At 43.4% G+C, this 142,138-nt stretch overlaps 8 protein-coding genes across 17 annotated transcripts; 1 reads left to right on the top strand and 7 right to left on the bottom strand.

Annotated features, from left to right (window-relative positions):
• Positions 1–28,307: 28,307 nt before the first annotated feature.
• dhx35 (DEAH-box helicase 35) lies at positions 28,308–39,023 on the bottom strand. The gene is made up of 21 exons (XM_071542478.1): positions 38,968–39,023; positions 38,358–38,485; positions 38,101–38,193; positions 37,661–37,738; positions 37,413–37,517; positions 37,264–37,325; positions 37,076–37,145; positions 36,874–36,933; positions 36,369–36,481; positions 36,129–36,225; positions 35,806–35,964; positions 34,567–34,777; positions 34,261–34,385; positions 33,936–33,990; positions 33,456–33,646; positions 33,277–33,354; positions 33,022–33,151; positions 32,517–32,598; positions 32,322–32,393; positions 30,417–30,528; positions 28,308–30,172 (listed from the first exon to the last, which is right to left on the bottom strand). The coding sequence occupies exons 1-21, from the start codon at positions 39,005–39,007 to the stop codon at positions 30,134–30,136; spliced, it is 2,100 nt and encodes a 699-aa protein (XP_071398579.1). The 5' UTR covers positions 39,008–39,023; the 3' UTR covers positions 28,308–30,133.
• A 599-nt stretch (positions 39,024–39,622) lies between these two features.
• On the bottom strand, positions 39,623–44,640 carry rab5if (RAB5 interacting factor). The gene is made up of 4 exons (XM_071542479.1): positions 44,366–44,640; positions 43,620–43,723; positions 43,242–43,371; positions 39,623–41,184 (listed from the first exon to the last, which is right to left on the bottom strand). Exons 1-4 carry the CDS (start codon positions 44,471–44,473, stop codon positions 41,143–41,145), a joined length of 384 nt encoding a protein of 127 aa, XP_071398580.1. The 5' UTR covers positions 44,474–44,640; the 3' UTR covers positions 39,623–41,142.
• Positions 44,641–47,358: 2,718 nt separating this feature from the next.
• Positions 47,359–61,516, top strand: zhx3b (zinc fingers and homeoboxes 3b). The gene is made up of 7 exons (XM_071542501.1): positions 47,359–47,591; positions 54,239–55,156; positions 55,290–55,391; positions 55,571–57,259; positions 57,408–58,187; positions 60,203–60,494; positions 61,027–61,516. Exons 2-7 carry the CDS (start codon positions 54,410–54,412, stop codon positions 61,035–61,037), a joined length of 3,621 nt encoding a protein of 1,206 aa, XP_071398602.1. The 5' UTR covers positions 47,359–47,591; positions 54,239–54,409; the 3' UTR covers positions 61,038–61,516.
• A 1,295-nt stretch (positions 61,517–62,811) lies between these two features.
• On the bottom strand, positions 62,812–78,322 carry plcg1 (phospholipase C, gamma 1). The gene is made up of 28 exons (XM_071542471.1): positions 78,239–78,322; positions 77,988–78,071; positions 77,523–77,545; positions 77,349–77,418; positions 76,994–77,095; positions 76,146–76,264; positions 75,406–75,491; positions 74,806–74,926; positions 74,364–74,532; positions 74,013–74,135; positions 73,670–73,771; positions 72,975–73,162; positions 71,799–72,047; positions 71,190–71,309; positions 70,686–70,866; positions 70,393–70,470; positions 70,154–70,257; positions 69,920–70,013; positions 69,442–69,514; positions 68,519–68,682; positions 68,102–68,198; positions 67,733–67,957; positions 67,462–67,610; positions 67,245–67,359; positions 66,680–66,841; positions 66,491–66,579; positions 66,099–66,364; positions 62,812–65,970 (listed from the first exon to the last, which is right to left on the bottom strand). The coding sequence occupies exons 2-28, from the start codon at positions 78,006–78,008 to the stop codon at positions 65,928–65,930; spliced, it is 3,333 nt and encodes a 1,110-aa protein (XP_071398572.1). The 5' UTR covers positions 78,009–78,071; positions 78,239–78,322; the 3' UTR covers positions 62,812–65,927.
• A 13,346-nt stretch (positions 78,323–91,668) lies between these two features.
• top1b (DNA topoisomerase Ib) lies at positions 91,669–105,873 on the bottom strand. Of its 4 annotated transcripts, none has more exons than XM_071542489.1 (21): positions 105,766–105,873; positions 105,444–105,468; positions 103,518–103,614; positions 101,964–102,124; positions 101,714–101,745; positions 101,495–101,595; positions 101,270–101,360; positions 101,072–101,157; positions 100,807–100,922; positions 100,589–100,710; positions 100,367–100,489; positions 100,080–100,267; positions 98,290–98,434; positions 97,932–98,075; positions 97,375–97,560; positions 96,637–96,705; positions 96,355–96,469; positions 95,520–95,647; positions 95,191–95,285; positions 94,893–95,042; positions 91,669–92,892 (listed from the first exon to the last, which is right to left on the bottom strand). In XM_071542489.1, exons 1-21 carry the CDS (start codon positions 105,796–105,798, stop codon positions 92,790–92,792), a joined length of 2,310 nt encoding a protein of 769 aa, XP_071398590.1. In that variant the 5' UTR covers positions 105,799–105,873; the 3' UTR covers positions 91,669–92,789. The 4 variants fall into 4 exon arrangements, with proteins under 4 accessions (XP_071398590.1, XP_071398589.1, XP_071398591.1 ...); XM_071542488.1 differs by having other exon boundaries at positions 101,495–101,599; positions 101,709–101,764; positions 101,986–102,124; XM_071542490.1 differs by having other exon boundaries at positions 101,714–101,740; positions 101,986–102,124.
• A 471-nt stretch (positions 105,874–106,344) lies between these two features.
• ncoa6 (nuclear receptor coactivator 6) lies at positions 106,345–118,630 on the bottom strand. 2 transcript variants are annotated; one of them, XM_071542496.1, is made up of 17 exons: positions 118,535–118,630; positions 117,279–117,612; positions 116,703–116,858; positions 116,431–116,553; positions 115,810–115,932; positions 114,877–115,704; positions 114,544–114,687; positions 112,752–114,069; positions 112,502–112,620; positions 111,896–112,332; positions 111,551–111,787; positions 108,363–111,393; positions 107,926–107,982; positions 107,767–107,797; positions 107,239–107,280; positions 106,847–106,980; positions 106,345–106,731 (listed from the first exon to the last, which is right to left on the bottom strand). In XM_071542496.1, exons 2-17 carry the CDS (start codon positions 117,562–117,564, stop codon positions 106,685–106,687), a joined length of 7,113 nt encoding a protein of 2,370 aa, XP_071398597.1. In that variant the 5' UTR covers positions 117,565–117,612; positions 118,535–118,630; the 3' UTR covers positions 106,345–106,684. The 2 variants fall into 2 exon arrangements, with proteins under 2 accessions (XP_071398597.1, XP_071398598.1); XM_071542497.1 differs by lacking the exon at positions 107,239–107,280.
• Positions 118,631–119,112: 482 nt separating this feature from the next.
• On the bottom strand, positions 119,113–130,043 carry LOC139663761 (glutathione hydrolase 7). Of its 3 annotated transcripts, XM_071542494.1 has the most exons (17): positions 129,912–129,984; positions 129,318–129,404; positions 128,317–128,921; positions 127,611–127,837; positions 127,326–127,477; positions 127,098–127,215; positions 126,904–126,971; positions 126,094–126,167; positions 125,665–125,858; positions 123,633–123,720; positions 122,730–122,857; positions 122,543–122,631; positions 122,290–122,442; positions 122,040–122,157; positions 121,736–121,873; positions 121,431–121,530; positions 119,113–121,108 (listed from the first exon to the last, which is right to left on the bottom strand). In XM_071542494.1, the coding sequence occupies exons 3-17, from the start codon at positions 128,534–128,536 to the stop codon at positions 120,933–120,935; spliced, it is 2,043 nt and encodes a 680-aa protein (XP_071398595.1). In that variant the 5' UTR covers positions 128,537–128,921; positions 129,318–129,404; positions 129,912–129,984; the 3' UTR covers positions 119,113–120,932. The 3 variants fall into 3 exon arrangements, with proteins under 3 accessions (XP_071398595.1, XP_071398596.1, XP_071398594.1); XM_071542495.1 differs by lacking the exon at positions 129,318–129,404 and having other exon boundaries at positions 129,930–130,043; XM_071542493.1 differs by lacking the exon at positions 129,318–129,404 and having other exon boundaries at positions 129,912–130,022.
• Positions 130,044–130,660: 617 nt separating this feature from the next.
• Positions 130,661–141,563, bottom strand: tp53inp2 (tumor protein p53 inducible nuclear protein 2). 4 transcript variants are annotated; one of them, XM_071542512.1, is made up of 4 exons: positions 141,314–141,563; positions 136,326–136,723; positions 134,955–135,528; positions 130,661–134,846 (listed from the first exon to the last, which is right to left on the bottom strand). In XM_071542512.1, the coding sequence occupies exons 2-4, from the start codon at positions 136,447–136,449 to the stop codon at positions 134,579–134,581; spliced, it is 966 nt and encodes a 321-aa protein (XP_071398613.1). In that variant the 5' UTR covers positions 136,450–136,723; positions 141,314–141,563; the 3' UTR covers positions 130,661–134,578. The 4 variants fall into 4 exon arrangements, with proteins under 4 accessions (XP_071398613.1, XP_071398612.1, XP_071398615.1 ...); XM_071542511.1 differs by having other exon boundaries at positions 141,318–141,563; XM_071542514.1 differs by having other exon boundaries at positions 130,661–134,843; positions 141,318–141,563.
• Positions 141,564–142,138: the final 575 nt, after the last annotated feature.

The raw sequence follows: 142,138 nt of genomic DNA, 5'->3' as shown, positions 1-142,138 counted from the left end.
ATGCATGCACTTCTACTACACATCCATGTTTAGGATTACCTGTCTGTCTCATCTGGAGCCTGAACATCAGCGGCGCTTCTCTTAGCGCTCTCTCACATCCATACATCTGGAGGGTTGGGGAGGAATTTCTTTTGTTCAATGATTAAATCATTTCTCACTTGACACTGAGAAGAGGGAAATTATTCCCGTAGTTGAAGGAAAAGGTGAAAAATACAGGATGTATCCTATCAATATTTGTATTATTAAGTATTATAAAAGACCTCTTACATGAGCATATTTTCTCTTTTCTCTAATTTCTTACTGTTATAGATTCATAGCAAAGTAAAAAGGAATAAATCTACAGGAAAAATCTAAATAAGAAACACACAAGACATTTCAATTTCCATAATGGTTTCGAACTCTGGTTCTGGGAATATTTCCAATATGTTCCCTCATAAAACCCAAAAATGGGGAAAACAAGACAAATGATTTAAAGTGGAATACAAATTATGAAGGAATGTGTCTTTAATAATATAGGGCAAATATGCCTTGGCAAAAAACAAACTAAATATGTTGTGGAAAGGGTTTTGCTCAAACTACCGCAACTTGAGAGACTGAGACAAAATATTCTGAGTGGTGAAGGGGTGGAACTGCCTCGCCATACCATGCCACTGTCCTTTCTCCATATTGCCTCGGGCTCTGTTTCTTCCAGCCAAACTGTCTAGCCACAAGCACACAGACAAACATATAACTACAATTCACCAAGACCTCACAACACAGAGACTCCAATTTTAATATGTTGCTATTTTGTTACTTTGTCTTTCAAAAATATGCATCTGATTTACGATCGTCCTCATATGATTTTTCACTCGCGGGCAAGTGTGTCCCACAACAATAAAGCAGAACGTCAATGAGACGGTTTGTACTTTGTCAATGGAAATAAAAGAGAGCGCATCATATGCCACAAATGTGGGTCATGCCACAACAAGAAACAGTGTGTCTAAATAGCATGCCACAGCCGGGAAATGTCCATATGAATATTGTACTAGTATGAGAATTCAGGACAGCTAAATCACAGTGCATTTCTGCTAAAGGCTGCATAATTGAATGACTGTCTGTAACCTAAGCTTGATAATGAAACCAACACGGTCGGCACAGAGAGGTAATAGGTCTGGAACCAGGAGTTTTACACACTGCTTTTACTGTGCTGAAACCGAGAAGGCGCGTGTCAAACCTCCTGCCGCTCAATTAGATTACGTGTGTATGTGGGTGTGTGTGTGTCTTCGTGTGTGTGCAAGAGAGAAAGAGAGATAAGTGTATTAATAAAGACAGAATTAGTGCATCTTACTAATCCTGAAACTGTTCTGACTAAACTCAACAAGACAAAAATGATATATTTCAAATGTCCAATTATTCTGTTCTCTTGCGTTTAGCAGCAAGAGTTTGTTCATATTTAATTATAGGATTAAGTAAACAACCATGAACAGATAGACGCAATATTCTTAACTCCTGAAACCTCTCATCTATTAACTCAATCATCATGTGATACTTTGTAACTAAGAAACTTAACCTCTGACCATTCAGTGACACAAACAGAGGGAGGGAGAGAGACAGAGAGAGAGAGAGAGAGAGAGCGTTAATGATAAAGTGGTCTCGTGGCAGGATGTGGTGTAATTGTAATGGGAGAAAAGGAAGACTGTGACTGTGTTCAAATTGGATCACTTTCTGGACAGCAAGTGCACAGGATGCATAACAGTTTCTCACACACACACACACACACACACACACACATACACCTGGAGCTCCGAACACTGAGCGGAGGGAACCTCAACAGTTGGCTGGACAAACCTAGAGCACCCCCTAGTGTTGTTTTTCATAATCCACTGGGCTACAATGATCAACAAAGAAAATCATGTTTTTGACAATGACACACACACACGTCAAAATGCTGCAAGTCAAAGTGCAGCAAGATGAACAACATATAATTCCTATCATAAATAAAGCTTTTCTTCAGAGAACACAACTTTCTTCAAAAGATAAAATTGATCACTACATCTTTTTTTTCCTGGAAGAAGCGGAAATGGTTGAATGATTTCTTTTTTTTTTCTCCAACAAATTGAGACACAAATTGAAACCAGGTTTGGTAAAATATTACATAATCATAAACTGCAAGACAAGTTAATTCATGTCCATGTTGTTTTTAGGAACATCTTCCCATAGCTTTTGCTGTCACTTAAACTTTTCCTTTTGTCCAGTCCTGGGAGAACAGATTAGGACGATTAGAGATGCCGTTCATCACGCCCTCATTCACACTGGGCAAGAACATTTCTGTAAATCATTAGGTTACGGCACCCCAGATGAAGCCGACCCGAGGTCTTTCACTCAAGCTACCAGGCAAAGTTCCCAGTTAGGATTTGGAGGGGAGAGTGTGATCCGAGGAACTGCCCGGCGGCCAAAGTAAACCCTGGGCTAAAGCCTAATGTCTGTCTCCAACCAGGCTCATGTAAATGGTTGTGATTAAAAAGGGAGATATGAGAGGCGAGGCGTTTCTGCAATCTTGCACATCCTAATTTGGTACTGGGGGAGTTAACACACCTGCCAGCTTCCTGCTGACGAGGGTGATTTCTCAACTGTTGTTGTTTGTGCCGTCGATTGAAGGAGAGGCGAAGACAGCGAGAGAGGGAGAGAAAGTCCAGGCTGGGTAAGACGGAGCAAGCACACACACACACACAATACACCATACACACACACACACACATACACTCCCACAGATCCCTGGCTGCTGCCAATAACAGGCAGTCCTAACATGTGAAAATGTTGACTGCTTGATGATTGATGGTAGTTATTTGTGGCTTTCTAACCCTCCTCCTTTGCCTCGGCTCCCCCTCTTCCTCCTCTTTCTTCTTCCTCCTCCTCCTCCTCTGGTCCCTCTCATCTCTGTGCTGTTGCTCCCCTTCTCCCCCTCTCAGACGATGTGAACATGATTAATAATGTGTAATGTTGCGTAAGCGGCCTCCTGTCCATCATTCCTGCCTTGTCTGACATTCTTCCAAACCTGAACTCAGAGAACATAGATGTGCGCTCCAAGCACTGAGTTTAAGGTTGTGCGTCAAACTCTAGACACAAACCTATAAATTATCTAAATCAAATTGATGAAAATTAAATAAAAAAAAGAACAAATTGTGCTTGTCCTTTATGTATCTAAACTGTTTCTCTCAACATGATAAGGCCAATACACACATTTCAATTCACAGACAGATATATTGATGTCTCATATAATGTGCCCATATATGAGTAAAGCTATATATTTCATTATGCATATCTATATTTAGATGTTGCTATGAGGACAGACATATAAATAAAGAAGTGAATAAGGAGACAAATGAATAAGTGGCAGTGTAGCTCTGGGTGTCTGCTATTACTGCCACACTGCCAGCTCCCCATCCATCACTCCCTAACACTGTGTGTGTGTGTGTGTGTGTGTGTGTGTGTGTGTGTGTGCGTGTGTGTGTGTGTGTGTGTGTGTACGTGCATCTGGAGGAGGAAGAGGAGGAGGATGATAAGGAGAGAGGAAGAAGAGAGGACACTGGAGGCCACAGTGCAAGTTCCTCATCCATCATTCTCTAAGACCAAACTTCAGAAGCGAGGACAGAGAGAGGGAAAAGGCAGAAAGGAGATGTTTTCTCAGAATGCTCCCTTGCTTCCTTCCCCTTTTCCTCAAGTAATCAATGAACCGAAACGATGCCTAAAAGTTGTTTCTACAGCAGAGCCAGGAATTCCTCCGTTTCTTTGACTCACCCTCTTTGGCCAGCGTTCGTCCTCTTTTCTGCCCGACCCTCTCCTCTATTCTTCCTTTGGCTGGTCTACAGACACAGACAGGGGAGGGGAGGGGAGGATGGGAGGGAGGGGGGAGACAAGACAGGACAGGGCCTTTAGACTAGAGATCATTACCTTTACATTATTAATGTATGGCCAAACCACAAAGGACATTCACAGAGAATGAGGAAGAGAGTGACTGCTTCTCTGCTCTCTGGAGTGAAACCTATAGGGAAGGTAGATTTCTGAATTAAACTATGTGGTGTGCACCCTAACCAGCCTGGCAAGACCACCGCTGAAAGCTTGTGAAGAATGTGTGATTATGAAAAGTAGGAATTAATTTAGGATCCAAGAGCAAAATTTTCACTGAACGCTATGTTCATTTTTATCCAGAATTTATTTTTTTCTAAACTAAAAGGAGACAATACATAATAATATTAATAATATTAATAATAATCATCATCATAATAATCATAATAATAATAGCCTTTATTTATAGAACACAAGATATCAAGATAAATAAAAATGTAAGCAGTAAATAAAAATGCAAAAAGTGAACAAACACATCAACAAATAAATAAAAAGAGTGTGTGTGGGTGGGGAAGAGGTGAAGTGTAGGGATACGGATCCAGGTTAAAAAGGGAAAGGGATGTTTGGTGAAGTTGAGAGCAGAATTAAGGAGAGTGTGCTGTGTGTTTCATTAAATGCTCAATATATCTTGTGTTTTCTGGATCATTTAAGCCCCATTACAGAACAGTGGCACTGCTTTAATTTCTAAAGTGCCTTTCAAAGGCGTCACCTCAGGCGCTTATTCTTGCTCTCTCACACAGGCATGCATACACAAGTGCATGTACGCACACACACGCACACACAGACGCATACAGCAACTAAACACAAACACAAGGGCTATATTTTTCCAGCTCCATTATCTCTCTGTATTCTAGTATTTTTAAAGTTTTGTTTCATTTCTTCCCTGCACCGCCTCTGCTTACCCCCCCCCCCTCTCTCTCTCTCTCTCTCCCTCTCTCTCTCCCTCTCTCTCTGTAATAGATGATGGCAGCCTTGCAGTGGCTGGGGCCCCTGTCTTGGCTGCTGGACCCATTTGACTTGCCAGCTTGGCCGGAGAGTGAACCCTGAGACTAACTGGAGCCAAGGTCAGAGCCTCTGTGTTTGTGTGTGTGTGTGTGCGTGTGTGTGTGTGTGTGTGGGTGTGTGGGTACATGGGCATGCACTTGTCCATTTAGTTCAAGGTGTTAGTGGTGATGAACTCTGCATGCTTGGTCACAGTATATTCAAGATACCAAATGTTAAAGGAAAACTGTGCATTTGTGCGTGCGTGCATGTGCATGAAGGTATGTGAGGAGTGTGTGCTGAGCCAGCTGCAGGCGGAGGGAGGTGGAGGTAAGAGGAGTGTTGTTCAGAGCAATTGATACATTGCAAATAGAGTGGACTTCCTGTCCGGGGTCTGTGGCTAAGGTGCTAAACGCTTCAGGAAACCAGATACACTTGCACATCCTCTAAAGAGATAGAGGGACGTGGGGGTGGAGGTGCGGGGGGAAGGTGAGCGGTGGAAAGGAAAGAGTAAGAAAAAAGGTAGAGAAAGAGGGAAAGACATATTCTGAAGGAAAAATGCATTCTGTTTTCAGCTTTGCTAGTTTGCTCCATTGCTGTAGTTCACCTTGGGCATCCCTATAATCGGAGGTGATTATTAAATGTATGCTGACGAATCCAGTAAAAAAAAAATTCAGCATTTCAGCAGCGGTGGTAGCTGTTTGAAATCAAAGTAGGGCTCATTTCTCAGAGAATGCCTTTGTCGTTTGTTCTTCGTCTCCTCCCTAATGAGATGGAATGTAGCTAAATTAGCAGCTGAGAGGCAAAGCTTCGTTTACAAGACAATCAAATGATCCTTTACAAAACACACTCAATATGCATTAGATGTCGGCTTTGTGAATATAGGATGGCCTCCTTATGCACTCAAATGGGGGGGTATTTGGATGTTGCGCAGTGGTGAAAAATGCCAAACTGAAATCATCCATCACAATGCAATAAAAGGGCCTGCAGCGCTCTGAGTGGGTAAGAGGAGGAGATGTTTGTATTGGCCCACTGGGTTTCCCCCTGTGAAGGAGGGAATGTGTAAATGAACGTGTAAATGTTAAAAAATGTTCTTTTTATTAGACGAATTGCATCATTAAATCACATTATAAAAACAAAAAATGCACCATTAATTTCCTCTCCAAACAGCTATAAGTACATGTCTCTCTCTGTCCCTGTCCCCATCTCTGTGTACCCCCATGGGGCGGCAATTCCAAAGCTATTCCATCCCATTATGCAAATCAACCAATCGGGTTGGGGGAGATCTATGAACACATGTTTGGGACCGGACAAGTCAGAAGGCAAAACAACAAACGACGACTTCCTAATTGTGTGTCAACCCGTTTCTCTGCCTACAAGCCAAGGAGAGGTCCCAACAAAAAGGTAGTGTCTCCTTTCCACTTTTTGCCCTCCCTCCATCAGGACATGAAATGCAGGATGAATAATAGATGAGGGAGGTGATGAGATCAATCAGAGGCTATCTGTCTGGGAGATAGGAGTGGACAGAGCAAGACGTAGATCTGCGCTGGCCTAGAACAGCAGACCTACTGTCAGAGATAGCAGAGAGGTGGAGATAAGCACTGCGCTATAGACTGGGGACAGCACAACTAGAGAGGCCACAGTGTAAATATACAGACTGCTTTGACTGAGAATGATTGGACACTGCTAGAAGCACACACACACACACACACACACACACACACAAACATCTCGTCATAAACCTACACCCACAACCATCCCTGCATGTATTGACCCCTTGCACCTCTGCATCACACATTCTCACATCTGTGACAATGCCACCACAGCATGACAAATGCAAGGAAAAGGTTCACCTATTCATCACTGCAGCAATGAGGGCGGGGCTAATTATACAACCCCGCAAATTATGACTTTCTGTTGTTTTTGTTTGTCCTCCAAGAGATTACAACACTGAGGATGGAGGTGCAGAGGGGAAAAAATAGCCTAGCAGCTTCTCTGTGAGGGGGCACATGAAGGCGCGGGCACACACACACAAAAAAACAAACCAAGCAGAGTCATAAACACGCAAACACACATACACAAAACACACACATACACACACACACACAAATACAGCTTGTGTCCCTGCCGCCTGTACCTCGTCTCTGCTTGCAGGCATGATTAATCCAGTGCAGAGTGGGGAGATTTTGACCCTAAACAGAAAAGTCCTGTTGAGGCTGGGAGAGGCACTGATTTATTTAGGTACCACTCCATCCGCATTAATTATCCCAGTGCAGGTGCAGGCCCAAATTCCTCTTCCCCAGCTGTAGCCCAGCCCTATGCTGGGATACACACACATACACACACGTATGCACACACACACATACACACACAAATAAATAAAAAAAAGCAAGCACATGCAGCCTGCCCCCATTGCCTTGCCAGGCTGTACCTATAGTGTCTGGGTGGCACAGAGAACGCTAGCCGTCACAGCGGTGAAGGATTACGCATCCCGATTTAGCACAAACACAAATAACAAACCAATAGCAAACACAAATACACACACGCAAACAGAGAGTTTGTCCTGGAGTGTCCTCTCTTCCAGCGCAGGTTTTCCTGTTTCCACTTCTTCTCTTTCTGCTCCTCACTCTCCACTTCAGCTTCATCCACCAAAACTTCTCCTTCTCCTTCACCCTCTCCTTCTTTTCCTCCCTTCTTCCTCTCCTCCTCTTCCTCTTTGTCCTGAACTTACCCCTATCCCCTGGTGACTCCATGTGGATGAGGACGCTGGCTGGGAGTTACACCTGTGTTTGTGTGTGTGTGTGTGTGTGTGTGGTACAAGCAGCAGCTCCACCACTGTGCTTCCCCTAACAGAGCTAGTGGTGTGTGATGTGTCACTGAGAGCTCCTCTCATTATGGCCTGCATTAGCACCCTGCCTCGCCCTGATTAGTCCCCCACTGAGCTGAAATCCACAGCGCAAGTGTGTTTGTGTGTGTGTGTTGGAGAGAGAGAGAGCGAGCGAGAGACAGAAGGAGTAAAAAACAGAGAGAGAACTCGTTCCTCTCTAGGATGGAACATTGTCTCTTCATCCCAGTGACAGCTTCCTCATTTCTCCATTACAAATGGCTGCCGGTGCTGGTCGGCATGCATCAGGAGCTTGGGAGTGGGCCCCATCACCGCTGCTCTGTCGCTCTCATTTATTACCCAGTTTGTTTGCACTCTTATCCGCGGCCTTGCCCTGCCAGCCCATCCATCAAACACACGCAGACACACATACTCACACACAGACACACTCAGCCTCACATATACACACTTCTGCCCACTGCCTGTCTGTACCTTGCCTTCCTGGACATTGAGACACAAAGACACATTCTCTCGTTCGCTCTCGCTCTAAAATACATACAAAAACGCACAAATACGTACATACACACCCAGACTCTCATGTCACAGTGTTTACACACTCACCTCAATGCTTCCACATTCACAGAGGCCCTCACACACTTATCTCTACACCCACATATGCTGCCCTAACAACACACACTCACACGTATAGTTCAAATGGTGAATTCTTCTACCCTTATTTTTCCTGTCACACCACTCCATCATTGTCATTGTCCCTTTCTCATCTGTTCTTCAGGCCTATTTCCTCCTGTATTCTCATTTCCATTCTATAGACGCTTCCCCCAGTAACAAATCCCCCTGAGGACAAGTGTGTGTAAAAGAGTAGCATTGATCAAATCCTCATTCATCAATATCAGTCAATATGTATAATCTAATAGATTCATCAGTCAATACCTTCACGAATGCCTGGCCACAGCTCATGCTGTCCCTCGGGGGGGTCTGTGAGCACTCCTGCATGGTACAGAGGACAAGAATAGAGCGTGTAAAACAAGCTGATCAAAAAACATTCATCAAACAGCTTTACTTCAAATATTGGAATTAGTTGAGGTGCGTTTGAGTCATGCTAGACACTCAAATCACTTCAGGTGATAAGGTGGATACATCACTTGCAAAGTAAGTTAAATCAAGCAATCCTTGTATTCAAATATTTAAGTTTTGCCCAGGTCTAAAGCTTGGGATACTTAAAAAAATTTGAAGCATTTTTCAAACAAATTTGACAGCGGCTTTGGGTGATGTTTACACAAACATGCCCAGAAATCAATAGAGAATACATAGATAATAAAAGCACATATGAAAGGGACCAGCAGCTGTATTTTCAAACACTTCAAGGTGGAATGTGAGGAAGGGGGAAGGTGGATTAGTGAAGTACTGTGTCTATAAAGTAATTGTATCATCCAGACTAACTACTACAAATGAAAAGTAACAACAAAAATGGTTATTTTCTCTCTCAGAGACTGGGAATAACGGCTGCATGTTTACCTTTTCTCTGCACCAGACAGCACTAAGCCAAGAGCATAGATTTTTCCACATTGTCTCAAGGTCACTTGATTGACCAAAAACCATCACCTTCCTGTAAAATGCTACTTCACGATAGCCATATTTCCCTATGCCAGGGATGGGCCAGCCAAGGATAATCAATACTGTTGATTGTGTTTACTGGAGGACTCATTCATATCGACACGTCTAGTGGGAAATGATGGGAAAATGAATGTAAATAGGTCTAGTAAAACATTTTGCAAAACCATTTAGGCTAAACCTTCATTGTCTGTATCATGGCTGTTTAAGCAGAACCATAACAAAGGGCTCAATATATTCAGTGTACAGTATGCAATAAGATGTTTTCACAGACACTCAAATAAGCAGACCACACACTCAAACCACTGCCACTGCCCAAAGGCTTGGTCACACACAAAAACACGCAACCACATACACACACACACTTGCCCACACACACACACACACTCACTCGGTCCATGTTTGGGGGCCAGCTGCCAGCAAATGAAGGATCTCCCACCCAATTCACTTGTTATTGTGCTGTCTGGGTGACAAGTATACCTATAGAGTGAGTATTTATTTCCGGAATGTTTTGTTCCGTTTTCCTGCAATGATGAATGTTTCTTTTATAAATCCATCGCCGGGCCTTTTAAACCATAAACAATATTTCTCCAGCCCCAGATTCCTTGTGCAGCAGTCTTGGGGAACCTTGAGATTTCCAGGCTCTGATTTAATGGCTCGTAATTCCTGAAAGGCAATCCTTCTTCTCCCTCCGACGCTCCAATGCTCCATCCTTCCGGCAGCCCACCACTCTCGGCCTCTGCTCCCCTCTGGATCTTCAGGCCAGTCCAGACGCCAGTTAAAACCACTCAGCTGGAAACAGCACCATGCCCCCTCTGTCACTGGCATTGGCTTATCCACTGCGGGCTGACAGTAGGCCAGTGCTTCCTGTTGAATTTTTTGCAGATGTGGCGGTAATGGCTCGGAGACCCAGGTTTGCGCCAGGGTCCATTCCAGGATCAGTTCCAGTAGGTGGATATTATTTGGATATTTATATTAAAATGCAAGGATGTGCCTTGTTTGTGATATTCATGGACAAGATATTAAGGCGCAGCCATGGTCTGGAGAGCATCTTTGGTCTGTTGTTCTTTTGACTTCATTGGACTATGATCTCTATGTAATGAAGCAGTTTGCTGGTAGGTGTGACCTGGTCAGGATGAGGGTCACCACCTCCAAATTTGGCATTACGGTTCTCTCCCAGAAAAAGATGGCCTTCCCATTCGGGTATGGAGTGAGTTTAGGTAAAACAGGGTCGTATTCACAAGTGAGTGTATAAGGGTTTGAGACTGACTGCTTGTTAGGCGCAACAGCGAGAGAGAGAGCTGAGACTCAAAGCAAAGCTCACAATTTCCTAGTCAATCTTTGTTCTAACCTTCACATATGGTCATGAGCTTTGGCTAGTGAAATGAGGATTCTCCACAAGTTGGCTGGACTCACTTTACCCTTTACCCTAGAGCCCTTTACCGTCCCTCCGCAATGAGAACAGACGGTTGAGGTGGTTCGGTTTCTTGATGAGGATGCCACCCAGGTGCCTCCCTTTGGAGATACACTGGGCACTGACCCAAGGGGAGACCCAGGACCGGCTGGTAGGACATCAATACATCAGAAGTGGGGATGCACATTTTCAAAAAAACTCTTGATCGATTTGCACTGTTAGTTAACAATCAAATATCAATGTTTGTTAATCCTACCTGGTTGGCTTTCCACCAGTCCAGTGGATTCGTACCAAGTGGTGGAGGCATTTCTTGCAAGTAGCTCTCCACTTCAGTTTAATGGTCATTTGCGCATTTGGACTAACCGGCTGCGATGACGCAATTCAAACAGTCGTTAACCGTTAAGGTTAATTGACGTGATACATAACAAACAATAAATCGATCATCGATTTATGTTGGACATCCCTAATCAGAAGACGATGAATTTTCATTGTATTTGCATTTTTCTAGTTGGAGGGCAATTCTCCAGCTAAATGAATGTAAAGGAAACACTGCTGTAGGCTGTAGAGTATTAGTCTAGGGTCCAACATTCTCTCTAAAACTTTAGTGATATAAACATTATGGTACAAGTATTATGCAGAGTAAGAGTACAGAGTGAGCGTGCATAATATCATGACATCAACCTGACCCCTTCTGATGCCAGAGGTACCTGCTATGTGCCTGGTATGTAGGTAGGCTATATGTAGGCCTATGATGTCAGGGACACAAGCGGAGAAAGGTTTATGGCCTATGTAGGTGTGTGCCTGTGTGGGGGGGAGCAGAAGAGGTTAAGCTCCTTTAAATGGCCAATAAATGTGCCCCAGCCAGTCAACTAAGTACAAGGGAGAAACAACGGCAAGTTAAAAAACAATCATTAGGCTGGTATCTCTAATTGTGTTCCTTCCTCTCCTCATGTATAATCCCTGGTTCCTCGCCTTGCCTTCATTAACAATGGATGAATTAATTAGAAACCTTCATAGGATTTCTGCAGTGAACCCAAGAGATAAAACACATCCTATTCCTCACTCCTGCTCTCTCCCTGCTTCTATTATTTCTTTTTTCTCTCTCCTCCCTCTGCTCTTAATTGTATTGTTTGCTTGTTGTGTCGATAGCAGGATTAATTTCACTATAGATCAGGATTATTGACCTTCTCGTCAATGTTATTTCATTTCTGTAAGATGCTAATTATAGGGAACAGGGGAAAGCAAATTGCACTGCAACTTGCCTCACTTGCTTTCCAATAAAACAGAAAGAAAACAACATTAATTCCCTTTTAGTTGCCCTCCACGGTAAAGTAAATTCAAACACGATCTCACTGTCTATCAGTGGCATCTGGGAGGGAGACTGTAAGTGACTGCTAGACCTGATATGTCGACTTTACTTTTAAAACAACGTTGACTATTCTGACCTCCTGTCCTCCAAATGCCATTCTTGTCACACTCACTGCTCTTTTCTTGGTTCTCTCACTTCATTTGAGAGAGGGGGAGGGCACAGTTCATAAACAATTAACCGGCTGGATAAGTGATACACTCAAGCGCTAACAGACCTGAAAAACATTGTGTTATAAATTCTGGTAATTGAGTGGAGGAAGGTGAGCATCAGCCTGCTGAAATTGAGTAGACACCACCCTAAAGCAGTGGCTTTAGCAGTGGCTGGACGATCTAGTGGTTGGCACTTTTGCATCATGGTGATCTCATGACAGGTGAGAGAGAGGTGACACCATTTGAAGGAGATGGAGGTAGACAGCCGTAGAACTGTTGTGTTGAAATAGTCAGTCTGAATACACCATCACAGCCAATAAATCAAAAAGGCCCAAGTGCTTTGCTTTACAAGTGTAGTCATTTGCCCTCATTATGTCGCTTTTGCGATTGTATCCATTTCCGCAGGTCTATCCTTGTATAGTGAGCCCTAAGCCCCTTTCATCCACCCTTTCCTCCCTCTCTCCTCCCCTCCCTCCTCCCTCAGTCCTCTAATGAACTGAAAGGTCAGAGCACTAATAAAACTATTAGCAGAAATGAATCTCTCAGATGTGTTAATGCACTTTTAATTCCTGTTAGCAAATTTCATCCCCCAGCAGTTTGCTGCCCGCTAATGAGAAATAAAACGCCCCGCTCTAGGGAAGGGGGATGGGGGAACGGGTCGATGCTCCGGCTACTCGACAGAAGACTCCGTACACACGCTACACAACGTGCACGCACGCACACACACACACACACACACACACACACACACACACACACCAAGTCATATACACTAACATTGCACCTTACACACACCCTGGATGTGCTGGGTGTTATTCACGGACCGAGGCCTGTTCTCAGCCCTGTGATTCTGCAGGGTTAATTAAAGAGCACATCTCCATCTGTTCTCATTCAGCCTCAGCCCAGTCTCTCCCCATCATGCGCCCACACACACACACACACACACACACACACACACACACACACACACACACACACACACACACACATACACACTCAATCACACTCTGATCTTATTCTTCCTCCTCTGTCGCTCTTTGTCCTCAGTGGAGAGACAAGGAAACTTGACAGCAGCCTGTTCCCACAGATACACAGATAAACATGCTCTGACATGCGGACAGACGGGTCATGAGCCGGCCTCTCGTCCAGCTTGGCTAGTGACCTGACTAATGAGGTACAGACAGGGCCTGACCCTGATGTCTAGGAGCCACCAGAGAATATCAAGCTGCTGTAGGCAAGTTGTTCATTGCTCTCTCTGTCACTTAAATGTGTTTCTGTCAACCTCCTCTGTCACTTATGTAATGTTTCCCTGCCCTGACTGTCATTCAGAAGTCAAGGTTTAAAAAGTATTCTGGCACAACTTCAGCCACTAACAAGGTGCATGGAATGGGTAGGTAACACTGGGAAAGAGGAAATTCTGAGAACAAAAATTTATTAATATGTTTTTCCGCAAGTGTTGCTGGAATTTCCTCTTTCCCAGTGTCATTCAGAAGAAGTCAACAAATGTCCAGAATATCACAGGGCTAATCACTGTGGCCAGTTTTTACTGCTGACAGAAGTGAATTGATAACTGTGAGTCACTATTGTTGATAAGACAGACAGAAAATATTCTCTCAGTTTATAGCTGGACATCCAAGCACCAGTACATCAGCGAGTATTATTCTCATTTACCTTGTGTAACCAATTCTATTACTAAGAACTTATTGAGAATTTAGAGCATTTGGCCAATGCAACACTGCAATGCAAAAAAAATGTACCCAAAAAGTATAACTAACCCTTAATAAATATGTTGTAATATGTGGGCCAGCAATAGAGAAGTGGGAAGGTCATCCCCGGACCAGGTGGGAAAATGTAGACAGGGAAAGTGATGAGTAATGCTCTCCACTCCATCAATAACCACTGCTGAGTTGCCCTTGAGCAAGGCACTAAACCCACAACTGCTCTGCCAACAGTGGGAGATTCTGGTTGTAGTGGGTAGCTCCCATGTGTGTAACTGTGTGAATGTGTAGCACGGCGTTGCTGGAAAAGAGCAAGCATGTTTAGTCAACTTCCCTGGATAAATAAAGGTTCAAATAAAAAAAATAAAAAAGTGTGGTAATTATTTGTAATTAGCACATTACTACAGCTGCTTACATAACAGCTTATAATCAGTTTTTATTTTCGAGTTGAAATCCTTAAAACATTTACTTTCTTTTATCTTTAGCTATTGAGGAGAAAGTGAAAAAATAGAAAGCACAAGGAAGCAAAGGAAGACCCAGAGGGGAGGGGAAGAGACATTCTATTACCAAACTAGGCCTTTTAATCAATAAAGAGATAAAAGATATTTTAATCAAAGACATATTTCCTTGTTTGTCTAATGCCTCTGCCGCCGCCGTGCACATAATCTTTAAATGCTGAAAAGGATGCATAATGCTCTCCCAGAGAGCCACTCATCCATATAAACACAAAACAGGAGCAGTCAGCAGAAACACACACCAGCCCAGCCCAGCGCACGGACACTCCATAGACGCCAAATTACATTAGGATGGGTATATTAAGGGGAAATTGCATCCTGTAAACTAGAATATTATTCCTACACACAAACATACCATTTGTGCACGTGTACACACACTCACACACACAAACCATTTTTCAACATCACATTCCCCAGCTCCATGCTCACTATTCAGTAACAGATCCATATACTTATTGTTTTGTGCATGGACACACACACACACACACACACACACACACACACACACACAAACCATAAACACAAAGCGTGGTGCTATTAGTGTCTGGGCTGTTTGTCGGACATGCAGGCATCCGCTAGCCGTGGCTAAAGCGTTCCAATGAGATTAGAGGGGTAACCGGAGCCGTTCCAGGCCCAGTGAACTGAGCTCACTCTGGGCTAACGAGTCAAGAGGTGGTGGGCGGGCTGGATCAAGTTCCGGGAGCTGATGGGTCAAATACTGATTGACACTTAATAGAGTGATATGAGTGTGTATGTTTGTGTGTGTGTGTGGAGGTGGCTGATTCACCTACACATGCCTGTATATGAAGAAAAGTTTTGTGTATGGAGCTTAGGTGTGTGTGGTCCTGGCCAGCACACTACTTACAGCACATCAGGGCTTGCACATGTCCGCCGAGCACTGGGGAGCAAACAGCAGCTCCAGTAATAGTGATTCATGCTTTCCGTCAGGCCCCCTGACAGGCTGGGTTCGATCCCCTGCTCAGTGCGCTGTAGCGGCAGTAACAGCAGCAGAGGCAGGCGCAGCACCACGAACATCATCATAACTGCTGGGGGAGTGTTGGGCTGCTGACATATTGATCGACCCTCAGTTAGGAGATTTGATAGATTGACCTTGGAATCTTGACTTTAAACAGTAAAGGGGGAGAGAGAATCGGGAAATAAGAGACAACAAGCAAGGCCAGAAGGGGAAAGAGTGAAAGAGAGAGGTATCAATGGCTGAGGTAGATAACTGATCAGGGCAGTATTTAACTTATACACTTTTATGTAATGCAGTGAGCGATGTTCATTTATAATCCTTTTTGTTCACAATAAATTTGGCCCTTCAGCTGAGGTTTTTTACAGCACATCAGGTTATGTGTTTCACTATCTCTATGTAGAAAGAGCCTACAGCTGTCAGAACCTGAATCATCTCATGACCAGAATTAAATTATTTATTTGTATATAGAACGAGAAAAGAGATAAAATATAACATCCATGAGGCAGCTCCAGTAGGCCATTCCTATCTTCTGCCCTGCCCCCAGTCCAACAGTCCTGGAGCCCAGCAACTCATCAGACCGTCAGGCTAAGCCTAACCCTGAGTCTCCCTGGGGCCCCCGTGGGGCTCAGGGGCCAGCAAGGGCCAGAGAGGGTGCTAGCTCACACTAACGATGGAGGAAACCGTGTCCAGTCGGCTGGAGCCGGAGCTGGAGCAGAAGACCCTGCACCATTGTTCTGCCAACACGCTGACAGCCAGTGATTTAGGACCGGGGCTGCCCAGGAGCGTTAGGGGAGGGACAGGAGCGAGGAGGGTCAGAGAGAGGCTCCACAGGCACCCCTCAACAATCCTCCCCAAACCCCTCCATCCGTGAGATGGCAGAATGAATCATGGCTGACCCAGTGCTGGGCCTGGGCCTGGCCTCTCTCTATCCCCCCCATCGACCCCCTCCTCTCCCTGGACAAACATGACAAATCTGGTGTTTATTTACTTAAAAAGACCTGGAGAAAGAGCAAAGGGGGGCAGATAAAAAACTGTGTAAAATCAATACAGAGTTAGCAGATCCTGCCCCGCTGCTGCTCTTTCCAGGCTGAGGGGCTGGAGAACCTCTGCTGCGCGGATGGGGTCTAATAAGGACCCCAGGCAGAGTGGGACGCAGGTGGCTGCAGCAGGCTGACCATCACTGGAGGGAGAACCAGGAGAATGGCCTGAGCTGGTACAAAATGTATCTAAAATGTGCCAAAATGTGACGGCCAACTACACCTTACTGCTGTATTATTCAAATATCTACCAATTAATATCATTAACTGTCTATAATCACTGATGTCTTTTGTTGAGTAACACATGTTGAGGAGTGAACGGTGAAATTTAAACAGTGCAACAGCCCAAGCTGTGGGTGATGCATGTGCTCTGTCTGGGACATGTGAGATAAAAATGGTCTCCAAGTTGGAGTCCAGACAGAGGAGCATTGAATCCATAGAGCCTCTACACTCGCCACATGACAGGAGAAAACAGATAAGGCTTGCTCTCCGGGGAGAGGGAGGGTGGCCATCAAGCCAACCCCCTAAAAAGAAATAGCAGCAGCAAGCTGTCAAGGTTTCTGTCATGTCCTACATCACATCAGCCGCCCATTCCATCCCATCGCTGGAAAACCATGCATGCTGTAGTGGCCAAGGATGAAAGTGCTGGAAAATGGGAGTCATTGTAAACCATTTTCTGCCCTGGAGCCCCCACCAACACCACCCTCCACCATCCCCTCCATCTCCACCCCTCTTCTTCCCCACTCCTCTTGAAGACAAATGGGTCCAGGGCAATGACAGAGTGCCTGGTCCACAAATCACCAGCGGCCGGCCTGCTCGTCCACTGCCTCCTCCTCCCTCCGCCGCCTCCCCCCGCACCCAACCTCGCCCCTCCCCATCCTCGGCCCCTCCATTAGTCATGTGCACGCGGGCAGCAGCCAGCAGCCGTAATTAGACAAGGACAAATCGCCAACCACGGACACGGACGGGTCCGGCCGCTAAATAAGGCCCCGTTTCCATACCGACCGGTGGGCGGCAAGCAGGGCCAAGGAGAGGACTGGGGTGTGGGAGAGAGACTTGGGGAGGGGTGGGTGCTGTCCAATACACCCTACGATCCTCTTGGCCTGGCCTGGCCTGGCAACTCATTTATTATCCTACAGGCCCTTGGCTTGAACCCACCTCCCAAACATACACCCCCATACTAAACCCCTACTCCAACATCATCACACCCCTCAACCCCATTCCCAAATGGAGCCTGGTTCTATTCACGTCCAGGACAGTCTTAGTTGACTGGTCCCCTATAGACACTTACACTACCGTCTAAATGAAAAGGCATATGATATACTTTATATATAGCTGACGTTGGAAGGCAGTCATAAACATAAGGTCTAATGATCCACAGTTTGTTCAAGCAGGCTTATAATTTGTATATTACATTTCATAAATATCAAACTTTCTGCATGTTTTCCTACCTAACTTTTGTCCTGCCATAAGTTTTTCATGATCTAAACATTCTACCTTACAGAAGCTAAACACAACCACTCATCTTTCAAGTCAAGGCCCAGACAGAAACCTCATACAACTTTCCATCACATTCCAGTCAGAGCAACACCACTACGTCACTTGTTTTTTGCGGTGGTCAAACCAACTCTAAATAAATAAATTAAGTAAAGCAAAGCCAGAGCAATAAAGAGCAATAAAGAGGTTTCAGGGTACATTAGGCGTAACATTAGAGGGGTGGAATTAGCAAAAATGAGAACCCATCGAATCAGATTACACACGGACGAAGAAACTGGCAGTCAACAAAATATAAATTACTGCTATATGAGGGTAGAGCGGGCTGAATCCACAGAGGAGTATCAGTAACAATTGCTTTGGCCGGGTCAGAGCTGCACCTCACTCCCTGGGCAGAAGGGGGTCGACGAGGAACTGACCGCCACACACACACACACACACACCCACACACCCACACACACACTCACTCACTCACACACACAAACAGCATGCTCCACCAGAGCAAACCTTATTGATCTCCCTCCTAATTTCCTAATTAGTTTTTATTGGATTTCATAATCGTCATCAGGACACATCAAAAGAAACTCGAAACCCCAGCAAGATTTTCTGCCCTCCTCAACATAATTTTTTTTAAACTGTGAAAATGAAGCCATGTATTCAATTCCAAGTCCCCAGCTGTGAGAGCGAACCTTTTTTTTTTTTTTACTTTCCCACCAGAACTCCTTGGACAGCAAACACTGCACAAACACACCATTTCTCCCATGTGCAGTAAGTGATGTTTAGCATCGCACATTTTCTGCATGATCTGCTGCTATTTGTCACACTTCTGCTCTCTCCTCAGTCGCCCCGCACTTGTAGCACTCGTTAAATATACTGCAGTAAGAGGCGCAGAAAAATGTGGAGATAAAAGAAAAAACATTGCCCCTTGCTGATACTGATTCTGGTCACTGGGTTATTAGTGTTTCCTCTCCTCTCTTGAAGTCTTCCATGGCCCGTGTTTACCTTCCTCTCCTGACCAAAAAATCTGGACTATCACCCCCCCCTCCCTTTCAGTAATCCATTCCTGACCTCCTGATGCTACCTGGCCATATTCGCCGGACAGCTGCAACACAACATGCCCTCTGCTGTCCTGTGACACCGTCTCTGTATCACACCAGCTCGTCGGCATTCTGCTCAACACAGGAAACTTCACAGTAAATCATGTGAATAGCATAGCTGCTAGCACGTCAACACGCTGAAAGACTGAGCGTCCAACACTGACCAGTACTTTCCAAGAAACGCAGCAGCTGGCCAGTGGTTACTGCCCACGAGGATGTTTTTGCAGCTTTTTATGTATGTGGTGCTGAAAGATACAATGAGGATAGAGAGCAGAAGGTCTAGAGGGGTTCAAAGACAAAGAACATCCAACGTCCTCATTGTCCAGGGGACAGTTATCCCACTGACATCTGTTTATGAAAAACTAATAGCACACAGAAACAATGGAAAAGATTTTCAAATTACTGGAATGAGCCTCCCTTTGGACCATGGGTCTTAACTTCTCTGTTAGCACCTCTCCTATCATGTCTGTTCCACAAAATCCTTCTTGCACCATCTGGTGTACAATAAACGAGGAGAGAAAGGGAGAGAAACTGAGAAAGAGTTAGAAAAGGGTAGTTTGTATAGAGACATCCAGTCTATGTACTCCACTGCGCCGATGCCATAATAGAAGTCAGAACCTAGAATCATCTAAACCCCTCCCTCTCTATGCCTTACTACTCTCATTAAATGCCCATTGCCAGATGTTAAACAGCCACAAGAACTGATTTTCTTGCTTTTCCTCTCCGTTATGGCCCATTTTGAGACAAAACCTCTGGCATGATGACACCATCACAGCAACTTTAAAATGAGGGAGGATGAAGATGAGAGTGAGGGAGAGCAACAGACATGTGGATTCTTCTTTTTTGAAGGCTTCCTTTCTTACCTGTCTTACCTCTGCCATTTTGTCATAAATTAGACACTTATTTAATTTACTTACTAGTTATCTAGCAACTTTCTAGATCCTTGATACTACCATGATACTCCCAGACCAGCAATACAATGTATGATAGCAGGGCAACAGTAATAAGGTGAATGAAGCAAAATTAAAAACTTCTAACCCACTCAAATAGTTGTTTTTCAAGCTCAAAAGCTCCTAGACTAATGACATACATCTTCAGACAGGGACATATTAAATAGTGAAAAATCACAGCCTGTGTAAATAATCAAAAATTATTTTGTTTCAATTTGTAGCTTGCATGTTTTGTTTAGCACTTCCCTGTGGAAGACAGCTCTTCCATTATTTTGCATTAAAAGATTAATACATAACTTCCGTGAAAAGGATCGTTGGCAACATTTCATTTGTACACCATTTAAAAACATAACTAGGCTATGTGTTACTAATTATTCTGTTTTGTTCAAAATTAAAAAAATACAAAATTGCAAAAATTGCAATTGCAAATAGCAAGGACTATCATGTGTATGGTGAACTACTAAATACTAATGTGATCACTCAAAGTAAATGCCTGAATCAATTGCCATCATGCCAGACATGTCAAAACCACAGCACAGGTTGAAAAAAAAAGAAAAAAGCCCAGAATTATTATTTTTTATGAATGAAAGCATGTGGGTGAGATGCAAAGGGTGGATTTGCTCTCCCCATTCCCTCTCTCAAGGTCTCTCATCCCATTCATACTTCTCCCCTACTCTCTCTTTCACAAATCTTTATAGAACAGGTAAGTCCAGCCTGAAGGGCCTGTGAATGGGGCAGGGTACCCTCCTCACCCACTGACCCATCTGCCCCTTCTTTCCTCCCCTCCTTCTCTAAGAAACCACCCCGCCTCCATCACACCAACCCTTGCTCACTCTGAGGTGTGTGGAGGGGCCACGGGTCAGCAGAGCGGGCTTAAATCCCAGTGAAGATGTTTTTGGCCTTGATCACCGTGCCCATCGATCCCTGGCTGATTCCCACTCAGATACGTCTTATTTTATTAGTGGCTTCGGCCTTCTGCCGCCCCATTCCGCTGTGATCAATACCAGCATGGGGATGGCCTATATTTTTCTCACTTTTAGTGCCTTAACGCTGTTTAACCGTGTCACCTGATAAACGACAGGCCCTCCCCAAACACTGATTTCCTATTGATTTCTCTCTCATTCCGCCATCCCTCCCTTCGTCACTCTCCCATTGTTTTTATCTCCAGTTATCTCCCCTCTTTCCCTCCTCTCCTCCCTCTATCCCTTCACTCCCCCACCTTAAGTAGAGGATGACCCTTCCAGCCATCTCAGACCCACTTCAACCAGACACCCATTCTGTTGAGACTGAGCCTAGGTCAGTCATGTCAGGCCAAAGCCATTTTGTGCTTGGTCATCTCTTTTAATGAGAATTAGTGAAATATTATCCAAACAAACACCAGCTCACTAGTTTATCTATAATATGTAACATGGCAGTCATTAAAAACACCTGTCATGGGAGGTTTGTGCTGTAACTGAACAAAGGTAGGTTCATACTTCTCATTTTCCAGCATTACCCACCAAACGGCCCAGACACCAACAGCGCTGTAGTTGGTGGAGACCCATTTGTGTACATGGAGTCTGTGCATGCGTATGTGCATGTGTTGGGGGAGCCAAGCATCGACAGAGCAGGATATAGTGAGTACCATGCAACAGATGCTATGACAACCTGGAGGGAGACAGCTCCATCCATCATCAGTTGCAGTCCTGATGATCGAAGCAGGGTTTGGACTGCGGAGCAAGTTGCACTGGGAGCTCCAGTAGGGCAACATACAATCCACTTATAGGGCTTCTGTGGAAGTCTAACTGTATGAACACATTCGACGAGTGTAAGTGGTCAAATGAATGGGGAAAAGGATGAACAAAGATAATGAAGAAACTAGATTACAACTGAAGGAAAACAGAAAAAAAAATCTCTTGTGAACATCTGAGACAGAATGAAACACATCTTGGATATTGTATATATATATCTATATATATATATTGTAATATTGGACAAAACATAACTAATAAAAGGTAATGAGCAAGGATCGGACTGGTATCTGGCTACACTCCCTCCATCTCCCTCTCTCTTCTCAGACTGTACATTATTTATGCAAAATTAAACCTGCTCCTATTCCTGCTTAGTCTGGCTCACCCACTCAGTTACCTCTTTATTGATCTCTCATCTAAGGCACTTGTGTAAATCCAGTCTGTTCCTCCTGGCCTTATTGCCATTAATACCATTAAATATGGGTCCCTTATCACCAGATACTTTGAAGATGTCTGGATCAGCTATGGCTGGATGAGGCCGGGTCATGATAGTCACTACATCTTCTAATTCACGGGGTAATGCAATTATCTTATCACTGTGAAACACTCAGATTATTTGAAATTTATGTTCTGTAGAAATAATGATGTACTTTTGTAATTCTCTCACTGCGTTGTCCAGCACTTTCACCACATTAAAAACTTTACACATTGTTCTGATGCAAAAAACGGTACACCAATCACTGCAGAAAAGAAAAAAAAAAAATTTCTTACCTGCTCTAAGAGACAAATGAAAAACATTTTTCAAAGACAAATGGCCCACTCCTAGAAATCTAGTGTAATTCTAGGCCCACACATGAACTCTGAATAAGTAAACGGACACCATGAACATCTGTTAAGAAATCCACTAACGTGACCTGGCATCTTTTATTAGGCCTCTCACCCTTTAACAATGGGTTAAGTGATAAACTGACATTTACAGCAAGGCCTGCCAAGTTACACAGAGTGGGGAGCACACTGAGAAACTGACCGTGAAGTAATAACGAGGGAGTGGGCTAGAGCACAGATTTTCTATTAACACAAGGGGAGAGGAGTTAAAGGGGTTGAGGGCTATGAGAGGACCAGTCTCTAGAACAAAATTGCCCCCCTTCACCAGCCACCCCTACCTCTGTACCCAGTCATCAGGCTACAACCAGGGAGGAGCTTGAGCACCAGCTAGTGGCGGTGGAGTTTCACTGCCGAGACGGCCCACACCAAACACATTAATCATGACCAGGGGAGTGTAAAATTCAATCGGCTCCTTCCATCCATTTCATGTGAAGCAGACTGAAGGCCGGCCTTGTAGTGCCTGAGAAAGGAGGGATGAAAAAAGGGGGGAAAAAAGAAAGAGGCGCTCCCTACACTTCATCAGGACCCCTACTTCATAACAAATGGAGTGTCTCTCTGGCGGAGGAGTGCCATCAGAAACGCGCGTTCTCTCTATCCATTTAATTCCGGCAGTGGAGGAAGGGTCAGGGAGGGAGCAGTGAGTGCGTGTTCTGCTCTCCGCTCGCCGCTTCCCCAGTCACACAGTAAACTACCTTTTAGGAATTGTTTCTCAATAAGAAATGATCAGTCCATTTATCTGCACCAGGCGGGCCTGTCTCCTCACCCAGACCTCCAATATTTTTCGTTTGACCTGATCAGGGCTATAAACTAGACCGAGACACTTTCAATTTGTCACCCGGGGAGGCCTCTGCAAGTCCCATGCTACTGATTGCATCCTCCCTCCCAAATGTAAAAATTCCTCCCATGCTTGAAATCTCTTTGATTCTTTTTTTTTTTTTTACATTTATACAGCTACTTAGCAATAAAGCCTCTTTTTCCTATAGAACACTATATAAAATTCATGTTGTGGGAGATGATATCCACTCAGAGCCATTCCCTATGTCCAAGACATAATAATATTTTTGTTAATGAATGCAATCATGCAGAATAGACATGTTATATAATCATGAATCATCATCATTTTGCAAGCTCCTGCCATGAATGCCAAAACATTTCTCTCACTACCTCCTGCCAAACACACACACAAACACGAGTAATTATCATTTCAGCTCCGTATTTTTCACCCTTCCAAATCTTATTAGGGCCTTCTCACCATTAGAATAGGTTAATATGTGATCACCTAGGACAGATGGGTCTGTTTGTGTTTTCTTTAAATCTGCTGATCACAAGGTCACCATCCAGCTTTACAAGGGAAAGGTTTGCTTAACTTGTCATCTGGTCCCAACCGTGTGCCAAAATATTGGCAGCGATAGTGTTGCACCTCAACCAACCACGACCTCAAATCTCATGTGCATAGACACTATCATCATTACATTAACATAATTTAAAAATGATACCATGTACGTCTTGCAAGAAATAGAAACCTGTGGTACATTGTGAGCACAAGAGACCATCCAAAAACTGTAAGCATCAACACTTATCACTTGGTTGGTCATGGAGGAGAGAAATATTAACCAGATTGTTTTCTTTCAAAACATGTATAAACTTTGAACAGGGGGTAATTACCATCCACACATGACTTGCTTTCCCATCAAACCCTTTAAAACAGTTAAACATTCTTTAAATTGGATAGAACATGTCAATGATTTTTTGAAGGCACTGAAATATGGTAAGGAACGCTCAACCTCATACACACAACCTGTTCAAATTGCTGCCTCGTCCGAATCACATGCGCACGATTAATCACTGATACCTCCGGCTGTCAGGCTTCCTCTCATGTATGTGGTTACACAACAGTAATGGGCAACTGAGTGGAACTGAAAAACACACATAGAAATTTTGTCTTTCTTCTCTTACTTGCATTTAGTCCGTAAACACATTAGGCAGACAGGAGCCTCCTTCCCTTCAGATGACACTGAGCCAAATGCAGCATCGCTTCATCCGCCACACTTCCAAGGATCCCTATAATGCAAGTTAGACAATATCATTGTAAGGCTTTGTGGTTAAGCAAACCAAAATTATAGGTGTACAATATTCTGTTTTGTCTAAGCAGTGGCTGAGTGTCTGATGAGAGATGCATCAGTTCACCTTTCACAGAGTTGTCATATGACTAATTTACATAAAATCCCAGTTATCATAACCAATTAGCAAGATAAAAGCAAGCACGCATACAAAAAATGATGAAAAAAAACATAAATTAAATCAACTATCAAGTTAATTTAAATAGACATTTTTTTAAGACGTGTCAGCGTCCACTTTTTAATTACACTGAGGTTATTACGCCTTATTTTGCAATGCTGTACAACATGAGTAACACTGGTAAAATGAATTAGTCTCAGAAAACACCAATAAGACAACTTCATGTTCATGATCTTTGAATTAATTCATTTTGGACCATCGGTCTAAAATAGAGAGCTCTATAATGGTTGTTAAAATAGGTATATTTTTTTCCAGCCTGTAGTTTAGTGTAGGCCATATTTGCCATAACCATGAACACTTGCACCACTAAATCCACAGTAGAATATTGAAAGATATTCAAAAACACATTTAGCATATCATGTATAATTAATTGGAACATGCAATTATGACTTCCCAGTGTGTGGGCTGGGCTTCACTCTTTTTCTTAATTGATACAGTTAATGCCTAATTGTTACAATTAATTATGTAGTAACTAATAACCCTTGCTAATTAATTGACACTGGATGTGAGGCAAATCAAAATTTATTTCCATCTTGACCACAATAGCTTAGCCTACTCTGTTGACAGTGAAGAGGAAAGGATGCCGTGTTGTAGCCATGCCAAAGTTAATTTAAATTCTAACTGAAATAACCACAGATTTGTTGTGGAATAAGCTAAAGCATTAGGTTACGGCTGGCCCCAGTCTCCCTCACTAGATGTAACCATAGCCTGTACCTTTGGTTAGGCCTCACACTGCATGCTGGGGCCCAGTCCCTTTTAAGAAGCCAAAACTTCAATTCCATCCAGCGGTTACTGCCTCATCATTTTACAAGTCCGAGACAACATGCCCAAAGGCGAAAACACCCTTCTACACTCACCTCACTTCACCTATAGAGGATACCAACCTTCATTGCACTGTGATGAGCAGGAAATTCCCCTTTCCTTCTCCTGCAGTGCCTGATTGTCTCCTCCCCTTGGGAACCTGGCATCCACTTCCTGCCAGCAACACTCTCTGCAGACTGACTGGATCCTGAAACAAGGGAGTCAACCACGCTCTTTTAAATGGTCCAACTTCAATGCTACATTATTTAGGTTTGCACTTCTATGCTGTAGGCCTGCAATCACTTTGTGAAGGAGCATATTTGCAGAATACACAGTGAGAAACTCAGCCGAGCAGCCGCCCATTTCATGTTATTTTACCCATTTCATGATATTTTACTGTTTCTCTTGCCTTCAAGTAAAGTTACCTAGCTCTAGATATGTAATCCACCTGCGCCTTCAAGCCTACTGTACAGTTAGCGTGCCTGTAGCAACTTCATTTGGTCTCTACAATGAAAACAGCGTAGTAAAGTTTAAATTGCCTCTGAGATATAGATCATTGCATCTTAATCTAACTATTAGTTGACATGTCACTATTACTCATTTGCATTTACTTACATCTCAAGGGTTGTTCAGAAAAGTTACAGTTCCCCAATTTGCACTTTTACTGCCATTAGAGTTGCACTGGTGTGTGCTGCGGCTGTCTGATGTTCACAGAAGAGAATCCGACCATTGCATTACATTGTGGACACATAGATCTTGTAGTAGATGGAAGGAGAATAGGAAGGAATGGAAGTTAACAATAAATTGTAATTATGGCAGTATAAGCGCTGTGAGTGGGATGTTCCACCAGTAAATCTTTGTTGTTTTCAGTGTGTCAACTCTACTGCAAGGTAAACTCTTGACTGCATGTAGTGTATGCCTACCTCTGCTCTATGGATGTGCCAGAAAGGCCATAAGACATGATGGAATCAACCAGGAAAATGCTCACTTAGTAGGCTAATTGTAATAACTGCTAATTACCTATTTTATGCACACAAACAAAAAAATCATTGATTGAAAAAGTGGAATTGACTTAGTTTCGACTCCCAGAGTCGACCCCGACTGTTAAGCTTGTTGGAGTCAAGGAATTGACTCTTTTGGGGCTGACCTTTGGATGTTTGCTTTGTTGGTGTAAGGTTTTCAATTTTGCTTTACTGAAGAGGATAAACATGTTGGAACAGATTTTTCCATTGGCATTTCACTCACCACCTGCCATCGTGAGAAATTCTGGAAGCTATACATGCGTTTGTGCTGAAAAAACAGCAGGGTTTTTCCTGTTTTGTGCCATAAAATAATTTCCCTTTGTGCCTTAAAGCAATCCAACAGATTTCTCACAAAATCTGACCCCGTGACACACAATGTAAGACCAGTGCAGAGGCAGGTAGACCCTGCCAATCGTAGCAATGGTCTTGTTTGTTTATGGTAATAAATTATACTAATGTCTCTAAATGAATGTGGCGATGATTTATTGCTGTGAAAAAGCTAAAGTAGCACCTTTAAATTCTACTTTAAGACATTTTTTCCTGGAGCGGAATGTTTCAGACATTATTGCTTCATTATTCTTAAAGAAAACATAAGATATCGAGCAAAAATTGGCTTCAGGCTGCATTAGAGGAAAGAGCAAGAGAGGCTACCGCTATGTCTTACTTATATCAGAAGTGTCAAGTAAATACAAACGAATAACAGCAACAACAGCATTTTGGCTACCTAGTTAGCTAACTTAGCTAGCCTTGTCATACGTGCGGTTGTCTCCGTGTGGCCGGGAACGTCACGTCAAACTCCATTGCAAAATGTGTCAGTTAAATTAAATTGCTTATCGGCAAACATACATACTTCACAGAACTTGCCTTGAGACCTTTTAGTTGGCTGGACAGGTAAATTCGCCATGCATCCACCAGGCAGCAATTAAAACTTTTCTAACTAATTGCCTGCCTGGTACCAATACTGTCTCCTTCTGCCAAACACCGTGGGAGGGCGGTATGGAGCAGCGCGAATCTATTTTAATAGTTGACGTTTTAGTGAAAGTGCTGCTGCAAATGTGTTCATATCCTTGAACTTTTGTCTGTAAAATGCAGGTCAGCGAAAATGTGGATCTCCTCTACAGTGGCTTAACCTGTAGCTGACATATACTTACTTTTTTGCAAAATATTCTTAAATAGCGTAGTAAGTTTTTATATTCACTCTGAGCATAGCCTATCATTATCCATAAATTGAATGTGCTGCTGGGTCTACATAATGGGCCTGGTTGTTGGGATCAACCATGGGATCAACAGCATGAACAAATACAAGTATTTTTATTTTTATACATAGTTTAAAAAAAAAAGGGTTAGGGGGCAAAAATTCTAATATACACATTCTAAAATACACATTCTGATTTATCATCTTCAGAAAGGTAAGACTAGGGGGTAGGCACTTGTTTATGGTACAACATTGACACCCCCTGGCTGAGTAAAGCACTACATGAAAAGTAAAGAAGTTCAGTGAAGACATCTCAATGCATGACAATAAGGCTTTATTTGGAGATTTGTGGAAGAGATGTGAGGTGATGGAGCTTTTTCTCAGAATTGAGCAACTACACAGTTCTACAGATTACAGTTTTGCTGCATACATATTTAGAGTATCAGCACAAATGAGAATAAACAAGTCATCTTGCAATCAGCTATGTTTGCAATTAATCTACGGGGTGATCTTAAGGTGTACTTTAGAGTACCATTTAACATGCAAGAGTACTTCACTTGTATACTCATCTAATCTGATTGGATTTATTTATCTATGGTGTGTTGTTCTCCAGAGTTTGATTACTGTTTCACTGCATCTAGTTACTTCAAGAACAAGTTATCTACGAAAAACCATGCAGACATAAGTCAATAAAGTTCATGACGATAACCTTACTGATTTGAAAGCAGGTCCTGGTGGATCAAAATGATAACCCTTGTTTCTATTGCTTGCTGAGGCTTTCTAGAGTATTCAGGGCCATATACCTCTGAAGGAAAACAAAATTAGGGAAATAAGAACAAAAGCAGGAATGTAAAAAACGTATAGTAGCCTAAATATGGAATGGAAAACATAAAATTTGCCATTTTACTGAACACCTAGTAGATCTATTTGTAAAATAAACAAAATGTACAATAACACCTTGTTCAAAACATAGAGACTTTGAGAAGAAAGGCTACTATGATGGCCAAAGAGATGGCTAAAAATAAATGCTACTGTTTCTTTGAGGCTTTGGATGCATGTCTGAATGCACTTTGTCATCATCGGAACAAATGGCACTTCATTTTTAGTTTTGATTGCACAGCTTTGCATTTACAATGCTTGGGTTTATTTGCACATTCCATCTGAAAATGAAATGTGAAATATGGTTGATAAAAAAATTTGGCACAGAGTGGTAGCAAGGCCACTATGTTTGAGCTAGAGTAGTTAAGTGGCAATAAAGAGTTGAAAACAACAAACGGTCCAAAGGTAATATAAGTCTTTTCACAGTATCATATTAGTTGTACAATCTGGGGCTGACTGAGACAAACAAAAATGCATTTCCCTCTGCAGCAAAGTCCTGAAAATATGTATGCTAGGCATTGGAGCCAGAATGAAAGTACAGATGATTTAAGCTCTTTAAATTGGAAAAGGAAGATTTTCTGTGTTCAGCATCACATATTGCGAACCAATTAGAAACATAAAGGCACCCAGGCTATGGGGGGAAGCAAATCAATCAAAAACGAAACCATATTAAGTCCCTCAAAATACAACATCCTCACATTCCATTGTCTTCAATTATTTATCATGCTGTGCTGCGACAGGAAAAAAATACAGCAATAAAAAAATAATGAAGCCAAGAGCCAGGTATGGACCGGCCTGTAACAGGAGAGCCATTCCCTGGACCTCAGCCTGCTCTGACTATGTACAGGTATGATGGGTCACCACTATGTGACCATGCTTGAACGGACGCAAGTCAAGCACATTCTGAACTCGTCTGACATCCATCACCATTTACTCTTATCTCACCCTCAACCATACAGCGTCATGGATCAGATATTACACTGATAAAAACAGATACTACACTATGGCACTGCCAAAACGCAAGACAGATGCTTTCAAATGTAAGCAAATCACACATTCTAACATTAACACTAAAAAAAACAAATGCCACTAGTGCCCATTCTAGCGTGGTCAGATAGTGCTCCCTATGTGGAGGGGTTGTGCAGGTGGACATGGACAATAAATATATAGTACATCTTTATATACAGTGAGATGGACGGGGGCACAGTGGCGGTTCAAGAGGGTGCTGTCCTTTTTTTCCAGTGGGTCTTCCTGTCTTACAGCGGTGTGGTGCTCGCAGGACTTAGAGCACCCGGGATCTCTTGCTGGCCAGCGAGCCATGCTGAAAGAGAAAAGAGACAAAGTTAAATCCAACGAATCATTGAGGCAGACTATTAAAAGCGGGCAAATAAACGGCGGTGCCAGAAGTTCAAACAGGATTATGAAAAAAACATGGGAATGCCTTGATCTGGCTTAACATTACAACTGGGGCTTTAGCCGTGGTGAATTGACCAATTCAGATCTTTCACAACAGTTGTAGCCAGAGGATTAAGGGTTGGAGTATGAGGTTTCTTTCTTTGGCCTACCTTAGCCTGCTTATAAAAGTGGGGGGCCAGTTCAACCAACCAGGACGACTCGACAGCAGTCACATCACGCATGTAGTATTTCGCAGTCTGCACCACTTCATTGAAGACAACCCTGGAGAGGAGAAAAAGTGAGATACCTTAAGATTAAGTTCTGAGTGAAATACACAAAGCCAATCCAGTTTTTAAATGATTAAGTGACTAGTTGAGAGCAAGAAAAAAGGTTATCCGTTTATATATTTCTTGTCTTTGTTTCCATTCCTGAGGAAATATGGTCACACAAATATTTTGAGACCGTGTTGTACTGTGCAGATAATTGATGCGCAGCACACGACTGACAGCAGCTGGACCTTGCCCTATCTCATTAAGAGTGTTTGTCTCCACAAACTGTGCACACTGAGAAGGGCCAAATGGCAATTTACAAATTGCCATTTATAAATGGCAATTATGGAAAACAGCCTGGTGTTCATAAGTCCATGACACCATTTTACAAATTTAATCACTCTTCACAAATAAAAATCCCTACTAATAAAGCTGTATTTATAAGAACCTCGTAGTGCAAGTGGGTCTGCAAGTTGTCAACACAAAAGACAAAGGAGGACTGTTCAAAGAAAGGAAGAAATTGAAAATTGGGGGAAGTCTAACTCTTCATTAGCTGCTTGTTGACAATCACGCTCAAGGCGAACCAGTGTTCAGTTGTCCACATGAAGGATGAGGCTCCACTGGGATTTACATTGGGCTTTTACAGCGCTCACACTTCAGGCTTCTGGGTCCTTTTCATCCCCTAGATTTTTACTAGCTAAATTGGGTGTGTTTTAGTGGAAGGGTGAGATTTAGTCATACATTTTTTAAAGATTATTTTTATGGCATTTCTACCTCACTGGAAAGTTTAGTTACAGTAGAGAGAGACAGAGGTCCCAAGCCAGATTCAAACCTACTATAGGACGTTACAGTTACATGGTGTGCGCCTTAGACATCTGAGTCACCAGGACTAGCTAAATGAGGATTGGGGTGTGTTTTATGGGAAGGGTGGGATTTAAAAAATTATGATGACCACCTGTTAAGTTATCCATAAAAAAAATGACATGTGGCACCATCTTGTGGTATGCAAAACCTTGGCACACAATAACCTTGTTGTTGATAAGCAGCTATTGAAGCTCTCTGGTTACCACAGCAGGAAGACTGTATAACCAAGATGCCTCCCTTTGCAGCAATTTATTCTTTGAAAAAAAAAAAAAAATCACCTCCTCTCTGAGCTTGTGTGACTTGTTCTGTATCCATAAACTGGATATACACCATATATCAGTAGCAGGATGGTTTGTTCAGTAAAATGTCTTGCTACAGTAGAGGTGATGTCATCTCATGTGATTGAGTGCTTGCAGTGTGCAGTGTGTTCTCCAAGATGCACTTCAGAGAGCATAATGTTTTGCACACATGGAGTGTTGTATAGGATTTAAGCATATCAATTACATCCTTCAGAGTTCAGGTTATACATGCACTCTCAAGTACTCTAGACAAAAGTAACAAAATCAGAATTTGAACATCTTGAAAATCAGGTAACTGGGCAAAATATTACTTCTGAGTAGAGACCATAATTCTCTCCATTCTCTCAATACCATTAGATACAAGAATAAAAGTACCTATATACACCACATTAATAACATACAGTACTGTGCAAAAGTCTTAGGCACCCTAGCTTTTTGATATAAAATGTATCTTTGATGTTTATTTGTTTCCTGTGTCAGTAGACTGCTCTTTATAGTACATTTCTTTGATATGGATGCAGAAACTTTTCATTTCATTATTTTTGAAGGCATCTTTGCTTTATGGATGTTTTTTTACATGTGCCTAAGACTTTTGCACAGTACTGTAGTTGCCATCTAATATATGACCAGAAAATGTACTGACCATTTTGGAGGTTTCTCTCCAAACAGCACAGAGTTGGGGTGGATGTGAAGCTCACGGTCGTCTCGTAAAGTCCTGGGAAAGTGAGAGAAAAGTCACATTATTTGGGAGTGTATGAACACACAAATTACTTCCTGTGCTGGGGAAAAGAGAAATAATTGCAACAGAAAAGCGATGGACGGCTAAGAGCGCCCTCACCTGTAGGATCCTGAATGGTGAATGCGGGCTGCATTGGAAAAGAACCCAGACACAATGCACCTCAGGATCACATCAGGGTCACCTGTACAAAAACAGAAAGTAGCAATGAACATGTCAAACCATCAGATATTATAGCAATAATACCCGCGAGGGTGTACTATAATTATGGGTGTGACTGTGATTCAATAGGTATGAAGGGCAGCAGAAAAGAACCCATAATCACAATTACGAATGTCCTCAAGGGTATATGGCTTTTATACAATGGTTACCAATACAAATATACTGTCTGAAAAGTTTCTTCAAAGCAGTATACATTTATAAGAATAAAAAAAACAGGTGAAAACAAGAGAGATCGCCAACTAGCTCCCTAGTTACCACAAGAGTTGGCATAACAATTGAACATTGAAGCATCGCCAGCTGTGCTTTATGGAAATTATCAACATGGTTAGAACGTGTCTTTGGCCAATCAGATTGCTCAGCTGGCATATTTCTTACAGATACATACCTTCACTGGATGTCCGCGGCACCTTGAACTTGTTCAAGAGGCGTCGGAGCTGCTCTCGTACGGTCATGGCACGCAACAGACCCTTGTAGTTGAGGAAGTGTTCCTGGCACCACTGGGAGCTCTTCTGGTGCTGGAGACGAAAGAGGAAAAGGGCGCACATTCTTCACCGGTGTAAAGTTCATCCCTGACTTTTGCTCAGTTCACAAGCCCCAGCGTTGTGTTCTTTGGTAATGACCGATCTGTAAGTACACATACCTTGATGAATGCTTCATACACATTGAGCATGGTGAGATGGTCTCCCTCAGCGACAGCAAATTTCCTGTGCTCCCGGGCCTACAGGGTGAGAAAGGAAGACTTGGAGAAATGTAACGCTCACAAAACACGCCTATATCAAATACAATAAAGTTCTATTCAAAGATCTTGTTTGCACTTACGGCGGCTTTCTTCTGATTCGGCGGCACAGTAAAGATGTTCTGAATCTGCATCATAGCTGCTATGGTCACAATCTCTTTGGAGCAGCCAAAGTTCCCCGACTCTAGAAGCATCTTGGCAAACATGGGGCTGAGAGGAAACTCTGCCATCCGCACACCCATGCCATCAGTCAGACGGCCATACTGGTCCAGACCTGCCAACACACACACACGCACACACACACACACACACCCAAGTCACCTTGGAGAAAGTGTTTTATGGTGGAATATGTTGTTTTTTGTGATACTCCACTGATATCAGAAGGAGAAATTGTGTTTTCACTTGCCCTCCCTCCACAGGTAAAAGCACAACATCTGCTACAAACAGCAGCCAGGAGCTGGTGAGGATTCAGTGTCTTGCATAGAAACAGCTCGGCAGGATGGATGCTTGCCGACACCCACTCTCCCTACTCACTATGCCACCCTTGCCGCCTTGTTTCTTACCTCCTAGAGCATAGAGCAGTTCCAGAGCCTGAACCATGGTCTGAGCTGGAGGAGGCTAAAAAAAAGAACAGAAATAAAGGATATTATACGACAACTAATTCCACTCAAATTAAAAGTTAGAATAAAGTGTGTCTGGGGCACTAAAGATGTGTTGTCATTTGTGTTTTCAGAGGCACAAACAGACCACAATGACTGCGTTAACTTTACGATTTCAATACGGTTTTCTCTGCAGGCCATTCTAGCTAATTAGAATGTAGAGTACAATTCCTCTCACAGCGGGTGAGAGCGTCACAGCCACCCCGTGGATGCAGAGTGAGATACTCACAGAGAGGAAGCTGAATCGCAGCACGTTGTCAATGCCTAGAGCTTTGAGCTGCAGGATGACAGGGGCCAAATTGGTGCGCTGCATCTCTGGCACAGTAGAGGCAGGCAGTTTCTCAAAGTCCTCCTCTGATGAAAGGCAGAGAGGCGGTGAGAAAAAGGGGAAGAGAAAGAGGCAGAGAGCGTGGAGAGAGGCATGACAGATTATAGCCCGCCAATAAACAACATTAACAATGTAGAATTCCTCTCATAGACATAATTCTGCAACCCTAACATTCATCATCTCATATTTCCACAAACTCACACATACCTGTGTATAGTCTGAAGCATTTCCCAGGTCGGTTGCGTCCAGCTCTCCCAGCCCGCTGGCTGGCTGAAGCCTTGGAGATGGGGGTGACCACCAGCGACTCAATGGCAGTGCGAGGGTTATAGGCTCGCAGCTTCACAAACGCACAGTCGATGACGAACACTATCCCGTTTATGGTGATGGAAGTCTCAGCTATGTTGGTGGCCACCACCACCTGGAAGTAAATGAGGCAGGATAAGTTAAATGCTTTTGGAAATGATGCCGCTTTACCAGCAACTATTGACTCTTATGCTTTTCATGCCACATCAAATTGGTGCATTCTTTAATTTCATGTCATGCGTTATCAAAGAAGCTAAAGGTAATTAAACTTTTTTCTATCAGAATACTGCATTTGATTCTTTTCTTTTTTTTGTACCATAAATATAACCTTTGATTTACGCGCAATAGAGGATGTAAATGGAAGTCGTCATTTTCCGTCATTTTGTATGCCATAGATTAGCATTTTCGCCATTTGGTGTGTAGTCCAAAATCCCTATGGAAGATATGAATGGGCTTTTCAAAAAAAGCCAAAAATTAGGGATGAGATATACTACGTTTTTTCCAGGGATTAAAATGCACCCACTTGCATCAATTTTGATCTTTTTGTTACTTTTAATATAGATTTTTGCTAACAAAACACTAATCATTGGGAAAAGCAGACTACAAGAGCACTGATGCATTGCTTTGACACAGAAGTCATGAGCAACTTCCTTTACCTCTAGTTTCATCCTGACTCTGTTCTACATTCAAATTATACAGATTTCATAGCGTTGCATTGAATAGTTACTATAGTTGTTATTGTTTATATATAGCTATAGTTCCCAAGTTCTCGTTAGTTGTTAGTTATTTCAATTCCACTTGTGTTTTCCAATTTTTGCTAGCTACAGGCTAACAACTGTTGTAGTTCCCTTTTCCCAAATGATCAGCATTTCGCATATATAAAATCTATATGAAAAGTAATTGACAGACAAAAATTCACAAAGGTGATGCTAGTTGATGTATTTTTATTTCATAGAACAACATGTAGTATAGCTAGTAAGCTTCTCTGTAGCACAGACTTTATTTTTGGTGTTTCTTGCAAATCCCATTCATTTTTTCCATAAGGATTTTGAACGACACACCAAATGCTAACTTTACAGCCTACAAAAAATTATATCAGACTTCACCTCTATAAATGCACAAGAAAAAGAGCAGCAGACTTACCTTGCGAACAGTGGAGGGCGCCCTCTCAAAGACCTTCATCTGCTCAGCATAAGGTAGACCGGCATACATGGGCATAACTCTCAGGTGTTTCTTCATGCCGTATCGGGACAGAGACCTGGCCTGTTCCTGCAGAAGGGACACCACCTTCTCCACCTCTTCCTAAGTGGACAAATACAAGGTACAATAAGGTGGCTGTCTTCCCAGTTTGACTACACTAAAATATAATAATAGAACGAGTACATAGGACATTGGTGCGTTTATAAAAGCTTTAGTCTGCTTTCAAAGGGAAGCAAATAAAAAGAGGTAAAAATGTGGTCACTAACCTGCCCAGTGAGAAAAGCCAGGACATCTCCATCATCCTCTGTCTCATGGATCTTCAGCACCGTCTCCACTGTGGCCTTCACATAGTCTGGGACAGGACTGAGAACGAACCCAGGACAAGGAGAGGAAGAGACACTCAAGGGTTAACTGGGATTGTCCCATCAATGAGCACAGTAAACACCATGGAGAGCCTGAGTGACAGAGAGATTATTCCCATGGCCTGGCTTATGTGTGTTGCGTACCTGACAGTGTAGAAGACGTCCACTGGAAAGGTTCGTCCCTCCACTGTCAGAATGCCACATGTGTCCTTGTTGGGATCCCCAGACTCATTCAGGTTGAAGAACTCGTGGAATTTCTTCAGATGGGAGAAACATTGATTAGAAGGCATAAAAGAGGCATTTCTAAGACTGGCATTTTATATGAAAACAAAAAGCAATGGAGCACTCCTGCTGCCCTCAATCTGACATTTCAAAACAGTGTGCAACTTCACTACTGCAGTATAACTAAATAACTTGCAGGTGTAGATAAAAATACTCTTTTTACAGAAAATGGATGTCTGATATGGCACTTCAGCTGGCTCGCTTAATGCTGAGCGCAGTCATGGCCTGATTGTGTCTTTGCTTCGTCAGTGTACCGCAGATGTCAGTACAATGTGGTCTGACCCGACATCAACTTTTCCCTTATCTGCCTCTTTGTTTCCCTTTCTCTCTACTCCAGCATATCTGTTCATCTTAATGATGCAGTCACCTTGGCATCCAGAGTGGCAGAGGCCACAATCAGCCTCAGGTCTCGCCGCTTCTTCTGAATCTATTGAAGAAAGAGTGGGAACAGAGATAAAAAAGAAAAGAAGGCGTGATTTTATGCCATGTTTTCCAAGGCTGAATAACAAATCTATAGTTTGACAGTTAAAAGTGTTCATTGTTCAACTGACAGATTGAACTGGCATTACCTTCTTTAGTAAACCAATGGCTATGTCTGTGTACAGGGTTCTCTCATGTGCCTCATCTAACACCAACACACTGAGGATTAAAGTACAATACAGAGCATTAGAACTGCCAAAAGTGAAGCCAAACAATTCTGACAGACACTGGTATACAGGTCCAGTAATGACTGTGTGTCTTCATTTCATTCATTTACCTGTATTTTTTCAAAAGAGGATCAGCCATCATCTCTCGCACCAGCATGCCATCTGTTAGGAACTGATGCAGATAGGGGGGAACGATTAGGCATTGAAAGGACCTACGCAAAGGAAACCATAACGATTGCATAGGTCTTGCAGGAAATACCTTGATCCTGGTGGCATGGGGATCAGAGCAGTCGTCAAATCGGATGGTGTAGCCCACCTCATGTCCCAGCAGGGCCCCTCGCTCCTCTGCAACACGGTTAGCCACCTACCAGGCGGAAAGAGGAGAGATATATACTATTTAACGCAGGCATGTAGTTCATTGCTAAGAAATTTCCTTGCACTGAAATCACATTGCCAAAGAGTGTTATAGGATGATGATAACGTGAGTAACACCAGGGCTTTACATACCGAGGTAGCAGCCACACGACGAGGCTGTGTCACCCCGATCACCTTCCCCTCTGCTGCCCAGCCAGCCTCCAGAAGGTACTGAGAGCAGGGAGATGAAAACAGGATGGTGAAGCCAAAAAGGGAGAGGAGTACGAAGAATGAGACAGAGCGACACATCAATGTTTCAGAACAGCAGACTCGGCATAAATTAAGCCCCAGCTGATTTGTTCCAAACCCTGCTAAAAAAAAAGGCTACTAAGCATCCAGACAAGGTCGTGTTGAACCACTATGGGAATTAGGCCGCATGAAGGGTATCAGTCTACTGCTGCAATGTAGTGCCTTGCAGCTGTTTGGTTTGGTGCACATCTGACCTTGAATTTAGTGGATTTCTAAAAAAAAAATAGTCCCAGTTTAAAAAAAAAAAAGGTACCACAATGTTATCTCAACTAAATCATACCAACCTGAGGTATCTGCGTCGTCTTCCCACATCCCGTCTCACCAACTATGATGACAGTCTGGAAGCTCTCCACTAAGTACAAGATGTTGTTTCTGTGCTGGAACCACAAATAAAACACACAACAGTTCAGTAGGACTCCTAAGGTTATAAACACACACAGAAACATCAGGCACAGCAAACCAGTCCCAGCCCATTCTCTGCTTTACCAAAACATTCCCCAACAGTGTTAGATTCAGTCATGTGTGGGCAGGTGTGAGCAACCTTGAAAACGGGAAGTTTCTGTCGTTGTTTCTCTATGGAGAGAGCGGTGTGCGGGTTGAATATGACAGGGGAACCGGTGGTCTCTGTGGTGAGCTCCCGCTCCTCTGAGATCCCGGGTGCCTCAGACCCTGAGAGGGGGGTGGGGCAGATGGTGATGGAAAAGACGAGATACTGTCGCAATGTGTAATCAAAAGAGCAATGACATGTGAGACTGCTGCACTGTTACGATAACCCGTTTCTACAACTTAGCTGTCTGTGAGCGGGTTGAGGACAGTGCAATGCCATGAAATGAAATAGGCAAAAAAAGCCCTTCACCAATGCCAATAACGGCGTTTCTATCACGGGTATCGCTGTAGCTCCGGTCCTTCGAGCCCTATATGTTTCTCTTTGACAGGTTATACTTTCAGACTGAGTGCGACCTGCCCCGCATTGCTACCCGCTCGGGTTGAACTGGCTGCAGACTCGCAGATATATCACGCAGCTGCCCTCGGCTCGCTGCGGCACCGGGACCGGCCACCCGGGCTCACTTCACGCTAGCACTTCCACATAAACTCAAACACGGCAAAACGCGCGTCTATCGCAAAATATCTCATCTATTTATCATACTTACCCGGCTTCCAAAATTTCATCGTGGAGAGGGGAGCCGCCATCTTGGCCTCTACGTCACATATTTTTTCCGCTTCTTTGCGGGTGACGTCATACTTCGGGATTTCGTTGAGGATTTTACGAACGATGTCGCTGCGTTCGGCGTCTGAAAAAAACGGCTGAAGCCTCGAAGAAAAGTTGGCTTATTTTCATATTTGGCCAGTAGATGACTGTCCAAACTGTTATGAAAAGAGGAGATGAAACTTAAAGGATCCCTGTGTGGAAACTGCAACTTTGCAGCAGTTGGATCAAGGTCAAAAATCAAACAAATGACTAGGAAATAAATACAGATAGCAAAAAGCAGAATACGATACAGATAACAAGAAAGGGGAAGCAGCATCGTCGGATTAACACTGGTATACAGTCCAGTGTAAGGGCATATGCAAGCTCATAACGTTGAACCATCAGCATATTGAATTCATCAGCCTAATGAAAACTAATGCACTAAATTAATTTCCTGTTATATGGCAATGAAGCAACACTCCATCTCTTTGAAAATGGAGGCCAAATAAAGCCCATGTTTAATGATTCCCAAAAGATTTCGATCAGAAAATACAGTCCTCTCAAACACCATCTGTGCATCTAGTACAACAGGATCATTACAGTCATCTTGCAAGAACTGTTTTTTAAAATTTATTCACTATAAAATACTGAGAAGTATGTTACATCAAACAAGATATAACATAAGTACAAATAAATCTGCGTAATACAATGTGGATTTTGACAAAAGGGACATTGTACAGAATTTACAGACATGTTTAAATTAATTTCAGAACATTAGGTAAGACTTTGATCTGGAAGCTACGTGTGAAGGAAAACAAACACAAAAAATTAAATTATTTCTAACCTCTATGCAATAATGCCATTGATGAAAAAATGACATCAAGACATACTAACAGCAAATCATGGCAGTGCACAGACCAGGTTTAGATTCAGTGGACATTTTGCATCTGACAACAACATGCATGTTTCCTTCCTCCTCTCTGAAGATTTGACTTATATGGATGGACATGGTTATTATTAGCGGCCAACTGATATATTGATTGCATTGATATTACTGGCAGATATTTGCATCGGCATCAGATATTGTCTGATATGTAAGCCTACATCGTATCAGCATTTGTTCCATCGATGAGCTCAGCACGAAAAGAGTGTGGTTTCGGCACAATGAGTTGTGGTTATCCAACATTTTCACATTTACTACTAGACCCTTGAGAAGAAAGCCAATTGATGGGTTTCATTCCAAAACGCTATATATCCAGTTTGGGGGGGATTAAGCTTCCTGAAAGTCACCAGTCAATATTTCAACAAAACAGATGAGTCCATCCTTGAAAACAAAGGTGTTAAATGGCTCATAACTTTCACAGTAAAGCGCTTTACTGCCATGCCATTTTAATCATTTTGTCAGCCCCAGATAACATGGTGGATATATCGTCTTGGAATGAAACTCATGCATGCATTTAGGAATTCTGGTCGAGACGGAGTGTTAACAGTGAAGCCAAAGACATAATCCATTACTCGTATTTTAGATCAGATATGGTTCATTTTCTCCTCCAATTAAACGTACCACAACAGACCACAGCTACCACATCTCACAGATCAATCGGGTCCTAATGATTATATGACAAGATTTAGTTTTTACTGCCCCCTTCCTGTAATTTCAGTGATCAGCTCAGTGAGAAGTAAACTGGGATGAATACACATAAAGATTGTTACATCTCCACAGTCTAAAAAAAACATGCTGGTATCACTCATCTAAAACAGAAGAAAGGCCCTTGCATCAAACTATTCCAGCATCACTAGAAATGCAGCAGGTCTCAGCAGAACCATTGCTTTCCATATTTCACTAAGTGTCTGATCAGAGATAATGTCGACGGCGGGAGGAAGGAAATATAACATTTGGGAAGTGTAATGTAAGATGCCTTGAAAAGGAACCCTCAAACTATCGAGATGTATTTGAACATGTTCATCATGGTGGTCTCGCCAGGATCTTGTTATTCGAACTACGATTTCCCAAAATGCACTGCACACTGAAAAGTCCTATGTTAGGAGTGTTGACACCCCTCAAGCCATGGAGTCTTTGTGTCTTGACAATTTACTTCAACGGAAATGTTCATATTTAGTGTCCGATGGATTCCTCTCAGTCATAATGTAGAGCTGTGTAAAATATTATCCACACCACCTGGTAAGAGACAGAGAAGAATAGATATACTGGTTAGACACAGATTATTAAATCACAAGCTTCAGGAACAGCAACATGATGAGGCATAAGTGATAACAAACACAAGGGAAATTCGTAAAACGGCAATAAGCATAGTGAACTCATTGCAAACCGACTAATGATATGCTGTAATACAATACACTAATTGGCCCCGATTTATGAAGGGAATGTACACTCCAATCTGATCTTAAAATGAAAATATGCTCATCCTCCCACATAAGACGGTATTTATCAACTATGGTACCACTGAGATCCTTTTTAACATCTGTTCTCAATGTGTGTACGCTCTTTTGAAGCGCTTCTCTGCATAGAGACACACAGCCACAGAGTAAGTCATTACATTAAGCATTACTAACTGAAACCTCCAACTTGAGTCTATGAGATCATTTTTAAATCATGAAATGTGACATATTATAGACCATAATAATAACACTGAAATGTAAAAATAAATTAGGCTAATTATTGATTCCTCCAAATAAAAATATGCAGCCATAATTCTCTTTTTATCAATGGATTGATTTCGTACACATTGCAACTAACGCTAAGTTAAATACGATTGTCGCTCCTCGTTGGAGTGCTTAATCCTGTTATGTTCACACACAGTTCGGTTATTAAGGAGAGTGACAACAACCGAACTCACTCCCTGAAAATTCAGGTATTGACAACCGAATTTGAGAGCGGATTCGGTTAGTCCGTGTAATGTGTACCAGAACCGGACTGGACAACTGGTTGGTACGTGACGTAAGGCACAACCATAGAGATATAACATAGTGTTATATCTCATATTCATAGAGATATAACATAGCGTTATATCTCTATGGGCGCAACACTCGTTACGTTACGTAACATTATCACCGTTATTTTTGAAAGAGACGGAGGTAAGTGGCGTGAGACATTCTCAAATTTTCTACATTGTGGTTGTTCCTACCAGTTCTGCGGCCTTGGGCCTAAATGTTGCGGTTAAAAGTATCAAGTCCATGCGGTGGAAAAAGAGAACATGGCGCCGCTGTCAGTGGCGGTTTGTTAAGATCTTATGGATAAATTGACGCCTCTGGTAACTGGTGTTACAGGTGTCAAGTAAACTGAAAATACAGGCAATGGTAGCCGCCATATTCGTAAACGTTACCCTGGTTACAGACATTCTTTACAACCATCGCGAGATCCGAGGAGTGGAGTGACTCCTGTTACCCGTAGATACACAGTCCGCAAATTTTACTCCGCTCTGCTCCAGTATGTACCACACATATGCAAATTCACTCTCGTTCATAAATTCAGTTGTCATTACCGAATTCTGGCAGTTTTTACTGAGTAATTGAGTAATTACTGAGTATCACTCATATTGCAGGGTGATTGTGTAGCATTTGCATTTAATGTAGTATTCAAATCAGATTCAAACTAGAACTACTATCTACTACTAAACTACTATCAGTATTCAAACTAGATTTAGGTGACTAGAGGTACACTACCAATAGGTGCATTCATTGGAGGCTAAATGTGGGTGTGTTTCAGTGGACTCAAGAATTCAATGCACCCTTTAAAATGAAGCTGTAAGTGTCAAAATCAAAGTTTCTTCGGATCATGTCAAACAGAACTTGTGATTTCGATGGCTGCTTCATAAATAAGGGCCATTGTTTCCAGAAACACCTTTGCATAATATGTCAACAAAACACTGATCATGAAGAGCTAGGCTTTACAAAGTGTACGTTTTTTGCAGTTTATATCTCAACAAGTCAGACTCAGACCATTAAAATCCTGGTCAGTTAACAACTGCAACTACAACCCAGCACAGTGGTGCTTAGTATAAAAAAAGGCCAGGAGTCGGATATCATATCCCACAATAATATCCATACAATTTGATTGAGACCCTATAGTATTCTTCCTTGTGCTGTCAACTCTGAAAACAAACAAGTGACCATGGGAAATATTTGGACCTCTATTTCCAAAGAAAGTCTGTACTGATTAACACATTTTGCAAAAGCAAAGTGGCAAAATGTTTGCAGAAATGTTTGCATCCCCACCAGAAACAGAGCAAAAGACGTCATGAAGCCTTCTTTGGTGAGTTCCCATGTGCCACCGTACTCCTCCTCGTCGATCTGCTGAAAGCTGCTGAAGTATACATACAGGACGCCAGCATTGATGATGCAGAATCTAGCAAGGTAAACACATTGGGATGTTAGCATATCAGTGATTTTTTAAAATGAGAAAGATCCTTTTGCTCCAAAACCTGAAGGCTATCAGTATGACTCCATAGCGTTTGTCAGTCCTACACTATTCGCCAACATAGTCAGTATGATCCTATACCATTTATTTAGCAATGCAATCAAATATGCAGAACTGTGAGCTCAGTCAAAAATGTAAGGTAGGGAAAAGGGACACTGGCTGTACTTAATACTTACATGGCTATTCCCAGAAATCCCTTCAGCGGCGCAACACCCCATATCACACCAAGGATTACTGCAATAATTTGCCGGATCCAGTAAATCACATCTAAAAACTCATCCTGTTCAAGAAAATAAAGAAACAAGATTAGAACATAAATTGGGTTATGCTGATACTAAATTTAGAACATTACATTTAAATGCATTAGCCTAGTACTGTGCAGTATGATCCGCTTAATTTCTTCCATTCTTAATAGAGATAAATCATTTAAGTCAGTTGTGAAAAATTATGTCTAGCTCTAGCTCCAGCCCACATACACCGACAGATTAACTGTTCATGACAGGGAAGCATGTAAAAGTGAATATTTCTACCAAAGCAAAACACTAGTCTGGAGGAACAATATTGAACTTTAAAAGTAATTTAGCAGCTCTGTTCCCTTTCATTTCACAAAGTAGGCAGATTATTTAAAATGCAGCACGATACGTCTTCTTCCACTTCTTGTTTTGCTGTTTAGAAAGCTCACGCAGCCTATCTTAATTATGCGATTATATTGATTTACGATGACAGCAAATGAACAACGGTAACGTAGGGGTTAGCTACAGTAACCGGATAATCGTTAGCATGATAGCTAGCTCCAGCTAGCCGTCTCTTGGAATAGCGAGCGACAAACTATGAAGTGGAAGGTTTCCTGATAAGTTTGGGGCAATTATGCATAACTGTACCAATATAGTGGCTAGGCTGACAAGCAGGGTAACTCACTGACCTTCTCCTCCCAGATAGCATTACTGTTGAATGCTTTGCTCCATGTGGACTGTTTTACACCCCCATTCACCAGATGAATCTCTTCTTTCCTCTTTGAGCTGTTCGTCATTCTTTGCTGTTACCGCCGGCTACACACGTCGAAAAGTAACGCTCCAGTTGTAATAAGTCCTCAAGCTAGAACAAAGTATCTAACGCTGACAACGGGAGACAGTATTTTGAAATCTTTGAAGGTGTTAAGGGAATAAACGCTCTGCTGATCTGACAGATTGCAGTCGCTAACAGAAAACGGACCGTTTGAGCATGCGCAACAATGTTTGACCCTGCCACTAACAACCAATGAGAGAGTGCGACGTCCCTGCACCGCCTTGGCGGAAACTCCACAAAATGGCGACAGAGACCTCTAGTGGTGAAGTTATGCTATCTCTCTCACCCCCTCTGTCTCTTTGTCTGGTTTCTGGCTGTCTGTCTCTGTTTCTCTGCCTTTCTCTCTTTGTTTCTTCCTCAATACCATCATCATGTTGGCATACATGTAAAGATAAAGCTCTGGCATTATTATTATTATTATTATTATTATTATTATTATTATTATTATTATTAGCTGTGTTCAAATGAGGAGACAGCAGCATCAGGTGGAGTGTTCCCCTGGATTGTTTTTTGTAGAGGTGGGGAACATGTGATTTTGGTTTTGAGATGCAGGTTTACTTCCAGTATTTCCAGTATCACTGTTCCTACAGCAGTTTTCAAATGGCTCATTTTGAATACTGATAACATCTGGATAAATTATGCAGTGATAGCAGTCAGTAAAATTAGACCCGATGATACATTTTCATGGTCTATTAAGCAGTGGGTGCAAATTTCCATTTGTGGGCAGCAGCTGCCATTAAATAACTTACTTAGAACATTGCATCCCACTTACTTACTTGCTTTTTCATTAGACAGCATAAAACTTAATGTAACCCAGTAACCTACGTGCCTTTAATCCTTCTTTCTTTTGCATATTTTTTATGTGTAGCCATGTGTGGATTCAACACAGCCTCAGTGGTTTAATGTATTTGAAAGTGTGTCTTAAAAACAAAAAAACCCACAAAGCTCACTGCACTTTTTGAAATAAAAAAAAAATCTGTTCAATATTCTGACATTTGTTCTGAGATAACGGCGGTCTGACCTGGCCTGAGGTACTGAGAGCCTTTGACATTGAACAACAACAAAAAACAAAAAAAGATTTCAAAACGTTAAGCATTACATTTTAATTGGCCGTAGGGCTTCATGGGTTTTAATGAGGAATGATTTTTATCTGTCAAATGTCTCAATAAAGGTAAAAATCCACTGGACAACTGTCTGAGATATCAACTATAATCATAGCAGGGATGACGCATTGTTATTCATTACTGTCCTTTAATAGAGGCCTACTGTTACTTAGCCTACTTACTTTGTGTCTCGTTGCTTTAGATGGGACATACTGTACATCCGCCACAAGATCCCTCCAGCTCTCTCTTGGGCTGTTTGGCAGCCAGATCATCTTGGGTCTCCCTTCCTCTCTCCTCTCTGGTGTCCAGCAGAGGGCCTCCTCAGTGACTGAGAGAAAGTCCTATCTAGCTCCATCTCCTCCCTGCCAACTCTTTGATTTGAGGTTAGAAAATCATGATCGGTTTACCATAATTGAACTGACACGTTCCTTTATTAACAAGTGTAAACAACTTGACGAGAAGTCATGATTGCCTGCTGACAGTTTCGTGATACATGGCTCTGAGAAAGCCCTGGTCCTAAAGGTAGCTACACAAATGAATGATTGACAGAATTATTGATTTTATATTGAGTAATCAAATTTGATGGAATTTAAAGAAAGCCCATGAGGTGAACGTTTAAATGTTTCAAAAATAAACTTGATTAAATTAGGTTCACAATATGGTGTCATATATCAAAAAATAAACTTAGAATATGATGAAACAAATTACATTGACTTGTTATGAAATTGAAAAAGAGGGTAATGCCCTCATACTCGAAATGAAATGAATGGAACTGTGAAATTATTTGTGAAATTTCAATCTGTTAGCTGTCAAACTATCACCTAATTAAAAGACCATAGTTGATATTACAATATATTTTTCAGCTCTGTGACCCTAAGACCTTTTTGTCAAAATATAGGGCCTTACATGCTATGGGATCAGCCTCAGTTTTATGTGGTAGATGTGTTTGCTTAGAGTCCCCCCCCCCCCCACCCACCCTCAGAAAGTGGGTGAGGGAAAAGTTCAATTCACTTTCTCTTTGAAGTCTTAAAATTGATCCATAAAGCACTGACTCATTTAGTATCACCAGGAGGAGGATATATCATCTTTGATTAGAGTCTAATTGCATAATGAACACTTCCTTTTCCTTACTTTTCCTTAATGAAAAATCAGTAGCCTATATTATACCTGGAACGTTCCCATAGGTAGTGAGTTTATAGTGACCTTACTGTACTTAACGGGATTTTCTATCTCCTATGGTATCACTATGATGACTTTAAAGCATGTCTGTGGTGCTCGATAGTGAGTTTATAGTGTCCATATCATAATTTTTAGTATTTTGATACCTCCAGTCGTGTTAGTATAGGATTTCCTGTGGTTTATATTTGACCTATAGTAGCTGCATGATATTTAGTACTACTATAGTTCTGTGTTGTAGGGGTTGGGATGGGTAACTTTCTCCAACTGGGTGTACTATCTCTTTAAGAGAGGTCACCTGCGGGGGAGGAGGGGGGTACAGGTGTGAGTCGGTCTAATATCACGGTAATTGAGGAAGGTTTTGACACTTTCCAAAAACTTGACCACGTCCCTGTCCCCGGGCCAGTGTCATCCGCGCGACGGTGGGACGGGATGCCTGACTCACTTCGCCTCTCTCTACAGTGGGGCTCGAGCTCTCACGCCAACTCCAAGTCTCCACCGTCAGTGACGTTTGCATCACGTGTCCGTCTCTTCCCTCGGTACGTCCGTCGTATTTTCCTCCCCTCTACTGCCTGCTTAATACTGAGAGCCACTCGAAATAAACAAGCGCAAAGGGGGCCGTTGTACCACCCCGGTTCCAGTGTCACGTTTACCACCGGTCGATGGAGCAAGGGGGCTTACACCTAAGTTGCCATCAATAAAGCCCAAACCTCCCGTCATTTATTTCCTCCACTGAACCCATATCATTGTAAACTTTTTTTTTTATCCTGCGCTGCATAAACAGTTTCACGCGGACAACGCCAGGTGAGTGAGGTTTTCTGGTATGTTTTCGCACAAGTGTTTCACCTTTCCCAAAGTTGTGTGAGCTATTGTAAAGCCTAACGTTACCTTTGCGGGCTGCGCTTTGGCTAAGCGGTGTTGGCCAGCTGCATGTCGCCAGCTTAAAATGGCGACAGCAAGAGGGGGGAGAGAGTAGTTTTTTGGGCTGGGGGCTTGCCTTTTCCTCCACTCTGAATTGGTTGCAATGTTTTAAAGATATAATGTGGACAAGCCCATTAAGTTAGGGGGCTCACTCCGCCTAACTTGAGCGGAAGATCAACACGCATCATTTTCGGAAATGTTTGACGCTGCGCTCTGGGACTTGAGTCGAGGCACTTTGTCTTTGTGCCATCTCACAAATTACCGCTATTTGTCTAATTATTTTGAATGATTGTTTGCATGTTAACCATGTGATGCCGTTGGTCTACATTAGAAACAGGCCTGTAAAATATTAGTGTAAGCAACTACCACGATTTCCCCATTTCGTCTAATCTTCTATGAATGAAGAAGTTGGCAATCATTTTGATCTGCCAATTCTGACTTATATTATTTATTTTGTTTCCTTATGGAAACTATATGAGTATAATTGATTAACTATTAGCATATGTTGTTCTAAGTCATAAATGGAGCTTAACTTATTACATTTTTAATTATTATTATTATTATTATTATTTTTAACAAGAATTGGGAGTTGATTAATTGTTTGCTTGATGTTTGTGTCCACAGAGTTTGAAATTAAGATATCATCCGCCAGACTTTTCATAAACTACACAGAGCCTTGTTTCAGTATGTATGTATGTTGCCTCACAGTCAGTTATGAGAACGCAAGCTGTTGCCTAGGTTATTTATCATGTCAGTGTTGTCATGAGTGTGTGACTCCAGGGATTAGAGCAAAGCTTTCCCAGACAGCTAATTTGTGTCTGATGTCCACGTGAGTCCCAACCATAGACATGCAGCTTAATCCAGCCATCTATTCATCACCCATGTCACAGCTATTACCCCTGGCATAAGCCAATTGCCATACTATTGTTGCTGATCAAAGATGGAATAACAACAGTGGGTCTGCGAGAGGGGAGTCCTTGAGGAGGAATTGGCAGTATTGGATTTTCCTAATAGCTTTAGAAGATTATTTTTTATAATTATTGTTATTATTAGTCCTTATAGGGCTGTGTTTTCTGGTGTTGTTGTGGTGATGGTTTGAGGTCAGTGGTTGTTGTGCATCTTACTGATAAGTCTCACTCAACCTAGTTTGATCTCTCTCTCTCTCTCTCCCTCTCTCTCTCTCTCCCTCTCCCTCTCCCTCTCTCTCTCTCTCTCTGTTTAAGTGTCCTCATGCCAGGTCTGCAGTTGGCACAGGTTGAGTTCATTTTTGTATGTAGAGTAAATCAGTACAAGACTGTACTGGAATCATATTTGCCCTGGCACCGCTGTTGTTTTGATAGCTTGAAGATCTTTTTTTGTTCTGATTTACTGTTTTTTTAAGCATGTAATGGTCAGCTGATGACCATTGATAATGTATTTGGGCATTATTTCTTTGTGCCAGTCCTTCAAATGGTCAGGAATTCGTTTTCATCAATGAGTTGCACCTCTTCTCTGTTTTGACCCATGTTAGGACAATATACCTGCAGATCTCTACCAAGTATGACCACAAAACCAGAGTCAGCTGCTAGTCAAGAGCCTTGTCACAGTATTGGAGAGAGCAGAGCGATCCACTCGTCCGTCCAGAGCAAGCAGGTTTGGGTCAGCAGTATCAGCCTCTGCTCTGCCTGGCTGGTTAACAGCCTGTGATGTCAGCCATTTTAGGTTGGACAGCATAGAGCATGGTGCTCCGCCATTTTTCTCTCCCTCCCCTCTCAGCAACCCAGTTTTAACGCATGCACTGCCAGTGGCCACAGCAATGCAGCCGTTTGCAACCCACGCAGCCATCCACTCCCTGACCTGAGAGCAGCCCAAATGGCATTCGGCAGCAGATGGAATGACACTGTAGGAACGCTGTCATTGAGGTTTTCTTATGGTTGCCAGAAGTGGATGAGAAATGTAGCAGCAGTGGAAAGAAAGTTCATATGCACAAAACATGTGAGCATTTAGTGTGGTAAGCCATGGGTGACAGCAGAGGTATGAGTGAGCAAGACTCTGGAGTTGATGGACAGTAGGAGCTTAGTAGGAGCTACGTCTATTTAAGGGGCAAGGAGAAGTAAACGGCGAAGGGTTTGTGTTTGGTATAAAGAGGAGTAGATGGTGAAGGATTTGTGTTTTGGTGTAAAGAGGAGTAGATGGCGAAGGGTTTGTGTCTTTGGGAATGGAGAGGAGTAGATGGCGAAGGGTTTTTGTTTTGGTATAAAGAGGTGTATGTGGCGAAGGGTTTGTGAGTACACTTGGGAATGGAGGTGGTACCTCTGTCCTCAGTGAAAGAGATGGCATCTGTTGGGGTTTGAGCCCTGTTGTGTGTATCCGTGCCTGGTTCGCCTACAGTGAATAGAAAAGCCCTGCGAGCCTCTGGTTGCTGCACACCAAGCCGAGCCAGAGCCATGGGGAGCAGGGAACAGGGCAGTAGCCCAGGCAGATGTCTGGACAGAGAGTCAGGCACTGTGAGTGAACAGGAAGAGACGCCATCAGCTCTGGCCAATAGCATGCCTTGGCGACAGCGACCACACCTAGCTGGGAGACATCAACACCGCGTGAGTGAGGCACTGAAATAGGAGCAGGGCAGGGACTCTCCAATCACCACTCACAGGGGTGTGTGGAAAAAACAAGCCCTGCTAGAGCCAGGGACTGGATGGCATACGAGGTGTGTGTGTGTATGTGTTGGTCTATGTAACTGTGTGTGCGTGTTAACACACACACGCATGTGCTTTAGAGAAATGAGCTGGTGGGAGAGAGGGGGTAGGAGGTGGTTGCCATGGGGACAGTAACACACCAGTGGCGCTGCCGACCTGTCTCCCTGGGCCAAACTTGCTCAGAGAGGGAGGAGAAGGAGAAAGGAGGAGGAGGGGGGGGGTGTGGGGGGGTGTGGAGGGTGTAGAGACGGTTGGAGACTGAGGGAGGGGGAGTGGGGGTGAAGAGACAGGGAAAGAGGGAGAAAAGAGGAGTGGGGAAGCAAGAAAGGGAGCACATATGGAAAAGGCTGTGCGCCTTGCACACCTATTCTCTGTCTCATCAAACACAACATTTTTTGCAGACAGAAACATTGGCAAACAGGCAGGTATCAGCATTACACCTGCATTTCCAGCTAGGGGGATAAGAAGAGAAGCTTAGTTAGCATATGCAGCTACACTATGCGGCTAGTCTATTCCAAGCTGTAGGATTTCTAGTGTGTGTGAGTGCTATTATTGGCCTGTACTCGGAGGATATAGCCCAGGCCTAGACAAGAGTCAGGCCAGGGGATGAAAGAAGGTCGTGCTGCATGGAGCCGTGGACGTGGGTATAATATAGGTTGTGAGACGGGACAAAAACATTCTGTTTGTGTGTCACTGGGAGGACTGTGTCTGACTCTCACACACAGGAAAAATGGCTGCCTCACTGCCTCAGTAAACAAGCCTCACACACAGGCATGCAGGCATCCACCCCCGCACGCCACATACACACACACACACGTACACACACATGCACACACAAACACGAACGCACACACGCCCCCCTCCTCTCCCCCCTCCACTCACAATCTCACAGGAAACCCACATGCAAACGCTGACACACATAACTGACACAAACACACCATCACCACATGGTCAGCCTATGCGCAATATTTCTGACCCAAATTAAAGTTGTTGGTCGATGCCCTCATACCAGTGAGTCAACAGGTCTGAGCCTGGCATCGCTGAGACAAGAACTACCCACTTCGACTCCCCCATAGCTCAACTTGTATTGCACGGGCCTACTCTCTGTTCTCACCTGCGCTAGGCCCGTGAATCTGAATTGGTTAGCTTTCAAGCTCTTTCTTTGATGAGGCATAACTTTTGCATAACTACTCTGTGGATGCATCTGCGAGCACAAACGCACAGAGTTGTGGTTTTGATTTTTGGCGTGCTGCTGTTGTGCGATATAAAGTCTATCCAGCAGTTAGTCGCAATTCTTGCACTGCCTTTCAGTCCTAACGGCAACTGGTGCTTTTCATAGGCGCTAATATGGTTGATGTATAGTTTGCGATATTTTGTGCGCTAACTGTTAATTTTAGCTTGGGTAATTTGCATGGGATATTGAAACACATGCATGTACACATACAGACATGGAAGCTCAACTCTCAGGTTGTGTCCACTGGCTGAAGAGCTCGGGGTGGAACATTCCAGGCTTCGCAGTGCAGCGAGGAAGGAGGGAGGGGGAGGAGAGGAGGGGAACGACTGTGTGATTGTAGTGTGGAGCAAGAGAGGGTGGGTAGAGGAGCGGGGGTTGGTAGGGTGGGGTGGTGTTGGCTGGGGGGGAACGGGGTGGTATCAGGGCAGAAAATTCCTCACTGAAACACCTCACTGCTTCCTCCACGACAGTTAACACCCCTCTTTTCCTTGCCTCCCTCCTCTGGTCTCACCCCAACTCTGCTGCCCATCCCCCACCAACCTCTCCCGTTCACTCTCCCTCTCCTCTCGCCTGCCGTCCCGAGCCCCCCCCACTTCTCGGACCCACGTGATGGATGGCTGGGACTGCCCACCCATAAGCCTTTGTGTTTGGTCATGTGACCAGCCTGCCTTGGCAGAGCCGTGCCCCCTGATGCAGAACTGAATGGCAGGGGTGTAGGAGGGGTGCACAACGGCCCAAGCCAAGGGCAGTTACTCTCTCTGGGGGGTACAGGGGGGAACAAGGGGCATCACGTTCCCTCCGCAGTGGCAAACTCCATTTGCCTGTTAACCCCTCACTCACCAGTCCAAAGAGAGGGGTAGCCTACTGTTGGTGGAAGAAAGAAAGAAAGAAATAGATAACAATACAAATTGTGATGTGAAATAGCACCCAATTAACACTTTCCTCTCTGGGATCAATACAGTTTCACAATATTGTTTCATCATTCTCTATGAATGCTTAAGAGCAGCAATCAAATTATGTTTTATCAATCATGGCGTTGGTTTCAAAACTTACAGACTCACGATGAGGATTACAGACAAACTGCATATTAAGTTACCAAAAAATACAGATTTACGCCCAGCCTAAAGCCTGGGTTACAATTTGAGTGTTAAAAATGAATGTAGAAATGCAAACACCTTTGCTCAGCTAGTGTGTGAAAGGGCATCTGTAGCACTGCAGCCCTGTGAGGGTTAACTGGGCTCTGAGCTAATGTACCGTGACCTTTCTGTGGCAAAGCAAGGCTGTGTGCGTGTTTGTGTGAGTGTGTGTGTGTGCACGAGAGCGAGAGTGAAAGAGAGAGAGCTATTGCAGTTGAGCAAGCCTGTATGTTTGGTTGTAGGGGAGCAGGATTACTGTATGATGAATTTGACCTATATTGCTCATCTGACAGAGATGGTGGTGCTGTGAAATTGTTGGTGCCAAGAGGTTAAACTTGGTCACTGATCTGAGACAAGTTCAGCATTTGAAGGGAAATGTCCTGGTTTGCACATGGGAATGGTAAGATTGTCGTAAATCTGGGCTGTCTACCAGGAAAGCTGAGTTTTGTTTGGATTCGTTGGTCAAGTATCATTGTATAAGGAGTGCAACTGGGGCTGGACTTGGACTGGCTTTAGGGGTTTCATGGCAAACTAACGTGAGACTTTGAGCTTTGGCGAGGTGTCAGGTCGGCGCAGAGTGGTTGGGAGAGTAATTGCCCTAGAGCTGTCCTCCAATACTGCATCACCACTTCGCTGAGGGAGTGGAGAGAGGGAGGAGAAGAGGGGCTTACACTCCTCACAGGAAGCTTCGCCATTTTGTGTGGAGGCAAGAGATTTAGAATATAGTTGAAGTTTGAATGCCTCAGTGAGAATGTTAAGATTCACGATTTTATGCCGTGCATACCATTACTAGGCGTGAACGGCACCTTTCCAAAGAACATCTGTTGAGCCACCTACTTGCACAATTGCCAAGTAGACCCTTTTCTTAAGCAACACATTCTCAAGCGAGTATTTCTGTAGCAATCTTTGGCAAGGCTTTTACTGTGTGGAGCTATGGAGGCTCTGCATTTTAAAAAAAATAGTGTGCGCTCCCTCTGTGGGGGTGTGTTTGAACGAGGGGAAGTGAGAGAGGGACAGAGTTGTGTGGGGGAGGGGAAAGAAGGGGGTAGACAGGAGCTCTCCCAAAAAGCCTTTAGTGAGGAAGCTGAGACTGAGCTTGTTTGAATGCCCCATAAAATAGATAGCCTTGAGTTTCATGGGGCAGGGGAGGTGAGGATTGCACCTAATTTTTATTGAAGAGTAACAAGGATTTTTAGGAGCTCGCTCCAGTCAAAACTCTTCACAAGACCTGATTACCATTTTTTTATATTTAACCTGAAAACATCCAGCCTTGCTTGAGTTTCATCCAACTGAGAAGAACTGGCTCATACTGCGTTGTGTAAAATATTTCACCTCCTTCTCTCCTGTCACACTCTGTTCTTCTCTCATTTGTATTCACAACTTAACCTTTTTATTGTGATTAACCAAAAAAAATACAGGTGTATCAAATTGTATGATGATTAATGATATCTTGAACTTAAACATTTTGTCCTTTCTCATTTCCAGGCTTTCCTTCTACATTGCAGTGAGGACTACAAACGAGTGAGCAGACCTATGGTCATGTCCCGCCATCCTCCTCCCCCTATGGCTGGTCTATAGTCAACCAGAAACGACCCATATTCTCAGTCACACCCCACTCACAGCCATTTAACCAATCCCCCACCCTGTTGTCACACCATGGCCAGCAAGAGGAAGTCCACCACCCCTTGTATGATCCCCAGCAAGACCATGCACCTCCGAGAGGAACTGGAGCAGGAGCCTCCCGTTCTCCTCCGCCAAGCCAGGAGCTCTGGAGGAGGCAGACATAGTCCCCTGGACCCAGGAGAGTGCTCCAAACCAGAGGCGGGGGACGCTGTCAGAGACAGTGCTGGCACCTACACCTGTAGGCCTTGTAACTTTGAAACCCATGACCTTAATCTGTTCTTGGATCATGTATACAGCGGGCACCCAGACTTCCGTGCCGACCCCAGCTTCTTCTGTGTGGACTGTGGGGTTTCTGCGCCCAAGTTTGAGGGGCTGGCCCTGCACAACGCCAGAGTTCATCCCAGTACGTTCAATACCACTCTGCAACTGAGGAAGAGAGACAGGAGAGTTGTGGTGGAGCAGAATCTGGTGATTGGGACAGAGATGGGGAAAGATAATGAGATTTCCATCACCAAAACCCCGATCATGAGGATGCTAAAGGGCAAATCGGAGCCCAAACGGATAGTGGTGTCCCACCCAGCCTCTGATGAGCCCTCCTCAGACTCTCACTCTGTCTCTGTATCCAGAGAGGCTGAGAGGAAAGAGACTCCTACAGTGACAGTCACCCATGTCCCCACCATTGTCCACAATGGAGCAACGACAAAGGTCACTCTGCCCTCAGCAATACAGATAGTCAATGGCTCTGGGACACTACCAATGCTCAAGACCGCCATCACACAGGTAGATGGTTCTGTCTCTTGGTTTGGCTGTCTCGTAATGATCTGTTTTGAATTTGCCTTAGAGTAGTTTCATTCAGATTCTTTGATTCAGATTGATTTTTTAAAAATTAATTATGTTTTTGAAATTCCCTTAGGTGGTTTCAGTGGTCCAGAACAGAAGCCTCCACCAGTCTGCCCCCACCACAGCCTCCTCGACCATGTCCTCCTCCTCTTCCTCTTCCAAAAATCTCCCCAAGGTAATCTGCTTTTTCGTCCCTTTTGTGGATTATCCTGACCTTTTGGCTTTTGACACACTGATGCAGTTATGTGTTTTAATGAAAGGTTATCAAAATTGACTGTCAGATAATAGGCAACTGTTATTAACTGATTTTCATCTCCTCTTCTCATTCCCTCTTTTTCCTCTCATGTTCGCCAGGTGATGATTCCTTTGAGCAGCATCCCTACCTACAGCGCCTCCATGGACTCCTCTTCCTTCTTGAAGACCTCCTTCAGTAAGTTCCCCTACCCCACGAAGGCTGAGCTCTGCTACCTGACTGTGGTCACAAAGTTCCCCGAGGAGCAGATCAAGATCTGGTTCACTGCCCAGAGACTTAAGCAGGGCATCAGCTGGTCTCCTGAGGAGATCGAGGAGGCCAGGAGGAAGATGTTCAACACCATCATCCAGACAGCACCCAGCTCCCAGAACCAGCGCCAGACTCAGAGTCACCACGGCCCAGCCCAACATACAATCACGGTTCTTCCTGCCTCACTGGGAGCCACCGGGATACCTCACATCCTCCAGGGATCTCTTGTCAGCCAGGGAGGGGTGATCGTCACCCAACCTATGACCATGGCCAACGGTATCCAGGTTAGCAGTGCTCCCATGGCCCTGGCCGTTACACCGAAGCCCCAGGCAGCAGCCCGCCCCATGATGCAGGCCCGGCCGACTGCTGCCCTGGTGGCAGACAAGGGCATCAGCATGGTGGTTGGGACAGTGGGCAGCAGCAGTAGTGGGAGCAACGTCATCAGCAGCAGTAATAGTAGTAGGAGTGGGGGAGGGAGCACTAGCAGTATTATCAGTAGTACCACCAGTAGTAGCAGCAATAGCAGCAGTGGGAGCACTAGCAGTCAAGCTAGTGTCATCAACCTTAGTCTAGGGAGCAGCAACCATAGTAATACCAATACCAAGGTCAGCAGTGTCAATGGCAAACACAACAGTGCTAATGCTGATTTCAATGACAAGAGCAATAGTAATGCTACCAGCAATTCAAACACTGCTAAAGGCAGCACTGACAGTAAGAACATTGATATCGGCAAGGCCAACAACACCAGCACTGTTAAGAGTAACAGTGACAACAAAGTTACCACTGATAATAAAAGCACCACGGACAGCAAACCTAACAGCAACAGCAAAAATGGCAGTAACGGACAGAGGAGCAAAGATACTAACAGTAGTAGCAACAAAAACAGCAACACCAGCACAACCAGTGCTCTCACGAGCACAGCTACCCAATCTGCTGTCACAACCACCACCAGTAACTCTCCAGGCATCAAAACAGAGGCCTCTTCTTCCCCTTCCTCCAAATCTTCTTCTCCCTCCCCTGTGGCTCCTTCAAGTGGCACGCCTGGCTCTCGGACAATCCCCAACACATTCCTGGACCCCAGCTTCTACAAGGGCAAGAAGTCTCAGGAGCAGCTCAACGCTCTGAAGGATAGCTTTCAGGTCAACCAGTTTCCCAACCAGGAGGAGGTGGACCGCCTCATTTCTCTGACTGGGCTCACCGTACGAGAAGTACGCAAGTGGTTTAGTGACCGGCGCTACCACTTTCGCAACCTCAAAGGTTCACGTTCAAGCACAGGCGGTCAGAATAAGTCTGGCACCACAGCTGGAGCAGGGAATGGTTCCAGTGCGTCAGGGAATGGTGCCGCTGGCAGTGCCTCCCCTATGGACTTCTTGGAAGGTAGCGCCACCTCTGGTGCAAAAACGCCCCAGCAGGGTTCTGCCCCCCTCAGCCCCACTGCCTCACAGACTCCCACCTCCCCCACCACGCCATCTCGCCGACCCCCCAGACCACCCTCTCCTGACTTCACAGCTATCCGCTACAAAGAGAGAGAACCTCACCAGGTGAGACTCTGCTCTTGGTGTGCAATAACAGTAACAACATGGGCATAAAATCAGTCAGAGATTTGCTATTTCAGTTGACAACAAAATGTGATAACTCAGTTCTTTTTAGGTTATTGACATCAACCATTCCTGTCTTATCTCATCCCAGGTAAGGGCGCTAGAGGCCAGCTTTGCCCAGGACCCTGACCCTTCTGGAGAGGAAGTGGACCGACTGCGAGCCGAGACCAAGATGACCCGCCGGGAAATCCACGGCTGGTTCGCTGAGAAGAGGAAGAGAGTGGCAGCTGAGAAAAAGAAAGAGGAGGCAGAGCGGGCAGTTAGAGAGGAGGAGGAGGAGATGGAAGTTGAGGGAGAAGAGGGTAAGAAAGCGGATGGGGAGGAGCGACAGAAAGAGGATAGTGCAGGTGAACTGAAAGTCAACCCTATTAAGATCAATCTGAAGATGCTGAAGGTGACAGAGGCCAATGGCAAACCAGAGAGTGAAGGGTTGGACAGCCCCACTATACCTCATCCATCCAGCACCACATCCTCCCCAGGCCCCACCCCATCCTTCGCCCCCAAACCAGCCCAATCCCAGTCCCCCAAACTTTTGCCCTCCTCCATCCCAAACCCCAAGCCCTCCCAATCCCCAAAACCCTCACCCATTCGAGGTAAGAAGACTGCAGAGCAGCTACACCTGCTTAAACAAGTCTATGCCCGGACCCAGTGGCCTAGCGCTCCTCAGTACGATGAGCTGATCTCGGCTACAGGGCTGCCCAGGCCCGAAGTAGTGCGCTGGTTTGGGGACTGCCGTTACGTGCAGAAGAACGGCCAGCTGAAGTGGCTTGAGGCTTACCAGAGCATGGTCCTGGAGGAGGACCTCCAGAAGGGGAACACACAAATCCTGCAGGCCCACCTTGATGCCCACGGCAGCCTGGAGGAATCACAGGTATTGACACAACAGTAAACAGTGTTAAGAGTAGTACTATAAAAATCTACCCTTAACAGAACTTACGTTGTTTTAGGGCAATTCTCTGAACATGAACAATTGTTAACTGTTCTAACTCACGGCTAGAAAGCTGAGAACCAAATGTTTAATCTGTGCTGCTGTCAAGAGACGCTCACTGAAGCTGCCCCCTATCCAATGAGAGCTAATAAGATATTTTTACGTCTTAACGGCCAAACAATGTTTACTTTAGCTATCAGTTCTATAACAGGCAATTTGCTCATATCCCAAGAAACTGTCCCTAAGAATAGAGTGGCTACAGAAAGTGTCTCTTGATGACATCACAGATTTGTTTTGGCATGATTGTTTGCAGCTTGGAGAGAGACGATCTTGGATGGAACAAAATGTGAATTCTGTTTTAGGGTGGATTTTACTGTAAATGATAATTCTAGCTTTTTCAAATGATATGCAGATGATTCTTTGGCCTGAGATCATTCAAATGACTGTAGCCCCTCAGAAAAACATCACATTCACTTACTAATGGTATATGGTGGTCACTTCACTACTGCAAATCAGCATTAGTCACCAGTACACATTTGTTCTATTCTAAATAAGGATATTTTGTCCAATTTTAAACATGTCATAGTTTTCTCTATGACTCAGTTATTTACCAGTTTTGTTGGTTACATTTTGCCGATGTTTCTATGTCTGTTATCTAGAAAAGCAAATCATGCCTTCCAGGTTCAACTGGCTCTGTGACTGCGCAGACAAGAGTCATCTGGATATTACATGTAAAAAATCAGCCCATAAAGCTTTCAAGCCCATACCTCGCTAAGAATATACTGTAAAAAAAAATTCATGCACTCAATGCTTGACTAAACCCACCGTTACACCTTGCAACTCGTGTTCAGATGTGGTTCGTCCATATCTAATTGACATTAAAAACGCATGTCAGCTATCCATGTTGAATCTGATTTTACCTTGCAAATATGCATTGGCAACAGGACAAATTTTTCTCAGTTTAAATGGTAACAGAGCATGTATTTCACTTTTAAATTTATTTGAAACAAATTGTCTTTGCCAATTAGAACAGGCCTACTGCAGATGATGATGATCATAACAATAGTTCAGGGTCAGGACAACTTGCGTATTGATATTAAAAAGTGTATTAATGGTTATAATAGATCTGCTTTTATGGCTCGCTGCTGCGCATGCATTATTTTTTAGTCAGGGAGTTCATAACCCCCCAAAACAGGAAGGTGGATACTTGCTGACACTTAGACTTGAACCTGGTCCTCAGGTTGAAGGACAGTATCGACTCACTACACCACCTTGTTGTCCATAACAGCTGGTTTTCCTTATTTCAGTGCTGTTAAGCAAGATGTCGATCACACAAGTACATTGTGGTATTCTGACAGTCTAGTACAGCAATAGAATGTACTTGTGAGCATTTGATGGTATGTCTTTTATCAACATTAACATCCTTTTATCAAATGTGCCTAATGTGTCAAAATGCCTCTCTGACTGCTTGTTAGTTTGTACATACAAGGAATTAGTGTATAAAAAGGTAGGAAGTAGAAAGTAGTATATAAAAAATTTAAAGTAGAAATTATGGAATAGGTCATGTACAGTATAACAAAACAAACTAAAAAATGAATTTAAAAAACAGGACTCGTATCTATACAGTATGCACATAGTTCTCTGTTGGAACCTGACTAAGTTCACTGATGGGAAGCTATGGAAGTCAGTAGTCGAGAAACAATAATAATAAGCAGTAATATATACAGATCTAGAGAATATTGCACCAAGATCCAGAGTATAAATAGGTATAAATATGAGAGCTGACTGAAATGACAGTAGGTGTAGATACTGAATACCAACGGTAGAGTCCTGTTGTCCAATTTTATTACCCATTGTTATACTTATTAGTAGTATTTATTTCATTGCATCTTGATTGCATTTACACCTGGATTTCCTGTGGTGAAGTAAGCTAATGCAGATTGTTGTGTGTGTGCCAGGTGCAGGAACTGGCTCAGTCTAGCGGTTTAACAGAGGAGCTGGTGCGACGTTGGTTCTCCACCCAAACATCTCCACCCCAGGCTGAACAAACTACTGCTGCTGCTGCTGACACGACAGGACCAAGACCAGTTACACCAGCACCAGAGCCGCGAACAACAGGACTATCTGGATCCTCCCCGCCGGAGCCACAGCAGGGCAAGGGCGAGGAGGAGAAAATGGAACAATCGGGGTGTGGCGTTGCAGAAGAGGCGGAGGAGGAGAAGAGTGACGAGACTGTGAATCCTACTAAAGGTAGTCTGCACGTCTTTTTGTAGTCGATACTGTGGGAATGTGGGTTATAAAGTTCCCTAAAGATTGACCAAGCAGGTTATTGCATGCCCTGTTACCGAGCCAAGTGTAAAAAAAAAAACAAAGAGTCTACTGTTTGTTGGTAACTGTTTAGGAGTTAGAATAGCTGTTTAGTTTTCATTTGATTCTGTGATTTGGGGGGGGGGGGGGGGGGGTGTCTGAAAAGTGGCTGTTAACATTTTGATGAATAGAGATGAATCACAGCCATGACTGTGAGTATTTGACACATTAGCGTTGAGGTGGAGCGTACGCGCAAACATACAGGATGATCATAATTAAAGTACCGGGGCATGCCATGACAGGTATTTGTTTTGAGTGTCCGTATGCACTTTCCTGCTGCTGTGTTTATCCAGGAGAGAATGAAGGTCATTGCCTGCTGTTTTCTGATCATATGGAGGAGTGTGTGTTGCCAAGGTTCTATATATATATATATATATATATATATTTATATATATATATATTTTTTTTACTACAGGAACAGATTGAAGAGGGAAGACCTTTTGTGTGAGGATGGAATTTGCAACGCAGGTGGTCTTTGTGTAGGGAGTCTGAGCGGAAGACAGCAGATGCGATTGTAACAGGATCACTGGATGGAAACGGACCTTGAAACCTTCCTACCCATCCCTCTCCTCCTCTCACTCGCACCCCTCGAGGTAGGCATGACCTCCCCCCCCACTATGTGAGATGGACACTAAAGCCACTACCCAACCCCTCCACCCACCCCCCCATCTGTTTGGTCTAACCACCTCACATACACACACTCACTCACACACCCTCTCCAGTATCCTCCCGGCCGCCATTTTCCCCTTCAAAGGAAGTTCCAGTAGAGACTGAAGCACAGGACTGGTGGAGGAGGAGGAGGAGGGAGGGGCCAGGCTGACTGGGGGAGGATTGGCTGCGTTTTTCTGCCGTGTTTGTTCCGCCTGCCTGCTGCGGTGGGAGGAAGAGAAGAGAGGAGGGTAGATTTGGAGGAGGGGGGGAAGAGAAGAAAAAAAAGGGAGAAGTGTGGTTGGAATTGAGACGTCAGCAGATGTGGAACCAGGGGTGGGGGGGGGTGGGGGTTGGGTTGGGGTATTGGAATCCTGACTGGACAGTTATCGACCAAGCCAACTCTCATATGAGGATCCGCGGTGTGTTCGGAGACTGTTGTTTTTTTTGTTTTGGGGGTACGAAAAACTGCACAGCTCTTTGCTACAGGGTGCTTGCCTAGGCCTTAAAAGTAAAATAAATGACCCTCTTTTCCATTGTGTCATCCTCACGCTCATGTTTTCCCACTTCTGCCATAATGCACTCATCCACTTTCATTTCACGCTCACGGCTTACCTTGAATGTGCTGGCGAGGCTGTTCATACTGTGTCGTGATAAACACAGCACTGATGTTCATTTGATCATTCTTGAGTTTGATTAGAAATCTCTTTCTTTTCATTTCTTCTTTGTACATAATTTGTGGTTGAAGAGGACGTGAAACTGTACTTGTTTGATATGGGGGGGGGGGAGTCTGGAATTCTGTCATCCAAAGAGGGCAAGCACCCTGTTCTGTCTAAATAGAAAGCGACACAAGATAATATTGGACTATGAAATAATGTTTGTGTTTTAGCATCAAGTGCTTCTTTACGTCACTGACGTGTACGTACATTTGTTTTTATGGAACTTTCTTATGTAATAAATTTGACTGTAAAATAACTGTGAACTTTTACCAGAGTTCCATACTTAGGCCTGATGTATAATTTTTACAGATGTTATTTGCAGAATAAACAAAATGTAACAAATGAGTGCGTTTTTGTTTGTGTTATACGCCCACTACCATTATTCTAAGCAGCAAGATGAGCGATTAGGACATTCTCCAGATGGTGAATTAATGGTTCATTTATGAGGATCGTGGTGCTAAGAATATTATGAATTCTGCTTGACCTTGAGTGTGTATTTACAACAGCTGTAACCAAAATAATGCTTTGGTCATGTGGTAAACAGAGAGGCCTGTTGTCCACAAAGCTGCAATTTAGTCAGCCTGACCTTGTCACATGAACCAGGCTACTGTTAACACATCTGAGATAAAAGCTCCAGTACTGTCCCTTCTTGTGCTGCAAGTATCTAAAGTTAGAGTGTAGCCATCAATTCTTTCAACATGCTGCAATAACAGTCAACTAACAGTTCTCTGGAAATATGACTGCATCCTCCAACATGCGCCACATCTAGAGTGAGTAACATTAAAAGCAATTTAATGTAATGAAAATAACACCAAGTAGTATTAAGTAGTAAGTATTTTATTTACTTTTCAGGCTTGAATATGTTTCATATGAAAGGCAAAATTAAAATGAATACTTTTCTTCTCCATAGCTTAGGCACGTTACAGAAAGGCGTTGTTTGTAAATGAGACCATCAGTAACAAAACTGAGATGAGATTTAAAAAAAAAAAAAAAAAAAAAAGGTGAAAACAAATGACACTGGAGCCCAACAGGGCATGTGAATGATGTGGCTATAAAGTGATGTGTACACAGACAGAGGCACATAGACATCAGCAGACAGGTCAGCAGCAAGAGCAATGCAGCATTGGAGGGAGAACTCTCCACAACACAGACCATTCATCAACCATGAGAGGAAAAACCGTCAGACAATGTGAGCTTTGGGATAAAACGGGTGCAAATACAACAAGGTGCCAAAACATTTTTCTGCGAGACAGAAGTGAGACCTGAAGTATTCGATCCTGCCCTTGCTTCTACCTTAACTACTTCATACCATATGGCTTTAGAGTGTCTCACTGGTAAAACATTCTGAGTGAGAATACTGAGTTTACATCATACGGTCAATAACTTATATTAGGTAATAGAAAACACTGTTTCTGATACAAACCTGGAAAGACAACACCATTAGTTAATACAAGCTTCGTCTGGGCTCACTGAAGGCCCAGGCTTCCACCCCCTGGCATCTTCGCCAGCCGTCAGCCACAGAAACACAGCTACAACAAAGCCTTAGGCACAAGCCAAGATTTAACCTTTTCCTCCCAAACACACTCTCATACCAGAAACACAGGAAACGAGAACTGCCCGCAAGTTTAAGGTCAACATCATTTAAATCTTGATTACCAAGTTAGACAAACGTGTATGAGTAAAAGCCGGACTGAGAATCTAAAGTTGGGAATGATGAATGCTTAAGTGTAGGAGTTGGCTGTCAGGGCCAATGTTTGACATTCAGTTTTAGCCCTCTCTCAGTTATTCACACAAAGCCTCCATTTTTGTATTTTATCACAAATTCAAGGGGCAATTTAACTGCTACATCGTGGCAGTGTGACTTAAAATCCTTGCAGGTTTCTGGAAAGCAACAAAACTCCCCAGAACAGCACGGCACAATGAGCACCTTTATGTCTGGTGCAGCAAAACATACAAGCAAGGCATACAATATGGCATGTTGTCTTTAAACCTTATACTGGCAATCCAAATCATCCCATTTGGTCACTGTTGGTCAACAATACTGTATTTTGTTTGGTTATCTGTCCCTCTCTTCACACTACGTCTAATTCAAACATGAGAGACCCCCCGACTAAAAAAGCAATAGAGATGTCAACAAATGAAAACGAAGACTTTGCAGAGAAGCTGGAAACAGCAAGAGGCCTTTGCCGAGGACCATGAAGCCACTTTTAACAGAGACATCTGTTAGAACCAAGACATTTTCCAAAGAGCCATTGAATAAAAACATAATAATCATGGCCATTATCATCATCACTTATCATGTAGCTTTGGCAGTTATGGGGATAGTTATGTTCAACAAATCAAACACTGGATAAGGGGGCCATAGTTGCTACTAAGACTTGAAACTTAAGTAAACATTTATACATTTCATCACAAAAATTGTGAATCTAGGACTGCACAATTAATCATGTATATGTATTATAATGTATTGACAGTGTTGAAACATTAAATTTCATTTAGAATGTCACCCATAATTGAAAATGGTGATATATGTGTACAATGAAATAATTTCCTAAAATCTGTAAGACTAATTGTGACTAAGAATCATGATCACATTATCTATTCAAATAATCAGGATTATCTTTTTAGTCATAACCATGCAGCCCTATGGAATTGAGGGAAATTTCATTATGCCTTGAGCAAACTACAATTCTGTGCTGCCATTACAGCGGCTGCATCATCTAACCCCCTGTAAACATGTGGGGAGATAATACAAGCCAAAAAAAAAAAAACTAAAGCAGACAATATAAAACATCATCATCATCATTCACACTCAGACCACAGCCTCCTTTAGGACTGACAGTTAACCCTGGTCCTGCTGCATCACACAGTGTGGGGTTCGACTCCTTACAGACATGATCATAGAGGAGTAAGACTATCAGTGGATGGGGGAGTGAGAGTTTTAAATGTGTCAGGTTGGCTGGTAAAGGCACCTGCAATGCAGGAAATGGAATGACGTGCAGTTTTCGGAATGTAAGTGGGAAATTAAAAAAAGCTTGGCTGAGTGTGTATGTGTCTTTGTGTATGCAGACGTAGCATATGATGCTGCCTGCTCTCTAGCTGCTTCCAACACAAACAGGCTATGACTTCTTCCTGATGCCTTCAAAAAAGAATTAAAAATCACTCCAGGATTAGGGTGTGTGTTAGACTGGAGGCGCATAAGTCCCTCCACAAAGCGCAGAGGAGAGACACATTAAAAATAGCCATAGAGAGCCCTCGTGTTTTACACATATACATTTAAAAAATGAAAGTCACATTATGAATGTTTAAAGGTTTAAATAATAATAATTAAAAACATGGAGACAGGAGCTCTTTGAGAGCAGGTCAGCTGCTGCTGTTCTCTGGCCAACAGCACAGCAGGAATAAATATATATATTCATATACGCCAAAGAGAGAGGAGCAAAGAAACTTAACACCTTAACCTGGAAACAGTTTCAAACTGATACCTTCTACAACTCTCTCTTTCCCTCCTCTTAGCCTCCAAACTAAGCAACTGTTGCGCTCACCTAGAAACACACAACAGAAAACAAGCCGCCCCACAGACTACTAGTCCAGGGCTGGAACTTCTCAGCCTCGTTTTTGTTCTCCTGTTGTTTATGTCCGTTTCTCCTTCCTGTCCACAGCCGACAGCTTCCCCTCGGCCCCCCTCCCATGTCCGAGTCGCTCCTTCTCTTCAGGCAAGTGGAGAGGAGGCTGGGGGGGGGGCGGCACAGGGAGAGAGGGAGAGGGGGATGGAGAATGGAGGGAGGGAGAGCTGCCTGAAATGTAGGCCAAAGCGGTGGTGGGCGTTTCCATGGAAACAGTGTTCACAGCAGTCAGTGACATCATCGGTACGGGGAGAGGCGACCGGGAAGAGGGGGGCCGGGTGAGGGGGGTGGGGGGGTGCCACAGAAACACGTCCTGATTGGTCCTACACGCGGTTCTCTCCGCCCACTCTGGTCCTCCGCATCATCCTGAGGTAGAGACAAAGAGAGAGAAAACTCAAGAATCTTCTATGGCCACAACGCTCACTCGCACAGGCACGCACAGATGAGGCAATCAATAAACCCCAAATCATACCCCAGCAGCCACACCACCACACCTTCTGTTCTGTGGGTCCATGTGGTCCAACAGCGCCTCCTGGGACACCCTGAAGTCATCTAGAGGGGACTGGTAGCGGGCTTCAAAGGAGCCCTCCCTGCCCCTGTAGGCCATGGCCTGGGCCGGGGACTGCGGCAGAGGGGACATGGAGGAGGCCGAGGACGTCGAGCCCAAATCCCCCAGACGCTCACGCCCTGTCTGGGCAACTGCTGTCACCGACGCGGCTCCGACTCCCAGAAATGGGCTCAGAACCTCTCCGTTTTCATCCTGATGGAGGGAGAAAGGAGAGGAGAGAGACATGCAGGGAAGATAAATCAGTGCACCGTGCTAACTCAGTAGAAAGTGTCAACTCCAGCTCTGTGAACTCAGTTTGTGTAGAGAGTGGTAGCTCACCCTGCCCCTGACGATGTCCATGTGGACCAACAGAGAAGCCAGCTCAAGATCTTCATTGTAGCTGTTCTTCAGAGGCACCGACCGATAACCTGGCACCATGCAACGACAGAGACACGCTCATTATAGCACAGACAGAAAAGATAGTCAGTGGCATTTTAGTCACTGAGAGCACGTTACTGCAGTGTGTACCTGTTTTGAGGCTGTTGATGGGGAAGGTGGCCTGGGCCAGGAAGTTTTGGTCACTGAACATGTCAATCTCATACACCCCAAAGCGCAGGAAGGCAAAGGCAGAGTTGCACACTGTGAAGTGAAATGGCTTTCGTGGCCACGTGGGGTTCAGACCGTTATCAGCTGGAGAGGAAAAAAAAGAAATTGAAGAGTGAAAAAGATTAGTAATGTACAGAATGCACCCACCACACAACTGTGCGAGTGCAATGCCAGAGTCTATAGGATGAAGCCATAGAGGAATTAACCCTCTGTTCTGTTGCAATGTTAGTTCTTTGGCTGAAACCAGGCCATAAAACTTTATGAAAGCTGTGGCAAAACTGCGTCCATACTACGTAATGTTTTCCCCATTACATTCCCACACATGGCTTAGTTGTTTGTACAACTTCCTGTTTTTCTAGGACCAGACAGGAAATTACACGAGGTTGATGTATCCAGTAAACTGTTTCTAACCACCCGTTCCTTGATTTTTGGTACAGTGTCCTTTACTGTCAGTAAAATCAAGGGGTAAAATTAGAGCAGTTCTCACCTTCCGAGTCAGTTTTTTGCTTGGCGCTGTCGTACTCTGCCCCACACACCTCAATCTCGATCAGTGGACACACAATGCCGCGTCCGTGTTTGGGCAGGTGTCGCGCCCCCAATACCTTAAGATCAAAAGAAGAAGAGCAAAGTTGGTACACCACACACTCACTTCGCACATACACACAGGCGTCACACATATACACACAGTCCAATCCTCTCTCTACCTCGATCTGTAGAGTGACTGGTTCAAGGCCTCGTAGTGTGTGTCTGTCAAAGGGATCGAAGGTGTCGTCCCTCATGATGGGCGGTTGGAGGACATAGCCGCTCCTTCCATTCAGCATGAACAGGGCCTGGTTCATCTGCATGGGCTTGTCTGCACACAGGAGTGAGGGAGAAAGGGAGGGATGAGGAATATAAAAAGTAAGCAGAGAGAGTGCAGGAGAAGGAGAGCAATGAAAAGAAAAATATTCAATATTCAAAAGGTACGATATCTACCTGCTGTCTGAAAGTTGAGTGCCACCAGCTGGGATCCGCAGAGCCACATGGGCAGAGGGTCGTAGTTAGAGGAGTCTAGTCTCTGGCCTCTGGGGTAGATCCTGGACAGCTGCAGCCGGTTGTACTGCAGGAACTTCTTCCCCTTGATCTTGTTGACGTACTTCTCTGCCTTGGTCTCAGGGAAGGATGACATGTCCCGGAAACAGGCACGCTCTGTGCCAATCTCTACAGGAGACGGGGAGAGAGAGGATAGATTCGACATGCGTGTATTGGTAAGACGTGCATAAAAGTGTCATAGCGGACAATATCAGTCACATCTCTACTGGAGTGTGTGTTCATGTATGACTACATGTGGTGCGTAATCCTTACTGTCCTCGTCGAAAGGCACAGGCCTACAGTAGATGACCAGGTCAGACAATTCCAGTGCAATCTTCTTCCTCCTCTCCATCATCTTCCCCTCCTCCAGCTGAGCACACAGACACACAACTTTAAATACAGCCCCACCAACAGTAACACACATCCCTTTCCAGTTTGTATTTTCACACAGTAGCCTACAACAATAGGGGAGTGTGGTTGTACTAGACAATAGACAGCTCCCAGGTGTGAACGTGTGCAACTGAGTGTGAAGCAAAGCGCTGCTGAAAAACAGCATGCATGTTCACTGCTCAGTCAATGTTCCCTGGATAAATAAAGGTTATGGGTATTTGTGACCTGAACCCTTTGAACCCACAATGTGGCGAGTACATGCTATGCGTGCCCTCATTCTCTGTCAGCCGTATACTATACCTTGGCCTCCGAGGTCATGGTGACCTCACGAATCTTGAGCACCCACTCCTTGAGTTCCTCCTGGCTGCTGGCAGCGATGTCCAGCACCTGGCCGGCCCGAGGAGAGGTGGCCGGCACCAGGGAGAAGACATGCGGCCTGCTGCCCTTCCCATCTGTACGCACGACTAAAGAGAAAACAAAGAGGGAGAGTTGGAAAGAAGGCAGACAAATAGGGATGTAGGGGTTTCCCTTCCTATTTAAACTCTTGAGTGGCCCACTATTTTCCTCCAGCCATCCATAGGAAAATGTTAATACCCAAAATGTCATGTAAAATCCTTTGTATTTGGTTGCATCTGATACAAAATGATTTGTTGTCGAGAAAAAAACATTATGCAAACATCTTCTCAGAGCTAGAAAGCACAAACAGGGAATATATATATGGAAGAGTGCAGAGTATATAGAGAGAAGGGTAGGATACAGTACATAGAAAGATATTATCGAACCATTCCCATTCTACCACTAGATGGAGCCAAAGACCCACTCAGAGGAACAGCGGCAGGCTCAGGTATTAACTGTAGTTAGCAGGGGCCACAACAGTGCATGACAGCATGTGCCAACAGTAATGGTCGTGTATTGACTGGATTGGAGGATGTCAATAAAATACTGGAGGCACAGCTGCGAGAGGAGCGAGAAGAATAATAAAACCAAAGGGAAGAATTAATTATAGAAGAAACAGAAGGAGAAAGAGTGATGATTGACAAAAATGATTGGAAAAGAAAATAGTGTCTGTCTGTTTTTGTTTTCTGCGTGAGTAAAAACAAAGATAGCAGAGATTGCGTGCACGCATATGACAGCCAGAAAACTAGGTTACCCTCTGGCAAGGTGACTATGAGCTCTGCAGCCCCGCAGCATAGAGCAGAACAGGAAGGGGCTGGGCCACTCACCAATCTGACAGGAAGACACGTCCACACTTCCTCTCAGCAGATCTCCCAGAGGGCTGTTCTCTGTCATCTCCTGCTTGACAGAGGCAAGGAGGATAAGGAAATAAGTGGCCATCCCATTTAGAAGCTATATTCCACACTGTATACGTACTCTGTGACAGTGAAAAATTAGCAATAGACAGGACTCGAGGCTGATGAGTGTGCTGAATTGTCACAGTCAATGGGAAGAGGAGTGAGACTACCGCGGTTCTACTTAGGCAAATGGTCAATTCTGTTTAGTATGCACAGGTGAAATCATAAGTGCACCATCAATTTGAGCTTTTATTTATTCAGTTAGAGAGACCCCAGGTTCACTCAGGGTTTATAGCTGACCCTGTGGTTCAAACTCTCCATGGAGGGGGCAAGCATAAGGTCGATTTTATATATGCTCAAATGATTAGACACATGTTGCCATATATACACGTCTATGCTTGATCCTCACTGTTCTGTCAGGCTCCACCGCTGACGGACTGATCTCTTCCACATAGTTGGCAGGAAACCACAGCTGCTTCTTCCCTCCACAGTCACCCTTCCACCTGAGAGCAAGAGAGGTAAAAAGAAGGGTTTGTTTGAAAATTATACTGTCATAAATAGTTGAACTCATTCTAAATACAATTACTGTGAACGTCATCAAAGCACAGCTACTTCTTCACCGAATGTTATGCCTGTCACTCACCATCCTCCTTCCTGTTTGTCCACATTGGAGATTATGGCATTCTTGGTGAAGGAGAGCTCATCATCCCTCTGAGCTTTATACTCATACATGGCTCTCACCGTGCACTGGAAAGACAAGACAGAGGATTATGACACACACACAATTACACACATTCACTGTTTCCACTGTGAATTACAGTCAAAAGTGTTCCTAAGGCTGAGTGTTCAAACACACACAAACCCCTCCTTCTGAACACTCACCTTGAATGTAGGCATTTGATTGGCTTCCACATAAAAGCCTGGGTTCCTGCCTTCGTACAGCGACCCATAGTCTGGCTCCTATTGGACAACAGATTGAGTGTTCATAGCATTTTACACTTTGGGAGCACAATGTAATGTACAGACTCTACTTTTTCTTCCAATAAACAAAGCCACGTCACACTTATTCAGATCAGAAATTATTTAATCCACATTCTCTACACAACAGTTTTATTCATACATCTATTCAATACAGATTCAATACAGGTGTTTCATACACTGTATGTGGTACTCACAGCAGTGCCGATCTTCTCCAGTGTGTCCTCATTGATGGGATAGCGCAGCTTCATCTTGCGGTACAGAGGGTGCTTCTCATAGTAGCTGATGAGATCTACTAGGCTGTCAAACTCTGAGGTGCCCAGCACCACGGTCTGACCCTCCTGCTGCACGCGACAGTGCTTGATCTTACCCTCTGCCCTGTGGAGGAACCATGGAAATAATCAAAATTACTTATTATTTCATTTGGAACAAGTAATACTATAGCTATATTTACTGTTCCATGGCCTATGTACTATGCATTTTCATCTTTGTGAATGTTAGAATGTTAGCTAGGATAGTGTTCTTTTTGCATAAGAAATGGTTCCCCTCTCTTTATTTATCAAGGATTTTGTCTCTTTAGGAACCATTTGCCCTTCTCTGCATGCTTCCTGGTTCATGGTTAAATTATACCAAAAAATTAGTATATAGAAGTAATGCAGTAGACGTATACAGTTATCATTTAGTCAGGAATTGGGACTGACCTGAAGGAGATGGCAAAGGAGTTGGGTTCTGCCCTCTTCCTGACAAGGAAGGCCCCGTCACGTGGAACCCGCATCAGCATGTTTTCAGCGTGGCTCCTTGACAGGTTGGCGTGGTACCACCTAGGACACACATTAACACATAGCAAGACAAGAGGGTCAGGCGGGTCAGGTTCAATAGGCAATGCCAAGAGAAAAGTAACTTAATAACTGCAGGAAACCCGCAAAAGACAGACAAAAAAATGCATTCTACTTCTCTCCTTAGTCCATACTTTTTCACTCTAGCCCTTAAGTCTCACATAATCATTCTATGGTCACATGAACATTGTCAGAGCACTATGATGCTGACCCTTGCACTCATTATTCTTGGTTGCTTGTAAATTTGGTGATCTAGGAATTGAAGCTTATTCCCTTATTCTGCTGTTGGACTCATTGTAAGTCCCTCAGGATAGGAACATCAGCTAAATGTCTAAAATGTAATGTATGTGAAAGATTTAATGGGGGGAAAAGCAGGAAAACTAGGACTTCAGTGTAAATAAATGGGATTTGTGTAAAAAAGAAAACACAATTCAAAATCCTCTCAAATCTGTGTGAATATGGCTCGAGACTCACTCCTTGCTCTCATGGGCATTGGTCTGAGGCACCGGCTCCGTCAGTTTCATCTCAAACTCGTTGCAGCGCAGCGCCACCTGCTGGTAGTGGTTGATGAGGGCAAAGAGCGTGTCGAACACCAGGTTGTCAGTCAGGTAGAACTTGGGGCTGCCCGCTTCTTGACGAGAGTGGATTCGACAGTGCTGCACCCGCCCCGAGCGCCTGGAGCAAGGGAGGGAAGGGATGATAGGAGAAGAGAAGGTGGGAGACCTAGTGAGAAATTATATGATTTAAAAATCCTTCACCCCACTTGTAGTTGCACTGAAGATGCCAACGCTCAGAGCATATTCACTGGCTATTTGAGGATGGAATTAATCTTGTTAGAAAAATGTCTCCCATTGTTTTAGGGTTAACATGTCTTCCAAATATGAACTCTGTGGTGTCCTACTGAGAGTCTTTACACCATCCCACTTATTAACCTTGAACACATCGCCCTCTGAGCCTATCCATACATTGTGAATCTAGATGGATAGATTGATTGATTAGCTTTGAGGTAACCCCACTCATGCAGATTCTATGCATTAGCAGATAGGCAAGTGATCACACGATCAGACCGTGAGAACAACTACATGCAATCAATGACAGAGAGATTGACATCGACTGATCTGCCAGTCTGTCACTTTGCAATGTGCATGAGTAAGAGCTAACCCTGCAGAACAAACAGAATGAATCAATTCTACTGAGACGTACACTATGCTATAGTATAGATACCCTACAGCCATGGCTGGGCGATAATTCAATATTTATGTTTATTGTCTTTCGCTAGAATCATATCGTGATGAAATAATATTGAGGTATTTTGATATACAGTTCTGTAACTAATGATAAAAAGCAAATACTAATTACAATCTCTCATGAAATGAGATCTGAAAACAAATCAGGGAATATTATTTGCTATTCATCACATTACCATGTAGCTCAATGCAATAAACATCAATTTGATTAGTTGACATGTGATTTTCCATGTTAGCAGATATCATTATATATCTATATCAAAATAATTTCCTATGATTACCAAGATTTTAATTTTGTCCGTATTGCCCATACCTGCCTACAGCCCATTACTGGTAAACAAACGCAGTTGAAACCTGTGTAGAAATTCTATAGTTTCTGAATGCAAATCAATATGGTCTATACCAGAAAGACAGTGTATAGTCTCCAACGAAGGTCTCACTCTCTCGGACCAGGAAGGAGCCATCAGGAGCTCCGGTCTCCAGGCAGTACTCAGACAGCAGCCTCTCAGCTATCTGCCGCCCATCCCGCCCTGCGCCCAGCTTCCCGTGGAACCACTTCTCCGTCACATGCTGGTCCATACCGTTCAACACCTAGGAGAGGAGAGAAGAGGAGAGGAAAGAGGAAGAGAGAGGGAGACGCTGTTCAACTCACAGCTATTTCACTAATGTTTCCTTCATTTTCATTTAGCCGCAGTGGCCCGTCACAGCTGGAAAATTGCCCCTATAGATGAATGTAAATGGAATGAAAATTCACCATCTGGCCATATTGTTCACCCCCTCTACCCGCAATATAACAATTGCAATTATAACACGGTCATCCATATATCATGACCATCGAAAAAGAACCCTTCTTAAATTGCGACACATACTGGAACTGATCCTGGAATGGGCCCAGGAGCAAACCTGGGTCTCAGAACCAAAATAACCCCCAGCTCCTACAGGAAACACTGTATTTCACATACTGTATGTGAATTAAGTGCAATGCCTGGTGGTCCACAGGTTCTGTTAGAGCACCAATTCCTTTGCATTCAGAGGCAACATTCAGGACTAGCCAGTCTGGTCTCTATATAGTATCTAAAACAGGCCAGGCTTCCTCACCTCTCTGTGCTCCTCCTCATCGTCGTTGCCCTGGTTACTGGAGGTCTCTTCTGAGTAGTAGATCTTACTGCTGGTCAGGACAAAGAAATGAGGATACCACTCCTGAGGGGAGAGAGAGAGAGGATGGAGGGAGAGAGACAGTTATTCCCACTGGTCTAAGTTATATGAAATATTTAAGGATCCATGTGTTGCTCTAAGAAGTGGCCCAACAAGGCAATGAGGCGCCCTCTTTCAAACTATCCCATTGGCTAAAAGACTGAAAAAAAAGCAGTTCATGAAGTTGATGCCTGGTTCTAAAAAGACGAGTGACCCAGTTATAAAAGTGCATGGTGAGCGTGCTTACATGGTTGATGGGGTCCTCCAGGAATAGGATGCCATTTTTGATGGAATTGCTGATATCATTCTCTGAGTAGGGAGTGGAGGTGGACACCTCCTCATAGGCACTGCCCTCTGCAAGTTTCTTATGCTGTAGGAGGAGGAGGAGAGGAAGAAAGATGAAAGGGTGGAGGGAAAGAGGGAGGGGAGAAGAGCAGACAGGAAGAAGGGGAAATACATCAGAAATCAGAATTTTCAGTGTCAAACAGTTGTGCCTTCATAATAATTTCCTCTTTGTTTCATCTTTGCTGAGGAAAAAATATATTTGGCATGAAAAAAACAAAAAAATAATATCCCATGGTTCCTGGAGACCCCTGACCTTGATGAGGATCTTTTTCTTGAGCTGGTTGGGTGAGGGCAGGCCGTCGGCTGAGATGTCCACAGCCTTGGTCAGCAGCATGTCCCCGAACACCTTCTTGAAGAAGGTGGCCATGTTCCTCTGCTGCACAATGCTACAGTGGTCCTCGATGGACAGGATGATGGGATAGCTGTGTGAGGAAGACAGATTAGCTCTCACAGTTGCAACTTGACAGGAAAATTACCACGTTCTTTATCTGTGCTTGAGTGTAATTTTCTTCCCATGGTTTAACACTGGAATAACAGAGTGAGCGGTGTGATTTCTGCCCTTACACATTGTTTCCATTCATATTTTTTTCGTGAGCTCTCTCTCTCTTTATCTGTCGTTTTCATCTCTTTCCTACGCAAGGCTACACAAACAAAAATAAGTCTAATCCGAGCGGGTTTCGCTCATGGAGACTCACTCAGATGTGACGAAGGCATGCTCTTTGATGGTCGTCAGGACATCACAGAACTTGATCTTCGTCGTGAGGGTGTGCCCATGGTAGATGACTGGCATTCCATCTGGACCATCCCAGCAGTCCACTGGAGATAAACACATAAACATACACACACACACCATTTATCATTTCACACAGAAACTAGTAAATGTACAGTACTGTTATGTTCTGCACTTCAGTGTCATAGATTCACAGATGAGTTACAGACCTTTAAACTGGGAGAACCACAGGCTTATATCATTTTTATTTACTCTAGTATGAGGTAAGGCGACCCTTTGATCCACTCTAAACAAGTTCTATTAATAGAAACCCGTCTGACAAGGGTTTTGTGTAACGGCAATATACAGCACAGTTGTGCAAGAATGAGTGAGTGAGCGTGTGTGTGTGTGTGACTAAGGGTGCGGTGGTTGAATTAAAAGTGGAGCTGAACGGGAGGAGGATGGGGTGTGAGACACTTGGTTAGGAGGTTGAAAGTCAAGTGGTAGTGACTTATGATATGTGGGTAAAACGGTGTGTGTATATGTGTGTGTGTGTGTGCATATGTGTGTGTGTGTGTGTACTCACACTCAATGCAGCGGCAGCCCATTCTTAGACAGCGAGAGTACGCCTCCAGAGACGATTCACTGGAAAACTGGTCCCCCGTCAGGTAGCTAAAAATAAGCATGCAACGTCAAAGCACGCACACAAAAAACACAAAAACACACACACACCTGCATAGTCCTTCAGTCAAAGGATTCACACAAATTCATATACCAGGGGCTGCACCACATACACACTCCATGGTGGTAGCACAAACACATGGAAAATGTCGTATCAAAAGGGTTTTCTCTCTTTGTTGACTCGAGTAAACACTCCTTTCTCATTCAGCCGCTCAATTCAAACTTAATCAAAGCAACATGGAAGTTCTCATTCCGCCGCTCCAATGAGCATTGTTTCACAACCAGTACAGAAGGTTATCATTTGAACTGCCTTTCACACACTTTTCAATAGGAGGAAAAATACATTTTCCTGCAAAATACAAGCCTAGCTCTCATTGTGAAACGTGATTGTTAAATAATACACTTTAATCTGATGTATGAAGTCAGTTCAAACGCCCCTCTGGCTGGAGGGTGTAGTATCAAGGGAAAGATGCCAGAATCCAGTGTTCCCAAGGCCTAATAACAACTGATTAAATTTTGACAAAAGCTTGACAAAATGAAATGTATGCAGAAAAGTCCCGGTCTCACACAAAAAGCCTCTCTCTCTTCCCTTCACCCTGCCCCACCCGCTTTCCTCCATCCATCCATCCCTCCCTCCATCCTTACGTGTTGTGCGAAGAGGAGATCCAGTAGTGGGACAGGGGGTTGTTCATATCTTCAGGACACACCTGGTCCAGGGAGGCGTCCCAGATGGTGTTCTCCTTGGAAAACAGGTAGGTCAGGAACTAGACAAGAGACAAGATGGGAAGAGAGCATTGGAGGGTGTACTGGGATTACTGCAGCTTTATTACTCGTCAATGCAGTAGTGGTCGCATTTCCTGTCCCATCAGGACACGAAAATGATTGAGCGAGCATCTGCCTTGCTGAAGTGTCCTTGAGCAAGACACTGAATCCCTAACAGCTCCAAGGGTTGCTGCTAGGGATGGGGGAAAGCAAAAATCCCTGTGGGGATTAACAACAATTATAACAATTTCTAATAATTGATATTGTTATAAACACTATTCTTTCCCTCTTTAGGGGCTATACACTGTATGACCAAGGCCTTTACACCTACTATCCAACACCACATACTCTCAAATAGCACCAATTCCTGCGGGCTTCCTGGCCCCAGCTTCCTGTTCTCTTTAGTCAATCATAGCTTTATGGTGTGACCACAAAAAGCATCCCATACTCTAAGAGCCTCAGACCTCTCACACGGAGCCACAGTCAATAACCTTTTCTATCTGTGTGGGAGGAGGTGCTTTAGGCTCGAGTCATGACGATCCATGTCAATTTCTGTAAGCATCTCCCACCCACACCAACAACATAGGGGGGCATCGGAAAAATAACTTTGTTTTTTTTCTTTTTTACATTTTTCCATGAGTCAGCAACTCTAAAGACTCAGAAAAGAGCATGATGAGAATCAAAAGGCAGGGAGAAAAAGAAAGGGGGAGGGGCGACGAGAGTGTGTGTACCTCGTCTTGGTGGAAGTAAGGCTGCTCCACTTCTCTCAGGGGGTCTTTCAGGTAGCCGAACATAAACTCCTGCACCTTGTTGTTGTCTGTGACCCACAGTTCCTGCATCCACATACATACAAACACAAACGCATTGAATCTTGCAAACGAAACATGTTGACTAAATCAGCAATAAAGTAGACGTCCAAAGGCCCAGAGAGAGAGAGGGAGAGAGAGAAAGAAAGAGAGAGAGAGAGAAAGAGAAAGAGAGAGAGAGAGAGAGAGAGAGAGAGAGAGAGAGAGAGAGAGAGAGAGAGAGAGAGAGAGAGAGAGAGAGAGAGAGAGAGAGAGAGAGAGAGAGAGAGAGAGAGAGAACCTTTTGAGACTCCAGGAGGAAGCTCTTGAAGTCCTCTAGAGAGATCCTCTGTTCCGGTCTGTCAATGAACCTTACGGAGAAAGAAATGGTTCACTTGAGAAAACACGGATCCATTACACAACAAGAGGGATTCATTGTGTGCGTATGTTATGTGTGTGTTTAGTGTTGACCTACCTCTGTAGAAACGGGATCTCCATCTGAAAGAACAGCCAAAAAGGTGTTAGAACTTAAGATTTAAAGTGAATTACTCAAAGCAATGGTCTTTTGGTGTGTATAAAACGAGATCTAACTAAAACTAGATCCACACAACCTTCCTGGGGGGGCTGGGTGCTTAGTCATGGGGGCACTGAGGTCATCCATTTAATCTGACCCCAGCCAGCCAGCCTGCCTCTTCATCTATATGTGTATGTGTGTATGTGTGTGTGTGTGTGTGTGTCTGTCCTAATGGCCTCCACCAGAGGGGTTTGGTGGGTTTTTAACTGGTCTATATTGATCTTGCATCCATTTGAGAACAGACAGATGGGGGAGGAGAGGTGCCTTGGCAGGGCATCAGATGGGGTGCTGGTGGGATGAAAGTGCTAGGACGTATTGGAAAAAAAAAAATATCCATAGCTGCAGGAAACCATTTCATAATCTTACATTTTTCTGAGCATCAAACATCAGACTGCGATAGAGTTGGGCAAATTGGCTGAAGGACACGTCACCGTTCCTCAACTCTGAGTCCTATAAAAGATAGACAGAGGTAGAGAAAAAGATAAGGGGGGAGAGAAAGAGGCTGTAATGAGATCATGTTAAATCAGACATCATTAGGCCGTAACAACATCTCATTGAAAGGGAAGTCGGATGGGAGCTGGAGTGGGAGGGGGCTGTGATAAGTGGAAGCAGGTTACCGGAAGTTTCTCTCGGAGGACCTCATGTTGGGGACCCTGTAGTTGACCTGGCTCAGCATGCTCTTCAGATCCTTACAGGATATCCTAAACACATACACACGTTTATAGAAAAAAATCAAACACAAAACATGGAATATGCACATAGAAAAACACAGACGCAAGCACAAAAAAACGTACACAAACTTTTACACGCAGACAACTCTTTAAGGGTCTGACAGAAACAACTCACACAGAGCAATGAGAAAACACAGTTGACACAGATTTCCTTCAGTGTGTGGTTAGTCGTGACGTGTCGTTGTCGTGACTTTATTACTGCACAGTGTACAATCGCAGCCAGAGGAGACAATGCCCTAACGGCCTAACAAAGGCTCGCCTTTTGTCTAAGAGGTAACAGACAAACATCTCTGTGCATCTCTTCCATCCTCTCCAGTCTGTTTCCTGCCCCAGGAAGCGGTGCTGGTGTGCGGCTGAGAGGTTAGTTCCTTCACTACACCTCACCACAACACTTTGAGAGTTACCCTCGAGCCTGGTGAGTCTCGTTCAACCGTCTTATTACTCAAGACATTTCAGCAGAGGGGACGGGATGCACAATCGGGGCAGCAAACATTTGAGTCATATCTAATTTGACCTACTTCCTGCAAGGGCGATCTGATCGGCTCTACAGTTTACACCTTTGAAATGAGGCGACTTACTTGTCTTCTCTGTTGCGATCCACCGCATAGAACTGCTTGCGTAACCACCTAAGAACAGAGAGAGTAAAAGTGAATTTAACACGCCATTTGGTAGACATTTTCATGCGAAGCACTTTCCAATACCATGAGTGCATAAACCGCGATTTTTTGATGTGATGTAATGTGATGTGATGTGCGTCTATTTGTGTGTGTGTTTTGTTTACCTTTCTATCTGCAGCGGTGTGGGCGACTTCAGTGTGTCGGCCACAAGCCAGTTCAAGCCTTTCACCCACATGGTCATCTCCTCATCAGATGTCGCTAATGGTAAAACAACAATGTAACAACAACAATATTTTCAGATTATGGTATGCAAACTTCTGTCAAAACAGTCAAATAGCAATATTCACTGTGTTGTAACTCACTTGCTTTAGTAATACTTGTCTTATGTACACTCATAATCACAAAAAAGTCCCACATAAACAAAAACCAGTGATGCAACCCACATTCCTGCTTGCAATTATTGATAACCAGGGTTGGAAACAAAAACATGAACATCAGAGGTGCTAATAGGTTATCGATGGACGTTTGCAGTTCATGAACTTATCAACAGAGGTCTGCATGTTAAAAATATTGTAGCAAAGTAAAACACTGAATCAATAGCACTGTCTGAATGGAGTGATCCATCATCAGTCATATTTGTAAGCCTGTGCTTGTGTTTGTGCGTACCTGCTAGGCTGAGTGCTTTAAGGCGAAACTCCGTGCCATGTAGGATGACAAAGCAGTGAGCCTGGTCTAGCCGCGCCGCCGAGTCTTCCACATAGCGCTCAAAGTCCCGTGATTTCTGTCCAGAACGGATCTCCTTGATCTCTCTAATGTCAACTGGAGAGATAGACACACACACAACAGTTAGCCAAATAGAGCCAGCATTTCCCAGCACAGTAAAAGATGTCCAGCCAGCCCAGCATTGTAAAATCAGAGTGTTTTGGATTGCGGGATTGTGAGATATTAATGTTCAATATTTTAGGAAGGTGCATTCTGCCATGGCATCACACAAACAATGATCTTATAGTTCACAGACCCAGACATACTGCACGTACAGCAATGTTTCAAGCCCTCTGACCACAGAAAGCCTTTCAGCGAGGCTGAGGCCACGACCTCAAGCCACACATGCACGCTTGAACCTGAGACTTATACAGTTCGATATGGATTTCATAAATTGTGATCAAGTTTACCGGCGATACCGAGATATCAGTTTCTATTTCACCACTGACTACAACTAAAACCAGCAATTACTAATCTGAGAAAGGGGGTAAATCTGGAATCTGGCTGTGATGGGACTGATTTGGTCTGAGTGAGAGCAAGGGCCTGACTATGTTGATGCCACACCAAATCCTATTAAAACGGAATCCACACACTCACCACAAAAGTAGTGTATTTATTTGTGTGTGTGGTGAAATTTTAGTATGCTTGCTTGTAAAATGATTCATGAAGATAAATCTCAAATGGCATAAGACGTGGAACAAAAAGTACAACTTTTATAGCACACTGATATACTAATTATAACCCTGAAGTGACTCGACCAATCGTGCACAAGTTTGTAGCCCATATGATACAGATCTTCTGATTTCCCTTATCTGAACTGACTAAAAAGCACAGGATAGGCTTCAGTACAAGTCTGCCATATCATTTAGCTTTAGAGATGATATAATTAAATACAGACTGAATTGAATACAGTATAATATTCTCTTGGCCCCAGTAAGGGGCAGTCAGAAACTTTATGGAATGCGTAGGCTGCAATGTACAGATGAATGGGTTCCTATCGTATGAGCAGCAGTTCAAGATGTAGGGACTCTCCTGCTAAACACACACACACACACACACACACACACACACACGCACACACACTGCTCAGCTCCTGCTCCTCTTCCTGCCCCCGAACCACACATCCTGTGCTTCTCTGTCGCCTACACACCACATCTGTGCCTGTGAATAGGTGAGCATGTGAATGTTCTGTTCTCATAACTTCTCATATTTTTTTTTCTCACCAAGAATCTCAGTGAAAAGACGAGCCCTTCTAATCATACATCATATCTCCGTTTACTTTACTCTGCAGACGGGGCGGGAGACTTCCGCTGCAGCGAAGCAGCTTTTGACAGGCTGATTTGTTAGACAACACTTTCAGTCATTTGAGTCAAAATATTTGGAGTCTGCCTTGGACAGATGCAGGAAATAAGAGATAGCCAGAGGTGTAACCTTACCAAAGGAGAGGAGAGGAGGCATCCTGCTACACACTCCCACACTTCCTCCATCGCTCTGGCCCACTCTATCCTCACTTCCACACCATTTTGCCACTCCTCACTCAGTGCAACTTATTATGCTTCATCACAGGATCTTAAATTAATTGTATGCAATATAACCTGGAGTCACAGGCCATCAGTGGTGTGTTGCAGAGGAAGCATTACTACGGCTGCATCGATATTCACAAATCATCATAATGCCATTATTTTGCTGGATATTGCAATTGCAATATAAATTGCAATACAGTGTATAGACAGATTTTTTTCCAATATTTTAGATTTTTAAGCAAACCAGATACAGTCATAATAAAAAAACTGAGATGTTGTTGCTTAATATTTGCCACATTTGTATACATGAAAGTTTGCCGTTTTGTTGTTTTTTTCACAATGTGCAACTTGATTCCTAAGGCATATCTAAGGTAGTTTAATGAGCACACAACCGAGGCTCACAGCATTCGGCACAGTTCCAGGCATCAACACAAGAAACCAGCATCAACACACTGGACGCAGCAGCACGCAATATGGTATGTCACATTATACACACATTGAATAAGTTACACCACATTTCACAGAACACATTAACAGACAAAGTGCAGTGAGTGTAAGACGTAACTAGCTTGGGATCAGTGCGAGGAATTCAACGTACGTTAATACAGTAGGGAAAAGGGCTGTTTTTGAAGCGGGATGTTTGGGTGGGCAGGGATCTGTAGCGTCTCCCAGCAGGCAGCAGCTGGACAAGGTGGCGAGCAGGGTGAGTGGGGTCAGAAATGATTTTTCATCCTTTTAACTTTTATAAGCCAGAAATCAGGCTCAGTAGCAGAATATCATGTTAAGGAGTCGATTTTGAGCATCCACCATTCTGATAAAATAATTGCAGCCTCATGCGATTTGGAAACTGAAGTAGCTCATATTGCGATTTTTTTTTTTTTTCCAAGTAATTGCGGAGTTGTAAGCGTGACAGTTTCAGTGTGTACTTCCACCTCAGCCCTCCGCTGATCCCAATCAGGTCTGTTTATGTCACGTACCATAAAGCTGAGCTGAGGACTTTCCCCTTGACAAATAACTGTCATCCAGCTATATGGACATTGTTCCCCTTTTCAACACACCGTAAATGGAGCGAGTCCCACATGGAGCTGCGGTTATTTTCCAATGAGGACACAATCCTTACACAGAAGTTTTCATGCTGAACCAAAAATCTGAGAGCAGATGCTGATTGTGTAACCTGTTGGCGCCTCCTGGTTTACATGGCACTAATTTGTTGACATTTTTCTCATAAATATACTGAATTGACAGTCAAGTCTGTGACAGAAATAGGAGCCGTGTGCTAGCTGGAAATGACATCAGAAGTTTGAAGAGAGAGACTGTGTGTGTGTGTGTGTGTGTGTGTGTGTGTGTGTGTGTGTGTGCTTTGCAGGAGGTATGGAAAAAGCAAGTCAGAATGATGACAGTTTCCACAGAGGTGTACAGGTATCACCACGTCACACAAGTCCAACCACATTTACAACCACTACCGAAAAGAAAATTTGAACAAACAAAAAATATAGGCCTGACTGAATATTTCTTCTTCAGTATTTAGACTACAAGTTTCATTTCTAGAGCTCTAGAGATTCTAGAGATTTCCATGATGCAATTGGTGACTTTGTTATTGTTGTCATCATGATTTTGACAACATGCAGGCACAGTATGTTACTTAAATGTGGGGAGACACTTTTGCACATTCACACATCACACACAGCTAAACAGTACAACCAAGAACAAATCTAATCCCCAGCACACAAAGTTTACTACACCTAACTCCCTGGCTTAGTGTACCACCTCATAGGTTCACAGCTAATTAACAACTATGAAGCCACACATGAACAGAAAGGTCAGCCATTTCATATTAGATTTAGTCTGTGTGTATTTTCCTAGTGCGATATTAATGAATCCAGTCTTCAGCAGCTGTCCCATGCAGTCACTTATTAATTAATGCAGTGTGAAAAATCAGTTTTCTGTCTGTCAAAGTTCATTTGAAGTTAAGACACAGGTGTCATAGTTGTGCATTAACTAACTGGTTTCATTCATTTTGCAAAGAAAGCACTGTGTGAGCGGAGCGGAGGCCGAAGGGAGCACCGAGTGTGACTTGAGAATGTGGATTTGAGCACTGATTTAGGCTACTGGTTGGCAGAAACGCCATGGGGCAAAGATCAAATGAGATGTGTCTACACAAACGCACATCCATGAACATGTAAAATACTAATCATCATGGGCGTTTATTAGGGCTGGGCAATATATCGATATTATATCGATATCGTCATATGAGACTAGATATCGTCTTAGATTTTGGATATCGTAATATCGTGATATGGCATAAGTGTTGTCTTTCCCTGGTTTTAAAGGCTGCATTACAGTAAAGTGATGTCATTTTCTGAACTTACCAGACTGTTCTAGCTGTTCTATTATTTGCCTTTACCCACTTAGTCATTATATCCACATTACTGATGATTATTTATCAAAAATCTCATTGTGTAAATATTTTGTGAAAGCACCTATAGTCATCCCTACAATATTGCCGCAATATCGATATTGAGGTATTTGGTCAAAAATATTGTGATATTTGATTTTGTCCATATCGCCCAGCCCTACTTACAACTGAACATTTAGCCCACTTCGTAGAAAATACCGAGATATATATAATGTATCGCCGTTCAGCCTACAAATACCGAGATAGGATTTTTGGTCCATATTGCCCAGCTCTAGCGTTTATATCTTTTGCATTTGAGCCTATTAAAGCAGATACATTACACATGTTTGTTGTGTAACACTGTAAAGGACTGTAAAGGATCTAATAATTGGTGTAGCTCCATCTTGCTTTTCTGCAATATTCTGCCAAATTACTTTCGTGCAGCGGTCCATAGTCTATAGCCCAGCTGATTTCACCGATTAGTTCCTCCTCTCTGTTTGAAGTTCTACTATTAAGTGAGTCTGGAGACCTGGAGATCACTGCTGTAGAGCTTCAGAGCAAGGCTTGTTAACACCTGAGCCGAGAGTTCACCGACACTGTGGCGAGCTCCCAGACCAGGAAGGGAGGCTCCGCTATTAGGGCACCAAAATCAGATCATAGCCTGAGTGTATCAACACATACAAGGAAGCTCATTCATAAAAAAAATCCCAAATTGCCTCATTCATTACAGTATCAGGAATGAGGTCAGTTAAGTTATCTCACTTTGGTGAACATTTACAACAAGTTGCTCTGTAATGATGAGAAGTAGCAAAACGATGTGTCACACAAACATGATCCTCTGATTCATGTTTTATCGCTCAGTTATCCAACATAACCTGCACAAGCAGAAGTTCTGAAGATGAATCACAAAAAGGGTGATACTGAAGTGGCTGCAAATTTAAAGCGCATATGCGAGCAGTTACTCCAATACAGTTTTACATCGGATGTTTCTCAACAGTGTGCTGTATCAAAACAGTATAAAAAGATTATAATCGTACAAACTAATCTAGCCTTTTGGGTCCATATTGTCACTTGAAAAGGACTATGAATGCACAAATGTCAGTTTGCCAGGATTATAATGGCAACTTTTAATTTAGGTTCATGACATGCCCTGAATACATTTCTAACTAGTAGATTACCGGCAAAATTTAGTAGGCTGCACCCTGTTACTGTAGGCTAAGCTGGACAACAACTTAACCTACATCTTAATACATAGTACTATGATATATAGTATAGGCTATGTGAGCAGTAATTAATATCTGCTGCTAATTATCTGGTTTGTGACTGGCAGGATAAGCCAACTAGAACGAGCACTTTTCTATAAATTATCCTGAGCATGAGATCATTAAATAAGATTCTCCCTCAAGTGAAATCAATCTAGGAGAGAAAATGTGCGAAACACGCTTCGATCCAGGACCAAACAGGTACGCTTCTCAGCATTATATATTTAGTAACAAACTAGAGCACCATTTCTATGGTTAAATGGGCATAATTCTCTCAGTGTCATTGATACGGGGTAAATACGATGGCCAAATCGTTCCCAAATGATCACACACTTCCAGTAAAAACCCTCATATTCTATTTCTGTACATTAATGAGCCGTCTAGGCCGATATCGCCTCCCCAGAAGTATCAAATGGCAGCTATGAGCTCATGTGTGTATGAAACCCTTCATGGCAGAGAAGATGATACTCAGTAAAGAAAAAAAAACACAAGCATACAGTCTTTTTTTTTTTTTTTTTTTCTTGCTCCTCTTGCTGCATCCGGAGCAGAGTGCAGCTGTGCACAAGGCATCCTGCTACCCAGGAGACAGACGAATAAACGACTCTCTGAAGGCCTGCGTGTCCTCACTTAGACACACTGTTTTGTTGGAGACTAACCTGAATGTAAGCCTTGCTCTGAAACTGCAGCATGCTCCTATCAGTGCCACATCAGACTTTCATAAATGGAACTTTCTTCTTATCGTCTGCCCTTGATTTCTGTGCGCAATGCGTTGTCCCTACTTCTGGAGAACATAGTCGTTCCTAAAGCAGCTTTATAATGTGAAGTGTCTTGTTCCAAACTTTGATTTACAGCATTTGGAAAAAAGTTACATCTGCTCTTACAAAACGAATACAATGCCACAAAATTAAGACAAATAATGGTAGTATACTTTTTTTTAAGAGAGTGGGCAGTCCACTAACCTCCACCTTTTTTTATTATTTACTCAGTCAGTGAAAATGTAAATGGGGACAACAGGAAAGAAAGATCTGGCAGGATTCAATGCTAGGCCAGTGGGGCACAAATTGAGAATAGTAGGCAAGTCAAGTCCTTACTTGACAAAATGACAATACACTAACAAGCCAGACCTTCTATATTTTAGCGAGACTGAATGGTAAACTTCAGGAAGCTACTTTTATTTTTTCCCAAAATGAATCTTCATATACACCCTACAGTACATTACTCACCCACTGTTTAAAATTCCCTCAGGTCATATACAATTACTAAGTCTGTTGTGAGCCACTCAGGCGCCTCAGACCACTTTGTAGTTTTCATGTTTCTATTTATGAGTGTATGTAAACAGACCTGTTTTGGCATGTGTACCTTCATATTAGAACCTGTTTTGCGTGCATCAGTATGCGTGTGTGTGTGTGTGTGTGTGTGTGTGTGTGTGTGTGTGTGTGTGTGCGTGTTACTCACTCTCTCCCTCTATTTTATCCGTGCCCCGCGTCCAGATAATTGTCCTGGTCTCCAGCTTGACTTGAAATGTCCTTCTCTCCGGGCGCTGGGACTTCTTAGAATAAAACAGCGTCAGTACTGTCCCCAGCTCCAGATCTCTGTAGAGCTGGTTCATCTCCGTGTCGTTCTCCATCCACGGAACAGGTCCGTTGGAAAAGAAGCTCGAGGTCCCAGCCATGTTCACTTCCCCCGTTTGTTATCCTTTTCCTTTCAGAACAATCTGCTCAGTCCAGGCCTAGACAGGGATACCTACAGGAGGAGTGGAGGGGGGGAAAACCCATGAAACAACAATTCCCTGGAGACTTCTGTTGTGTCAGTCCTGTACACACAGTTTACAGCAGTGAAAAGTTGACACTCAAGAGTCAGGCGACTCATATAACTCAGAATATGGTTCCAGATATGTTTTTTTTTTTTTTAAAACACACACACTGGCAAAAAATATATATATTTGTACATGTAGATGACATTCATTCAAAATACATTCTGAGAGGCCAAAGTAAATATTTGTATATATTTGCAGATGTGTTGTCAACAGCCCATAGGAGGAAAATGTAATTCAAGCGTCCAAAAGATCATATTCATATTTTGAATGAATGTCATTTTCATGTATAAATACACTGTTTAGACAATTTTTGTATATTCTGAAACATATCCCTAAACATATTTAGAAGTATATGTGAAAAATCTTCTGTTGTTGTATGGGGATTACCTGAAGGCCTGGATGTCTTTCCATTTATGAATTTACATTTGCCAAAATCCTTGCATGCATGCTGCACTATTAGCTGTGGTTTAGCAATTTAGTAAAGTTGAATGTTTGGGCTATTTTACACAGATGCCCTTACTACAGAACTACAGTAATGCTGTAATACATTTTAGAAGGACACTATACAATTACTAACATAAAATAGAAATATTATAGGAATACTATAGGAGAGAATATACCATAAAGTACAAGGTCACACTAAAATCACCACTGGGTACCACTGCCACTATAAAATCCCAACAGGAATATTGTAGTGATTTTTCTTTGACTTTGATGTGCTCACAGAAATGACAGCTGCAACCTCAAAAGAGATAGCGACTCTCGCAAAGGAGGGAGGGGGGGGGGGAAAACATGTTGATAAAGCTAATCACACCAGATAACTTTTCTCTCCAGCATTAAAAATCCACAGGTTTTTACCTCTAATCCGGCGGCGGGGACCCTTTAATCGGGATTTGACTGATTTTAAACCCCTCGTCTAACTATCAACAGGCCTGTAATCTGCTGCAATCCATCCCAGTGGACAAGCTATAAAGTTTCCTCTGGATGGAAGAGACATCACATTATTGGGAATACAACTGGTGGCGAATGGTAGCAGAGTGGGATACACAGTGTAACAAGAAACGTCTGGCTATTTTCACAGCGTGGAAACAGGGCTGGTATATCCAAGCATTTCGCTGGGCCGAGGGAAGTATCATGGCTGGTTTTCACCCCTGACAAAGCCCAGGTAGCAGCGTTTTTGTTTTTTTTCACCCTTTTCTTTCCCGAGCGTTACCCCCGCTTTCGGCTTACCGTGTAGAGGAAAAATCAACTGGAAAACAACACGTCGCAGGGCTGCTGTAACCGCCGCAATCTCGGCCGACCGCACATCTCCAACGGCCCGACTGGTCCTCTCTCCTCTCCGCCGTCGTCTTTCTCCTTCTCCTTCCCCGCTGTTTTCCGTGATTAAATCATCGCTGGGCCCTGGAAATGCGCTCCGGTCCCGACGAGAATGATCCCCGTTTCCTCTTCTCCCCTCCAGTCGTCCATAGAGAGACAGACAGAGAGAGCCGTGTAGACTACGCAAGTTTGTCTGGTCTCAAAACCAGCCCAGGCCCTTCCCCCCATCCGAGCACCACTGTCAAGGTAGCCAGAGTAAATAAGAGAACATCCGGCTGGAATCTTCAGAATAAAAGCCGTATTGATGAACGCGTTACATACTGTGTTTTGAGGACACTAGTGAAAATAAACAATATAGGTGGTGGACATAATAACAGAAACACCTAACAATGTATGAATATCAAGTACATAGTAATGAGCTGCTGTACAAGTATTGAACTGTGTGTAGTGGGATATTGTCCCATTGTCCCAGAAGGAAAACCTCCAGCTCTTTGGAGGATGAAGGAAATGGAAAACTGCTTCCTATAAAGGTTCAATCATGTTTTAGGTCTGGTGATTGTGGAGGCCATGGAAGGTTTAGACATCATCCTGGTGTAAAACCACTCTTGAATTTGTTTAGTGTTTTGTGCTTATGGGGGAGTTATCATCTTGGAATATGGGAACATCATGAGGGAAGGGTGTTGGCACCATGTTATAGAACCATCATCAGACCTAATGACTCCGACAAAATGGCTGCCTGTCCCATTACAAATCCACCACCATGAGCAGCTGACACATACATTGTGGTTTGAAGGCCTCCTTTGGCTTTATCCAAACATAAACCCATCCAGATGTAGGAAAATTTGTGAAACATGACTTATCAGACCATATTGCTTTATTCCATTGTTATGTGTCCAGGTTTTGTGCTCCTTACACCAGGTTATGCGACTTTATGCATTGGCCATGGATACAATTAGTTTCTAAATGGCAGCCCTGCCATAAATACCAGTTTTTGTTGAGACTACAGAGGTGTTGATTCAGTTCTGTGATCATTTCTGATTTTGTATCCTATTGTGGATACAAAAAGTGTCTATCTATCTGATGATGGGCTTCGACTTGCAACCACCGGTTCTCTTTGTTCTTCACTCAGTTTGCCTGTTTTTGACATATATTCACCAACTATTTGGCCTTTTTGGTACTCTGCCAAGTGCATTGCGTTGCTTTGAAAACTTGTATTTAAAAATGGTGACTATCAGACCTCTTTTAGCGCTGTACACTCCAATACTCACTAATGACTCAACTCTTTTCAAAATGAATCACTTTTTACGCTCTTATTTTGAAGGCAAAAACGCATCACTTCCGGTATCGCTCTGCGTATCTCTGGCTAGCTTGACGCAGCTCCCTCTCCGAGCCCTCATGTACAACAAAGCGCTGGTTAGATCGGCCTCTTAAAGACACAGCAGCTCCGCAAAGATGCTGCTTTACCCTCCTAAACTCATAATTAGCTGTTTCCTCGATGTAACCAGCCGTGGATAATTGCTCCTGTTGATCACGCTCCTTTCTAGTCAGCAGTGTTGGGGGGCAACACGTACCTCTGTAATTACTTTCCCCTGTAACGAACAGTGTAATGAATTACAATTCGCCACTTATCAATCAAAACCTAAGTCGTTACTTTTGTTCTCACCCCCCACTAAATATCACACTGACGTTGATTTATCCAAAAACGAATTATGTCCAATCCCCAGTCCCCCGATTTGTTTTTGTTACAATTAGTCCTCTCACTTTGAAGTAGTTTAGAACAAAAAGTTTACATTGATTTTATCAAGCGAAAGGATGACAAGACCATGGGACATTAACACTGTTTGGTGACCCTGATCATTAGTAGAAGATCACTGGCAAGGTGAATTAGGCTACTGCTCCCAAAGAGAAATTAGGAAAGTAATGTCATGACATTCATTTTTAAATAAGTAACAAGTAATGAAATGGGGATGAAATAAAGCTAAAATTGAATAAATAATAATAATAAGTAGCGAATTACTGTTTTGAATTACAAGTCCATCAATGGTAGTCAATAGGTTCATCCTTCCTCATAGGCAAAAAAATATACATGTTGCCATATATGACCAAATATATAGTCTGACGTATATTTCAAAATATATTTATGTATAATGTATCCTGAGATAAGCTTGTTTCAAAATACTTTTGGGGCCTGGGAAAAGATACATTTAAATATATTCCATGTCAAATTTATTTTATCAATTGTCAAAGTGACATTTTTTGTAATAGCCTAATGACATACATTTTCTCTATATATTGTACATGTATGCACATATTTATATGTGGTTTCCATATACAGTATGTCAATACATTACATATATGTTGTTAAATATTAGGGATGGGACAATATGCTTATCTCACGATACGATTCCATACACGATATGAGATTCACAATTCCATACAACCACGATACGATGTAATAAATAAAAGTTCAGCGACAACAAAGTTTGACTGTGCAGAATTCTGTTTATTTCTGAGACACAAATCTTTCTAGAAATAGCATTGGCTGCTAGAATGTAAACAACAATTTAAAAATTAAATTTATTATTTAAGTGTAAATAATATAATTTGGATGGAGAGCTTGTGAAATTGTGATGCTCAAGCATCTCATTTGTGATTACTACAGCAGAATAAAATGGAGCTAACATCACAATTAATTTTTCTGCCCCACGATACGTATTGTCACATTTTTGTGTCGCAATATATTGAATTTCGATATCTCGTCCCATCCCTATTAAATATACAGAAAAAGATTATTTTGCACATGGGAGCATAATTAGTTAAAATGTCCAGTAACCTTGGTGACCATTACACCAAGTGTAAAGTATATAGTCTTTAACAGTCTATAACAATAGGCTACGATAATGTTTCTGTGCAGGACTTTTCAAGCACAGCAGTCCATATTCAGTCTATAGGCCTATACTACACAATGAATCATACATTATGTCCCTTCCCACTCCCACTCCAGCCCAAACCAAGAACTGCAAAGTATGACAAACTGTCAAGTAGCTGCACCACAAGACATTCATCACCACATATGACACACCTGTCTGTCTGCACCAGACCACAAGCGCCCTCTTTTTTTTTCTTACCACATATATTCTGTCCTATTTAGCCTACTGCCTTGTTCACACCTTCAGTGCAGTACTAAAAACACATAAATGTCACCCAGAAAATAGTGTTGTTGTTTTTGTGTTTATCCTCACCTCACTCCACTAAAGTCAATCAGATCATTGAGAATTGGATTGCGACCCCCCCCCCCCCCCACACACACACACACACACACACACACACACTGTTAATTATCTGACAGGATTATGTTTCTCTTTGTATACTTAGGGCAGCAGCTTTCTCTCTTTCTCACACAGACACACACACACACAAGCTTCCCCTGCTTTCCATCTGACAACTTGAATGCTTAGTCTTGCTGTTCTCACAGTTCATGTCACTCATAAATTCATTATTCATTAAATAAGACGACCCTTCACCCTGAAAGAGAAAATATAAAGAAGAGCAGAAAAAAAACAAAAACAAAGCAAGGACAAAAGGACAAGGTTGATGTTTTATTCTAAAAACTACAAAGCCCAAAACAATAAGCATTCAACCAAACAGGAGTTGTGTGTTAAATGATCATATGGCAACAGATATTAATGACAAAAGTTAAGACTATCAATTCACATTTAAAAATCAATTCAAAGAGGACACTTTTTGCTTACTCACAGCGATACAAAAAAGCAACACACTAAATCTGATGGATTTCTGTGATCTTTTTGGCAAAACCCACATCCCTCTCACATTACTTTTTCTTTTTGGAAGAACAGTCTTTTGTAGCTCTCACACCAAAACATAAGCTGTAATAATAATAGCCGTTTCAAGTAACCAAGAGGAATGTTATTTCTTGTTCTTTGAAAAAATGTGAAAACTGACACACACACATACACACACACACACACACACAAGTTGCATATAAACACAAAGAGAGCCTTTTGCTGACAATGCATACAGCACACATTTTATAAAACACTGAATAAGGTACTGAAAAATGACAAAAAATATGTACATCCCTGAAATAAACAGCAAAATCAAACTAAATGGAAAAAAGACAACATTCTGTGTGCTAATAATTATATAAGCATAGTGCTAGGGTTTCTATTCTTCACGTTGTCATTGCTGTTTTATCGATCTTTCACACCATTTTCCCACAAATTGAAATTCATTATCATTATCTCTCTCATGTTGTTTTTCACAGTCTCTCACACAAACACTCTTGTCCATTTAACTTCTTGATAAAGAGTGGAAAATCGGATGATTTATTAATTCATTATTCTATTAGAATATAGAATTTTTCAATAAATCTGATGGCTTAAAAATTTCAGTACAGTCATCACAGACAGAAGATAATACTAACGTGTTCATAGTAGTTTGATTTATGGGCAGATAGCTGCAGCTACATACATACTACTGTAAATTTTTGTAGTGAGATGCCCTTTGGCAGCTTGGTCAATTGCTTGGAATTAATTTCCTATATCCACAATCGATCTATATATACAGCACAATTATTAATGAGCTGTCACGGCCCCAAACAAAGTCTTTCCTTCCTCCCTCACACCCCTGCATTAACCACACAGTGGAATCATTGACATTAACTACAAACCATCTCTACAATCAAAGGCATGGGTAGAAAAGGGAAAACGGTTAACAGTAGCGTTTTAAAACTCGTAGTCGTCGTCGGCCATGTCGATCGCCCAGGCGAACTTCTCCCGCTGGGTTTTGTTGTAGATCTTCTCGATGGGAATGCCCCACTTCTTGCACCTGGAGAGGAGAGAAGATGCGTCAGTGAGGGGGGGAACTTTCACTCTCTCTACAAAAAAAAAAAACCTCTCTCTCTCTTCCTCTCACAATCCATTATCTTCAGAGACATCTCATATACACTGAACTTATACTAATGTTTAAAGTCATGTTACGGGTGTCACTTGCACGCCAAGCACTTCCTCTCAAAGTGAGTCTCTTTCCGCTCTCAAACCCACACTGCCAGTCAAAAGTTTTGACACACCACACCTCTTTATTTTTACTATTTTCCACATTTTAGAATAATAGTAAAGACATCAAAACTGTGAAATAACACAAATGGAATTATGCAGTGACCAAAAAAAGTGTTAAACAAAAAAGTATCTTATATTTTAGATTTTTTAAAGTAGCCACCCTTTGCCTTGATGGAAAGGCAAAAGGCTTTGGAAAGAAATTCAACCATAGGCATCAACTTCACTATTTATATTTGTCTAAGAAACACATTTCAAGCATTTAAACATAAGCCTTTAGATCAAAATGGCTTTAAGAGAATGAAAAACATAGTACATTCAGTGAGGTTTGTCGAAACATTTGACTGGTAGTGTTCCTTCATCTGCCTGCACTACCAAATCAAGCCAATTCAAAAACCACATGCTTGAATTATAGTATAGCTAGTATTTTTTTTAATAAAAGGAATATAATTAATCAACATCTTCAAACACTCCTCTGCCCTAACTTTACTCCAAATATCACAACACTGACCACAGCTGGAGCGCTTGGCTCAAACATGGACTTTTATTCCCACAGCGGCCCTTTGATCTTATTCCACACTTTGATTGGGAATCTTCTACCCAGAAGAACAAGTACAGCACAGTTACTGATGTGTACCAAGACACACATCATACAAACGTCTGGAAGCAGACAAACATTTTTATTTCACAGATTCCACACTGAAAAACACATTAGAAACTAAAGCATCTCAAAAATCCAGAGGGATAAAGGTTTTAAGGTGACATATTTAACATATTTGAATCTAGCCTAGGTAGCTAGCTGGTAGCTAACTAGCTTCCCTTCTAAGTTAAAGCAATCGTAGGTGTTGTTCCCGGGATGCCAGCGAATTTGAACTGTTACGTCTATCTGAAGTCCTTACTTATGTGTTGAATGCTAGTATTATATATATATGCAATAATATAGAGCTTCCCACCCCAAATGTTCACATTAGCCACCATGTTGCAGGTGTCATTTATGCTAGCAAAGACTATAAACTCCTCCTGGACAGATTCTCTTTCCAGTTTTCAAATCTACTACATGCTGTGCACAACAGCAGTATGACAGACGGCTCTGCTACCAGTCAACCCGATTCAACTTCTTCAACTCTGTTACACACACACACACACACACACACACACACACACACACACAAACAACTACAGTGTGCACCAGGTTCCCATGCACCACCCTACAAAGGGGGGACCCCATCCCTGACGCCTTGCAACCAGGCAAAACACAGAGCATTCCTGTATCCATTGTGCTTGAGGAGGAGGCTCTCCATAAATAGCTGTGGGGCATGGGTTAGGGAGGGCGGACCGCTGTTCCCCTTTTCTGCGGCCTGGCCCTCCATTCAGCTGCAGACATCTCCTCATTGCCTTCCCACATGGAGGAAGGAGTGCTGTGTGGGGACGCTCCCTGGCTTGCAGAAACAAACCCTATTGTTCCTCACGCTCACACACTTTTCTTCCTCTTATTTTCCTTCTGCAGCCGTTAGCTTTTTTGCTTGTGCTGCTCCTTTTCCCACAATGCAAGAGCATTTCCTGTCTTTCTGTCACCAAGGTAGATCTGTACCCCCCCCCCACACACACACACCCACCCACCCCCACACACTCACACACTCACACACACACACAGAAAGAACAGCCTATTAAACAGTAGGTGGTTTACTCATTTAAAGTCACTGTCTTTTTTCACTTTACCGACACCTGTGTGGCAACATGACACTGAATAAAGGAAAATAAATACACAAATACCATGCGACAGAGATGCGTGGATCCAGGTAGTTGAGCTTGGAGGTGCCCAGAGCAATCTGCTTGTTCTCCTCTCTGTCTGTGGCCTGCATCTGCAGCTTCATCAGCTGCTCCTCTATCCTCTGGACGGCCTTACGCTTCACCTCCACAGCCCTGACACAGAGAGAGAGAGAGAGAGAGAGAGACAGAGAGAGAGAGATGCAGAGAGAGAGACAGACACAAACGAGGGGAGAATTTTAGGTATGGGTAAACTGTGACAGACGGTCTCTAGTGGTGGTTAGCAGCGCTCTGCTGTTCTTACTTTTTGCTCTTGTCATCGTGAGAAGCCTTGTGATCAGCCTTGGCAGTCTTCAGCTGCTTCCTGGCTGTAGACAGTTGCTTCTGTTTCTCATCGATCTGCAATCACCACAGTCACACACTGAATGAACCTCTATCTGTGATCGTGTAGAGGGGGAATAATTGCATATTGCACGATGAAAAAAAAATCCAAAAGGGCCCCAAGACAATTCATTTCCTGACTGGAAACGCAGTTAGGGTTGCAGTTGGGGTCACAATGACATCAGTTTGTGGAGGTACTACAGTACAGTCAATAAAAAGAGGAAGATGAAGAAAAGCGGAGAGAGAGTTTACCTTGGTCTGAAGGTTTTGCATGGACTTCTCAAAGGTTTTGGGCGGAGCTCTCTGGTGGTTACAGAGGATGGCCACCGCCCGGTTGGCTCGGTTGTATGACAGGATCTTAGCCGGGATGCCGTCGTCCGCTGGAGACCCACAGAGAAATCCAACGAGGACAAGAACGATTTAGGAAGGAAAAAAAAAGAGGAATGTAAGTTTGAAGAAGTATCTACCCAAATCTTGCAGCATCTAATGATGCATGGCAATAAACATTTTGCTCCCTTCCGACTGATACTTTTGAACATGCTACACTACATTTTCCACTTCAAAATTCCTTAATTTTTCCAGACATGAATTTCTTGACTGGATTTTATGATTTTGTTTTGTGTTGAATATGATGTATGCTAATAGTGGTTGTGCAATATGACTGTTAACAAGGCCTATCACTCATTGCTGATTATGATTGGGTTTTGTTTTACTGGGCTGATTAGATTATTCCTCACAACAACATCACATGTATGTAAAATGTGAAGTGTAACATTATGTGAAATGACAGTGGGTTTACAATTATATAACCTGTTGTTAAATTGTGTATCAGGACCAAAAAACAAGATTTCTACAGACTTTTTGAGACATTTTTTGTGCAATTCCCAAACTTTGAAGACCTGGAAAGGAGCAAATTAATTTCCCAGACATTCGCAGACATTCATGACCTGGGTAGGAAGTAGGAACCCTGTGCTTCTACACTACATCACTACATCATGGTGTTTGGCTGTGCTTAGAAACTATGTGATGTGAAGGCTGTCATTCTGGAGAGCTGTGCGTACGCCTGACTGCGGCTGCTGTCACTTACGGCAGGTAAGTTCCTTGAGCTGCTGCTGCAGGGTGATGGAGGCATTGTAGGTACGGAAGACCTTGGCTGTCAGGCCGTCCATCAGCTCCTGTAAATGCTTATTCAGAATAGAAGTCTGCAGGAGAGACAGGAGGGAAAGAGGGGACAGGCGGGCATGGCAGAGGAGGAAGAGTGATACGAAAGAGAGCGATTAGATTAACATCATCCAGTTTTTTTTAAAGATTTAATCAAGTTACTTGGAGCGAAGCCCTGGAGGCAGATATTCATGTGTGTGTTTCTTACGTTGAGTCTGTCGAAGAGGTCGTCTTCAGGCTGCTTGTTCTCCAGGAACAACTGAAGATTCTTGAAAACCTGATACGAAGACAGCAAAGATTCATTCAGCATCTACATTTAACACTTGAATGTACTTGGTGGTCTGATGGTGCTCATAGATGCACCACCAGATTTCTGCCAGATGGGGGTGCTATCTTGTTCCTGTGTAGGATGACAAGCACAGGTGGTTTTGTTACAGGCTAGTGTGTGTTTTTTTGTGTATATGTGTATGTGGGGATGCAGAGAGAGAGCAAGTGCGGCAAAATACACAATGCCTAGTTATGTGTTGAAGAGTGTGTGAGGGAAAATGGAAGATGTGTCCTGTGTGTGTTTGAATGTGTGTGTGTGTGTGTGTGTGTGTGTGTGTGTGTGTGTGTGTGTGTGTGTGTGAGCCAGTAATAGCAGGAAACAGACCACCCCCTGAGGCAGAGCTGACGGAAAGCCTTTAGGGCCTGGATCACCTGTCTGTGCAAACATCCTCCCTATAACACACGCACACACACACACACACATACACACACACAATTCTGCATAGCAACGTCTTACAACCTCATTAACACTAAACCCACATATCAGCCAAATTCTCACCTAACACCACCCTCATAAAACGGGAATCCAGACACCATAATCAATCTAACCCTAATTCTTTCTCTCCCTCCCTCCCTCCCTTGTCTTCTTGTCCTCTCTCTCTCTCTCTCTCTCTCTCACCCTCTTTTCCACGGGGATCTTGTTGTAGTAGCGGATGGAGTCCTTTCCCAGGAAGTCAAACTCCACCACGTACTCCTGGTCATCCATCTTGGGGTACAGTTTGATGTGCTCCACCCTCAGCGAGCAGCAGCCGACTGTGTCCGCCGTCTCGCCCTCCTCCTTCTCGTTACCCGCCCTCAGCGCCAGCTGCAGGGGGCGCACCACACATCTTGATCATCATCGAGAATAAAGCAGCTATAGCCGTTTATTTCTTAAACTTTGTTCTATCTATACCAGTAGTTCTCAAAGTGGGGTGTGGGAACCCTTAGGGGTCCTTGAAATGATCCTAGGGGGTCCACAGTGAGATAAAAAACGTTTAATTTTCAGCGTTTCATTAACTGGAGAGCAAAATGACAGAATGCAGGGAAACCATATTCTGATGATACATTTCACTCTCTATAACACCAGTAAAATCACTCCTTATCTACAATCTTAACACCGTCAGAATGTTCTTTAATCTTATTCTTTAATATGTAATGACTATGCAATAATACTAATATTACTGTATGTCTCCTCACCTTGTCTATGAAGTATAGCGCCACAGCTCTCTGTCTGATCCTCATCTCTTTTGACTTCCAATCATCTCGGTACTGGGCGCGGAGGCGGTCCACACACTTCTTCAACCGCCGGGCAGTCTCATACTTCTGCCAGTCTTTCTCCCCCTACACACACACACACACACAGAAATGTTAAATTGTTAGTCTGTATTGATTTGGTAGATTATTATTGTTTGGTCGAGAGGGAGAGAGACAGATTATGATGTGTTCAAGGGGTAAATGCTAAAATTTTCAACTGAGACAAGTGTTAGGATTAAGATTAGGATCAAGACAGGACTGGAAGTGAGGCTGGAGGCAAAAGGTGAGAGGTCACAGGCACCTTGATCCTGGAGCTAGGGTTCAACATGATGTACTTGATGGACCCCTGGATGTTCTCTGTCCAGGACACCAGCCAGGTCACCTTGTTGTCATGGCGAACCTCCTTCCATCGCGTGCCTGGGGGAGGTTTGGGGTGCTTGGAGTCTCTACAGAAAAGGAGGTGGACTTAGTGAGACTCTAGTCAGTACTTCCCACAAGTTGGCAGTCTTCTTTGGGAGGGAGGGGAGTCGAAGTATGTTTAGACTACGTTTCTAACTTTGTCTCTCTATTCAGATGAGTGCAGATGCAGTTGAAGATGAAGTTCACTAACATGCTTTCAGTGCTTAACAGAATTAAATCTTCTTTTTTTTATAACTACATTGTTGAGAAATGGCTCATTGCAGCACCTGAAATGAAACTAAAACAAAAATTTCTTGGGCAGCTGTTACTTGGTGGGCCGCCCAAATATTAACATTATACGGGAAACACAGCAGCTATTACACAATAGAGGACAGAGAAATGTCCCAGTAAAACAAAACCCATTGATAACTAGTATGTGGAGGCCAGCTTGTCCTCTCGGGGTTGTGTTATTGTTTCCACACACACAGTGTACTCTGACAGGAAGACTACCTTTGACACAGTGCCGGCATGTGTGTAAGTGCATGTGTGTGTGTGTGTGTGTAAAGGATAGGCCCGCCATACCGTACATGCCACATGCAGCACATACATTCTTCTGCTAGGGTCTATGTAATGGCAAGTGAATGCTACAGATTAGCCTTCCAAAAAACTCACACACAGACACACAGACACACAGACACACACACACAAACACATACGGAAGCTAAGGCAAGGAAGGACAGTGATAAAAAGAAAATTATTCCAGGCTACTATAAATAAATGCAGCAATCACAACATGGCAGCCAGAAGATGAAGGGGGGAGATAAGGGGGGAGAAGAGGGAGACCAGGAGTGGGACAGAAACACAGCAAGGAGAGGGAGGGAGGGAGGGAGGGAGAGAGGGACTGAGAAACAGAACAGCGAGGTGGGGTGTGTGTGGAAAAGGGGTAGTGGGGCAAGAATGGGGTGGAACACACACACACACACACACACACACACACACACACCGGATTGCAACAGGTCCAGGCAGTTAAAGTAAACAAATGACATCAGGAACATATACACTACCAGTCAAAAGTTTTGGACACAACTTATTTAATGTACTATGTTTTTCATTCTCTTAAAGCCATTTTGATCTACATGCTTATGCTTAAATGCTTGAAATTTGTTTCTTAGACAAATATAAATCGTGAAGTAGATCCTATGTATGAATTTCTTTCCAAAGCCTTTGCCTTTCCATCAAGGCAAAGGGTGGCTACTTTAAAGAATCAAAAAAATAAGATAGTTTTGATTTGTTTAACACTTTTTTAGTCACTGCATAATTCAGCTTGTGTTATTTCATAGTTTTGATGTCTTTACTATTATCCTAAAATGTGAAAAATAGTAAAAATAAAAAAAAATGCGTGTCCAGGTAGTGTAGCTCCCATAAACACCCATGTAATTCTGTTTTCACGGGCGCACAAGTTCACATCCTATCCTCAGGATGACAGTTTCATCCACTCACTGTGCACTCTCACATAATCTGACCTACATGTCAATGTTGTGCAATGGTTAGACAGGGCCTCCTTGTGGTAAGGACACAGAACTACACATAACATTGACATCTGATTTTTGACATGTTTTGTGTTGTGCCTGTAAATGCTAAAAAAAGGCATGGGGAGAATTCATTGCAGTGAGGGTGATGATGACGACCCACTTGCTACAGTTGATGATGATGTCTTCCGGTCTGATGCGGCGTTTCAGCATGCCCATCTTCGGGTGGTCCCCTCGTCCTCTGAAGAGGCCCGGCGGCTCGATGCGGAAGTTGCCGATCCTCTCCTTGTGGTTGTCCATGATGCAGAAGCCGTACTCCTGCAGGGTCCGCTCGTTCTCCTCTTTGATTCTCTGGAAAACGTTTGAAAAGATTCACGCTCAAAATACAACATGAAGACAGACTCCATTAGGTTATATAGCAGTGGGAATAATATGTACTTAAAGGCTTACCTGTTTCTCCTCTTTTGACATCTGTTTCTTTGCTTCTGACTGGGCCTTAAAGTACTCATTCATATCACTGAAGTTGCACTTGTTCAGGTCAGTGAGCTTTGACTTCTCCTCTGATGTCATTTCCTGGGATCAGAGAGCAAAAATGTGAAGTATGTCCATCTTAAATACCTGTGACCTCACACCTGACACACATCACATAGTGCAGTGTCCTGTTCTCCTCACCTTCCTCCAGTCCTTGAAGAAGTTCTTCCTGAAAATGTCCTTGGTGGTGTACTCATGATCCAGCATCTTGGCAAAAAATGTGGCTACCTCCTCAGCAGGAGCGCTCAGTTTCATAGCCTTACCTAACAAAATAAAAGAAAGAGACACAAATCAGTTATTTATTACCCCCAAAATAGCACAATAATCTTCTGAATAATCTTTTACACAGGCAGACTCACCGTCGTAGTAAAATTTGACATTGTCAGGCAGGGGTTCATATGGAGGGGCGAACACAGGACCCTTATGCTCCAGGAAGCGCCACTTGGAGCCATCAGTGTATCTTTCCTCCTCCCACCTAATCACCCAAACCACACAAAGAGAATAACCCATGAGAGGGAAGAAAAAAAATCCTGGTATCTGTTTCTCAATAGCTTATATCAGCTAACAACCCTCGGTGTGTAACTCCCCCAGGAAAAGAACTATGTGTCCCCACAATTATCTTACCATTTCCACTTCTCCTCTTCTTCCTTTTTGCCTTTTTTCCCCTCTGTTCCCTTTTTGTCTTTTGTTTTCTTTTTGGGCTTTATGTCCTAAAACAACATGTGGAGAGGAAAAAATATAAATCTGGAGAAGAGACTAGAAATGCCAGACAAGAGAATTTGAGGATGTATGCATAAAATGAATACAGAAAACATAATGAACCTCATCGTCGTCATCTTCTTCATACTCCTGTTTTCTCTTCTTGGCCTTTTTGTCATTTTCCGTCTTGACTTTTTTGGGCTTGTATTCGAATCTGGAAAGAAATGCATCAATAATCCGCTTGAATCTGAGAACATGGCTTTTGATGACACCCCAAAAAAAAACCCTCAAAAGTGATGGAAATGGAACCAAAAGATAAGGATTTGGACTGATTTGAATGATACGCACTCCTCGTCATCCCATTCTCTCTTGGAGGTCTTGTTGTGTTTGGGAGAGGGGTAGAAGCCGTTGTCTTCTTCAGGCTCGCTTTTAATGGCAGGAGGGCTTGTCTCTCTGCATCAGACATTGAAGACATTAACAGTTACTTATATTTCATGACAGTTGCTCAATGGACCATTCAGTCATGTTCTTTATCCTGAATTCATTCGCGGTCACTGTTTACCTTACATATCCATTTTCTTTCTCCTTTTTAGGCTTCTCTACATGGGACGGTTTGATCTGAAAGAAACAGAGAATATATTAGCAGAGCTCTCTATGGCTTTTGATGATTCAAATATACTCCACGTCCTACCACACCTTTGAAGAATGTTCAGTCGGATGGCTGAAGGCAGGCTATCCTCCCACACAGTCTAGACATTTACAAAAAGTTGGAAAATGCCAATGCGGTTTGAATCTTTGAGCACAGATTCAGAGTGACGCTCCGTGCGAGACGAACAAACCTTCTCCTCTCTCCTCTTCTCTCTGTCCTTGTCTTTGTCCTTGTGTTTTTCCCTGTGCTTGTCTGAGCTGCCGTCGCTGTGCTTCAGCCTCTCTTTCTCTTTGTCTCTGTGTTTCTTCTCAGAGTGTTCCTTATGTTCGCTGGAACACAGAAACCACAGCGGAGGGGTCAGAGGTCAAGTACCTAGAGGTCAGACTCGGTCCAGACACAGGACACAAAGGATACCAGCCACAAAGCATGAACGGCCAACAATATAGACAAAGTAATCTTGATTGAACACTGACAGTGTGATGGAGAAATGCCATTTAACAACTGCCAAAGTCATGACTCTACTAACATACTGCAGCTCATAAGCATCACTACCAGATCCAAGACAAAAAAACCACAAAAACCACAATGGCTCAAATTACAAATGCTCCACAGATGCCATTCATAAAACAGGACTTCAGAGAATCCTTGTGACTTATGTTTGCTGATTTAAGATGGCAGGGTTCTATTACTGTCAATTAGATCAACATTTTCCTCTGTGAGTCTTTCATGTTTGCTGAAAAGCTTGCATTTTTGTTTGATGTCTCACACTGGCAGGAGGTATAAGCTATGGAGTTGTATCCAAATGCATCAACTTTGTCATCGTCTTTCTCAACAAAGAGTCAGTTAGGACAGCGAGTATCAAAAGTACATGAGAGAATTTTTACCAAACAGCTTATATATACACCGGTAAAGACACTGTGGAGCATCGTCAGGATTAGCACATGCTGATTAACAAGCCATAAACCAGTAAACTACCTCAAAATGCCGAGTCATTGTTCTCAATCAAGATGCACAAAAACATTAATGACTGAATATGTCAAGAAATGGTCATCCATTTCAGCTCTTTTAGTGCCCCATAGTTCCGGTGCTACACAGCAATGACTCATTTGAACAGCCGTAGAATTTAGGACTCAGATTAAACAGGCAGTTCCAATTTCCACTTGCCATAACTATTTCACAAGCTATACTGATTAAGTTGTAGCTCTACTTGTAATTATTTTTGCAATAGACACCCACGCTAGCATTACATGATATATTGATATATTGGGCTATATCAGCCAGTCATGTCATCAGTCTGTTATGCCTGCAGGGAAATTCTATTTTTTTTGCTTTGTTTTTTTTTTGTTCATCTAATTGTTCAATGTCTTGTGCAGGTAAATTCTTCTTTTAAAGGCAGAAATGCATCCCAGAGTTCCCCCTACCATTTAACTGGTGGGGTGGGTCAACCTGCTATTTCTACTAGTCCTAAAAGAATTTCAAAAGTACTGGTTTCAATGGAGACGTTTAGGGTCCTATGGTCTAAATGCTGATTCAGAGGCTTTTTCGACCCTGCCAAGAATATAATTCTGGGAGGACACACTGAACAATTGTCATTTTATGGGACATAAAATCCATCCTAATTCACCCTTAAACTACTATAGAGAAAAGAGCAACTTGCGTATTATATGGTAGTGAACCAAAAGTGAGGAGGAAGACAAAGAAAAGAGGGGAATGGCATCATACCTGTTGCTGTGCTTGGATTTCTCGCGCTCCTTATCTTTCTTGTGGTCTTTGTGTCTGTGTTCCTTGTCTTTGTGCTTGTCTTTATGCTTGTGAGTGTCTGTGATAAAAAAGGAGAGATCGACTCGTTTACTAGCACTCAAAAAGCAAAAAAAAGACCTACGTATGGAACTTAAATAAATACAGCTAAATTCGGGTGTCCCTTCAGTGTATTTTGAGGTAGGATGTTGTGTACAAACATGAGGTGAAAGAGAAGAAAAAGCATCCTATACTATTTGGATGTCCAATAATATCGCAGACGCACACTTGACTCTACTATTGATTCTTCTGATGCACCACGATATACACAATAAGCTACTCTTCAAATAAAAAAAATTAAAATGAACTTCCCTGTATTGAATGGTAAGCCGACAGCAGGGAAGGGGAGGGCTGGGAAGATAGTGAGGCCAGAGCAGGGGAGGCAGCGGGGGAGGGCAGAGATGTAAGCTTGCTCTGAAGAAACGAACGTGGCTTATCTATATTCTATATTATCACAACCAAACATAGCAGATGCCCTCAGTGTCCTCAGTGCCATCACGCCCAACACACACACTTGCTACTGCTGACCCACAATCCCTTGGGGCTGAACCTCCACAAGACCTGCATGATCGAGGGGTAATGCAGGTGCCATTTCCCTGACAAAATCACTGTAATATTCCTTTAGGAACTTACAGTGTGTGCTGTTCTCAATAGTGACTTTATGGTAGCCTATTTGCTACGGTTGCACCACTGTAATATTCCTATAATATTCCCATTATTCCTATAGAGACTTGCAGTCTTGCTGTATAGTAGCCTATTTGAATACATACAATGTATTTGTATAATATTCCTCTAACATTTATGATAGGATTACTATATATTATTAGCGTTCAACTTTTGATTTAGTGACCTGACTTCTTTAAATGAAAATAGAGGGAAATATATAGGAAAATAAGTAGTATCAGTAGTATAAGTAGTAGTAATTAGTCCAGCCTCATCCAATACTGATCAAAAGTTAACTTTGATTTTTCAGTGTCATCCTACTATTGTGTTCCCTGCCTATAGAAATCCTGTGTGGGGAAGACCCGACTAGGCTTGATCATCACCTCGTGGCGCCCCGTTGTCATGGCAGTTTAATAACGGGTAGGATCTGCTATTGTCATAGGAAACAATAACACACATCCAGTTATCAATCAAAACAATCCCCATGGGTTGCTTTTCTCTCCATCAGACTAGGCAGGAAATTAATTTTCCAAGAAAAAGTGCTCTCAACTTTGCAAGAGTCATGGACAATCCTATGTGGGTCTATGATTTGTGCAAAAATGACAGCTCCAGGCATATGGTTTTAATAATGTAGTGCAACTTTCTTCTCCATCACTTTAAGTTTAAAACTAAAATTTCAAGATTTCCAACAGGCAACGCAGAAAAATGTCTCCAGGAATAAGATGTAACCGGTTTACAGTTGCTGGAGGGGCAGAGATATGGGCTGGGAGAGGCGATAAGCGCCCAGCTTTCGCCTCCATATCACGGCAGACAGTTCCCTCACTGATCGGCGCCCTGGCTGTTAGATAGAGAAAAAGAAAATGGCGCAGAGACTAAGTCCTCAACCCCAATTCTGCCACTTTCGGCTCCAAAATTTGGTGTAATTGCACAGGCATATCACAAACCTAAAGCATGCATAATAAACACGATGCCGGGCGCTTTCGGAATTTCCCTTCAGATTAAAATACCGAGGGGCGCAAGTGTAAATTTGAGACCCTCTTTTTGAACAATAGCCGCAAGAGAGTGGAGGAGAAGGGACTTAGTCTCTGGGACGCCATTTCTGTCCTTTAAAAACTAACAGTAGACAGGTCACGATTCCGAGTGGAAAGCCAATATAATATGAATAAAATTCCTCATCGGAGCACCTACCGCTTGCTTTAGATCCAGAATTGACCTGAAAATTGAGAAAACAAAGGCATTTAATATTTCAATTTCCTAAATGCCGGTAGCTTGGTTATTTGATCAAGTTTCAATTGGCATGCAAATAAATTCCAGACATATGTCGCTGCAATATACTACAAAGAGTGCATACATATTAAAGTTGTCACTGGAATAACAAATAGATAGACTAACTTATTTACTTGTCCGTTATTTCATATCATGACATTATTAATAGTCGCCAGCCATGTCACTAATTGTCAGGGAATAAAAGACCTGTGACACAAAACCATGAATAACTGATCAAAGGTACCTGAGAGTCTTTATGTCCATGATCTCCGCTCATGGTCAAGTTGTTTCTGTTTGTAAAGCAGGTACAGAAGACAGCTGTTCAGGATGCGAGGCTCGGGGAAACCTTGATGAGACTGTGTGTGGAATGGAGTCGTTGCGCACTGAAGTCCGAACATTTAGTGACTGCGCATGCTCAAACCAATGTGAAACCTGACAAAATGCTCTGCGTGGTCCCTACCTGACCCAATATCAAAATATCATATATCTCAGACAAATATAGCAATTTGGACAGTTCTTCCTTTCAAATTACATAAATGAATATTCCATTCGGCTCATAGACTAGATGCTTCTGATCTAGATATGGTATTTAGGGCAAAAAAATGTAGCCAACTCATAGGGCATCATGTCCCCTTCATCCCCTGTCAGTGCCCCAATATCTCCTCATCCAAATAAGGCCCTGACCTTCCATCACACTCAGTTACACTTACTACTTGATCAATAATCTTCTAGTAGTTCAATACTGGTTTGGAAAGAATTAACAAGCTGTGACTGAACCTAACAAAATAACCAACTAGAAATAAAACAGATCGAACAATTTCACAGGACAAAAGCAGTAGAAAATTTAATTCAGTTTTACAACATAATTATACAATCATGACAAGCTCCATTATCTCTTCACATGATTAATCCAGCATTTAAAAAAAAAAAAAAAAAGCACATTCACACAAACACATATGCACACATTCTAACTACAATCTCACATAATAGCAGGGACAAAACAATAACATAATTCTTTTAAAACAATCTGTACATGGTTTCTTCTTCCATCACTGAAAATTCATAATCTGGGACTGAGAAACCGATATCAAATGATTCACAGAAAGAAAAAAAAAAAAAACATTTACAGTACAGTTCACAGGTTGCCACAACTGTGGTTGGGCCTATTTAGACTTCCTTCGTTTGGCCTGGGTGGGGCTGGCTCCAGTTTCTGTTAAAGAGAGAGAAATTCTGTTAAGTACATGTGTATTAAGGAAAAGGCAGCGATTGCATCCTTTTGAGTGTATAGCTTTGTTGTAGAGGCAAAGTTTTTTGTTGCAAATCACCTTTTGCAGCAGCACTGGTTCCAGGCCTGGCCGATCTCTTCCTCATCCCGCTGTCTGCCACTGGTTCCTCCTCCACCTCCTTCTCTGCCCGGGAGCTTCGTCTGCTCGGCCCCTTGGGTTTCTCCACGGCAACTCTGGGAGCACCAGACAGAAAAACAAAACACAACACGAAGACGGAAGGAGAAGAACACATGGATGGTGTTACTAAAGATGGAAGGGCGCGAGTAACTCTGCTCTACTCAGAGAAAGATGGAATACCACTCGGGACTCAGCTGTTTTTCCTCGTCTACCACAGATACTGTCCGTCTTCATCCTGACAGCATCCGCTACGCAACTGTCGACATGATCACTGCTTGTGTCTTGGCAGCGCAAATACGTGTTAAAATACATACCTTGGGACTAAGTTGATGGGCGTCTTTCTTTTCTTTGCCCATCTGTGATAGAAGTGGAAAAACAGCAGTAAACTATAAACTGTGGTGCCGAACAAACATGGTTTCACTTCCCCACCATATTATGACAATCCCCAGGAAAAGAGACATGGCCATGAGCATATGAAAGGTCTGTGGAGTGGAAGCATTTGGTTCTTCTGTGAAGAGGTAGTATTTGTTTTATTTTCTGACATGCATTAGTATGTTTATATTGTTGCATGCCAAGCATACATACCAAGTGCTGAGGCCACGTGGCTCATTGCTTTCACCATGTGCCCCCTTGGCCAACCAAATGAACTCCCTGAGTTTCAGTAGAGTTAGAAATGTCTAAGCATTTCTCCTTCAAGAGCATGGATCTTAAGACTAGGCCAACTTTTCAGAGATCAACAGTATGGTACACCTTATTAAACCCCAGCACAGGAAGCAATACACAGTTAATTAGCAATACAGCATTAATAAGAACAAGTGGTAAATATTTATCAAGAGTCTTACCCCTGCTCAGAAACTGTCGAGACCTCTTCATCTGCAGAGAACAAACAAACGTTAGCTCCATGCCACACAGGTTCTAGTGCTTCAACTACAAGATATCACAAAAATGATCCTTTCTCTCATGGCATTGCTAACAACTTTAACAGCAAGTATGACACTTACTCGTCTTCTCACTGGCAACAGGCTCCTGTGACTGAGTAACTTCTGGTTGAATGGGTGCTGGGGAAAAGGATTATATGAAAACACAGTCGATTTCTCCACTAGAAACATACGTATATGTACATGCAGAGAATTCTGTTCTCAACCCTACTTGAGTAACTTGGTTTTGAACTGACGCATTTAAACGTCATAATTTGGTTAGAATGGTTATGAGACACTTGATTAAGTTTCCTAATTTATCCGATATTAAACATGTTACTGTGGCATGTAAACATCTTACTCCTGGCACTTTTGGTTTTCGCTGGGAATCAAAGGGTATCAAAGGTGCAAGTAAATGGCTTAACCTGATTAAGACCTTCACCGGAGTAAGGTCAGCAGCTGGGTTACTCTGTACATGTAAACACAGCCAGTGAATTTTTAGCTGACAGCTGTATATTTACCTGGGGTTGTCTGAGTGGTTTCAGCAGATGCTGGGGCTGACTGCATGGGAGGCTCCATAGCTGGGGGGTCAGACTGGGCTGGTGGAGCTCCACTTGGGTTAGCAACTGGGGAGGATGTGGTTCGGGGAGCCTCTTGAGTAGGCCCAGGGACGGCAGCAGTGGGAACAATGGATGGTACTGGACTTTGTGCAGGAGCGAGGGGAGACAGCGAGGTAGCAGAAGATGCAACGGTGGTAGTAGCAACAACAGTAACAGCAGGAGCTTGAGCGGTTGCAGTCTTGGCTGGGCTTGAGACTGAAGCTGGGGCAGGAGTTGGAGCCTGGGAAGCAATCTGAGCAGGGACAGCAACTTGGACAGGAGCTGGGGTTGGAGAGGAGACCGGAGGTGGAGTCATGATTTTTGGAGCTGCAGCAGTCTGGGGTGCTGGTGCTTCGATCTGAACGACAGGGCTGGCAGGAGGATGAAGGGAGACCTGTAGAGGCATGGCAGCAGTGCCAGGCCCTGGCTGTGGAGGCCTGTCTTCAGGGCTCTGCTGGGAGTCAGCTGTGCTAGAAACAGGTACAGCAGCCTGCATAGGCTTACTTTTAACCTGGGCAGAAGAGGCTGGGGACATGGGGCTCTTTCGGATGGTGGCTGCAGCTCCAGGACTAGAGCAGGGAGGAGGGGAAGCCAGGGGTGGCTGAAAAGGAGATGACGTTGCCGACGGGCTTGGATGGGGAGACAGCTGACTGACTGGGGGACTAGACTTCTGGGAAGGGACTACCTCACCTAGGTTTTCAGTTTTGAGAGTCCCTGGGTTGATCTGCTGAGGAGCAGGGAGAGTACCAGCTGGGGTTGCTGAGGACATATTTGCGGCTATCTGGACCTGCCCAACAACTGTTCTGGCAGGCTGAGTGCTGGTCATATTGGCCCCTGAGGGCTGCGTGGAGCCTGGGGCAGGAGAGAGCTGGATGTTTGTAGTGGACACTTGGATAGGCCCCACCATGGTGACTGACTGCGACACCATTGTGGTATTGGGAGCAACAGACGCACTAGGGACCTGGAAAATGGGGTTGATAAATACAGGGGTGGTGGTGATGAACTGAGGGGGCCGGGAGATTGGGGTTTGCTGTCGGACATCCTGAGGCCTGATGTTCTTGTTGGGGACAGCCACCATGGTGGAGACCATGGATGGGGGTGCCTGGGGGGTGGAGGCAGAGGTGATGGGGTTAGAGGTGACAAACACAGTGATCTGGTTGGGGGAAATGGTGCTGGATGAGGCAGGGATCTGTATGACTGAGTGAACGCTGGTCACAGGTTTAGGACTGGGGCTTGGTTTAGAGTTGACGGCAGAGCTGGAGTTAGAACTTGTACTGACAGTTGGTGCAGGACTACTCTGACTGGAAGTGACTGGGTTGGGGCTTACACTGAGGGTGGCATTAGTGTTAGGGTTGAGGGTGGGTGTCGGGTTTACATTTGGAGTGGGGATGACACTTGGACTGGAGATGGGGTTTGGGTTAAGGCTTGGGGTAGTACTGGGGTTCATGTTAGTGCTGGGGTGCATGTTGGGAATCGCAGTAGGCTGCAAGCTAGGACTGCTGGTGGGGATTGGGATAGTGGGCTTGGGTTTTGCTTCTGGTTCATTCATAGCAGCAGAAGCAACAATAGGACCTGGCATGTCTGAGCTCTGGGAATTATTGGGGAGTGGTCTCTCTGGATCCAAAGCAGGCTTAGGGCTCTCCTTCCCCACAACATCCCTTGCAGAAGCATTCTGTAGAGGCCGGTGAGGCATGTTGGGGTTACCCGTGTTATCCAGTAACTGGTTGAGGGAGGTTGGAGCCTCCCTTACAGGAGGTAACGCCTCAGAGTCCTGCAGAGGTGCTGGGTGTGTCAGCTGCCTCTCAACTGTCCCAGCCTGCATTTCCAAACCAGGCTTAGCCTCCTGAGGCGTGGGGACACGAGGACTTGCCATTCTAGGAGCTGAAAACTCCCTCAAAGGCTGGGGTTGGGGATGAGGAATCTGTCGCTGCTCCGCTGCCATCATTCCCTGACCATCCCTGATTCCCTCAGCAGGATTACCCTGCATGCCATGGAAGGGGCTCTGGGTCTGCTGTGCCTCCATGCCCACACTCACTTGTGAGGGCATAGATACTGGACTGGGGGGTATTGAGGCAGGGCTTAGCATCATGGTCTGCCCCTGAGGGTTGACCATCTGCTGCTGGTGGGGAGGGCAGTTGAGGGCTATCTTTGTCCCCTTCTGCCTTCCTGGACTTGGAGTGGCTGACTTGCGACTAGAGGCTGGACTAGACCGCCGACTATTGCTGGGACTCGCCCTCTTACCCTGCCCTCCAGACTGTTTGTCCTGTTTACCACCCGCACCTGCTGTTCCACTGCCAGTGGAGAAAGGCTGCTGGCCGTTGTTAGTGTTATTTCCACCACCACTGCCATTGTTGTTGTTGCCTGGTAGAGTTAAGCTAGGAGGGGCCTGCCCAATGGCTTTCAGAGTTGTGGGGTTAAGACCCTGCTGGTCAAAACCCCTGCTAAGGTTGGGCTGCCTGGGAGGCAGAGGAATGTTGATTTTGGGAGGAAACAGCCCTGCAATGGAGGCATTTAGCCTCTCAGGGGAGAGGTTTATCTCCGAGGGCTCAGTGCTAGGTGGACGATTAGTCGGGGTGAGGGGATGGTGGTACGGCCTGGGGCTGGCTCGGTTGGGGGTTTTGGGCCTGGAACTCTGTGAGGTGGTGGGGACATTGGGGAAATGAAGGCCAGGCATGGGGCCTCCTTGTTGAGGCTGAGTGGGTAGCTGCTGCTGGGGACTGGCTCCAGGGTGCTGGGGCATGGTTGATGGACCAGGGCCCTGTTTCATCATGTGACTGTTGGCACCCTGATTGGCCATCATCTGTTGGGCCCCATTTCCAGACTGCACTCCCATTTCTGGGCCTCCAGGCCTGTCCTGCATGGTGTGGGCGCCTGCAGGGGCCTCTTCAGATCCCGTACCCTGGGAACCCTGTCCTACATCAGGATGGGACATTCTCCGCGTTGCTCCTGCAAGCTGGAGCAGAGGAAGAATATAAATGATGTACAGTATGTCCCAAAGAAAGTACATGTCATTGCATTCACAAGTAAAATTTAAACATTACAAATCAAAAGATGTGAATGTCAATATAATGTTTTTTGTCTTTGCATATGCTTTAGCACTTGGCCCTCACCTGTGGGTTGACCATGAGGGGCATCCCTCTGGCTTTGTCAGGTGAGGGCGGGACTCCTCCATGTCCCTGGAGGCTGATCATAACAGGCATATTGCCTTGCTGGGAGACCGGCAGTCTCTGTGCCTCTGATGGGTTGACCATGCCCCTAGGGGGCAGTTGCCCTCCTGGAGGGATGGACATGCGATTCTTAGCCTGTTCCTGCTGCATCTTCAGCATCATCATCATCTGCTGCTGTTGCTAAAATATAATAAAATGGGCACAAACATGCATGAGTATCAATAGGAAAATGGGAAAGTATTTTGTTAAGTATAAAACACTGTCAGCATTGGTAATTAACAATGTCACCTGCTGTTGCAGGTGTGGTTGTTGAGCTTGCTGCTGCTGCTGCTGTTGTTGCTGCTGCTGCAGCTGGTGAGGATGCATCTGAGGCGGGCCTTGACCTGGAGTCTGAGGCCCTGTCATCCCCTGCTGACCTTGAGCATTTTGGAGCCCCTGCATCTGCATCTGTTGCATCTGCTGCTGTTGCTGCATCTGCTGTTGCTGTTGTAATTGTTGCTGCTGTTGCATTTGCTGCTGCTGCATTTGTTGTTGCAGTTGTTGCTGCTGCTGCTGCTGCATTTGCTGTTGCTGTATCTGCTGTTGTTGCATGTGTTGCATTTGTTGTTGTTGTTGTTGTTGTTGTTGTTGTTGTTGCTGCTGCTGCTGATGTTGTTGCTGCTGCTGCATAAACTGCATAGGTACCTGCTGCAATACTCTCTGGTCTCCAGGTTGGCCAGGGAAGCCTAGGGAAAGTGTAAGAGCACCACAGATATTCAAAATGAATATGCAAGAATTTTGAAAACAAAAAATTATATAATCAGAAGAAAAGAAAATCATTACTACTCGAGAATAAGCAACTGAATGCAAGTTTGATAAAATAACTGCCCAGATGTATTAAATGACATCTTTTACCTGCAGGCCTGTTGGCAAATTCAGGGAGTTTGGGGCCTGAGTTGTCTAAGCCCACACTCTGCTCTCCACCCAGACTTGGCAATTCAGAGTCCTCCAGACCAGCAGCCACATCTAGACCCCTGTAGAAGGCAGTTATAATAGGATCACATTGACAAAGAATTGATGATAACAACATTGATTCAGGTTACTTCAATTGCTATTGCCAAAACAGCAAGTAATAAAGTAAACCATAATAATTACTAATCATTACCCAAGTCCCTCTACTTGCTGTTGTCCCTCTCCCACTTTAGGCTTCTTCTTTCGTGGGGGTTTCTTCTTTTTGGGTTTGGCCTGGTTGCCCCCTCCTGCTCCCTGCTTTCCTCCTGGCCCAAACTGGCTGGCTGAGATATCACTCTGCAGCAGGTTGACAAGCAGTGGGCTAGTGAGTGTTACATCCTTGTTGACAGGAAAGCCACCTGGCTGTCCACAAGGTCCCCCCATCTGCATCTGACCTGGGAACTGCGAGTTAAAGTTCATGCCGTGGCCTGCGAAGTGGCCATTGCCCACCTGCATGTGCTGAGGGCCCCCCATCATGCCTTGCTGCTGCTGCGCCTGCATATCAGGGAGCATCTGTTGGACCCCCATATCCCCTGTCCCACCACTGGGGTCGCCCAAAGGATGCGGGTGTTGTTGAGCTGCCTGTTGCTGCTGCTGCTGTTGCAATATGGCCTGTTGCTGCTGTTTCTGCTGCTGCTGTAGCTGCTGCTGTTGTAACTGTTGTTGGACCAGAGGATGACCAGCAGGGAGCCTCATCTGCTGACCATGCATGCCCATAGCTTGGTTAGGATTCCCAGCCATAGGAACCTGCTGGGGCTGCTGCTGGCTCATCTGTTGGTGTTGCTGTTGTTGCTGTTGTTGCTGCTGTAGTTGTTGCTGTTGTAACTGGTGCTGTTGTTGTTGCTGTAACTGCTGCTGTTGGAGTTGAGCCATCTGCTGCTGCTGTTGTGGGGTCATCTGCTGCTGTGGACCGACCTGGGCCTGGAACTGAACCATGTTACCTGGAACGTTTGGAGAAGGGCCACGCATCATCTGGCCTGGCATGACCCCAGCTGGAACCTTGCCCCCAAATGCCTGCTTGTTGCCTTGCATCTGGTTAGCAACCATTTGTTCCATCATGGAGTTTTGTTGCTGTTGTTGCTGCTGCTGTTGCTGTTGTAGGAGCATGGCCTGGTGCCCTTGGCCTCCAACCATCTGACCCTGCCCATGCATCACCCCCTGGCCTTGTTGAGGCATCATCTGCTTGGGTGGGGTCATCCCTCCTCTCTGCCCTTGACTGAGGGGCCTGGAGAGGACAGTCTGACCTCCACCCTGGCCTTGAACCATCTGGCTGGGGGAGGAGGACACGGGCTGGGCCTGATGCTGGAGGCCCATCATCTGGGTCTGGAGGCCAGGCTGTGGCTGGCCCATATTAGGCCCAGCGGTTGTACCAGGGGGCTGACCTGCCATGCCACTTTGGACACCCATAACATTAGGCTGGGCATGGGGTGGACCCTGCAATGTGTTTGGCGTGGACGCTGATGGCTGAGCTCCTAATGTGAAAATGACAGGAAAAATTAGTTTAACCATTTTTACTAGTTGCCAAAAAATGTGGTGCACAACAGAGAATAAGCAGTTAAATATTTAATCAAAGCTGACAACACTTGTTCTATTCATTTTCTTTCTACTATATCTATATCTTTCTACTAAATGTGCCAATTCTAAGCATTGGACCTACACTTTACACTACACTTTTGTGTTGTGAAAGAACATAAAGCTACATTATTTACAGCATTTAACTTTCTCTAGCAATGGAGTCTAGTTTTTGAATATAGAGGAAATACTGTTTTACAGTACTTATTCCTGGTTTATTACATATATATAGACAGATAAGTGGTTTCATATGTATCTAGGTTATGGTCATTCAACACCATTTTACTCCCTCCACCACCACCAAAACTTGCCCGTGTCTCCTCATCCATAGTGAGAACAACCATTGGATCATCATTATGTGATAGTCATTTTACCTGTGTGAGTCATCGCTTGGCTGCTCTGTAGCTGCTGACTGGCTCCTCCACCAGGGGTTCCTGGAGCACTCGCACTCACCTGACCTTGGACAAAGTTCTGGTTTCCTGGCATATTAGGAAAGCCCATGGGACGCTTAGGCATGCCTGTAATCAGTATTGATTCAATTTACCATCTCGTGTAGACAACAAAATGCAACATTTTTGGAACAATCGTTGCCAATGTCCTAAAACAAATGTAGTATACTTTTAACCTAGTACAGCCTTTTACACAATACCAACACAAAAGCTAATTCTTCTGTGGGCATTTGTGTTTGGGGAGAAGGGGTTACCCACCTGGATGCACTTGGGCCCCTGGCTGCCCATGCTGGGGCATTCCCATAAATCCTTGTTGCATGTTACCCTGTTGTCCAAGGGCTGCTCTTCCTGGGGAGCCCACACCCTGGGGGAAACCCTGTGGGGTTGTAGGTCGCTGGGCCATCATGGGTGGAGTTCCAGGTGAACCCTGCTGGAAAGGAGATGAGGAGGAACCAGGGGACTTGGCGGTGAGGTTGCCCTGCGGTCCAGAGGTTGGTGGAAGTGGTGGAGGGGGTCTGGGTGGTCCTGCTACACCACCAGGCCCAGCCTGAGGGCCTTTAGGCTGGGGAGCTGCAAACTGACCCATTCCTGGCTGCTGCTGCTGCTGTAATTGTCCCTGTCCCATGGCATTGAATACCTGTCCAGCCTGCTGGCTGCCAAATGGGTAAGGAGGTGGAGGGTGGCTAGGAGTCTGAACTGTGGCAAGGGAAGGTGGGCGTTGACCCATTTGGGCTTGGGGTGGGGGCTTCCTCCAGGCAGGGCCTCCTTGGGCAGCTGGAGGCTGGAGGACCCCAGAGGGCAGTTGGTTCCAGCCAGGAGGCACAGCCATCTGGCCTGATGGGTTGAACGGAGGTCTGGGTCCGAGCTGGGAGAGCTGAGCTTGCTGCTGGGCCTGTTGCTGTTGGTGATGCTGTTGTTGGAGCTGCTGCAGTGCGGCAGGGTTGAGCTGCCTCCCGGCCTGCAGAGCCTGCATGTGATGGGCAGCTTGGGGGGGCATGGGGCCCGAGCCATGGGGGCCAGCCTGTTGGTGCTGAAGTTGTTGTTGCTGCTGAACTGACATACCTGACATCATTGGGTCCATCACATCTGGGAAGAGAGCAAGATGCAGTTTTTTTTACTTAACTTAGCAAGTAAGATCATATTCAAAACACCCACATAAGTCTAACTTGACAAGGGAGAAATGACCCAAACCTGTCTGTGGAGATGGTCTCGGAACTCGGGGGTGCATCTGTCCACTGCTGCCTGGGACCATAGCCTGACCTGCCATGCTAGGACCAGGGGGAACCATCGATGGGTTGGCCATCCTGACCCCTCCTGATGGAAATATGTGTACCTTTTATTAATATGTGTAAACAGTCAAATAACTAAGAATGAATTAGCACAAATCTTCTCTCTCTCTCATATACGGACATTCCAAAACAGTGGAAACCATTTTAAAATGAATACTTTGTCATGCAAAATGATGTGCTCAAAATTATTCATCCTTGCAAATGAGTATTGTCGTATGGAAAATGACACAAGCTTCAAAGTGAAAACAACTGATTGTAGGCAAAAGAAAATGATTTGCTATAACCTACTATAACCTACTAAGCATTACACATTGTGTGCATTCATGCACTCATGTAAGAAATTTACAAGCTTGAGAGACAATCTAGATTTGTTTTCTTGCATGCACGACATACTGCATGCACCTCTATAACAGCTGTCAAAAAACAACTTTTTTAAATCCAATCACAGTTTCAGTCAGTTTCACAGTTTCAGGCCACCTTTACAGATACATGACCAAGTGTAACTTATTCAGTAAACCCATACCTGGACCAGGCTGACCTGGAAAGCCCACATCCATTCTCATCTGGCCAGGTGCTCCAATTGGTCCATTCACTCTGACCTCTTGTCCTCTATTTGGTCCCATGGCCACATTGATGGCCCCTTCCCCTGAACACAGTGAACATCAGTAACAATTTATTAGAAGAGGTCCAGTTTGTGCCCGTTATTTTCAAGTGCCACAGACAAAAAATGCATTGACTCCTGCGGCCCATTTTTAAAGGACAGGGATTTTGAGCTTCCCCAAGGCCGTGCCGTACCTTCTATCTGCACAGAGAGAATCCCCAGGTCTCTGAGCTGCTGCTGGTTGTTCTGGGCCAACAGTCTGAGCCGCTCAGCAGCGTCCCGGGGAATGTTGAAGGTAACACGTACACTGTTCCATGGCTCTACGTGCTGTGGCTGCAACCTCTCTGAGCCTACAAGAGGGAGAATGGATGGGTATGAAAGGCATTTACAAAGAGAGATTGTATAGAGAATGGAAAGAAGATAAGGGAAAGACATTATTAGCTATAAAGGATTGTTGAAAGATGGGGGTAAAAGAATGGCACAAAAAGAACTGTGGTTGGGACATATAAGGCCATAGAATGTGCATGTTTCAAATATACATGTGTTCAAGTGTGCTGAGAACAAGTGTAGTCTGTTAACATCTCCTATATTAACACTAAGGCGCTGCTCAGTGGCCACCAGCAGAAGACTGTGGTTGTACTGGGCAGCTCCCATTTGTGAATGTGTGTAACTATATGGAAGTGAAGCAGGATGTTGCTGAAAAAGAGCCTGTGAGCTGTTGACTTTTTTGCTGCATAAACGAGGGTTCAATTAAACAAAATAAAACTAACCCATATCAAGCATGCTTGGTATCCCACTAAGGATAGTGTCAAGTTTTTCTGTGAAGTCCTCATCTTCCATGTTTCCTTGAAAAGCAACAAAAATGGTAAAATCTTCCTCTTCCCCACTGCTTTCTTCTTTGTCATCTTTCTCCTCTTGTGTTATTGTGCTTCCATGGCAACTGTCAGCATCCTCTCCTGCATCATCTCCAACCCCGGAGTCCCTGTCGGAATCATTATCTGCTTCCAGGAAGTCTGTCCCTGGGGACAGCTGAGGTGGGGTATGTTGATGTGCCATCCTCCCCTCTTACTAGGAGTGGCGTGGCCCAAGTTTGAACCGTTTATGCTGCAACACCAGAAGAGAGAGAGAAAGAGCTGACTATAGCCCACACATGTCTAATGTCACAGACAAGCAAAGATGCATACGACATGGTAAACTGGACACAAACACTATTTGCCCACATGAAGCCTCTGAAATAGAGCTTGGATGCTTCTCAGCCTGCTGGATAGCTAGCTAACTACAAATTAAAGAGGAATTGAGTTCAGTTATACTTTAGTGAGCTCAAGCTTCGTTTGAGACAAGGTCAAACAAAATTCATCCCTTTTCTCTGAGGAATCCACTTATGATCAGTAGGACTAGTTACAAAATACAGCTAGCGTCGCAATAACAACACTATTCCTCATTGACATCACCTGGTATGTCGCTTGCATTGCCAGACAGAGGTCAAGTAATTATATAGCTTTGGCTTGGTAGTGGGTGCTCAGACAATTCAACTTCCAGGGATATTTTCACCATTATGCATAATTTGATCCGATTTGTCTAATGTAATGTACAATGTGTATATTAGCTAGCGTAGACGGTAGGTAACTAGTTAACGTATCGGCCCAGCAACACGGGCCTTGGCGTAAACGTAAGCTAACGTTAAGCCATCAAAATCGGCACTGGTGAAACAAATGTTAACTTTATCCCATGATATTAAACAATTTCACGTAAATCAGAATACTATGTAGTAAAATAACAAGCCAACCTAATATGTTTCCAGCTGACAATGCACTATGAAAAAGGACTATATCAATTTCAAGGCGGGTCTTGCAGGCTTCTCAAAAAGCTCTAGTTAGCAAGCTAGCAAATGTTAGCAAACGTTAGCTAGCTAGGTAGCACTGCAGTTGATTCATCATGAACGCCTTGGAAATTACACAGCTTGTTACTCTTTAACTAGCTAGCTATGATCACCAATAAATGACATAAATTAACGCTAAAGCCTTACCAAACATATTCATCTGGAAATAAGTGCAACCAATCGACATCTGCTAGCTAGATTAGCTAACAAAACATGAATCACAAGGGAGCAACAGTGTCAAGCCAGCCAGAATGAAAAAATAGAATTTCCGGTTATACATTTCAAAATAAACCCTTTTGGGGAACGGAATAATACTTAAATGGGAACGGGGTGAAAATAAAGGATATACTTAATGAGAAATCTGTACTCAAGGAACTACAACTACAAGTTCCTTTTCACAACATATTTATAGTCATATGATATTCCTATGAGAAATTCAATATAGCCTTCAGGGCTACCAAAACTTTGGCAATAACAAAGTTTTATTTGAGTAGCCTAATTGGACAAAGTAGGCTCAAGTACAAGTGAGCAACAGTGGAAACCAACGCACGATTTGTTGATTTTAGTGGCTCGCCAAACACTTCGGTAATAGGTGGAGTTTTAAGACAACGTGGTTTGACTTGCTCCTGTCACGTATACCTCTCAACCCCAGCCCCTAGTGCACTTGTTTATGTTAATGTGTCAGCAAAATAAATACAAACATTCTTCAAATTTAACATGTGTGCAAACATTTTATTTCTTGGGTTTGGACATTATTGATTTTGAGTAAAATCAGATACAAAGTAAGTAATAAATAATGCACATCAAGTCAAACGTTAGGTGCTGTGCAAACAGGTGTCTTAAGACAAGATACTCTACAGCAAAGGCAACAAGCATCACCAAACAGTCATAGTGCACTAATAACCAAAAAGAGAGACAATCAGGTTATGGGCATATTGGTCAGTCAGCATTGGCCATTCTGGACTTTTATAGAACCATTTTTATTGTGATGCTTTACAAAAGCTGTAGATACTTTTTTCAAATATACAGTCTAAAATAAAACAATCATAAGTACACTAAAAAATAAACAAGACGCAGCCATTTCTGAGTTGTCCCAAATTAATGCATTTTGTGTTACAACAGTAGAAATTATGTATATAGCCCAACAAATGTTTATATAAAAATAGACAAATTATACTCAAGCCATCATTGAACCTGCAGATTATCCCCATTCTAAAAAAAGTTCACAAGCTTTAAAAGAGAACAAAATCATGCAACAACTCAAATTCTCTTAAATAAAATATATTTTAATGCATTTATTCTACCATTACTAATATTTAACAACTGTTAAACTGAAGAAAACACTCATTTTTTAGGAGGAAAGCAATTGAGACCTATAGGCCCCACCATATTTCCATACCTTTTGTGTAAATAATGTGTAAATATTAACATGGTCCCAAGGAAGCTATTGATTGTTCGCAACAGGTTAAAACTTTAGCAGTTGTACTAAACAACATCTAAGTACAGTCACACACCATATAAAAAGCATGAGAGTAAATGGTTTAGCTTGTGTGTTCAGTTTAGGATCGCCTAGTTTGTGTGCGAAACCATAGGTTTAACCGTTATAACTATTATTACCTTTTTTTTTTACCTTTCCTTGTGATCCTATGTGTTATTTTGAACAAATGGTAAAATGCAGGGGAAATCTGAAAAGCAGATAGGTGGGTTGAGTGCATTAAGGACCGTATGCATGTCGTAATTGGCAGCTTCCTGATGTGATGACGCAATTACTTTGTTCAAAGAATCCATGAGTCATGAATTTAGCACGCTGTAAGAATTCCTGTTCCTATTTTCAGAAGTGTGACCCTCTGGAAACGTCACACTGAGGACTTTCAGGAAGGAGGAGACACATCAGTGTTTGCAGCACAAATAAAGCTAGCTGCCACTCCACGCAGTTCAAATAACTTACGAAGCCTATTAACAAATGTTCACCAGAGGCTTTCCTAGTGCAAGCAAAAATGTGACTAAAAATAATTTGACACTTTTCCATCTTCCCTTCCTCATATCCGCTATCTAAACCCTCTCTGTAATCCCTAAAATGTATTGCTTTAGTCCAATTTTACTAAACAGAGCATCAGATCTGATTTATGAACGCAATTTAATGCGCAATATAGGCAGCGGGGACTTACATCATTCAGGGGACGGACATAGATTTTGAACAGTCTATTGTGACTGAGCGCTGTTTGAGGCTGGGGACGGAGGGTATAAACAGCAGAGGGATGTGAGCTGGTGCTCCTAGTCATTTTTTGTGTGCCTGTGTGAGCAAAAAAGTCTGAGAAGAGGATCTCTATCAGCATCCATAAGTCATCTCAGAGTAAGCCTCATGCCTTTGTGTTCACTGTGTTTCTTCTGTCAAATCAGTCTTTTCCCCTTAAATTTGTTTAGTAAATTGCTGGACCAGCCTCCCTAGCATCATCTCTGCTCCCTTATCGACCCTCTACCTGCTCAAACAGCTGATTTCCTCTTACCCCTTCTTTACTGTCCACCCACCATCCCCCCATAGGCGCTAGGGCATGTTCATGGACATAGTGAGGGCTGAGGCGTCAGCACTGCGGGGGTCCTTCACCCCAATGATGAGGTCATTGGTTCTCCTGGTGCCCTCCACCAATGAGAGAACATCTATCCTCTCAACCTGGTGACCTTTGGCCTGTAGCAGCTCCATGTCTTCCTGTAGAAACTCAGCTGGGGTGAGGGGGAGGAGTAGGAGAGAGGAAGACGAGTTGAGGTCAGCGGCAAGAATGAACAAGGAACAACAGGCGTCAAATTGAAAATGAGATCCGATCAAAATGCAGACAGAATACAGACACCAAGAACGTATATAAACATCAGTTGTAAATGCTATCGGATTATTCAATAACCAGATGGCATATCCAGAAGCAGATGCAGATGCATTTTAATACCAGGAAATAAGAAACGGAATTAGAAATAAAGTCTAAAAGTCAATCTCTATTACATTACATTTGGACCAAACTAGACAACAGATAGATCTCCAAGAAATACTCACAGTCCACTAGAAGTTTGTTGGGCTGCAGCTGTGGGTGGAGTCTGCCATACGCTAAACTGTCACTCAGGTTTTTACGGGAAGACAGAACATTCATCAGCACCTGTGAGAGATCGCAATACAGAATAAGAGATACAGAATAATAACACATAGAGAAATTACTGTGAAACACAATGAGGCAAGACATTTCTTTCCGTTGGATAACATAAACAAAAGCCAAATGCATGTCTACAAAGGTGTGTTTTTATACTGCTAAAAAGCTATCAATCAGTTGTGGACATAATGAATTTTATCAGTAAGTAAATAACCTGTGTGATGCCACTGAGGGCTCTGTCCCCATTGGAGGAGCCCAGGGCCACATAAGTGCCACACAGCCCCAGGGCCGGCCTCACCGCTGTGGGCATCAGGAAGGACATGGGCCTCTTCCCAGGCTGGAGGCTGTTATGCTGCAGAAGTGGAGAACAAAAACACCATGAGGAGGTACAATAAATCGTTCACTGATTTTTTTTTCAATAATTACAAACCAAGATGCCACTGAGAATTATCATGCTCTTAAATCTTTAACACCTCAAATGTTGATTAAATGCGGCACAAAGGCAAAGAAAGAATTACTGGGTTCGGTGGAGAGGAGCTCTGTGTTTTATTAGGCCAGGAGAAGTCCAGGATCTGGCTATTCAAAAGGATTCCTGAAGGAGTGACAATCCCACTGCCAAACGGTTTGTTCAGAGAGCTAAAAACACACAAAATACAAAAAGAGATTTGAATGAAAATGTTCCAGTAATATCCATCCACTCTTAAACTGTCATTGGGGTTTACTTAAATAGACAATGTGCTACAGCAATAACACTATAGCAGGGCATACCTCATGAGTGACACGATGAAGTCGTCCGGCCCCATGACCATGACCTGGGAAGCCACTGCACCCTCCTCCAACGCAAACGATGGAGCGTAGTGACCTGCAGGAAACGCCTGAGAGTCGTTGATCATCTGGCGAAGTAGGGCAGCCTGGGACTTACTGGGAGAACGGAACAACACTGGGTTAAAAAAAATGCCTCAGTGAATTAGGATGGGGTTACACATTGGACATTTAAGGACTATATTGAGGGAAAACCCACCTCAGCATCTGAGCGACGACCTCTGAGACGGAGGTGTCATACATGGGGTCTCCCAGCCCACTAGCCAGGGCCAGAGCTATCTTCACAGACTGTAAATGACCACATGAATTACTGCAGTTTGAACAAAGACAGGTAGTTTGAATACCGTTTATTATGCTGCATGCTGGTGAAGCAGTTAATGTACTACCTCCGCAATCCAGTGGTAGGTGCTGTTCCTGGGCAGCTGGCTGGTAATGTTGTAGCCTTCCAGGATGTTGAGAGCCGTGATCAGGGCAACGCCTGCATGTGGGGCTGGAGCCGCCATCACATGGTGCCCTACACAACACACACACATACACACACAGCAAATCCAACAAGCCACAAGATAAGAGGAAACATTAACAATCTCCATGGGGGAAATTGAGTCACTGCAGCAGCAAAAAGAAATGGGATACAGCAAAGAAAAACAGAATATAAATAAGAATGGAGCAAATGAGGGGTTTTAAACATAAAGCAACCAAATTACGATCTGAGAATGTATAAAGTAGAACTATAAGAGTGAAAAGTATGAAATGTTATCAACATGAATATCAGAATGCATGCTAGGTGTGTCCATATAACAGCAGTAGAGCATACTGAGATAAAGAAGTAAATGAATAATGCAGTATGTATGATATGAAAATATCAAAAAAGCTATTTCACATGTCGTGTGAAAATATTAAAAAAATATCTAGATAAATGCAATATATCTGTGTATTATATACTGTATAATACACAGGATGTGAAATGTGAATCATATTTACATTACTCTATGTACAAGGAGTGCCAATTTGCATACGTGTATTACTGGTTCAAATCGACAAACAGTTGATGGAGGCACCACATACAGAAAAAGGGACAATGTGCAAGGGCGCATGTTCTTGTTTTCTTTTGTCATTATCAGGACATATTTACAGGAAGATGGAGGAATGTTTCAGCTAATGAGAAGAATGTTTCAACTAATGTTTCAGGATTTGACAATCAGTTTGTAGAATTGGGGGTCAAGCAGTCTGGGAACACATTACACTGCTCTAATAGCGCTGATGTGAACAGTATCTGAACTGATATTTACCCTGATAGGTGATCTCTGCTGGCTGCTGCAAGAGTGTGCTGTAGTTTGCAAAGTCTTCCTCAGACAGCACTCCCCCTCTCGCTCGTACCTGTTAAAAAATGCATGGCATGTTTGAATGTAAAAGGTAAAACCAGTCAATTGTCTTTCTCATTTCAAGGAATGAAGACGTCACCCAAAATAGCGCGCAAATCAAAATGAAAACCAGAAATGGTCTGAAAAAGTACAGGTTTAGTGAGTGAGGTGCCGGAATTCAACACCCATCTAGCCTCTGATCAGTAGAAGCACATGTGAACCATTTGCAGCTCTCAGTGGCTGAGAGGCATTCGTGACAGAAAGTCACACAAAATGGAGAACAGAAAACAACTTGCTGCTTGAGGCAGAAACAGGAAAATATTTTCAAATTACTACCTGACAACTGAATGCTCACTCTGAACACTCCGCTGACTACATGTAACTCACATTTATCCTGTTGGTCTTTTATAGTCTAAAACATGATTTTGAATCAATTACACTATGTGTGTAAACTCTCAATGTCTTTATTACATTTATTTTTCTTGTTAGCATACTTTGAATTATATTGTTAACATATATAAACTACATGACTGATATCTTGACGGGAACACTGAAATCTTACAAACAAAAAATGTAGCTCCCTCAAACTCAATATTTACAGCTTAGTAGTTAAATCAACTTAATTCCAGAGGTATAAACATAGATTGCTCTTTTGTCAGCTTACTCACAAAGGAAGAAAATTACCAGCCATGTATACCAAAAATGTTTCATATCAGATGCAATCTCTATTAATAGCAGTAAACTATCCTGGGGAAAAGGTTTTGGGTTCCATCTTGTTTAAGAGAAGTGATGTTGCATTTTTTTATTAATGCAAGGGAAATAACTACCTCTAATAAGTCACATGAAACTCAATAGAAAATAATTCATAAGCTATATATTACCTCAGTTATCAATAGTAAATATGGCTCTCACTGCTCTCCACTATGCTGCAAATGCAAGAATGAGCGTGACACTTACAGTCATCTGTTTTGGTTCTGTCCAAAGCCTATACCATTTTGGGTATCAATACAGGATGACACTAAGAATCATTTTATAGTTGATACACCTTTGAAGCCGCTTGCCAGATATAGAAATATCCTTAGAATAATATGGTATGGTGCTCAATTTTAAATTCTACAGATGCAGTTAGATGAAACTCCCTATTGAATTCTGTGGTATGTGAAGCTTGAACACACTAGAAACATTATCACAGGTACTAAGGTGTACAATTGATCCCTTTGTGAGGGACTGGCAACCTTATCATGTTATATGGCTAATGAATTGTCTGATGTAATGTGCACAGGTGTTTCCGGTCTGGTGACAGTGTGGCCTGTGACTGAAAAGCTCTTGAAAAATGGGTGTGAACCGCTTAGCACACAACAGTGTTGCTGGCAGACCACACCCGCCTCTCGTGTCAGGGAAGTCCTGTCACAGAAAGCTAAGTGTAAGCTCTGCATATTCATTCATTTATATCTGGATAAAAACTAAAGCATAAAAGCTATGCTCATGGTGGCATACCTATGTATGAATGTAATGGGGTGGTGTGCAGTATACATATACTTTTATATGAGCATGAACACGCAAATTTATATGTATGACTACACAGGCTGTAGCTCATTTCCGACTTTTTGGTTTACTAATCTTCCCCTTGACCTTTTCTATTTTTGTGGGATTTGTGGGGTCTTGTTTCTTTTCTATTGTATTTGTACTTGGGTGTCTAACTTGTCACTAAATACCAACACAATGTGCTGATAGTCACTTCAGTAGTAGCAGTAATAACTCATTTTGATCACGATATGATTGTTGAAAGACGATAAAGGATCATGTTATTGCCCAGCCTTAGCCAAAACTTTACCAAAAAGCCCTAAGTGAAAAGTACAGCAGGGACATTAGATTGTTTTCCCAATGGAGGCTATGCAGTATTCATGACTACTTATATAATCATAGATGATGGTGTTGAGAGAAGGCCATGCTTCCTTACTGCGGCCGCCATTTCCTGCGTCAGGTTTCCACTGTAGAAGTCCGCTATTCCATTAGCTGCAACGGCATCCAAGATGGCCGCCAAGTCAAGTCGTCTGGTGAACAACCCGGAGAGGGGAGCCTGGCCGTTGGGGAGGAACAAGTCCCGGAAGGCGTCCGACACGTTCTGGTCCTTAACTTTAGCTAGAGCTTCAGCTAGGGGGAGACAGGCAGTACAGATGAGATCACACTTGCAAATTTTCCCTTTGTTTTTGAGTTAACAAGCCCCCTGTGTGCTTAATAAGACTATCAGCTGTCTTAATACTTTAGTTCATGTTGTTCAGGAGCAATATCAATGCTGGGCAATAACGCAGTATTATTAATGCAAGAACAGTGAGAGTAATGACATTCCCTTCATTCAAGGATTAGCACTACAATACACTAGACTTACCTAGGTCATGAGTAACATTAAACCCATTTCTGGCCACATCTGCTGCCATGGTAACCACATCTTTCCATGGCATTCTGAGGAATACAAACATCATATAAGTTTGGCTCAGTTTACAAACCGTTAAAACTTGTGAATGTACTCTGAAACTCTGAAATTAATTTGTCAAGTTAATAATCCATAATGGTCTAGCAAAACACTTATCCTCCATGCATCAAGTGAGCGCGTTAGCGCTGCAACCTCATCCTCTTAACAATTAAGGCCTCAGCGCCGATAATTACATAGCATCAGAGTAATTGCAGGCCGACGCTCTGACCAGGAAAAGGAACAAACGTGTTCTCCTTAAACACAGCTGGTGATAACTTCACTGGGAATGGATTCACACTCCTTTAATTCTGAATACAAGCGCAGTCTCTGGTTGAGCTGACAGCACAACGACAGGCTGCCCGTTCTAATCTGATTCTTTATAGGACTAAGCTAGATGCAGTGGCAGCTCTGCAGACTGAGCTGTGCACCCATGCTGCGTCTCTGCATGGGGCAATTAAAACGTCAACGTTTAGTATACTTGTCTAACAGAACTGGACAAAATAGGGAAGGAGAAAGGAATAGGTGAATAACAATAAAACAGTGGTTTTACTTATAAAGGGCTTTTAATAAACAGGATTGTCACAAAGTGGTGTACAGGAACCAGAAGACACGAAGGAAGGAGGGAATGCAGGGAATCCAGAAATCAGACCGCAAGTAGTCATGGTATGAGGAAAGATGAAAGGATTATAAATAATTGTAATTAAATAATAATTGCGATCACAGTACCTGCCATACAGCTGGTGTGCCTGATGCATCCCACTGAGCATGCCCGGTACTCCAACCAGCAGGCCAGGCTGAAATACAGCAGCGAGAATAGCCCACATCACCCACAACTCACAACAGCAGTAACACTTTCTCCTCTTCTCTCACTCAACGTTTGACAGGAGTACGGGGGGAATATGCCAGAAACAATGCCTCACCTTGAGATCAAGGTTTGCCTGCAGCATGTCCTCATGGATCGCAGACGGTGCCGTCTCTCTGAAGTCGATTACCCGGGTCTCATTCTTACGGATGTCATGCACCAGCATAACTCCGCCACTGCAGAAAATGTCAGAAGAGCTCTATGTTGGCTTCGTATTCATATTTATCCATTGTTTTTACATCTACGAAACTAGCAGGTAGTCCGACAGGTTGATGTTATCACTCACCCTCCGATACCAGAGGTGTGTGGGTGGATAATGCCCAGACAGAGGGCAGCGGTGATGGCAGCGTCCACACTGGAGCCCTGCTTCCCCAGAACATCAAAGCCGAGAGACGTACACTGAGCCACATCAGTCACCACCGCTCCCTGGTTAAAGACCTTGGAACAGGAGGAAGGGAGGAAGACACTGTTAATCTGTCTGAATTTACCTGAGGGTGTGGCAGTGTGTGTGTGGGATCAGATAAAGACAACAACATTATTGCTACAGCATTACGAAAGTAAAACAGCCTACCTGCGGGTCTCCAAAGTAGATCTGCATGATGAGAGCTACAGTGACTCCTGTGGCGAACGTGAGGCAGGCTGTGATGATGACTGTCAGTCCGTCTCGCTGGCAGGCGCAGTCGTCTGCCAAGGGGTCTCTGGTGGTCTCCCGCAGGGGCGAGATGTCATGGCTGGCCAGGTCAGAGGCCGAGGAGGGGAGACGCTGGAGGCGAGCTGTCTTCAAAAACAGATCTGGGTCTGGGACGTACAAACCAAAAGGATGAGGATAAACAGGAAAGAGCAGGACACACACCATATTTTGTCCTCTCACGCCAAACTCCATTCAAAAATCTGGCAATGTAATGCAGCCTTGCTTCTTGGCAAACATACACACACTGCAGAACATGACTTAATACCATTAATGAATCGTTAGGATTAACTCTTCAATTCAGCATGCATCCAATACACCAAATAGCACCTATATCAATAAACTTTCAACCTTTAGAATTGGTTTGCCTGTTATTCCTGCAATCCTCTTGCACCACAATACATCATGCAGGGCAGTAGCAAGTACTGTGAGCAAATTGTTAATACTCAGATTTTATTGAAATACAGTTCTGCTTGGTGAATCCCCCTTTTGTCTGCTGAATTTACCAGTGCCTGAACTGAAACATCTCTCTAAACATATTCAAGTATATGTGAAATGTATTTTTTGCAGTATGGGCTCTCTGACTGACCTGTATCCTGCTCGCTCAGAAAGTTGTCATCATCTTTGCGAGATTTCTGAGTGTTCTCCCCAGACAGCGCGTCGTCCTCTGGCAGCCTGGGGAAGCTGGTGATGCTCATGTAGTCCACCGGAGAGTAGGCACTTCCCAAGGTTGTCTCTGGATTGGCATCTTTGTCCGTCACTAGCCCACTAGAATACCCTGCCACAATTTCAGGAGCAGGGTTGTGCATGACTACTCTAGGTCCCGCAGTCACACAGTTAAGGGATCAAAGTCACAGCTGGCATGGAGAAAAGGGCCTGCTCTTTAAAGTTAGGCAAGGAATTCCATGTTGGAGGGCTACATTTGATTCTGGTCTGGGACACACCTGCTAAAATCACTATAATATTCCTTTATGGACCTATAATGTGGCTGTGGTACTTGATGGGATTGTTTTAACCTCCTATGATATCACTACAATATTCCTACAGGGATTTATAGCTTCGTTGTGACATTTGCATCCTTTTTACAGGATTGCTGCAGTTGTTTCTCCTTGGGGAATATTCTAACACTTGTTAGGCCGAGACTCTGATGTGCAGCTCCCGGGATGATGATGCATTTTTCCAGGTATCCATCTCCTGCAGAGGATAAGATGTCAAGTAGGTTAGGTTTCAACCAGAAATTTCTTCCAGCGGCATTCGTCTTATTGGGCTGCCAAGCAGGCTTTGAGATTGTAACCTCGCAGGATTTACATAGCCGTATCACCAGACAGCCATAGCCTACTTGACATGCGACAAATCTCGCTCTGCCTTCCTATGGCGCAGAATATGGTAATCTAAAATGAAAATGCCATTATGTAACAGTATAATTTGGATTCAAACCAGGGAAAGAGGGCAAACCTCCGAGGGGCTATTCTGTTTTTAAACGTTCAGATGCTCCACCGCACGCACACAGAATGACACATCACTCGGTTTATTCTCTAAATATATATATGCGACGAAAACACTGCTCATATAGGCTATATATCTACTTACCGTATCGCGAAAATACATATGTTCAAGCGTAAATCATCCTTGGAAATGTGTTTTTTTTTTTGTACAGCAGGTGAGATGTGGACTCTCCTTCAGCAAGAGAGACACAAGCTGCCAGATCCGTGACATCACACCGGAGTGAAGTTAGCTTCACATTAGCAAATAAGACATGCTGTGAGGATTGTTGGCTTTCTGCAATGACTTGTGAAGGAAACATATAAAACACATTTGATGGATATATTTGTGACTGAATGGAAGATGTAGAACAATTTGCAACGTTTTTTATATTTCATTTTTGTAAGAAAATATTCTAAACGCACATTCACAAATGGGAAGTAATGAATTCCATAAAGATTCTTGTAAAGAAAGACAAAAGCCATAATTTCTTCAACAAAGACATGAATGGTTCCAGTAATCCCAAATACATATTGTCAATGTGCTTTCACGTTTCCTCCACAAGTTATTCAAGATAGAAAACAGCCTACACAGACAGAAAAGCCAGTTACCAATATCAAACTGACTTCACTCAAGTAGGCGTTGCCATCTTTACAATCCAGTAAAAGCTCAGCATCGAAGCCGATGATAAAATCTCCTTACCTGCCTCATGCTATATACCTATATTGTATTGGCGATGAGAGAACACCCTTGGGACGCAGGGTATCGTCTAGACCAAATCGTCTCGCTACAGCTCGCCTCTTATGACTGACGAGTCCTCAGAGAAGAGCGAGGTTGATAAACAGGTTTTAGCAGGTCAGCAGCACCTGCTCCAATTACAAACTCGTTGTCCCTCCTGTAAGGCCATCTTTCCTTGTTCTTCTACCTGCTTCACAGGTGATAGATAATATCAATCTCAGGTGATACCTACGTAATAATAGGCTAATGTGATAGCCTATTTTATTGATCCCCACAAGGAAATTCTTTCTGCTTGCCTCCCTCTTCCACGGGGAGGTCAGAGGTCAGCTCCAAAATAGTCGTTAACCATTTGGCCACTCAGCTGCCAGAATATATAAGATTTTGGATGTTATTCTCTTCAGACATTTGGATCATTTATCTTTCAGCTGCCAGTCTTCTCATGTTCCCATTTTAAAGCCCCCTTGTCATAGTGCATGATACCCCTCCCCCATGTGCCCCACTATACCAAAGGCTCAGTACACATAATTAATGTCACTCACTGCACCTGTCTGTCCACTTCTTCCCTTTATCCATTACAAGACACAGTAAACTTCCCCCTACATTCAAACCATTGTCCTGTAAAACAGTCCTAATCTGTTCCCGTTCCCTCCCTCTGCAACCCCGCTCCACTCTCCCACATGTAAATGATGAGACGAGATTCAGGTGTTAACCTGAGCATTTATTGTTGTTGTTGTTGTTGTTGTTTTTTTTGGCGGGTACCTGTGTTTTCTGAATGGATGCTGGAAAACCCATCCGTTGGTTTTGCATAGGTCTTGCCTGTCAATGGACGACCGTCCATTTTGGGGATGGAAAATTCAGTACATCACAAAAACCATGCAGAAATAGTGAAAGGCACAATCACCATAGATATCAGATACACCAAATTTTATATGTCTATATATTTCATTTTTATGGGGGAGGGGTGTACTCATTGAGATGTAACATGGGCGAACCCCAAAGTGTTTTTAAGCTGCCATCATTTCAGGGCACAACATAAATATATGAAACTCCCCAGACATTCAACCCCTTTCATTTAAAACATCTTACTAGGTGAACAACTGTTCTAATAACTATATGGGAAAATACAAGCATACTCTATTGTATTGTAATTTTTTTTTGTTGCTGATACATTTCATTTCTTTTTTTTTTCTTTTTTTTTTAATATAATCTATCTGTGTCCTGCCTCCTCCTGTCCCTGCCCACATCTCTCACATCACATTGGCTTGACACACCTGGTGGCCACTCCCTCTCCCCATTATTGGATGGCTGCCACCCTGAATCCACACCTTTCAGTAATCACACACTACATACTGAGAACACAACTCCTTTTACATGACATTGGTGAGAAGGGCGAAAGAGAGGAAAGAAAAATGTGTAAAACAGGACAGGTTTGCAGCGGCGGAGCCACCTGTGGTGATCAGTCCAGCACATGTACACACACTTGTACACAGAAACACACACACACACACACACATCCACCTGTGATCTCTCATTATTGCCCGTTTTACACTCTTCATGTACTACATTTTTATAACAGGCATACAAAGTGTTGCCTCCGAGGCACAATCAGTTAGGATAGTAACCCCCTAGGGATTAAGGAAGCCTAAATGGAGATCATAGTGTGTGTGTGTGTGTGTGTGTGTGCGTTTGCGCGCGCTAGACTAGTCACCTCAGATCCATCCACTGCACTGTTCAGAGGATTCAACAGGATACACAGTCGTCTTTAAAACAGCAAAAAGAAAAGAAATATAATATTCATACTTTTATCATAAATTAATAGATATTCTGAATAAAACAGCCATTTATAGGATAATTGGCATTACTGAAAGAAAATGTGGTATGTGTGGGGAAAAGAATTTAGCGTGACTATCTATATGAACTAAACAAGACAGGATATTTCCAAAACAAGCTGAAAGAATCCTCAAACTCTCAGTCTGTCCTTCTAACAGACCAGAACAAATTGTATTTAAACTCTTATCGATGTACTGCATCCGGACCAGCATCCAAACAGCAAGTGCTGCGCTCCTATGTTGTCTCTACTGTGCCCTCTGGAGGGCAGTGTTTGCCTATGGCACATAAACTCTGAGTCTAGTGCTGTTTTTTTTAGGGTGCATCTCAGTTACATGGACTGACATTGGGGCAAAGACACCACTTTTGGCCATTGAAATGCCCTCTTGATTTGATATTCAGCACAGAGGTGAAGCAGAGAGAGGATTCTCATCAGTCCCATTGGAAACCACTTTGTGGACTCAAGTCCTGAGAGGCTTTGACATCTAACGGAGCGTTATTAAAATGGTACTGTAATATTTACAAGAGAAATAAATGACCATTATTCATGTTTTTAAGAGTTTTTAGCTTTAACGTGTCATTACACCTTCTCACACACAGACAGTTTGATTCAGAACAAAAAAAGAAAAGAAAAAATATCACAAAAGAAAAAAAAATAAACGAGCACACAGCACACAGCTAAAACTTCGACTCACAAAATGTATGACAGTGCAAACTTACATCCATGTCTCAAATAATTTACAAACATTAGTATATATTCATATACACTTCAGCACCATCGTTTACTATTATTGTTGAATACATATCAGTAAGCTAGATCTTAAAAGTGGACACTGTTAGGGCTGGATGTGCTAACGAGAGAGAGAGGGAGAGAGAGAGAGAGAGAGGGAGAGAGAGAGAGAGAGAGGGAGAGAGAGAGAGAGAGAGAGGGAGAGAGAGAGAGAGAGAGAAATGGATGGACTAGATGTTTAGCAGAACTAAAAAAGCAAAGGGCTGCATCTCCATGACCAAGACAATACATGTGTGTGTATGTGTTTTTTGGGGGGTGGGTGGGTGTTTTTGTGTGTGTGTGTGTGTGTGTGCGCGTGTGTGTGTGTGTCTGTGTGTGTGTGTGTCTGTGCTGTGATGGGGGGTGAAGAGACGTTTCTACCCGTTCTCCTCATAGTTGCCTCAGCGAGTGACTTTTCAATGAAAGGGAGCGATGTTTACAGATCTTCCCTGTTTCTTTCGGTGTTCATATGGATGATGATGCTAACTCACAGCACACATGGTGGTTGAATATGGCTGATGTGTGCTGGGCACGTTGCTTATTATTTATTCACGACAGACTCGGTGAGCGTCGCGCTGCGTGTGTTTCACAGGGATTAATCTTTAAGTTGTTAAAGTCTTTCATAGCCAGTGTCCTTTCTCCTTGTCTATCAGGAACAGGCTCTCCTCAGTGTGGGCATCATGCAGAGAGAGAGACGGTGATAAAATGCTATGCGCTCAAAGAAAGAAATTAACAGAAAACAATGCAACAAAACAAAATAAAGAGTTGCCATCAATACCGCTCTGCACCTACTGTAACCTACCACACCCTGTAACCCAAAGGCAAGCCATACTTCCTTTCACATAATCTGTGTTCATAGTCAATTTGAGTCTTAATGTTTTTACCAAAAGAGACTGCCTAATTTTTTTATCTACAATCTAGAGGACCACGTTTTAAATATGCAAAATGTGGGCCTTTTCTAAACATTTTGATGCCAAATACCAAGTCACTGAATTGAGAAAACTGGCTCCTAGGCTGCTCATGGGCTACGCTACACTTTACCATGACCCTTCGATGTTCAACACCTTCCTTTCAAAACTATCTAGATCTAATTCATTATCTTTTACTCTTTAGTCTGTTTTGTTCATCCTCTCACCATCCTCTACTTGCTTTTATCCTTCACAAAGTGAGAAGAGAGGAATTCACAACTTTTGTTTCCTTTGATGAAATGGATTGCCCCATGTTTCTTCACCTTCTCTTTCTTTTGCGTGTTGACTAAGACAGTCAGAGGCAAACCAAACTTGAGAGAAACAAAGGTCTAGTGATTTTCTCTTCACACTCCTCATTCACGGTATATCCTTCCACCTTTTCTGAACAAAAAAGAAAATAACATTTTGATAAAATCCCCTGTAATCTAAAGCTTCGAGGACATGATGAGATGTTTTCTCTGTAGAGATTCTAAGGCTTACCATGTCTTTCCCTTGCATTATTTCCACCAGAGAAGTCTGTTCCTCCAGATAGAGAAAGTACACTGCATTTTTATTATTTCTAATCATTATCTCTAAACCTAGCAAAGTATTTCAGGGATTAAATGGACAAGCTGAGTCAATAAACGTGTCTTTAGGGACAGTGAAAGAAGAGAGAGAATATTTAACGCAGAAAGGAGAAAAATTGGATAGAACTAAACTTTTTGTTGTTGTTTTTTTACACATTATTCTTACTAAGTTCATGCTGTATAATGTATTAGAGACTTTTTTCAGTTGTTTGGACAATGGACAGATAAGTACAAGAGGGTTTGCCTGATCTCTGTAGAGGGCTTAGTTCATGAAGGCAGAATGGGGCAACAAAGTAGAAGTGGGTGGAATCAGTTTGTGTCTAAACCTATAAAAGTGCAGGCTACTGGTATCTGAATATGTGTAACATTAGGCCTATATAATGTGCACAAATGAAAGCAAATTTTCAGTGGGTGAACATGTTTAAATATGTGTGTGTCTTGGATTTGACTATGCACTATAATGCCCTCAGAGTAAACGATGCCCCCTGCTAGCTGGAAGGTTTAGTGGCAGAAGTTGCGCTGGCTGGGCTGGTGTAGGAAGGTGTTTCTGGCATGGGCCGCGTGGCGAGGAACCTGTTCCCTGGTGCGGTTTTGGCGTTGGATGCGGTTGCGGCCCAGATGGCGCCTCTCGATGCGAGCCTTGCCACGCTGGACCCTAGCCACTTGGGTGACCTTGGCCAAAGCCCCGGCCTGGGCGGCTGCTCCGCGGCTCACCCTGGTGGGCATCGTACCGCGGGTGGCGGGGGCAGCGGCTGGCTCAGCTACCCTGCTGCAGGAGGAGAGAGGAGAAGAGAAGAATGTGTCATTATTTTGACAGACATGCTGACGCTGAAAAGAAGCCATTAAGGCAAAGTGTGTAATGTGTGCTACTTCTCACCTCACGCTGCTTGCCAGGCTAACAATGCTCTCTTCTCCCACCACAGACAGGTTGCCATTGGAGACCATGGACAGGTTGTTAGGGGAGACGTAGACAGACATGCTGGGGTGCTCTATAAGCAGGTCCTCCATTGGGCTGGCCTCTGCTGTGGCTCCCTCTGCAGTGAAACAGGGGGGAGGGGTGACAAACCAGCTCTCATCCATGCAGCCTCGCTCTGAGCCTGCCCTACTGCTACCCCCACTGCCTCCACACTCACTCCCAGAGCCGGGGGACATGGACGGGGTGGAGGGCGTGGACAGTCTGGCCCGTCTCGGCAGGGTCACGGGCGTAGCGGCGCCCAAGTCTGACGGGCTCGCGCTAGGACAAGACAGGGGGTCTGACGATGCTACTACTGCATCTTGTGCCCGACCTTTATGTGTCCTACGGCGCTTGTGAGGCGGGTGGGGAATGGGGGCCGGGCACTCAGTCCTTGTAAGTGTGTCTTGATGATTTGATTGGTTACTGTCTGGGAATGATTGTGCTATCAGTGGGGCGTCTCTCTCACCCTCAACCTGCACCATGCCGTCAGCTTCCCCTGAGCGCATGGCAGTGCAGGGATCAGGGATGGGATGGCCAATAAAGGACAGATGTTTAAGGTGGGAGGGGGATGTTGCAAGAATGATGCATGATGCAAAGGTGACAGGTTTTCAAAAAGCCATGCGGGTTAAGGGAACGTTTTTTAAAAAAGGGGTCACATACGCACGCGCACACATACCAGTGTGGGGAATGTGAGGGTATTTAAATAAAAATTGGAGGAGGGGAAGAAGAGGGGGTAAGGAAACACAAAACATAAAAGTAAGAATCATATCATTAGTTATGCTGACCCTCTAAGGTTGTGATTATGTCAGTGACATAATGTTTGTCTTGACTCTGCTGAGAGGTATTTTTTTTTTATGTTGTTTGTTTCTATTGGTTGGCTTTTGCGCAGGCACCAAAACAAATTTTCATACTCATTGCCTTTGTCATGATTGAGATCATAAACAAAGAGGAAGGAGATGTATGTTCACAGAGAATCACGTGTTTCCATCATCTGATAGACAACACCTTTAGTATGGTAGCATTATGGTTAAGCACCTGTCTAGTTGCGCCACGCCCCCACTTCACTTGCAACACGATCTCTCACCCCACCCTATCACCCCTCACCTCTAGACGGCAAATGTTAGTCAACATAGTCATAGTCATGCAAGAAGGGACAGAAGCATGTACTTCCTCAGCTGCATAAACCTGTGAACATGCAATGAATGCACACAATTTGGCTATTGTCCATTTTGTTTATTCCAACAAGGCTCTCCAATTCCACATTAACCCCTCCAGTCCTGAAGGGGGACTCACCAGGCAGGTTGACCAGCATCCATCCTTCCTCGTCAGCCTCCGTCACACAGGGGTTGGGTCCCTTCAGCTCAGCAGCCACCTCCTCCACCTCTCCGAAGAACAGGCTGCTCAGACGCTGAAACATGACTGCTTGTATTTTCGTCAGTGGGTCAAGTGTTGGTGATTCAGGTGCTGTATGTCTTTTGTCGTCCACAACAACAAAAAAAGCTTTAGCTGCCTTTGAATTTCTTATTTGTGTTTAGGTATTACTTGTTGCTGATTTATTTAATTCTTTGTCTGATGGTTGCCGATTCTCTCTCTCACTTGAAGCCCTTTGCTGGATCTCGGTGTTCGACAAACAGGAGTGGACAGGCTTCCGTAGTGCAAATGTAAGGTTTCACTTGGTTTGGAGCAAAGGCCTGGAGAGAGAGAGAGAGAGAGAGGGGAGGAGAGAGGAGAGAGTGGTCAGTGGAAAGCAGAAGGCCAGGTGGTTCGTTGTCAGCAGACGCTTTTTAAGTGTCTGTAAGTCTGCTTCATCCGCATGGGACAAACAGCTTTGCAACTATCCAACAGCCAATAGCCCTATTTTCAACTTAATACTTGTCCCTTGTTCGTAACAGAAAGCAAGAATGTGTACAAAAGGTCCTTCATCCCAAATACAATCACCTTTCTGAACTCTTAACTCCACTCTCCATTATTGCTCTTTGTTTTGGAATTGTAGGCTATGTATAGTGTCTTTGCTTTAATTTTTGGTTAGTCAAGGTACTAGATAAGTACAGTGGGTGAGTGATGTGTGTGGTAATAACCTTCTCATAGTTATTCTCAGAAACATTACAGCCAGTAGGAAGCTGTTTGCTGGGCTGAACCTCAAACCTCAGAGCAGTTTGACCTATGTAGTAATGATTGGTTAACAGAATATAGGTGTGAAAATACACTAAAAACAGAAGCTGCTTTGTCAAGTGTTTTCCACACCGACATTGTTAGACAACCTGCATATTACATAAGTTGGGGCCTAATAAGCAACATGGGTCTTTAGGTCAGTTGGGTAGAAGTGTTTTAAATTCCCAGGTGCATTTAACAGAATTTAACATCACTGAGGCTGTGCACAGAGTGACGTTTGACTATCTATAAGCTCACATTTTTTTCACAGCAAGAAGTCAGGTGAAAACCATGTATCTCAAAAATGTCAAGTTTTCAGTAAATCTTATTTTTCCATTTAAACTCAACATGAGGATACATGAAGTAAATCTATGTTAAAATACATTGGTAGAGGAACATTGAGCTACGTGGTAATGAATGAGATTATGTTTATGGAGAAAGGAAGCGATTTAAAAGACTACTGTCACTGAGCAAGGAGTTGGTGAACAATGCCTGCACTCCCCTCCCCCGCTTAAATTTGCAGGACCAATCAGCAAAGCCTCTGGACAGATGGACAGGCCAGAGTAGAAACGTTAGGAGGTGCTACAAAGACACAAGCTGTCACAAAGTCAAACAAAGTCAAAAGTACACAATGACAAAATGCAAAGAAAGACAGAGACACTAGGCTAGAGGGGACTGAGGCAAGGGACAAGAGCCTGACCTAAATATAAACATGATGATGTAATGTTACACAGCCATCGGTTATAAGACACACACAGATATATAAAAAAGCTGAATGTGTTTACTTTAACTGTTCTAGTTTGTACTTGTCCACGTCTGACTTGTACTATGTGTCATTAGCTGAGGGAAAGGGGAGATGTTGGCTGTGGAGAACATGTTGCTCCTCTCAGCCTGTTATTTTCCACTGGGAAAGGCTAAAGCCACTGGATGCTACTGACGATGTGACCTATTACACTAGGTGCTTTCTAAAAAAGGACATTGGATGCAGACAGACAGATGGGCAAAAACACAGATAGACAAAAGACTGACAGAGACAAAAGGTATTACAGTGACTAAGTGACACCACAGCAAGTGCAGGAGAAGGATTGAAGAGATAACAACTAGAAGGAGCTTGGAGAGTGCAAACCTCCACCAAAGCTGAACAATTCACCAACTTGCTGTTACGCCCAAAGACATCATTCCTATCACTTAAATTTTAAGTCAAATTGATTTGTTGCCCCTGCAAACATACTCTTAGGATTTAGAATCAAGTTTCTATCTCTGTAAGTTTCATACTTATGGCTGAAAAACAAAAAGCATCTAAGGGCGGAAATCCCAGATTCGGATCAGCACCAAAATCAAATCAAATGTTCCTTGACCCAAAGCCTATCTGTCCACCAAATTTCATGAAAATCTGTCCATAAGTTTTTGAGATAGCCTGCTGACAGACAGACAGACAAGCTAACTAACTCACAAGAGCAAACACCTAGCCTTCTGGGCAGAGCTAATAGCTGATAGATGTAGATAATATTAGAAAAGGGCAGAATAAAAAAAGGAAAAGAAAGTGTGCGTGAGAGAAAGATTTATATAAGGAGTAGAGAGACATGGAAGGAGATATGCATGGATGCTTGTTTGGAAGGTGACACTTCCTGTCCTTGCTGGGACTATCGCCATGGTGATGGTGACACCAGGACCATAAGGGGAGAGTCTCCTCCTAAAGACACCCACACACACTTCTGAAATTTCAGAAGTCAGACATGGTGTCTTTCATTTGCCCTGAGAACTTTTTTTTAGAACCATTTCAACATATATACTCATTGTCAAAGGGTCGGTTTGCTTGTGTGTGAAATAGAGACATAGAGAGAGAGAAAATGGGCAAAAAAGGCAGAAAGAAAGAAGCTTTTCCTCAAGAAATCTAATGAAATAGTTTCATTATCATGTGCCTGCTGGATAGCAAGCTTGCTGCTGTTTTTTATTACACACCCAGGGTCATGAGCTCATTTTGATTCAGTCTCAGGTCATGTGCAAAATGTCTTTCCAGGCATTTGAATAAAAAAGGCCCATGGCTGTTATATTTTTGTGATCTTGCAGAGGACACCTACCAAGTTCCTAGTGTCTTAGGAGTGGGGGGGGGGGGGGGGGGGGGGGGGGGACGGTCCCATCCTCATCCTTGTTTTTATGCATTCCTGGAGTCGCAGAAACTAAGTCATAAGATCGGGACGGATAATTTGGATAAACAAAAGTTTGTTGAGAAGTCCTCAGAGTTGCTTTGCATTAAGTGCAGCAAACAATCATAAAGCACCAAAGATAAACTGCATTGCTTCCCTGTCTTCTATTCAGAGGTGTATAAAAGTGTATACATGCACACATGCACGCACACACATGCACACACACACACACACACACACACATACACAGAATGCCATGGAGCACTTCCTTGATAAAACAATTTTATCAGTTTGTTGGCTGTACAAGCTAATTCAGAGCTATTGATACTGCAAATAGAACAAGAAATAATCTCCACTGATATGGAAATACACCAGAGTAAGCAGTAAGAGACATTATAAAGTAAAAGTGTAATAAGACATGTTATCTGAATACCTCATATGGCATATGTTGTGTACAACCATTACTCAACAACTAACAGCTGTGCTGCCCACATTGATCAGTTGCATATAGTAAAAATGTGCTTTGGAGTAAAATCAATTATACTAGAGGGAACTGATCGATCGATATAGAGCATGTGTCTGACAACTTGTTGTTGACACATTTTGATACAATTAGTATCAAATTAGCAAGTGTAAAGTTCCCCAGAAAAATCCAGGAAAAATAAAATATTCTTTTAATATTAGACCTGATTACACCAGTAAGAATTTTCATATAGGACAGGATAAAGAGCTGCTCATTAGGAGCTTTGGCTGTATTTTGACATGCCTTAATTAAAACGTCACACTATCTTACACATCATGCACAATTGCACACCTTAACAACAGAAATCTGTGAAAAGCCCCTTGCAGTATGTGCTTTGAATCTTTCTCTTGACATAGGTTCTTTAAAAAGGTGGGCGGGGCAGAGCGAGATGGGAGGGCGCTCACAAAATAAAAACAAGACGCCCATGACGTCATGTTCTCGCGTCACTGACGCTGAAGAGAGAGGCTCCAGCCTATCTGGCCACCAGAGGGAAAAAAAAGAGGCAAGCATAGGAAAAATATAAGATAATATAAGGATATGAAACAGAACTATACAGGTTATTATGTCTAAACTACATTTAGCAGGACTACACCGAATAAGAAACTGACACACCGTTTTCTATTGTCAACGGTTTTGTCTGGAGTTGAAACCCCTTGACATTTGTGATGAAAAGCAAGCAATGTTTACATTTCAAATGCAGAAAGATAACCTGATAGTATATGGAAAAATGTAAACCTCAACCTCCACCTTCAGTCAGCCTACCGACAACCCAGAGGCAAGTCTCTATGTAGGCTATCCAGGTTAAACATGAATTATCCGTAGCCTATAAGCTGTACAGCTGAAGGGTCAAAGCAATGACAGTTTGGCTCAGCGGCAGTGCACGAAAGGCAAAGACATCGACTGGATAGTTAAAATAAGTGCGGGATCGTGTTATGAATATAACACAATAAGTGAACTGCTACTCTGAACATACTGTAGAAAACATTAACGTTAATGTCCGCCTCACATAATAACATCAACATCCGCCATCGACTTGATTCAGCATCAGCATTTGGTGCAATTTACAAAACGGTTGGTGTCCTGTTGATGTCCTTTTTAAGAATATAGGACGTCGAAGCGATCCAAGACATTAAGCCATTTGGTCTGAGCAGCTAGTAGGCTACAGCTTTCAAATCTATTCATGACCTATAAACAGTTATGATGCATAACAATCGACAAACAAAGGTATGTAATACGCTATTGACACACAATGCGATGTAATTCCGTAATAATACGGATTCTGTTGTGTTTTCATTATGGCTCACATCTGATTAGCATAATTTTATGCAGATAGGCCTATGAGGAATGCAGCAGATTCTGTCCACTGGCAGGGACAGCTGTAGTTTGATACCACTTGAGTATACAGTTTGACACTAAACACACCAAGGACCAAATTCCAGCAAAATAAAAAAATAGCTTACCTGCCTTTGCAATATCATTCAAGTTGTAAACGAGATCACACACAGTAGAAACGACAACAATTCTTAAAGCATAGCTTTAGGTAGCTTTAGTGAGGTAGTTAAAACACCATAATAAAAAAATAAAAGGCTTTCTTCTTAGAAGAAGGGCTTCGTGTAAAAATTTTACACTGATGTTTCAGATTATAACATCTGCAGCTTTCCCTCTTGCTCTATTTTTCCCCTGCAGATTTTCCTTCTGTTTATTGCTGCCTCCAGCTGATCCTCGGATCAGAATGTAGAACGTACAAAACAGCTGATTGTGAGATCACAATACTCTCTGTGACGCCCCTTGGCCTGCCCACTTCAGCAACCAGCCAATAGGAATATTACACAAGATGCAAGCCGGGCCTCTTGGTAACAGGGTGGGGGTTGGGGAAACAGAGCTGTCAACCTGCACCCAGATGGAAATGGTGACTTTACTCAGAGACTGATCCAGGATCAGCTTATACGTCGCCCTTATTGCTGTTAAAGGTCTGAGCTGGGGGAGGGTAAACTGATCCTGAGTCAGTCAGTGCTCTTATAGCTCCAACTAGAGGCCTTATAAAACAAGGAAAGATGAGGATCTGTTGACAGAAAAGTAATTAAACTGTCAACCTCATGCCTAATTAGCTAAATTCAGTTATTGACAAAAGAGCACAAAGCTGCAGTCATCTTAGTTATCATGTTATATCATAGTCACCTTCTGAACACAGACAGAGCCCAACTATTGCCTTATGTTGCATAGATTTTGACTTTTAAATGTTAGATTGCATCATTTTCAATCAGGTGCAGAATATTGTTCAACTT

This window comes from Centroberyx affinis, unplaced genomic scaffold (assembly GCF_046629955.1).
Source record: "Centroberyx affinis isolate AG114_WGS23_722 - 3 ecotype Tasmania unplaced genomic scaffold, CSIRO-AGI_Caff_v1 ptg004114l_1, whole genome shotgun sequence".
Lineage (NCBI taxonomy): Eukaryota > Metazoa > Chordata > Actinopteri > Beryciformes > Berycidae > Centroberyx > Centroberyx affinis.
Note: the sequence above shows the minus strand (reverse complement) of the source record. Positions and strands in the feature narration are given on the sequence as shown.

Coding starts and splice junctions, on each gene's coding strand:
- dhx35 (XM_071542478.1), bottom strand. CDS start 39,007: ATGGCGGCTCCCCTCTCCACGATGAAATTTTGGAAGCCGG. Junction 37,518..37,660: donor GTCGTGTGGCTGCTACCTCG/GTATGTAAAGCC, acceptor TCCGCCTGGTAG/GTGGCTAACCGTGTTGCAGA. Junction 33,647..33,935: donor ACTGCTCTATGCTCTAGGAG/GTAAGAAACAAG, acceptor GTGTGTTGGCAG/GTCTGGACCAGTATGGCCGT.
- rab5if (XM_071542479.1), bottom strand. CDS start 44,473: ATGACGAACAGCTCAAAGAGGAAAGAAGAGATTCATCTGGTGAATGGG. Junction 43,372..43,619: donor GGATTTCTGGGAATAGCCAT/GTAAGTATTAAG, acceptor TTACCTTGCTAG/ATTCTGCATCATCAATGCTG. Junction 41,185..43,241: donor CGTCTTTTGCTCTGTTTCTG/GTGGGGATGCAA, acceptor GTCTCTTACCAG/GTGGTGTGGATAATATTTTA.
- zhx3b (XM_071542501.1), top strand. CDS start 54,410: ATGGCCAGCAAGAGGAAGTCCACCACCCCTTGTATGATCCCCAGCAAG. Junction 55,392..55,570: donor CTTCCAAAAATCTCCCCAAG/GTAATCTGCTTT, acceptor CATGTTCGCCAG/GTGATGATTCCTTTGAGCAG. Junction 57,260..57,407: donor AAGAGAGAGAACCTCACCAG/GTGAGACTCTGC, acceptor ATCTCATCCCAG/GTAAGGGCGCTAGAGGCCAG.
- plcg1 (XM_071542471.1), bottom strand. CDS start 78,008: ATGTTTGATGCTCAGAAAAAT. Junction 70,014..70,153: donor GACAAACAGGAAGGAGGATG/GTGAGTGACAGG, acceptor TCTTGCTCTCAG/GTGGAAGGGTGACTGTGGAG. Junction 67,360..67,461: donor CAGTCACTCTACAGATCGAG/GTAGAGAGAGGA, acceptor TTTGATCTTAAG/GTATTGGGGGCGCGACACCT.
- top1b (XM_071542488.1), bottom strand. CDS start 105,798: ATGAGCGGAGATCATGGACATAAAGACTCTCAG. Junction 95,286..95,519: donor TGCAAAACCTTCAGACCAAG/GTAAACTCTCTC, acceptor TGGTGATTGCAG/ATCGATGAGAAACAGAAGCA. Junction 95,043..95,190: donor CACGATGACAAGAGCAAAAA/GTAAGAACAGCA, acceptor TCTCTGTGTCAG/GGCTGTGGAGGTGAAGCGTA.
- ncoa6 (XM_071542496.1), bottom strand. CDS start 117,564: ATGGCACATCAACATACCCCACCTCAGCTGTCCCCAGGGACAGACTTC. Junction 114,070..114,543: donor CCAAGCGATGACTCACACAG/GTAAAATGACTA, acceptor TTTTCACATTAG/GAGCTCAGCCATCAGCGTCC. Junction 106,732..106,846: donor AACCAGTGCTGCTGCAAAAG/GTGATTTGCAAC, acceptor TCTCTTTAACAG/AAACTGGAGCCAGCCCCACC.
- LOC139663761 (XM_071542495.1), bottom strand. CDS start 128,536: ATGCACAACCCTGCTCCTGAAATTGTGGCAGGGTATTCTAGTGGGCTA. Junction 127,216..127,325: donor CACACCTCTGGTATCGGAGG/GTGAGTGATAAC, acceptor CATTTTCTGCAG/TGGCGGAGTTATGCTGGTGC. Junction 121,874..122,039: donor GCTCCTCTCCACCGAACCCA/GTAATTCTTTCT, acceptor CCACTTCTGCAG/CATAACAGCCTCCAGCCTGG.
- tp53inp2 (XM_071542512.1), bottom strand. CDS start 136,449: ATGTTTCAGCGTCTGAGCAGCCTGTTCTTCGGAGAGGTGGAGGAGGTG. Junction 135,529..136,325: donor GATGCTGGTCAACCTGCCTG/GTGAGTCCCCCT, acceptor CCATGCGCTCAG/GGGAAGCTGACGGCATGGTG. Junction 134,847..134,954: donor AGCCTGGCAAGCAGCGTGAG/GTGAGAAGTAGC, acceptor CTCCTCCTGCAG/CAGGGTAGCTGAGCCAGCCG.